At 37.7% G+C, this 144,179-nt stretch overlaps 10 protein-coding genes and 2 long non-coding RNA genes across 14 annotated transcripts in view; 5 read left to right on the top strand and 7 right to left on the bottom strand.

The window, feature by feature from the left end:
• Window positions 1–13,259, bottom strand: part of itgb3a (integrin beta 3a) — a 13,655-nt gene extending 396 nt beyond the window's left edge. The window contains exons 1-15 of the mRNA XM_082166516.1: window positions 12,846–13,259; window positions 12,526–12,611; window positions 11,228–11,432; window positions 10,115–10,367; window positions 9,849–10,011; window positions 9,342–9,503; window positions 9,111–9,206; window positions 8,910–8,999; window positions 8,431–8,565; window positions 7,263–7,692; window positions 4,719–4,941; window positions 3,594–3,691; window positions 2,943–3,062; window positions 2,453–2,619; window positions 1–1,069 (exon numbers count right to left, since the gene is read on the bottom strand). The exon at window positions 1–1,069 is cut by the window's left edge and continues 396 nt beyond it. Of these exons, the coding sequence (XP_082022642.1) occupies window positions 1,004–1,069; window positions 2,453–2,619; window positions 2,943–3,062; window positions 3,594–3,691; window positions 4,719–4,941; window positions 7,263–7,692; window positions 8,431–8,565; window positions 8,910–8,999; window positions 9,111–9,206; window positions 9,342–9,503; window positions 9,849–10,011; window positions 10,115–10,367; window positions 11,228–11,432; window positions 12,526–12,611; window positions 12,846–12,906 (2,355 nt within the window). The 5' untranslated portion in view covers window positions 12,907–13,259 and the 3' untranslated portion in view covers window positions 1–1,003. The remainder of the gene's footprint in view (window positions 1,070–2,452; window positions 2,620–2,942; window positions 3,063–3,593; window positions 3,692–4,718; window positions 4,942–7,262; window positions 7,693–8,430; window positions 8,566–8,909; window positions 9,000–9,110; window positions 9,207–9,341; window positions 9,504–9,848; window positions 10,012–10,114; window positions 10,368–11,227; window positions 11,433–12,525; window positions 12,612–12,845) is intronic.
• Window positions 13,260–43,033: 29,774 nt separating this feature from the next.
• Window positions 43,034–47,246, top strand: LOC309474739. The gene is made up of 3 exons (XR_014197409.1): window positions 43,034–43,126; window positions 46,972–47,070; window positions 47,194–47,246. It is a non-coding gene; the product is annotated as an uncharacterized lncRNA (long non-coding RNA).
• A 2,147-nt stretch (window positions 47,247–49,393) lies between these two features.
• LOC309497732 (chymotrypsinogen A-like) lies at window positions 49,394–54,079 on the top strand. The gene is made up of 6 exons (XM_082168026.1): window positions 49,394–49,525; window positions 52,011–52,031; window positions 52,143–52,311; window positions 52,418–52,680; window positions 52,782–52,924; window positions 53,449–54,079. The coding sequence occupies exons 1-6, from the start codon at window positions 49,471–49,473 to the stop codon at window positions 53,728–53,730; spliced, it is 933 nt and encodes a 310-aa protein (XP_082024152.1). The 5' UTR covers window positions 49,394–49,470; the 3' UTR covers window positions 53,731–54,079.
• Window positions 54,080–61,009: 6,930 nt separating this feature from the next.
• Window positions 61,010–64,696, bottom strand: LOC309475329. The gene is made up of 2 exons (XR_014197609.1): window positions 61,928–64,696; window positions 61,010–61,839 (listed from the first exon to the last, which is right to left on the bottom strand). It is a non-coding gene; the product is annotated as an uncharacterized lncRNA (long non-coding RNA).
• Window positions 64,697–67,474: 2,778 nt separating this feature from the next.
• On the bottom strand, window positions 67,475–77,130 carry hirip3 (HIRA interacting protein 3). Its single transcript, XM_082180203.1, has 8 exons — window positions 76,971–77,130; window positions 76,357–76,477; window positions 73,796–73,955; window positions 73,091–73,708; window positions 72,844–73,010; window positions 69,047–69,197; window positions 68,112–68,210; window positions 67,475–67,980 (listed from the first exon to the last, which is right to left on the bottom strand). The coding sequence occupies exons 1-8, from the start codon at window positions 77,036–77,038 to the stop codon at window positions 67,787–67,789; spliced, it is 1,578 nt and encodes a 525-aa protein (XP_082036329.1). The 5' UTR covers window positions 77,039–77,130; the 3' UTR covers window positions 67,475–67,786.
• Window positions 77,131–77,546: 416 nt separating this feature from the next.
• Window positions 77,547–83,319, bottom strand: kctd13 (potassium channel tetramerization domain containing 13). The gene is made up of 7 exons (XM_082180215.1): window positions 83,009–83,319; window positions 81,269–81,545; window positions 80,962–81,131; window positions 80,726–80,812; window positions 79,554–79,606; window positions 78,918–79,113; window positions 77,547–78,829 (listed from the first exon to the last, which is right to left on the bottom strand). The coding sequence occupies exons 2-7, from the start codon at window positions 81,507–81,509 to the stop codon at window positions 78,584–78,586; spliced, it is 993 nt and encodes a 330-aa protein (XP_082036341.1). The 5' UTR covers window positions 81,510–81,545; window positions 83,009–83,319; the 3' UTR covers window positions 77,547–78,583.
• Window positions 83,320–87,207: 3,888 nt separating this feature from the next.
• Window positions 87,208–102,031, bottom strand: sez6l2 (seizure related 6 homolog (mouse)-like 2). Of its 2 annotated transcripts, none has more exons than XM_082137990.1 (19): window positions 101,577–102,031; window positions 99,152–99,273; window positions 98,891–99,019; window positions 98,585–98,806; window positions 98,296–98,432; window positions 97,884–98,076; window positions 96,948–97,133; window positions 96,636–96,819; window positions 95,958–96,121; window positions 94,839–95,033; window positions 93,139–93,277; window positions 92,860–93,056; window positions 92,581–92,775; window positions 92,221–92,415; window positions 90,233–90,424; window positions 90,112–90,150; window positions 89,893–90,010; window positions 89,393–89,504; window positions 87,208–88,444 (listed from the first exon to the last, which is right to left on the bottom strand). In XM_082137990.1, exons 2-19 carry the CDS (start codon window positions 99,207–99,209, stop codon window positions 88,415–88,417), a joined length of 2,685 nt encoding a protein of 894 aa, XP_081994116.1. In that variant the 5' UTR covers window positions 99,210–99,273; window positions 101,577–102,031; the 3' UTR covers window positions 87,208–88,414. The 2 variants fall into 2 exon arrangements, with proteins under 2 accessions (XP_081994116.1, XP_081994115.1); XM_082137989.1 differs by having other exon boundaries at window positions 99,152–99,229.
• Window positions 102,032–104,729: 2,698 nt separating this feature from the next.
• asphd1 (aspartate beta-hydroxylase domain containing 1) lies at window positions 104,730–111,097 on the top strand. Its single transcript, XM_082136055.1, has 7 exons — window positions 104,730–104,903; window positions 105,001–105,076; window positions 105,833–106,275; window positions 106,395–106,601; window positions 107,693–107,900; window positions 108,065–108,178; window positions 110,401–111,097. Exons 3-7 carry the CDS (start codon window positions 105,850–105,852, stop codon window positions 110,508–110,510), a joined length of 1,065 nt encoding a protein of 354 aa, XP_081992181.1. The 5' UTR covers window positions 104,730–104,903; window positions 105,001–105,076; window positions 105,833–105,849; the 3' UTR covers window positions 110,511–111,097.
• Window positions 111,098–114,396: 3,299 nt separating this feature from the next.
• cabp5b (calcium binding protein 5b) lies at window positions 114,397–120,807 on the top strand (the record flags this gene model as incomplete). Its single annotated transcript, XM_082188038.1, has 6 exons — window positions 114,397–114,444; window positions 114,881–114,911; window positions 115,997–116,140; window positions 116,343–116,452; window positions 116,536–116,683; window positions 120,436–120,807. The coding sequence occupies 6 exons, from the start codon at window positions 114,397–114,399 to the stop codon at window positions 120,462–120,464; spliced, it is 510 nt and encodes a 169-aa protein (XP_082044164.1). The 3' UTR covers window positions 120,465–120,807.
• A 4,309-nt stretch (window positions 120,808–125,116) lies between these two features.
• pitpnbl (phosphatidylinositol transfer protein, beta, like) lies at window positions 125,117–135,127 on the bottom strand. Its single transcript, XM_082137776.1, has 11 exons — window positions 135,028–135,127; window positions 134,574–134,604; window positions 134,207–134,352; window positions 129,560–129,651; window positions 129,370–129,377; window positions 129,122–129,196; window positions 128,659–128,742; window positions 128,333–128,410; window positions 127,464–127,571; window positions 127,065–127,187; window positions 125,117–126,003 (listed from the first exon to the last, which is right to left on the bottom strand). The coding sequence occupies exons 1-11, from the start codon at window positions 135,114–135,116 to the stop codon at window positions 125,956–125,958; spliced, it is 882 nt and encodes a 293-aa protein (XP_081993902.1). The 5' UTR covers window positions 135,117–135,127; the 3' UTR covers window positions 125,117–125,955.
• A 1,048-nt stretch (window positions 135,128–136,175) lies between these two features.
• Window positions 136,176–139,325, bottom strand: LOC309496191 (heat shock 70 kDa protein-like). Its single transcript, XM_082166162.1, has 2 exons — window positions 138,985–139,325; window positions 136,176–138,621 (listed from the first exon to the last, which is right to left on the bottom strand). Exon 2 carries the CDS (start codon window positions 138,586–138,588, stop codon window positions 136,657–136,659), a length of 1,932 nt encoding a protein of 643 aa, XP_082022288.1. The 5' UTR covers window positions 138,589–138,621; window positions 138,985–139,325; the 3' UTR covers window positions 136,176–136,656.
• Window positions 139,326–141,728: 2,403 nt separating this feature from the next.
• The window catches only part of sh2b1 (SH2B adaptor protein 1), an 11,471-nt gene continuing 9,020 nt past the window's right edge, over window positions 141,729–144,179 (top strand). The window contains exons 1-3 of one of the 2 annotated variants that reach the window (XM_082164071.1): window positions 141,729–142,219; window positions 142,485–142,531; window positions 143,181–144,179. The exon at window positions 143,181–144,179 is cut by the window's right edge and continues 1,062 nt beyond it. In XM_082164071.1, coding sequence (XP_082020197.1) covers window positions 143,565–144,179 — 615 coding nt within the window. In that variant the 5' untranslated portion in view covers window positions 141,729–142,219; window positions 142,485–142,531; window positions 143,181–143,564. The remainder of the gene's footprint in view (window positions 142,220–142,484; window positions 142,532–143,180) is intronic. The other variant, XM_082164072.1, reaches the window with a different exon arrangement.

Below are 144,179 nucleotides of genomic sequence, written 5' to 3'. Positions count from 1 at the left end.
CCAGGACGAGCTATAGGACTGTGCAAGCATTAGTGGTGTTGATGGACTCTAAGAATCGTTCTGAATCAGATCCAGACGTAGTCTTTGACAAAATCATAAATGTGAAAATGATAAAAAAATTCAGGCAACTTTTTTCACAAACGCAGGTGGAGAAAGAGTTCAAATACAGTAAATGAATTTGCACCAGCAGTGCAACTCAGTATTTAGTGCAATAATATAGATTAGCCTAAGAACAGAACAGTTTTAGGGGACATTTACATAACACCATTTTCAACTAAAAATGGAAAACGTTTTGTCTGTTCATTTACACAACAACAGTGTTTTGGGGTCCTGAAAACACAAACTTTTTAAACCAGGTTTTTTGAAAATGATACCGTTATCCTTTCCATGTAAACTACAAAAACGTGAATTTGTGAAAACTGACGTCATGCGCATGTGTATTACATGTTCAGGGACGTAGTGCTTCTTTAAAAAGTGGCATCGCCAACTACTGGCCTGGCATGAATAATACAGCACAGCATTTTTAGTCGTTTTCGCGGATCAGTGTAAACGGGGATTGTTTTGACAACATTTTGTCGTCTGTATGCGAAAAGGACACAAAGGAAAAACGTTTCTGTTTTTAGTAAATTGTTGTTGTGTAAACGTACCCTTCAAGTCACACCAATTCCACAACAGCATTACAGCATTGTCATATGCTGCGTAATTAATATCATAAAATAACAACTGTTTGTTTAACATATATAATATTTCTTATTAACAAAATGACACCGTGGAGGTAACTGTGGTATAAGTGGAAAATTTTGGATCACTGAATTATTCAAAATTGTAATTGCGGTTGCACTGACCATGTTCACACTGTAGCTATAATTGTCACTCCTGAATGCTTAATCCTGTACACTATATTCTATACACATTCAAATAAGATTAAAGCATATTCTTGGCTGAGACGTGTTGTAGAGATGATCTGTAGTTGTTATTGACAGGAGCAGATGTGGTTTCCTTCTTAACTGCCACGATATGCCACATTTTGGAAGGTGCTGGTGGCTCCTTTGTAGAGCGGATTGTTAGCCTTAAAGACAGGAAAGAGTTTCATAATGACCAGTGCTGCAGAGCTCATAGTTATTAATAATTAATCTGTACTTCTCATTTTGACCACTTGGTGTCCATTCGACACCATTCTTGTTGATGAATGATGTTATCTTTCCTGAATGTTATCAAAATTGTAACACTTTACATTTGTTAACATGAACTAACAATGAAATAATTTATTAATCTTAAAGTTAAATTCATTTACTCAAATGTCATTAAAATCAAAAGTGGATCTATTAATATTTAATGGACCTGAGCTAACCTGAACTAACCCTAAGCTTCTTGACTCAGTTTTAAAGGACCCTTTAAACCAAAAAGGTTCTTTATAAGTCACAGGATTGCATAACTTTCATATTTCACGGTTATTTAATTTTTTTCTATACAGTGTGTTTATGTGCTGTTTAATAAATAAAAATGTAAGTAAAAATTTATTTAAACATAACGGATTTGTTAAAGGACAAGTTCGGTATTTTACACTTAAAGCCCTGTTTACAGATCGTATCTGATGAAATAGAACGGTTAAGATTAAAATTTGGACACATGCTCCTGTCCCGAGAATTTTAGGTTTATTTCGCTTTTGTGGACCTATTTTGCCAAACGCGTCACACCCGTGATTCTTCCGTTGAGAGCTTGAATAATAGACACTCCAGCCCAGTTGGTGGCGATAATGCACCTTTGCCAATTGCAAGCAAACCACGGGCATTTCATTGAATACACAGAAGAAGCAGAAGAAGAAGCGGCGGAGTAATATCGTAAAGGTGCTGCGGTCTCACAGCACGTCCTATTAAGTCAATGGAGTTGGACAAAAACTACGATAAAACCTGTTGGAATGCATCTTTTTCAGCGATTTTTGATGGAACATATCAGTGAACACCCCCTGACCACTCGGTGAGTTTCACGTCTTTGTAAACGAAAGTTTAATGTGTTTTTAGGACGGAATCTTCCAGTGCATATAGACAACCATTGTGGGGGTGGTGGGGGGAAGCGAAATAAACCTAAAATTCTCGGGACAGCAGCATGTGTCCAAATTTTAATCTTAACCGTTCAATTTCATCAGATAAGATCTGTAAACAGGGCTTTAAGTGTAAAATACCGAACTTGTCCTTTAAAGATAAAGCCATAAAATAATCCCATGATGGGAACCCCTAAAGGGTTCTATGTATGAAGCAACAGACAGAACACTTTAAGGTTCTATATAGAACCTTTTCCTAAGTGACAGTGTTATTTTGTCTGAGATTAAACATGGCAAGACTGTGAGCATGCTGGAAGTTCTGAGAGGAAGTAAGACTAGTGTAAGATGCTGATAACACAATACCAACAGGATATGGATGGTATTGCATAATAGTCTTAATGCTCGTCTCACCGCTTCCCACTTAGCCTTGGCTTTCTCTTCCTCAAACTTGGCAAATTCATGACGGTCGTGAATGGTGATCAGGAGCTTCCACACCAAAAGCGCAGCCAAACCCAGCAGCAGGACCGCACCAGCAACCGATAAAGCAACCACCAAGATGTCAGGACCATTCGGACACTCTGTGAAAAAGAAAAAAATCATACTTTATATTCAGTTGCCATTTGAACTGATCTCTTCAGGATCTATTATTCTGTCCGTGTGGTCAAACATTAATAGAGAGGGGATGAGGATCTAATTGCTGAAGTTTAGATTTAATAAAAGAAACAAAACATTCAGGAGCACAGTATTCGATTTCAGACACAGCGAGAAAATCTGTGACAGTAGGAGAGGAACAGCCAGTATTTATCAGTCTCTCACAGAAACACAGAGAGTTTATTAGCATGAGCAGTGTTTGACAGCTACATGTCACATGTCTCTCTCTCTGCCCCTTCTCTTCTCTCACCTGGTTCTTTAACAAGATAGAGAAAGGATTTTCCACTAGCATCTTCATAATACTGGAAGTTCTGAACACAGTCATCCTCATCCTTGTAGCTGCAGTTCACTGCGTTCTTCTCGTGAAAGACTGGAGAGAAGAGATGATTATTAACTCTGCGAGAACAACAACTGAACACAATATAGCCTACAGCATGAAAAACTAGGTTAAGTCACATATAGCCAAATGAAGCTGAGGTAAATAATGGCATTATTAACAGAAATCTAAATACTGCAGTTATATATATTTTGGGGATATTTAATTTAATTTGATCAATCAATAAATTCCACTTGAAACAAACCTTGTTGTATTATTTTAATTTAATATTGTGAAGCTGCTTTGATACAATCTGTATTGTGAAAAGCGCTATACAAATATACTTGACTTGACTATATACTATATATAGATTAGATGTATACACTTTGTCTGTGTAAAATTGAAAACAGTTGTTTTAAATTGTAATAATGTTTCACAAAATCACTATTTTTGATTTAAATAAATGCAGCCTTGTTGAGCATAAGAGACTTCTTTCAAAAACATTAAAAAAAAATGCTAGTGTATTAATATAGGCTACTGCGGACTGAAAGCATGTATTGTGGATTGGTTGGAGGTAGAGATTACCCAGCTCATCCACCGGCACAATCTCATCTCTGCAGACGTGATTGCAGTTCTTCTCAAATAGATCCCCTCTCTTATAGTGTTTACACTCCACACACTCCCTGCAGATGCACACATAAATCCACTTTAAACAGTTAAGTAAAGAATGGGGAAAAAAGCACCTAAACATACTCAGTGTCCACACACATACAATAAGCTACCTAAATAAAGATATACCGTGGTTTGTTGATTTTTACATAAATATTCTAAACTTTCACCCAATATAAGTCACAATATATATATTTTTTTTTGTTGAGATATTACTCCAAAGTAGTTTCCTCATGTTCTACAATTCTTGTAAAAACAGCTGTAGGCCGACCTTTATTCCAGGTAAGATAACCATCTCATGTGAAACTTAATCAACAAGATACCACACATATTAGACTGAAGACCACACTGATAAGAAAACGGAAAAAACAAATAGCATGTCTAGCCCACAAATAGACATTTGTCAGAGTAGAAGTAAACTAAATGTCATGAATCCGAGTATAACTGAGTATATGATATTAAAATAGACAAAAAGCATAAATGGATCAATACAAGAATAATATTTGAAAGGATTAATCATAGAAATAACCATAAAAGAATAATCATAATTATCATATGCATATTTTTCTTTCTTTTTCTTATACACCACACTTGTTTAACAAGATTTAATCTTTAATATGAATGAGTAGGAATTAATAATTTTTACTTTTATACTTTTAAGTTGCATTTGTTTGGTTCTTTGTTCAATCTCAAACAATTATTTTATTTTTACTATTAAGAGGTTTGCATAAAAGTTAACTGTAAACTGCAAACATTAAACTTATCTAAATTAAATATATTTTACTGGAAGTATTCTGTTAACTCTTCTTAACTATAATTACAAAAACTGAAACTAAATATATAAAAACGAAATATAAATGTGTTCACAAAATAAAAACTAAACTAAAACTAACAAAACCATTGAAACTAACTAAAACTAAACTGAAATTGATAGGAAATTTGAAAATGATATTAAAATACAAACTAATTTAAAAATGAAAACCTATAATAACCTTGATCTGAACTTCATCCTCATAGGAAAGTGTACCGAAACACACTCACTTTTTGATGGTGCAGGCATCTGGGCAGGTGGGGCACTTCTCACAGGTTGATCCATAAGCTCCTGGCTGAGTGCACTCACAGACCCCACACGCACAGTGTCCACGCCCACTACAGAGCATTCCTCCACCCCCCATACAGGTGTCTGTGCGGGTCGAACAGTCACAGCTCTCGCCGGACCATCCCGGACCACAGTGACAGGACCCGCAGTTGCACTCACCATTACCTAACGGAGACAACAAACATTACTAATGGCTGTTAATGACTTTATATGAGAGTAATCTCAGGGCATTGCTGAAGGTGATCATGAGGTTTTTCCTAAAAGGTTTTTTCACCCAAAATGAAAATTCTGTAAATGAATGTAAGCTATTATTTTTTCAATGGAACATAATAGTAGAAATTTTGAAGAATCTACAAGAAGGGGGGGGGGGGGGGGAAGAAGACAAGTATAATTAACATAGTCCATATAATTCTATATTCCACTAATAACTTTGTGTGGCTACAATTTAAGCGTCACATGCATGGTTACATTTTCCAAAAAACATCACTTAGTATGATTTATAAGCTGTTTTCCTCATGTGGACCATGAAGATGCGTAAACATAAACTACTATTCAAAAGTGAGAAATATATTTTTGGTAATACTTTAGTTTAGGGTCCAATTCTGAATATTAACTAGTTGCTTATTAAGCATGCATATTACTGAGATATTGTCTGTTTATTAGTACTTAAAAAAGCACATATTAATGCCTTATTCTGCATGACAATATTCTACATCCCTTAATCAACTTAACAACTACCTTACTATTAATAAGCAGTAATTAGGAGTTTTTTGAGGCAAAAGTCGTAGTTCATGTAGTTAATAGTGAGAATTGGACCCTAATCTAAAGTGTGACTTATTGTGTGACTTATAAGTGTGACCATAAGTCTCATATGTTCACCGAGGGTGCATTTATTTGCCCAAAAATAGAGATAAAACAGTAATATTGAGAAATATTATATATATTTTTTTAATATATATTTAAAAAAATGTCTGTGATGGCAAAGCTGAATTTTCAGCATCATTACTTCATTCTTCAGTGTCACATGATCCTTCAGAAATCATTATACTGATTTGCTGCTCAAAAATTGTCTTGTTGTTATCAACGTCGGCAGCCGTTGAGCTGCTTAATCATTTTTGTGGAAACATTTTTCAGGATCCTCTGATGAATAGAGAGTTCAAAAGAACAGCATTTGAAAAAAAAATTTTTTGTAAGATTATAAACGTTTTCACTGTCAATTCACATCACAATTTACGATCCATTCCATGCCGATTTTAATCAACTTCATGTCGTACTTAAAATAAAAATCTTGACCCCAAACTTTTGAACAGTAGTGCATGTTAATATACTGTATATTCTAAATTAAACCACAGTATGTGTGTAAATCCTGAAATACAACATGGTGTTACGTAATACCGACATAGTGTTTGTTATTGAAGCAACAAAGCATTAAACTAAAACACCAACATTTCCCAATTCAGCATATTCATTGCAACAGACATAATTCATAAGAAAAGCAGTTGCTTTTATGGATTTTTACTAGCAGTTAGCCAAGGAGTAACCAGTCTTACTTTTCAGATTCAAATTAGACCAATCTACCCCTTTCAGAAACTTAAAAAAAAGTTATGAACGGTCTTTAAAAAATAAATGACTAACCTGTAAGACTAGTCTAAGCAGTTGCGAATGACCACTAGTTTGTACACTGTTTTGTTCATTGTGTGTGGTTCTGGCAAACCTCAAGTTGTTGAGACATATCTTTGTCCTTGTGGGGACATTTTTTGGTCTACATGAGGAAAACAGCTTATAAATCATATTACTAAGTGATGTTTTTTGAAAATGTAACAATGCAGAATGTTTTCTGTGTTTAGGGATCGGGTTAAGGGATAGAATATACAGCTTGTACAGTACAAAAATCATTGTGTCTAGGGAAAGTCCATATAAAACATGAAACCCAACTTGTGTGTGTGTGGTGTACGTACGTGTGTCTACGTTCCAATGTTTTCAGTTATTTATACCCAGAGGCTATACTTGTCGACTCTAATTCTTCATATAGTTCAGCACATATACACCCACACATCAGCTCAGATTTTGAGCTATTGCCAAATCAAACTATTTTTAAGGCATTTAACAAACAATACCCATTACACATGCTACTGAAAGTCTCACTTTTCCAACCAATACATTATTTCATGCATTTAACTCAATGTTTAGCTGAATAGAGAATATGACGTAAGCAACATAAATCATGTGACAGGCTTCAGGCTGCTGGCATTCCAAGCTGGATGTGCACAGACATGCAAAATTGAAGATCATCATCCCATAACATCTAATAAATCCAGCATATCTGAGTCACTCTGATTCGTTGTTTGGTTCTAAACGTGGATCAAATGGCCTAATATGGTGAAAAACTGTCTTCACGATGAGGCAAGAACAAAAAGCTGCGAGTGATCCTTTACAAACATGCAATGCTTTATTTGTTCTTTTAAGACCATTGTATCCAACCTTACCTGAGCACATCAGTCCTTTGGAACGGAGGCAGCTGAAGTCGTCACATTCACAGTACGGCCCCCAAACCTTCCCAAATTCACTCGAGCGACAGGCACACTGGCCGCACACACAGTCTCCGCGTCCGCTACAGGCCGGGGTTTCTGGGTTGGGGCTGCAGGTGCCTTGTTGGCTGGGTTTATATTCGCCCTCGGAGCACTCGCATCGAGAGCCCAGTCGGCCCGGATCGCACAGGCACACGCCGCACTCCAGGGTTCCATTGCCGTGGTGACAGGACGGGCTGGCGGGCATGGAGGACTGCTGACAGCTACATTCACAAGCAAAGTCCACAGTGATCTGAAGGCTGTCTTTAAAGCCCATTGGCTTCACGATGAAGGTCCGACTCTTTTCTTTGGGACAGCCGTGAAGTTTCGCCTCAATGTTAAATGAAACCTATGGGAAAGTAAGATAAGAAACTGTAGAGCATGGCACTAGCAATGCTGAGGTAATGAGTCCGATTCCCAGAGAATGCATGAACTGAAAAAAAGTATGGATTGCAATGTCAGTTGCTTCTGATAAAAGCATCTGTCAAATGTAAATACAGTCAAACCAAAATGTATTCAGACACCCTCAACATTCCTCACATTATCACAGTTTTTTCGCTATAGTTTAGGAAATGGTGATAAAATATGACAAGAACTCAGAGTTATCAAATCAGCTGATATTTCACTGGTTTTGGCCAATACCAATTTAGGTCAACCAATTACCAAGCAATGTTAATTTTGTTCAGTCTGTGGTGTAAAAAGGTCACATTAGCAATTAAAGAAAAAACACTTAAGCAAAACATGGTTAGGTCAAAGTGTCCGAATAATTTTTGGTCCCAATTTTGTATAAATTTTACTGGTAGTCCACTGTAAGAAGAATTTTTGGGGATAATATGTCACAGTGTACTTTGTTTCGCTATCCTCACTTACATAAATGAACTATAGTGTCCAGCACCCACCACTTGTAAAAAATATATATATATAAAAATTATATCTGGTGTCTGAATAATTTTTGGTTTGACTACATTCCTTGTTTACAAAATAAACAGCGTTTAAATGAACCTCACAGAGTGATTTTAATGTATACTGACGGGTACACAAACTATATAGTTGCTAAATTTCTAACATCAGTACATCAGATGCTGACCATATCTCCGATTTTGAGTCCGTCGCAGGACCGGACACCTGGAATGACCTCTCCACCCAGGCATGTTGCGTTGATGAACAGAGATAACTCATCCGGCACACCTAACAGCTCCAGCTCAACCTTAGACCTGATCTTCTACAAAGACAAATGGCACATAGATCAGAGGTCAACCTCTCTGACTTCTCCCTCTATTTTAGCTTAAGCCCTGCTGGCTTGGAATGGTCAAATATAAGACTGTTCAGAGTGGCATTCCACCAACTACAATTTAAACGAAAGTATGTATACTTTATGCACATATACATTGTATTTTTGTAATATAATCGGAGAACACTGACTCTGGATACTGTATGTATTTGCAATGCTAATATCTGGTTAATTTTTAGGAACACACTTAAAGATATCAGAGAACACATAATACTTCAAAGCAAAACAGAACATGAAGTTCTCATAACCAACAAATTCCTGCCAAAGTGACTTACCGCATATGCATCCAGAATGAGTTGCAAAACATTTCCAGAGTCTTTATCGAGCGTTCCGACTGCAGAGCCAGGAATCAGCTCGCTGTAATTCTGTGACAATGCAGGAAACATGAAAACATCCCATTAATGTGTGTAAATGTGTGTAAATATTATGCACAAATGTGTTGTAAGTATGTGTTTGACCAAAATATAGAAACTCACACGATATAGTGGCACCATAATGCTGGTTACAGCAAAGATGAGGTTGATATTATTCTCAGATATCTTGTCCGTGATCATGCCAAGTGAGGGATAGTCCTACAAATACACATAAAAAAATAAATAAATTGTATATATATATATATATATATATATATATATATATATATATATATAATACACACACATAGTGAGAGAAAGAGAGAGAGATTTGTCCAATATATGTTGGCTGACCAGTATAGTGGACTTGTCATATTCATTGTTGTCATTGATATAGCACTCTCCATCATGAGGCTGGACGATTCCAGCCAGCTTGGCATCCAAAGCCAAATGACTTCTGTCATCACTTGTGAAGATCAGCAAATGAGATGCATCAGGCCTCCATCCAATCTTTTCCTGGAAAAAAGAGAAAGGAGGTCATACAGAAAGGTAAAGAGAACGGATGAAATGGATAAGACAACAAACTAAGAAAATATTAGAGAGTACGAGGATATCATAGAGTTGTTTAATTTGTAGACCAAACCCAATCACAGGATATGCCCGTTCCCCCATATCCTAGGGGTTATGTTGTACATCCTTTTTTCCTAATACATTTTTGAAAATGTAGCTCAAAATGCTAATTATCTTTAAGATTTGGGATTACAAACAGAACAGCTTTACTCAGATTTATTTTTACATGATTATTTTTATTGTGTGAAGGATGAATATTGTCCGTTTTTCTTTGTGTGTGCTTTTTGTTACCTTGCATACTACTGCTTGTATGATAGCATCAAATCCGCCCTCAGGGGCATCTCTGTTTCTGGACACTTTCTGTTTCTTCACTTCCTCTGTGAACCGCTCTACCCGCTCCGTCAGAGACAGCACATTACGATAGCCGAATTGCGGTGGGCAGGGTTCAATAGACCTACACCACACACAGCAGGGAGACAGAAATCACTCAACTTAGTTACTCTCTCTAAATGTCATATGCTTTTCTACAGGACAATGTGAGATGAATTTGACCTTACTTATGGCAAGGGTTCTTGATGACTTCTTCAGAGTACATGTACATATAAGGTGACAGCGTTTTGTCTACAAAAGCTCCAAATCCCATGCGTAGATTACTGGTGACGCTACGTAATCCACTGGCCAGATTATTGCCAAGGGCATAAAGCTTCTGCAGGTCGTCCTTCATGGTATTGGTCATGTCCATCAGGTAGTACAGGTCAACTGGGTAATCAGATACTTGCTTCACATTGACGGTGAATTGCTTTGAATCGCCTTAAAGAAATCGAAGGGAAGAAGAAGTTACAACTATCTGAATTTGAAGACAAAACTCATATTTTTTTACTTCTTTTTCTAATGGCCATGGATTTTTGAGAACATGATCTGTTTGGGCTCAGAGAGGCAATAAGACCCTTTTACTATCTCATGAAACATACTTTATTTAAATATCAGGTTTTAACATCATGATTTGTTCTGCTCGTAAATGATCTGTTCATAAACAGATCCTGAAATCTGAAACTGAAATCTGATGATAAATATAATATTGGGCTAGTGGGTTTTGATTTGGTCACAGTAACGTACAATTTGTATTATTATTAATATTATTATTATTGTCATTATCATTATTTAAAAAAACAACAATAAGAAAACAATAATGTCAAAATTCATGCTTTTTTCCTCTGGGACACCAAAGATCAAGAACATAGTATCAGGGTTTAAGACAAAATGAGTGAAATGAAATGAAGGTGAAGGTGAAGGGGAAGTGATAAAAGAAAAGAAAAGAAAAGAAAAGAAAAGAAAAGAAAAGAAAAGAAAAGAAAAGAAAAGAAAAGAAAAGAAAAGAAAAGAAAAGAAAAGAAAAGAAAAGCTGTGGGAAATTTACCGAAAAACTATGCAGTGCGAAATATGTGTTAAAGCTATAGCGGAGGATCTTTCCAAATTTTAAATAAGACCCGCCCTCTCCACTTTTTGAAAAGTTTGATTGATTCACCAGAATGATTGACAATTAGGAGGACCAATAGTTTAGACTACCCACCAGGAAGTAAAACATCCTCCGCTATACCTTTAACATACTGATGGAATATGTATCTGTAATAAACACATATTATGTTTGTTTTGTTGTTGAAGTAGCATACCTGGCCTGAGGGTCAGGTGGATTTTTTGTGGTTGGATCTGAGTGATGTCGCTGGCTGAAGCCCCTGCCTTGTTACTCAGCGGGACATCCTCTAGGATCCTCATGCTGCTAACTGCAAACTCAATAAACTTCACGCCACATCCAGACTGAATGAGACTGTCTTTGAGATCACACCGGGACAAACTTGACCCTCCCTTTCCGAAGATCTAACAGACACACACATACACATACTGATGACCAGGGCTGCCAACTTTTGAGTTAAGATTGCAGTTAGAATTGTGGAGGGGGTGGGGGTGTTTGTGACAACATGTTACAATGTTTACATGGTACAATGACTGGTAGGCTACTGTTTTTATTACTGCTTGACACAAAATTCACGATTTCAATTCAATTCAATTCTTGTGATTTGATTCCGATCTTGATTCAATATCGATTCATTTGGATAAATATTAGGTACAATATAGTCTTCATTTTTCATAAGAAAAAAAATCTCACCTAATGCTGTAAACATATGGAGCCCTGTCATCTGGTATTATTATTAAAGGTTAAAAATAACATGTCAAATCAAATATAATACAGTTTTTATTATAATTACAACGTTATAATATTTTAATGATATAAATAAAAATATAATAAATATGTAATATAGTGCATATATTTAGGGAAATACTCATCTCTATAGCTCATTTGTCAAGACTCTAGCCAAATAATGTGTTATGGTCCTGCGTTCTCCACATGGTTCTCCAGCTGTTTTATTGACCTCCTTCCGCAGTTGAAAAACACTGATTGATCAATATTATGTATGAGGCATTTACATTTCGGTAAGTTAACTGTATCTTTCAACGTACCTATTGTTAATGCGTGTTTATTTACTATTAATAATTAATACTATTACTATTGATATTAATTTATATAACTAGTAAAGAGTAGACTAAGTCATGACTGGTTTGACTGAGGCGATACAGCGATCTGTCACGTCACATTTACAAGCTCCAAAACGGTATTTATTGTTTGAATTTCGTGATAAAATTGATAGAATATGAGAGCTGGGAATTAGTTTCCTATCAAAAGTAACCTGCTCTGTCTTGTCTGTCGGTGTCTGTGTCATCTTTGCTTCGCAGTTTTTATCTGCTGAAGAAAATGGATGTGTGGCGTGAGAGCGTGTGAAAAGTGTCAATGCGTGAGAGTTGGCAGCCCTGTGATAACCAGAGTGAGACATTTCATGCAGTTAGTAGTAGGCTACGGAGCCAACATACTTTTACATACTTTTGTGTGTCTATGTGAGTGTGTTTATTATACCTCCTGAGTGCACCAGGCACAGGTTGGATGGATCAACAGGCATTCTTTACAGCTACTCGCTCCTCTGGAAGTGCAAATGTTAGAGCCTAGAGAAACAAGACTATCATTAATCTCATATACATGCTTTAAATGGTTTGTAGACTACTCTTTAGAGATGTCTTCTTTCAGGTTCCATTGTACAGCCTCTCAAGTATGTTGAAACAAGTGAAAGATTAATGTAGCCTAGGAAATAATAATTGTAAAAATGTTTGCAGCACATGCACATTCCTCTCATTCTTTGTGTGATTAACTAAACAACCAATAACAAAAGACAAACTTACTTGTAGCTGAGGAAACTAGAAGTAAAACTGGTATCCAAACTTCCATCAAATTTAGTCCCATTTTAACAGAACTAAACTACTGAATGCCTCCTGCTGTAGAAACTCTGTCTCAACTCTGATTCTCTGATGCACGAATTGGGAGTGGAAACTACCGTATCGACATGTAAGGACAGATGACCAAATGTGTTTCAGCATTTCGCAAATGTTATCATCATCATCAAGATTCAAGACACAAGAAATGTATAACCACAGGCAAGTAAAGACTCAGCAACACTGATAAAAATGATTCTGTTGATTCCTGTGCAATTTACTTAAAAAAATATGAGTGCAAAAACTTAAAATTAACTTAAATTTTACTCAGTGTAATGAACACCGAATGACAGCTTTGGGACTCTGTATTTCCAACCCTATCTTACGGCAATTATTACGTAGGCCTATTTTACGAGGTGGCTAATTCGTAATTAATTTAGCTAAATCGTACTTGTTTTACCATTGTTACCCCTGACCCCGCCCCTAAACCTACCCATCTGGGGTTTAGACAAATCGTACGAATTCGTACTAGTGACTTAGCCATCTCGTACTCACCCGTGCTCACTCGTAGGCTACACATGTAGTTAAAGGCACAGTATGGAATTCAATAAGTAGCCTACTAACAGCTTCCTCTAAGTCATCGCCTTACATAATATAATCATCTAAATCAAATCAAAAGTTTTTAGAACATCCTATTAAATATGAGGCATTTACCATTCTTCAGGCCATATTTTCAAATTTTCCATGTATTATTTTTGTTTGTTTTATCTATTTATTAAGTTTATATTTAAGACGTTTGTTTAAAGAAAAAAACATAAAGGTGTATAATAAGTAGACTACTAGTACGAATTCGTACGATTTGTCTAAACCCCAGATGGGTAGGTTTAGGGGCGGGGTCAGGGGTAACAATGGTAAAACAAGTACGACTTAGCTTAATTAATAACCAGCTTATACCTTCTTAGCCACAAAGTTGAACCAGGTGTTTGCTACCATCTAGTGGGCATATTAATGTAGCAGAAAAGCATGCCGAACATTCACATCAATTATGTTGATTGCATTCACAGCATATTTCAAGGCAATTTATGCACTTCAGACCTGTATGAGATACACATTTTACTTATGGAATTTTACTGAAAATTACGAAATTTTACTGGCACGATTAAGATCCGATAAAGTAGTAAATGGAAGCATTTAAAAAAAAAAACGAACTGTACAAAAACAAAATCAAAGAAAGAAAAAAGTACAGCACGTTCATATAATACAATATACACAATAAAAAAAAGCAGAATAAGACAACCAGAAAAATGTGGCTATATATATATATATATATATATATATATATATATATATATATACATTTAATGAATTTGCAGTAATACAAAAATATAATTTATAATAAAAACAAACAAGCAAAATATACGAGAGAAAATAGTAATAGTAAACTGTTAATAATAAAAAAAGAGAGAATCATAGACAAAAAACATTTTTCATTTGTGCACTTATTTATGTGTGCATGCTCCTGAATTTTTATTAGGCCAAATACTTTATAAACATCCAGCGCTGACACGGCAAAGCTCTATCATTGCTTTAATATTTTATGAAATAGGTTAAATCTACAGAAATATAAGACTATATGCCTTCCTTTAAAAAAAAAAATGTTCCTCCTAGGTGGCTCACGCTTCCCCTTTCCTGTTATCCATCCTTCTCTTTTGCTTGTCAAACAGTAGATTATGCTTGATGCTTGCAATGTGTAATATTCTGTATCTCTGTGTGAGAATTACTGCTATTTTTACTGCTATTATACTGAGAAGGACTGAAGCATTATCCGTACACACAACATCTGGTCCAACACCAGAATTTTAGTTTAGCAGAATACCCTTAGGTGAATCCACCAGGTAAGATCAACAGATCAGGAGTCTCTGTTTTCGTAATCACAGTCCCTTTTTCTTTAGTGTCACTAATCAACACTGGCTCACCTGGATGCAACTGTGGTAAGACATGTGCTTTTATTATACTATTTACCTTGTTTCTCTCTCTTAACCATTTCCTCTGATTTCAGACGATCCATGTCCATCCAGCCTGGGTTCAACATTGACAGAATAACTGGGACAGTTGTGCAAAGCTTTCGGCCCAGTTCTGCAGGACTATATCCATTAGCTAATGGTTTTGCCCGATGCATAAGAGCAAGATATGGATCTACTGCTTTGGTAAGAAAATCCTTCACAGTCCTCACTGCCCTTTCAGCTTACCCATTTGCTTGTGGATATCTGGGACTGGACGTTGTACGAGAGAAACCCGACTCTTTAGGGAATTTCTTGAAAAATTCTGCACTTCAATTGTGGTTCATTGTCTGATATCACCTCAATTCCGTGTCGGGCAAACATACTTTTGAGATGGGTTACCTGTCCTGCAGCAGTTGTTGATGACAGTTTCGCTATTTCCACAAACGGGAAAAATAGTCAATCAATCACCAGCAAGACATTGATCCTCTTTCCACTGAAACAGATCTTCTCCAACTTTTGTCCATGGCCTCTCAGTGAATTCTGTGGGAATCAATGTCTCTTTGAAGTTCTTCCTTTGGCTTGCACAAATATCACATTTCTCCACCTTTGACTGAAGCAGTGCGCTGAGACCCAGCCACCAAACTAATTACTTAGCACGCTTTCTACACTTTGCTATGCCTTGGTGTGCAATGTGCAATTTCTCCAGGATATCGCTCTGTAGTGATTTTGGAATTACCAGTCGACAGCCTTTTAACAACAGTCCATTTTCTATGGTTAACTCCCCAGCAAATTGGAAGTAGGCTACTGCTGCACCATGGTTTCCACTCTGTTTTTAGCCGGCTAGCCCTCTGGAGAGTACTTTTTCACCAGCTGTAAAACTGGATCAGCTTCCTGATGTTGCTGAATTTTGCAAAGTCTCTTTTCAGTTGCAGGTAAGCCTGTGACAATAAAGTTCACGTACAGGTTCATCTCTTCTTCATTTTGTTGTCCGTCATGTTCTCCTTCTTATCCAGGTGCTCTGGCCAGGACATCGGCAGTCGCAATATTTTTCCCTGGAACATGCGAAATAGTGTAAGTGAATTTCATGAGTCTCATCCGCAATCTTTGGATATGTGGTGGTAGTTCGTTTAGGTTCTTTGAACTCAAGAGGAGTATCAATGGTTTGTGGTCTGTTTCTACATGAAAGGAAAGACCTATGAGAAAGTCTGAGAAGCGCTCACAAGCCTAGGTGACAGCTTAGGCCTCCTTTTCAATTTGCGCATATCTCCTTTCTGTGTTCGTGAGTGCTCTTGATGCGTAGGCTACAGGTTTAAGCTGCTTGTCACCTTGCATCTGTAGCAATACAGCTCCTAGCCCGTATGATGATGCATAAGTTGAAACAACTGTGGTGGTGCTTAGATCTCTTTTAATGTTCTCAAAAGCTCTCTGTTGTTGCTCTCCCCATGCCCACATATTCTTTTTCTGCAGTAGATCTCTCAAAGGCTGCGTTTTCTCAGCTAGGTTTGGTAAAAACTTCCCTAGGTGATTTATCATGGCCATGAACCTCCGCACTTCACTTACATTTGTTGGCTCGCTCATTTGTGTGACTGCACGCACCTTTTCAGGATCTGCATGAACCCCTGACTCATCCAGTATCTGCCCAAGGAACTTCACACTCTTCTTAGAGAATTCACATTTATCATTGAGAGTCACTCCTTCCTTTTGCAGTTTTTGCAGCACAGCAAAGAGACGTTGGTCATGTTCTGTCTGGGACACTCCGAACACTAATATATCGTCCATGTGGCACAAGACTCCTTCTAGACTCTCCAGCATTTGCGACATCCTTTTCTGGAAATGTTCTGGAGCCGACGATATTCCAAAACAAAGTCGGTTGAAGCAGAACCTTCCAAAAGGAGTAATAAAGGTGGTGAGGAGGGCTGAATTCTGTGATAAAGGAATCCGCCAAAATCCTGGCGTTGAGTTTTGAGAAGACCGTGGCTACTTCAAGTTGACCAAGAGAATGTTCCACAGGAGGAAGAATGTATCTTTCTCTGTTTACTGCGCAGTTGAGCTTTGTTAGATCTACACATATGCGCACTGCACCACTTGGTTTTGTAACAACGACCATGCCTGCGCACCAGTCAGTCGGTTGTTCTACTCTGGTAATCACTCCTTGATTCTCCATGCGTTCCAATTCCTGTTTCACTTTTGACATGAGGGGTAATGGAATTGACAGTGAAAAGGACTTGGCGTCAGGCTTTAGCGATATCTCATATACTCTCCCTGCAGTTTTCCCAGACCCTTTCTGGAAACTGTCTTTTCACTGACTCCAGACTATAAAGGTTCACTGTGTCGATTATTGCCATGATGTCTAGAGCATGGATTGCCGGCCGCCCGTGTAGCGCCATTTTCAATCCCAAGATCACATATATGTCTTGAGTCGTGGTTTTATTTTTTGTGCTGAGTTTAGCTGTGCACCTACCATTGACCTGCAGTGAATCTTGACCTGGTCCCATCAGTATCTTTGAGGTTTTCTGCAGTTTACCAAATTTTTCCTCCTTAAAAAGTTCTACAGAAACCACCGTGACATCTGCTCCCGTGTCCACTTTGAACAATACCTCAGAATTATTCACTTTTAGTTTTATCAGCCAGGGGGCATCATTCTGCTCTGTACTAACAGTACCTAAGAATGCTATGTCACTCTCGTTCATCGCGAGTCATGTTTGCTTCACTTACTCATCTGGACCTGTAAACTTTCACATAATGACCCTTTTTCTTACAAAGGTTGCAGTATGCTTGTCTCGCTGGGCATTGAAATTTGCTGTGAGATGGAGTTTTTCCACACCACTTACATGATAAATTGAGATTACTTGATAATTTTAAGTGAAATATATGAGTTGGCTTATTTTAAGTTGAGCAATTAAATTAATTAACAGTACAAAATCTGCCAGTTCTGCTTGCTTAAAATGTTTATTTCTTAACTTAAAAATGTTGAAAAACTGAGTTTTGCCAACTTATTTGGGTTTGCAGTGTGCTTCCATCACCAAATATAGCATAGGGGCCTACACTTGAAAAATCTACATTATTTTATTTTCTCTGACCTGTGAAATTTAAAGTGATTGTTCATACTACTCGGCTATTCCTTTCCAAAATCAGCTTTCTTAATCCACATTTGTTCAATAAAAAAATAAAAAAATAAAAATAAAAATCCCAGAGATTAAGGTGCATCACTGGATTATCTATGTCAATAATCGAAGATGATGCATGAAGAATAAGCATTTTTATAGTTTTTTTAATGTGGCAAAATTTATTATTTCACTTACACTGTTCTGTGTGGCTGACCAATGGAGAGAAATAAACAAAATGCAGTGCAATGTTTTAAACAACTTTATTCAAAGCATGCTGCACAATTTCATGTTTGCAAGTCAATATTACAAAATACTCCATGCTTCATTGAGGTGTTACTTAGAAAGTGTCTGACACAGCGAGCACCGCGCATGCAGAGGGAGAGACGTCAGCCGCTGCGGTCAGGGAAGAAGTCTTTTGAAAACGTGCAAGTGCCACACCAGACGAGCATCCCCCCCTCACGTGCTCTCGGCCACAAGTTAAAACCCCGAGGAAAATACATTTTGACATCTTCGAAATCAAAACACCTGCGATTCAAGGTACAAAAGTCAGCGTTCACAAAACAACATGCTTTTGAAAGTGATTGTCTAATACAAACCAGGGTGGTGGTGGGTTTGGGGAAGTCAGAATTTCTCCAATTATAAGGCTTGAACCCCCCACCCCCAAAAGGGAGTCAAAACAAGATTTAGAGGGTCTTGGTTAATGTACTTTTTTTTCATATAAGTATATATAGGTTTCACATTTGGTTTTCAGTAATAATAAAAGTTAGACCGATTATTTTTACATGTCGCTAAATTGCGCTGGCAAGGAAGTAACCATGACAACACGTAGCTCATGCGCTTTCCATTATGACGAAGTTTGTGCGGGTGCGTCAATAAATCATAAGTTATCGTGTGTCACTTTATGACAAAAACATTTGTGTTCTATATTATAAATAAGGGACTTTCTTGCGCCCAAAGTAGCTACAATTTGCATTTCGCAAGACGAGCCGTCGAGCGCCCTCACGATAGTCATTGTTCGCATTCTTTTACAAATAATGCAGTAGCTACTCTGCTTTTCATGAGGTAAAACGTGTAAACACTTCACTGTAAAAAATCACAAGCAAAATTACCTCAAATACAAAAAGATACGTAAACATGAATAAATACATTCTTATTTTGTAAACGTGCAGCTGCATCTCTGTCATCTTTGTTTCAGTAACAGTTCATCCACATGGCCTTCCCAGAGCACAAAGGGAGTGAACATAAAAGTTGCATCTTCCTGCCTCCCAATCTGAGGATAGGCTAATTGCAGGCCGGTTACAGGTGACATCCGTGGCTAACTCAGTCCGATCATCACCGCCTCGACGTCTTTGGATGGTCTCCGGTCATTGACAAGGAAGTTGATCATACTTTCAGACTTGATCATGAGGTTGCACCCGAGAAAGAAGATCCCGAACAACACCGTGAGTGAAAGAACGCACAACACCGCGATCTGCACCACGCGCGTAACGAACAGCTTGCGCTCGTCGTGAGCGAGAACTAAAGACCCGCCGCCGTCGTTTGCGGTCACCTCGCTCCCGTTACCCGTGCAGCAGTCAACGAGAGTCCCCGCGAGCTCTTGACTGCGATTGAGCAGAACGCCGTGCGTAAACACCGTGTGGTTGAAAAACGTTCCGTTCATCCTGAGCGGAGACGCAGAAGACTGACGCTGAAGACAATCGAGCCTCTTATGGCATCAACTCACTTTCTGCAACTGCCTGTTGAGTCGGGCAAGTTTTATAAGGAGAAAAAGTAATAAAAGTATCTCCTAAAATCATTTGGGATGGTTCATGCCTTCAGTTTACACGTAAATTGGATAAAAAAGTGCCCCGTTTCTGTTGCGTTCTCTCACACTTCGCTGTCAGTAAGTAGTCTTTACAAGCACGATCAACGCCCAAGGCACTTGCGAAGCCAATGCAACTGAGATCTGCGCGCAGATTTCATGCGTGTGTGTGTGTGTGTGCGTGCGTGCGTGTGGTCCATGTGGGAGGGGGTGGGGGTCGGGAGGGAGAGAGAGAGAGCGCGATCAGCCTGGATGTCGCCAGGGAGACCATTCTGTGTCAGAGCTAGAGAGGATGCTCTAATCAATGGGATTTGATCCAGTGGTCAAAAATGTCAAACCTTGATCGCGCTGCAAAATCACAAGAAGCCCATGCACGCCTTGAGCTGGATGTACCTCTATGGTGATTTTTGAAGTCTTTCCGTCTCATGTTGTCCTATTCAGACCCTGGGTTTATCCCAATGGACATCACTTTTTTGTAGTGTTTTTAGAGTGAAGCCAATGGCACTTTTTTAAAATAAAAAACTTTGGAAATCAAGCATGGCAGCCTACAACTTTGTTAACCCTGTAAAGCCAAATATATGAACTAATAAGAATTCTTCTTTTTTTTATTGAACAGTTTATTGAACTTAAAGACTTGAAACAAAATATTTGAAAGAATTATTTAAAAGTAAAAAAAAGTTTGCATTTTTGTTTTTTTGTTGAGTATCATATTTGATACATCAGGCTTTACCCTCTAATAAAATGTCACTAGTACAACTTCATATTTCAAAGATTTTAAGGCAGCACGAATACTTTAAGGTATAGTTCACTCAAAAATGAAAATTAACCCATGATTTACTCACCCTCAAGTCATCCTAGGTGTATATGACATTTTTCTTTCAGACAAATACAATCAGAGTTATATAAAAAAAATGCCCTGTCTCTTCCAAGCTTTATAATGGCAGTGAATGGCCATTACACAGAAGCAGTGTAATCCGTATGTTCGTTTGGCTATATTTTACACTTTTTTTCTTGCACAATATATTATATTTCTCTTACACAAACGCATCACTTCGCTTCAGAAGGCCTCCATGAACCCCTCAGAGCCGTGTGGAGCACTTTTGTCATGGATAGATGCACTTTTATGGACTTCAAAACAGAAACAGCCATTCACTGCCATTATCAAGCTTGGAAGAGCTAGGACACTTTTTTAATATAACTCCGATTGTATTCGTCTGAAAGAAGAATGTCATAATAGGATGACTTGAGGGTGAGTAAATCATGGACTAATTTTCATTTTTGGGTGAACTATCCCTTTAAAGTATTCGTGCTGCCTTAAAATCTTTAGTTTAGTCAAATTGAAATGTGAAGTTGTACTAGTGACAGCAGCAAAGAGACACGTTTACAATTATGCTAAAATGCCTTTTATTTGATAAAAGTAGTATAAACTATCAATCAGATGACAGAAGGCATATAGAAGATTGTGTACAACAGGTTTTTCAGCAAAGTTTTGACCATGGTGATAAATCAAATAATATTTTGACTTGGTTTAAGCGGGACAAATATGATTTAATATTGCACAATATATTTACTTAATATATTTACTACAATATTTAGTAGAGATAGTTCACCCAAAAATAAATTATACTCATCGTGTCATTCAAAACCTGTATGACTTTTTTCTGTTGAAAACAAAGATATATTGTGAGTGTGAGTGTGTGTTTTGTCCATACAATATGAATGGGGCCCAACACAACACTGAACCCAATTGCATTGCATTGTATGGACAAGCAATTTTCTAAAGAATATATTTTATGGCTGCGTTTAGAGTAGAAATAAAGCATATTAAATTAAAATCTAAAACATAAATGGCCACTTGACCATAATTAGGATTTGAACAGGTTAAAATGACATCTGGTTTCCCAAGAGACCAAGCCAATGCAGTTCCAAATATCACAAGAATTATGAAACAAACAAAGTCTATTTGATTGATTTACACAGGAGTACAGTATTCTCCAGTGAAGCTGTGACAATAATTTGAAAAAGCGAGGACAGTGCGAGTGTGTCGAGAGCGCGCGGGCGGACGGGCGGTGGCTGGCAAATGTCATACTGACAGAGAAAACCGTGGGAGAGAAGAGATGGGGATAAATTAAGATATGAAAAACGAAGTGTCGATAAAACCAGAGCAAACTTTTCTGTGAAAGTCAAGCTGTTCTGCGCTCACCATTAATTCTTCGCTTTCTTTGCCAAAAAAAAAAAAAGGGAAAAAAAGAGAGTATTTTAATTAATTGAGGCACTGAAATATAATAACAGGATTATAGGATTATTCTACTTCCAAGTAAATATCTATTTTCTACCTGTCAGACAACCTGCCTGTAAGAATGATTTGCTGGTTTAACAAAAGTGCCTAATTCATTTGTGCAAAGGACTATAATCACCAAACCCTTCAGCATTATAATGTGGTCAAATTCCATCATTGTTTAGAATGCAATTAGCCCAGCTGTTGCTATAAATAAGACTGCCTTGCCATGTTTTTCACCCCTTCTTTGTGTACTCGCCTTGTGCTTTTCATCATTTATTGCATGGATTAATATGAAAGAAGCTCAAGAGCATAAACACATATGCTGCACATCTCTCACAGTTTCAGTGGACTTCACACATTACTAACTTCCTTAGTGCTCTCTCTTGCAGTTCCTGGCTAGATGAGACTTGAGTCCAGCATGTAGCTGAAATACTGCGTATTTCACAAATTTAGAAACTCACGGATCTCTACACTTCTTAGCAACAGGCAACCTTTATGCATAGTGACAGATGGCTGGTTATTTTGGTTGGAAAAAATAGATGGAGGAAAGGAATGAGATGCATGGATAGAGAAAGAGGAGGTTGCAGGGTGAACGGTCAGAAAAGTGGGGAGATGTTTCCACTTAACTGAGGGAATTGGCAGCCTAGCAACAAAATTTAAGCAAAGATGTCCCCTAGCAACCAAGTAGGCTTCACTCTCTTATCCTACTGCACAGACGCTTGCACACAGAAACTATAGCGGTGAAGTTTAACAATGCAATGAGACACAAAAATTTACATACACAAACAAATATGCACAGTTAAACAGGATGCACATTTCAGTGTTCAGTATAATTGCTGCAGTTGATTCTGAATAAAACAGGAAGATCACACATTTTTAACCTTCCTTTGCCACATAGTTACGACTGTTTGTTGTCTGTGGGGGGTTCAAACCTACTCTCTTTATCTAAATGGCACTTTGCCGAGATCACCCAGCGAGTGCATTAGCAGTCTAGCGCTAACCAGAAGACCCAGAGAGGTCTCGCAGCATGGTGCTGTGTGCGCTCACATCTGTTTCTGACTTATTTGAGTTTGTGTTAGAGACTCGTCGTCACTGACATCATTTATTCTGAAAAAAAAAATGAAAAAACGCATCAAACTTTCAAAGCAAGCACAATTAGTTTCCCCATCCCCAGGCATTCAGCTGTGCATGTTTTTATGTGCATTTATTATTATTTTTACTAGAAATAAATTAAATTTAAACCTTCAAAAGCCCAATTATAAGGTTGCTTTAGTAACCCTCTGGTGCTGATCGTGTGGCAGAAAATAAAAAATAAATAAAATAATGTAATGCATTTTAATTTGATGATGTTTTTTTCTATTTTGTATTTTTAAGGGATTGTATGGTACTAACTTATATCTATGCAATAGTTATGATCCATTTATTACCTTTTAATCACTTTTTGAGCCTGAAAATGAAATTTCCTTAACCTTCCTTTAATGACTTAATCTGTCATAGGCCTAAAGAAATAAGTTTGGTCTCTTTTTATAGAAGACACTTAGCAGATTATGTTATGATTATGCTGAAGTAATAAAGTGCTGAAGTGAAAAAAGTGAAAATAAAAATAATTTATAGAAGTTTATTATTACGAAAAATGCATAATTATATTTTTAACATTGTTTTAATAAATATTTTCCAAAACACGTTTTACTCTAAACAAGTTGTGCTCCAAATATGAGGTTGATATCTCAAAAAATGAGCTTTCAGTAAGATTTTGTTTGGGCACAGTAACAAATGTTTCCACTAGATGAAATTCGCTTCCCATTTGTTTCCACTGCGGTCATTTTTGACTCCGAACAGTACAAGTGTGACCATTTTTTTCCAAGACCATTTAACCTTTTCAAAACAGGTCTAGGATTTTTTTGTTTCTGTTAAAGCTGCAGTCCGTAGCTTTTTTGTGTTAAAAATTATCCAAAATAAATTTGAGCAAGTACATAAACAGCCAGTGTTCAGCACTGTCTGCTTGCCTCGATTCAAAGCGGTAAGCTTGTAATAATGTTTTTAATTCCAGTGGTACTGGTGGATTTCCACGGGAAATCCAAGCCTGTCTTTGCGTCATTACGTCACATCTGTACACATAAAGAAGGTGTCTTGGCTAGTAGGCTATGAGTGTGAGGGTGTTGGAGGTGGAGATTTATTGCCTTTTCTCACAGCACTTGATATAATTAAACATCAATTCGATGGCGGATCCAGAAAGGTTCAAACGACAATCACCAGGAGATTCACCCGCCGTAAAACACGAAAGACTTCGGAGAAAGAGAGACTGCAACCGGGCCCATGCGAAAACAAGGATAAATATCGGAAGGGCATTAAATGTAGTCACACAATGATGATGTTGTTAACATTAGCAATTTGAGAACAAAGTACAATTTGCACGGTTTGACGTGATATGATAAGCGATCGTTAGATTTAATCTGCGTGATTTAATGCAATGCTTTTTTTCCCCTTAGTTGGGCAGAATAAAAGTGGAGTGGATGTTACTTGCTTGTTCAGACGACATTTTCTGGTGAAAATTCTTAGGTTGGTCATACTTCCAAAAAGTAGAATCTGTGATTGCGAATGACAGTATCCACACCGGCGCGGTGACTGACAGCCGCACATTCTCCTCAAGACATTGGACCATGCCGAGGCACAACGCACGTAATGTTGAGAATTCTGCGAATAACTGCAATTGCAGATTTCAAACAGAGATGGCGACAAAGAGGAAAAACTGCAGACTGCAGCTCTAACATAGCAAGTGACAAAACCTTTCCCAAGTTTCGTACCATTCAGATGAAGTAAATAGAGCACCAGAGGGCTATATGATATACGATATACCACTATGCAACAATAACCCCCTTAGGGTAAACAGAACAGAACCAACAGGAATATATTTTTTAAAGTACAACATGATTCAAGAATTTATTCTGATTCAAAGGGAATCAGAATGCCAAATCCTGACTGACGAGAGGAGGAGCTGGGGATGGAGGAGGGTAATTAGCTCCTGAGAAACGCGATAGCTGCTGATAATACTGAAGGAGCTTATTTATGAATACAGTGAAAGGCGTCATATTCCTATAGGTAGACGTGGATCAGCTGAGAGTCAGCTGATGCGAGCATGACTAACACTGCATGGATGGTAATGAAATGGTACGAATGCTGCTTAGCTGTGCCAGAACTGACGCTAAGCTTAATGTTAATATGTTTTGTTAAAGATTTTGTAAGCATATTGCTTAGTCGTGCTTAAAGTCAATTGTTTAATTAGCGATAACACAATGAAACTGTCACGTTGCATGTAGGACAAAGCACACAGAGACGAGGAATACGTAGAAATAACATTTCATAACCAAACTCTCAAGGAAAACACCAAATACTCACGCTTATTGACGATAACGGATCAAGACTGAAGGAGAACACAAGGTATAAATACACAGGGACTAACAAGATAACTAATGAGGTGATTGACAATGCACAGATGATAGACATGACTAATTAGAACAATCATGGAACACTAGGTCACAGGACTGAACCAAAAACACAATGAAGGGGGGAAACACAGAAACACGGCAAATTGTGTGGACTAATTTTGGCCAGGCTGTCAAAAACAAATTATGAACTAGGGCTGCAACTACCGATTATTTGATCATCGACTAATCTGTCGATTGTTTATTTTTTTATTTTTTTTATTAGTCCGATGAAAACTATTAGGCTACTTAAAAAAATATATATATATTTTTTTTTTTTATAAAAAAATAATTGTAATCTATTATTTTAAACAATTTTATTCCATATCCTGCCCCAATGCTGTCCTCAAAACAATGTGCAATATAAAGACTATGAAAACAAATATAGTGAATGTATCTAGCTGTGCATAATAAGCAAAAGAGGGTTAAAATACAAATATTACATCAAAACATATTTGCAAGTGTCAAACTAACTAACAAACATATTTTAGAATATTTCAGCATATTTCACAGACAAAACATATTTGGGTAAATGGGTTATTCACTACTGTAAAGCGTCATGACTGGCTGATGTTTCCGAGCACAGCGCGCAGACGTGACTAATCGATCATCTTTTATGTCCGAGTTTGCTGACTTGTTGTCAATGTTGTGTTTTAAATTCAAGACAATCGTCATTCTAGGGGACGTCAACATACACACTGACCAAAATGACTGTGTGATGACAAAGGACTTTCTGTTTTTATTGGACTGTTAATCTTAAACAGTTTATTAGCAGTCCAACACATGACAAAGGTCATACACTGGATCTTGTGATTGCAAACGATGCAATTGTGTCACAGCTGTCTTCTGTCGATATTGGTCTATCTGATCATCTGGCAATCTTTTTTAATCTGGAACTGCCTTTGCCTTGTATGTCATCCTTACACACGGTTAAATTCTGTAAATGGAAATCAATTAATCCGACAGATTTTGTAGACTCTGTTGTTTCCTTTCTTAGTGGTCTTCCGTCAGCTCCTCTTGAAGAGAAGATCTTACAGTTGAACACTGCTCTTGCCTCTAATTTAGATTAATTTGCTCCCTTGAAGTATCGCAGTGTCTATTTTGCTCGTTCTGCCCCTTGGTATGATGAGGATCATTGGCTCCTCTCATCAGCTTCGTAAAGCTGGCTCACTAATTTTAAACATAGACGGCTCTGTTTTGGAGTCACAAGCTAAATTTAAAAACGTAGGAGTTATATTTGATTCAAGTTTGTCTTTCGACTCTCATGTACAGTACACTGTTAAGAACTCCTTTTTTCATCTCAGAAATATTGACTCCGCTCTATGTTATCCCTCTCTGTGACTGAAAGGCTTATTAATACCTTTGTTTTTTCCCACATTGAATATTGCAATGCACTTCTTGCCGGGGCTCCTAAAAACATGCTTAACAAACTGCAATATGGGCAAAATTCAGCTGCAAAGGATCCTGACTGGAGTCAGGAGAAATGAGCATATTATTCCAATTCTAAAGTCTTTGCAATGGCTCCCGGTCATGGGTTCCGAGTTGATTTTAAAATCCTTATGCTCACATATAAGGCCTCTCAGTATCTGTCTGCACTTTTAACTTTATACACTCCCAAACATCATTCACGTTCCTCACAAGCTGGTCTATTGCCAGTCCCACAGACACGGTTGTAGGGGACAGGGCTTTTTCATCCTATGCTCCTATAGGCTTTGGAATGCACTCCCTCCTCATATTAGAGATGCACAGAATCTAAATATTTTTAAATCTTATTTAAAAACTAAATTTTTTATGTTGGCTTTTCCTTGCTTGTCCTGACTTTTATATTCTAGTCTATTGTTTTTTTATTTTAATTAAAAAATTCTGTGTGTTGTATTTTTATTTGCTTGTTCTATTATGTTAATGCCTTGAGAAGCTGCTTTAAAGGCGCTAAAAATAAAATTATTATTATTATAATCAATTTGTTGTCAATTATTTTCATTATCGATAATAATCGATTTTTATCGATTAGTCGTTACAGCCCTACTTTTTGTTACAGTCATACATGCAGATGAAAATACATCTTTCGGATCGCGTTTAAAACATTGCAGGTTTTATTTATTTTTGTGCATAAAAATCTATAAAAACCTTCTAGCAGGAGGATACTGGTTTGATGTTATGAAATGCACTCAGCAAGGAAATAGAGTTTGGTAATTAGATCAAACGCCACTTGCTGGTCACATGATTTGATGCTAAAGAAACAGAAATGACTCTGTGTTAGAAATATAATTCAATTCCAAGCATCGAGTTCATTTAGTGTTATGAACGGAGGCTGGAAGGGTTTTCAGAGTGTTCGAAGACACCAAAGACATCTCCAATCATCAACTCATATCATATGAAGTAATATAATTAATATAATAATAAATTCTCTTTCCAGTATACAGTATTGCTGCAAAGAATCATGAATACAGAGACGTTGCAAAGGATAGGACAACTAGTAAATAATGAAGGTAAATTTAATCAGAAAATTTGAACTGTGTTGTCTGAAAAAGGAGTTTATTTAAATATGAAATTGGGGCAAGTTGTCATATGTTTTAAGTGTTTTTTTTTTTGTTTTGTTTTTTTTTTGTGCTGTTTTATGTTTTTTTTTTAAACAAATAAAAAATGTATTACAAATATTAATATTATTTTAAATAAATGTTTCAGTATTTTTTATTACCAAAAGTTTTAATGAGTATCTTTGTTTTCTGCAATAATAGCAGAAATGTTCAAAATAACTGTTTTCAGCATTGCTAATGATAAGAAATGTTTTTTGAGCAGCAAATTATCATACAGTATGTGACCCTGGACCACAAAACCAATTTTTTATTCAAATTATTTATTTTTTAAATCAATAATTTTTTTCAAAATGTATGATAAATGAGCTTTCCATTGATATATGGTTTGTTAGGATAGGACAATATTTGGCCGAGATACAACTATTTGAAAATCTGGAATCTGAGGGTGCAAAAAAATCGAAACATTGAGTAAATCTCCTTTAAAGTTGTCCATTTATGTTCACGATTGTGCTGCATTCACTCACAAAAATAAATGTTTTATATATTAACGGTAAGAAATGTACAAAATATCTTCATAGAACATGATCTTTACTTAATATCCTAATGATTTTTGGCATAAAAGAAAAAATTATAATTTTGACCCATACAATGTTGGCTATTGCCACAAATATACCCGTGCTACTTATGACTGGTTTTGTGATCCGGGGTCACATATTAGGATGATTTCTGAAGGATCATGTGACACTGAAGACTGGAGTAATGATACCGAAAATTCAGCTTTGATCACAGAAATAAATCACATTTAAAAATATGTTTTTAATACTGTATGCAATAATACTGTTTATGTTGTTTTATTGATCAAATAAATGCATCTTTAGTGAAAAGTTTTACTGACAGCAAATTTTGAACGGTAATGTGTGACAACTAGCCCCAGTCTATCCTATTAGGAATTATTCAACCAGCCTATTTCTGGATGAGACATCCTCCATCCTATCCTAAACTATCAGACACAACAGCACCTATTGTGAGATAACAATAATTGGGGAAATAATGAGTGCTTAAAAAAAAAGTTAGACCGGCCTGATTAGATCAATGCTAAAGAAACCGCAGAGACCACTGGACCCAATGTCACCCCATCCCTTCTGTGTGTCTCAGTTTTTTCCTCTTCCCCTCTCTGGTCTGTTGCTTAGTTACTGCTTAGTGTGCTGGAATTGTGTTTGAGATGGAGAGGTACAGGGATAAGGCACAGTACACAGGCTTGATCTGCACCATTGTGTGCGGGCAGGTGTTTGCGCCTCGGTTCTCCTGACAATACTTCCTCAATAATCTCCATTACTCACCTGTGACTCCACTTTCGTTCATGCACTTTTGTGTTTAGAAAGAAATGCCTAATAGATCTGCAGAGCTCCAGACCCGATCTGGGGGGTCAGCATGGGCTAATAACACATAATGCATGTTTGGATTGAGCTCTGGTGGAGAAACTGATCTTTGACCACATAAAGCGAGTGTGTGATGTGTACTCCCAGAAGACGGCTGAAAGGTGACCAAAAAAAGGAAGCTGGAACAATTAATGCAGAAGGTAGAAATCTTGTGTTTGACGTTTTGAACTCTGCAGTAAGAGGATCTCCTCACAGAGTGAGTCTGCCTTAAAGCATCATGATCTGACTGATACGCACTATATAGTATTGGTGTCAGCATGTGTCGCACAGACAGACGATGAAGAAGGATAAAGTCTTTAATGGTAATCCACTGAATAAAACAGGACAAAAGGGAGTTGCATACACAAGTTAACGCAAACAAGACCGGACACTAAACACAGGAAAAGGCTGAACTTAAAGGCAGGGCAGGTAGGATTTTTCTAAAAAAACTTTTTCCAAATTTGTTTAAACTGTCTTTATACATAATTAAAATGTAAGTACTCTGAAAAAGAGAGTATAAAAACCGAGTGTCTGCAGTCCTCTCAGGGCTGCAATAAACACAGCTACTCATTCCATTCACTCCCACCCCCTCCCTTCTGGGCTCCTTCCAAAGCCATGCCCCCAAGCCACGTGTTTATTACACATGTAATAAAATACCTAACTTTATCATTATGAATATAAACAACTAACATGGCTGTTAGTACTCACTATCAAGCTAGCATATCGATACTGGTAAAGTTTAAAATATATTGAGTTTGATACGGTAACGAGCTAGTAACATAAGGCAAAAACAGGTTGCATTGATACACGTTTTCCCATTACCATCAGTTACACTGTGATGAAGGTGAATTTCGTGTAAGATTCATAACATATACGGTGTTTTGCATGTAAGAACTTCCACGATGAAAGCACTGTTGGCTCCGATGAGGACTAACGTTACACTCCGGAGACAAGTATCCTACCTTTCTACCTTACTAGTTCCTTTTTTTTGCCTTGTTTGCCTTCGCTGACTGTAAATGCAGGTACTGGGAATTTTGACTGCTCTTTCGCTGCCATAATTGTGATTCTTCCTAGCTTCCGTGCCTCTCTCCGTGCCTCTTCCCCTCCTCGAGTCAAACGGGTGCGCGCATGTGGGCAGCTCCTGTAGCAGCAGGGGTGGTAGCCATGGTAGCGAGGGAGAGTGACAGTCGCCCAGCCAATCATTTCATTCGTCCCGAATGGAAATAAGTAGCTGTGTTTATTGCAGCCCTGAGAGGACTACAGACACTCGATTTTTATACTCTCTTTTTCAGAGTACTTACATTTTAATTATGTATTGGTATATAGAGACAGTTTAAACAAATTTTGGAAAAAGTTTTTTAGAAAAATCCTGCCTACCCTGCCTTTAAGTATGCTGACAAAAGAGGTAATTAATGTAACACAGCTGAACTAAAGGAACTAATGACATTAGTAACCATGACAACACAAGAGAAATGGGAAAAGGACAAAGGAACACAGGGAACCCAAAACTAAGGACATACACAACAGAATATTTTAAACAAGTGGGGGATATTTGTTTAATTAATGACACCAAGTTCAATTAAACCATCAAAATATTTAAAATATATATGATTATATTTAAATATGATGGAAGAACAAAACAAATTTTTTTTTAAGGTACTCATCTGACAAAATTATTTGCCCAAAAAAAGGCAAATACAGGTTTTGTTTTACTATGCAAAAAAAGCATAGAAAAAAACTAAAAGCTCACAGAAAACATAATATGTTTACTACAACGTAATCAGTTATTACTATTTTGTTGGTTCTCTCTTGTTTTTGCATGTGTTCATGAAATGTGAAGGAGAATAAAAAGGCTGGCAGGTTAATCTTGTGTGATGTGTATCAAGAGCTCTTCATGTTATTGAACAGTCAAAGGCATTTATCATGGTTAACAGGGTACAAAAGTGTATTTTACTTTGAGTGCTCAAAGAATCAGGACTAATGGGTTCCTTGTGGGGCAATTTAGACAGGCAGAGGGCTCTTCATCGGTTCATTACTGCTACTAAGTGAAGTGACCCTGGATATGCTTATCCTCAAGAATTTTAGGTACTTGAGCCATTTTACGTACTTAAGCCATATTGTGTCAATGATCCGGTGCTTATGGCAAACAGCAGAACATTAAAAAGCTTCCAGCTTGTGCTGTAAGGGCACTAGGCATATCCAAGACCATAAAGCTCACTTTTAGTCCATCCAAAACCGATGCGATTTATTGTCTAAACCTTTAACTACTGAAAATCAGTCACTGGCAGTGACTCCATTATTTGAGTACTCTGAATATTCTCTATCAGGCACAGTAAAGTCTCTCTAAGCAGACAACGGAAGACAGTTTTCCCAAAAAAAGGTCCTTTACTGGGATCTGATGTCTTAAGCCGGGTTCACACTTTACAATTTTGGCCACGATTTGGCCGTCTGAGGCAAATTTTGTGAATCCTAAAAGATTGCTCAGATCTTTTATCTGGTCTTTGATCGTTATAGTTTGACACGTTCGCTGACAGCCAATTAATCACCATTGCAAACAAATTTGACCTTCGATGACATTCTGGCAGTGTCAGAAGATTTGACACACAGTCCTGCAGTGTGGCTTCTGTTACGACAACCGTAAAATCAAAAACCAATAGGAGTGCCAAACCTAATGGAGCAATTAGTGTGTCAACTACAAGAAAACACTTGCTCCACACACATAGTCTTCGTTTTCTTTTCTAGACAGGCCATGATCAAAATTATTGCTAGAGATTGTTTTTGTTTGCTAGCCACCATTTCTATCCCGCATGTAAATGCAGCTCAGTCACTGAACATGTCACGGATAGATGATGTAAAACTAGGACGAGTCTTCTTGCACGTGTCCATTTTTAACGCGTCTTGACTGCCATACACAGTGCCGGCCCGTGGTGTTGTGGGGCCCTAAAGGCAAGATCATGAAAATTGGCCCCACTGGAGTAAAAAACTGTCATAACAATTTTGCGAGGGAAGAGAAAGCACATGAGATGACAATTTCAATATTTAAGTTTATATATGTGTTTTAAGTGTAGCATTCAACATACATATGAAAAAATATTTACTTGAAACTCAAATAAAATAAAATGTATATATATATATATATATATGCTCAATATATAAGTGTATAAATATGTAACATTCAATTACAAACATTCAACGTACATTTGAAAAATATTTACATGAATTATAACAAACAAGAGTGCAAGTGAGCTTGAAAAATGTAACTAAAAATGAAACTAAACATAGACATGAAAAATAAATATTAATCATCAAAATTATAATCGTGATTATTAATGATTATTAATTACCATTATTCTCAGTTGATTGCAGAAAGAGATTATTGAGATAATTGTCAAAAGGAGTAAAATGGCCATTTTGCGTGCTCTTTACACACTTCACCTATAGGCTTGATGGAGATGACCCGCCTTTATTTAACCAACTACGATAACTTCATCAGAAGGTAAAAAATCGATACAAAATGCATGGGTAGATAATTCTTAACACGCTGAATGTGGCCCAATTTTTCCATGTCTGTCTGTCTGTCTGCCTGCGATCATGGGCATTGTTACATTAAAGGGATACTCCACTTTTTTGGGAAATAGGCTCATTTTACAACTCCCCCAGTGTTATCCAAATATGTGAAGAGATTATAATATGTGGTAGGCCTATTTTATTTTTGACAGCACATTTTCTGTCATGCAAAATGCCTAATATAGGCCTAAGCAATTAAGCATTAGAGGCAGAGCGCCACAAATACAAATTTTTTTTGTCTCTTGTTTCTAAAACGTGAGCATTTTGGAGAGAAGTGTGGTGGAATCCGTGTGTGTGAATACTGGGATAATTACGGTACTCGTTCACCCACTATATCGCGGGCGGTATTATGCATATTAGTGTGTGAATCACTACTGTGTATAATTTCCTTATTTTATTCATTCTATTGTTATGTATTTATTATCTTTTTCGGAAATTTCATGTATGAACTAGCCTATACATAGCTATCCTTTTAATGTATGTAGTGGGTCTGGGTAATATATTAGCTACTCACCGTCTTTGTGAACTGTATCGTGTTTAGTGAGGTCCATGCAATGAATGTGTTTTGAAAAGTGATTGAATATGTAGAGTTGCGCGTACTCTAACGTTTCGCTAATAAAGCAACGAATTATATAGTTAAGCTTCACCAGTGCGTCGGCGCACTGAAGCGTTTTTTTTTTAGTTCAAAGTTACTATCAGATTAAATGTTATACCTTGACAAACTATACATCATTAAAAAGATATAAGACTCAAGTTTTAAACTCAAGGCTGAGGGGCCCCGCCAGGCCATGCGACCGCCTATATCGACTGGCTCTGGCCATGCAGTCTGACATTAATGACAACTGAGATCCATCAGTGTGAGATGGCTTATAGCAGGGATCATGTTTTTACAGTCTGACCAGCAACAGTTGTAAAGGACTATTATAAATCGTACAGTGTGCACCAGGCCGACATCAGTTCGGCAGAACAAAATGTGAAGCAACCAGCCAAAAAACATGCTTAGAGGATTTACAGTAGCTTGCCAACTTGGACCACAAAACTCAGATATAGGTGATGGAGTATGAAAGGTGGTCAAATAGAGTCATGGATGAATTCAATCCTTGTTATTCCTAATAAATCAATCAACACTGACCATATCTGCTAAATAAAAAAAAATAAAAAATGCTTTTTCAGTTTTGGACTTTACAAAGACTCAGAAGAACATTGAATCAATGTCAGCCAAAACTGACTGCTTTAGAAAGTGTGTGTTCAAGTGAAAACAGCACATTCACTGACAGCATTCTGTACTGGATGAAACTCATATAATGATTGTGGATTATGTGTGTGCATTTGTATGTTTATACATAAAAGTTTGTGGGTTGTCACAGTTTGAAGGCACATGAGTGACATCATTACTTTTAAAAATAGTTACTGCAAATGAACTCAATATTCCAATACCAACATACCTTATAAGTGCATGCGCGCACACACACACACACACACACACACACACACACACACACACACACACACACACACACACACACACACACACACAATCATCACCACCTAAAGCCTGCGATCGCAGGTTAGGGTTACCATAGCAACCAAAAGAGATAATGGCTGTATAGTTGGGCACATGCCGCAGGGTGTGTGTAAGAGAGAGAGATGTCGGTGTCAAAAAGTCACTGACACTAAGTGAATGATGGCTAGTCATCTTCTGTTATAAAACATCAACCAGTTTAGACCTCGGCACTTATCCGAATGGTCTGGATTTTTAAATCACTCAGAATATTATGTTATTAAATAAGACCATTTGGTATTTATTTTTACATATTATGATACAAAAAGAAATGATCACATTTTATAATAATTAGTTGACATTTGGACATGAAACTATAGCTTACTAAACAATACCACCATTGATAAACCACTGTCACTGACTTGCATTGATCTATCAGAATACCCAGTCTAGCGTTACAGAGACTTAAACAGACTGACACTAAATGATAACACAGTGTTTTAGTGAATAAAGTTGTCATCAGTCTCTAACACAAGATCCTGCTGGAACACCTGGCACTTGCTAAATAAAACTATTAGATGAAAAACTGAAACAAAAATTGGAAATGTTGCCCTGGCAACTAACTGAAATTAAATTAAATTAAATTGATGTACTGAAATGACTAAAACTGAAAATGTAAAAAAAAAGAAGAAGCAAATTCAAAATATTAAGAAATACTATAATAGCAATACTAAAATAGCACTGGTTTAAATATAAATGTATAATATATGGCCATAAAACACTTCCTATCTTATGTTGTGGATGTCAAAAGTCATGTTTGTAATCAAACACTACAGTATTATGGCACAAATCTGTTCATATGGACAGGTCATGCTCTCATCCTTGAAAACCAAGAACAAAACTACGCCAGGTGAAAGAAATTACAGCCCAGAGATAACATTTAACATGAATACAGAAACATCCCCAAATGTGTTTAGTGTGATGAATTAATGGCTTCGGAATGCATGAAATTCTTAAAATGCAAGTGAAAACAATCACTTAAACTGTAAAGACTGTACAGGGGTTGGACAATGAAACTGAAACACTAGCCAATATAGTGTTGGAGGTTTCACGCCTATATATGCGCGGCCTGGTGGCCATGCAGTGACTTTACATTCCATCAGTAAGAGCAGAGTGTGAAGGTTGAATTAGCCGTAGCACAGCTCTACATCAAATATTGCAATCCACATAACATAATGGGAGACATATCAGAGTTTAAAAGAGGACATATTGTTTGTGATTGTCTTGCTGGCTCATCTGTGACCAGGACAGCAAGTCTTTGTGGTGTATAGAGAGCCATGGTATCCGGGTAATATCAGCATACCACCACGTAGGACGAACCACATTCAACAGGAGTAACTGTTGACTCTAGAGGAAGCAGTCTGAAAGGGATGTCCAGGTATTAACCCGGATTGAATGCAAAAAACATAAAACCACTGCTGCCCAACTCACTGAAGAATTAAATGTGCACCTCGACTCTCCTCTTTCCAGCAAAACTGTTCGTCAGGAGCTCAATATTAATGGTCGGGCTACTATAGCCAAACCTTTGGTCACACGAGCCAATGCCAAATGTTGGTTTCATTGGTGCAAACAGTGCAAATCTTGGGCTGTTGACAATGTGAAACATGTATTGTTCTCTGATGAGTCCACCTTCACTGTCTAAATTCTTCACACTCTGCGGTGAGAACCCCCAAAGAGTGTTGCGAGGCCAGAGTGAAACACAGGGGGTGGATCAGTGATGGTTTGGGCTGCAATTCATGGCATTCCCTACTGCGCTTGATGGGGACATCACTGCCAAGTACTTCAGAACCATTCTGGAGGACTAAGTGCATCTAATGGTTCAAACAAACCCTGAAGGGGGTGCCGTGTGACGGCATGATAATGCACCAATACACACAGCAAGACTTGTGACTGAAATGGTTTGATGAACATGAAAGTGAAGTTGAACATCTCCCATGGCCTGCACTGTCACCAGATCTGAATATTTTTGAGCCACTTTGGGGTATTTTGGAAGAGCAAGTCAGAAAACTTTTTCCTCATCACATAATGCCACTGTTCTGGAAGAGGAATGGCTCAAAATCTCTGGCCACTGTGAAGGACTTCCCAAGATGAACTGATGCATGTTTTGGCTGTAAAATATTCATTAACACCATATAATTATTGTGGTCTAAAACCAGGTGTTTCAGTTTCATTGTCATTACATTGTTATTTTTGCATTTGATTTTAAGGACTTTTTTTTTTGTGCGATAAAGAGGTAATGGTTTTGAGTTGGGTAACAAATACAAAAAAAGATTAACCTAAAAAATGTGCTTAATTGAAAGATTTTAATTAATTAAAGTCTACTTAAACTCAATCATCCTAAACACATTATGTTACAAAACGGTTAGATCAAGTATAAGTATCTTTAAGGTAACTATTGCAGGATACCACTTAAAAAACACTGCTTAACTAAAAACACTGCTTTATAGTCTTGAGGCAGTTGTGTTTGTGAAAGAATGAAGATAGTCTATATAGAACATCATGAAATGAGATAAAGAGAGAGACAAAGCAGAACAAAAAGCTCATGTATCTAAATTCCTCTTATCACCACCTCTCATTGATTTTTTTTCTCTTCCAGACTTGAACAGATTTAATAGAGTTCATGTGAATGTATAAGCAGTTCAGATGGAAGACATCGAGCTAAATGTTTTACTTGATATCTCAGAGCCAAATGCACTCATAATAAATGAATCTGTCTTGTTTTCTCTCTCTCTCTTTCTCTCATCTTGTTTCTCGATGCGCCCGCAGTGACAGGGCTTTTAAAAATAGCCGCTCTTCCTCCTGATTACGGCACGCGTCTTGATTAATTACAGTGTTTGAGGTGTTACTGTGGGGTGGGTGTGATCGTCGTGGGAGAGGAGCATTGAAATGAGTGAGATAACAGGAGAGTGGGAGCACACTGAAGGAAATATGCAGCGCTTTCATTAAAACTCGTGCCTCTAAAAGTTTGCTGCAATGAAAGCACTCACTGGTTCAACAACGGACCCCTACACTCTTAAAATAAAGTTTTTTTTATTGACATCAATGGTTCCATGAAGAACCTTTATCATCTATAGAACCTTTCCTTTCCCCAAAAGGTTCTTCATAGTGAATAAAGTTCTTTAGATCAGGGGTGTCCAAACTTGCTCCTCGAGGGCCAACGTCCTGCAGAGTTTGGCTCCAACTTGCCCCAATACGCTTGCCTGGAAGATTCTAGTGTGCCTGAAGACCTTGATTATCTGGTTCAGGTGTGTTTCATTGGGGTTGGAGCTGAACTCTACAGGTCAGTGGCCCTCCAGGAGCAGGACTGGACTCATGCTTCAGATTGTTCAAATGTTCTTCTCACTAAGAGAAAAATGATCAATTTATGAATATATTTATGAATATATGAAGATTTTTGGGGGAACCAAAAATGGTTAGCTATTTTCTGTGAATGTGTGAGACTTCGGATTCATCAGCTGCTAAACGTAAATAACTAAGAATAACAAAGTTCAGTAAACGGTAAAACTATTTGCGCTACAAACCAGTGTGTTTAGAATTAAAATATTATGGTTAGAAATACCAGTTTGCAATATCAAGCAGAATAACAAGCTTTTTTGTTCAGCTAAAATTAACTGGAAACGGATGAGACCAGAAGCCAGACACATTCAATTTAGAAATGTATGCGGTCGCTCTTATGTGAAAAAATAAGGTGGATACAGTGGGTCCAAAAGTCTGTTAATTGGGGATTTAAAATCTAATTTAAACCTGGAAATGAAAAGTCAATGAAAATTCAAAATGAAACATTATGATGGAAAATGATGAAAAACAATTTCAGTTCACATTTCACATGGCACAGATCATGACACTCAAGATGCTCTTTGGATCATCTTTTAAATCATGCTGGAGTACAAGATCATCAGGATTTATACAAACTTGTTGAGTTCATGCAGCTTTAGTATTGCTCCCAGTAAAGCAAAGGAGACCAAATACTAAGACATTCTGAAATTCATGTTCATATTTGAATCCCCTTTTGTAATAAATATAAATTGTAATAATTTAGATAAAATGCATGATAAAAGCATTTTTGCCATTAAAGCAAATGGTAGGAAATATATTACTAATACAAGAATAATATTAATGTGTGAATAATTAAAACAAAAATGACACTTTGAATTAGCTGAGTGACTGATTCCCCTGTATCAGAAATTATTTTAGTGGTTTTCTTCTGCATGAAATGTAATCATGGACACCAGAAAGCAAGCGCTGCCACATATCCACTGTCTTTCTCCTCTTGGCTTTGATCACTGCTTTCTCTTTTTAGCAATGGAAATCAGAAATGTCAGCCTGCATATCTGAGACTATACACAACAGTGCACACATAAACACACTGTATTTACAACAGTATACCACAGAAATGTGCTGGACAATGCCTAACTATTTGGGTTTCTAACAGAACTGAATAAAATAAAAAAAAATCCCCAATGATTAGCATGCTTAAATTAGTTTGATATTGCTTTGTTTCATTGTGATACTGTTAATCTGTGGGGGTTTTTGTATGTATGCATGTACCCAAATTTGTTGTATGATTTAAGAACCTGTTACAAGTGTGACAATTTGTTCACTAATTATAGTTCAGTTCATTTCTCCATTTGCCTTCCACAGAAGAAAGTCATACGTGTTTGGCATGACATAAGGGTGAGTAAATAATGACAGATTTTCATTGAAATCCCGCATAAAAATGCACTGTTCCTTTATCTACAATATTTCTACAACTCCACTAAACATGCCTACCTTTGTTGAGACAATAGGCCTCCACCGGTCCTTTATTTTGTCAAAAACAATTATATAGTGCCACCCAGTGGATATTTTGGGTGCTTCAAAGCACTAATATTAATTGTAAGGCTTCTGTAAATATATTTACTAAATACATCATACCATAATCACAATGGCATTTTAAAACAAAAGGGGAAAACAAAAACATTTGTTGTTAGTTATGTACTTACAATTTAAGTCTATAGGTCATTCTGCAAATGCATCTTTAGGAGCCAAGAGGGCTAACCGGTTAAGAGTTCGAGCTGAAAAAAACATTGAAAGAAATGTTTTATCTTATCGCAAGACAAAAAAGAAGGACCCAGCAACAATTTGCTTTGCAGAATGTGAGTTGCGTTCGAAACCGCATAGGCTACTTCCCTACTATATAGTAGGGGGGAAAGAGTAGGCGAGCGAAAATGTACGAATCCTCTGTATTCACAAAAGAGTAGGCGAGAATTACCTGGGTGACGTAGGCTACTAATTATCGCGAGATTCGGACGTACATATACTTATAGTGCGTTCGAATATGCCTACTTTCCTACTATATAGTAGGCGAAAACTATGGAAGCTTGTTTCCGCCACAGAAAAAAAATAAATATAATAATAATTGCGACTTTGCCATTTGCCAATTGCAATTCTGACTTTATATCTCACAATTCTGACTTTATAAGACGCAATTGCGACTTTATTTCACGCAATTCTGACTTTATATCTCGCACTTCTGAGAAATAAAGTCAGAATTGCGAAATGTAAACTCGCAATTGTGAGATAAAAAGAAAAAAATCTTAGATAAAATAATAATTAGATAAAAAAAAATCTTTTAAAATGTTTTATTATGTGGCAGAAACAAGCTTCCATAGTTGACAATGACAATCTTGTGATTGAGGCAATAACAGGAAATGCTAGCAAAGTCAGAATTGCGAGTTTGTTTCTCAGAATTCTGACTTTATATCTCGCAATTCAGACTTTTTTTCTCGCAATTGCGACTTTATTTCTCAGAATTGCGACTTTATATCTCGCAATTGCGACTTTATATCACAGAATTCTGACTTTATATCTCACAATTCTGACTTTTTTTCTCCGAATTCTGACTTTATATCTCACAATTCTGACTTTTTTTCTCAGAATTGCGAGATATGAAGTCAGAATTGTGAGATATAAAGTCGCAATTCTGAGAAATAAAGTCGCAATTGCGAGATATAAAGTCAGAATTCTGAGAAAAAAAGTCTGAATTCTGAGATATAAAGTCAGAATTGCGAGATATAAAGTCAGAATTCTGAGAAATAAAGTCGCAATTGCGAGATATAAAGTCAGAATTCTGAGAAAAAAAGTCAGAATTGTGAGATATAAAGTCAGAATTCTGAGAAAAAAGTCAGAATTGTGAGATATAAAGTCAGAATTCGGAGAAAAAAAGTCAGAATTGTGAGATATAACGTCAGAATTCTGTGATATAAAGTCGCAATTGAGAGATATAAAGTCGCAATTCTGAGAAATAAAGTCGCAATTGCGAGAAAAAAAGTCTGAATTGCGAGATATAAAGTCGCAATTCTGAGAAATAAAGTCGCAATTGCGAGAAAAAAAGTCTGAATTGCGAGATATAAAGTCAGAATTCTGAGAAACAAACTCGCAATTCTGACTTTGCTAGCATTTCCTGTTATTGCCTCAATCACAAGATTGTCATTGTCAACTATGGAAGCTTGTTTCCGCCACATAATAAAACATTTTAAAAGATTTTTTTTTATCTAATTATTATTTTATCTAAGATTTTTTTCTTTTTATCTCACAATTGCGAGTTTACATTTCGCAATTCTGACTTTATTTCTCAGAAGTGCGAGATATAAAGTCAGAATTGCGTGAAATAAAGTCGCAATTGCGTCTTATAAAGTCAGAATTGTGAGATATAAAGTCAGAATTGCATGAAATAAAGTCGCAATTGCGTCTTATAAAGTCAGAATTGCGAGATATAAAGTCAGAATTGCGAGATATAAAGTCAGAATTGCGTGAAATAAAGTCGCAATTGCGTCTTTATTTAACTAAATAGCCTGAATTGTAATCTTTCATTTTCTTTTCTTTTTTTCATGATAATGACATAAAATGAGAAAATAACGGTAACATTTCATATAACATTAAAACACAATAAAACCATTCAATAGTTTAAAATATTTAGAATCTGCACGTCGAGACGAGCTTCAGTTCACCAGCTTCAGTTCTTCAGTTCACAAGCAATGCAATCGCGCCGGCGCCTCCATTATTATATTATCTGCTATATTTGCCTTCTAATTTATTAAATCCAGGCAACTGGTTGATGAAACATTGATTAAAATTAAGATACAATTTATACAAAACGAAATTCACTTTAAAGAAAGGCTTTCTACAAAAAATAAAAAGATCTTTCTATTCATCAAAGAATCCTAAAAAATGTAAATAACTGTTTTCAACATTGATAATAACAATGAATGCTTTTTGACCATTATTCATATAGCCTAGTATGGTAAATTTGTGATTTTGCTGTAAATCACATTTTATTAATTATGTATAGCTAACAGAGGAGCTCCAGTAAGAACACATACGTCTCCAAAGTGGATTTGCATACATTTTAAACCGTATACATCTTAAATACAATTACTAAATGTCTATTTAATATCTGGCAAGAAAATCTTCTATAAGAATTGCAGATTACTACGTCTAATAGATATGAAATCGACATCTGAGTGATGTATGTGTACTATTGTTTAGGAGAATTCACTATTGTCAACACTGTTTTCATTAGACGAATGATTAATACATTTACATAAAGTAACTAAACATAAGTAATCTATTTAATTTGTCCATTAGTACTGTTGAAAAATTGTGGAACATTTATGATGGATAAAAAGCTACTTATCAGCAACAACCTCAACATGTAAATGTTGTGTTGAGCTCATAAATCACAGAGGTAACGTGATCTTTAGGGATGTTACAGGGACAGATGAGCACACACATCTGCTTATTCAGTGGAGAGTAGCTCATGAAGCCCTCTTCACCTGAAAGCGGAATGCTGCCATCAAAGGCTTTGAGTGAGTATACAGAAATAATTAAAAATCTATTTAATTGTTTAGTTGTAGTATATTATATTGTATTTTCAAACAGAGATATTACAGCACTTTTTTGATTCTTGATTTCTCTGCCTTTGCTGCAGATCTTTTGTGGTGGAGCAGGACCTGCAAGGCGGCATTTGTAAAAAAAAAAAAAAAAAAAAAAAAGGGAAAACCTTAAACGAAAAAACAAAGTAAGATCATTTTGTTACTTCTAATACAGAAATTAAATGATTAAATATTGTGCTGTTAAAATTGCTGCTTTTGTATCATGCTTGTGCATTTTTGCAGGATCTGAAATGTCCGCTGACAGGGGTGAGCACTGAGGATGGAGGGGCCACAGCAGCATCCTGGAAGTGTGGATGAGACCCTCCATCACTCCTCCTGCCCTCGTTGCCTCATGTGGGCCGGATGTTGCTGTGGCCTCTTCATGCTCAGTGAAGCCAGAGCCATCAAGATCTAGGAAAAGGCCTAAAGATATTGAGGACTTTATCTGGGAGATGGAGGAGAGATAAGAGGAGAGAGAGCGGAAAGCGGCTGAGAGGGAGGAGAGACTATGGAGAGAAATGGAGAAGGAGGACAGAAGAGAATGGGAGAGACGAGAGAGAGAGGAAAGACAAGAAAGAGAAGTAACAGAAAGAGAAGAGAGATGGCACCGGGAGGCAAGTGAGAAAGAGAAAAGGAGAGAAAAAGAAACAAAAGAAAGGGATGAAAGATTGAAATCCTTGCCAAAAAATAAATTATATGACAAAAACATCTTATGATCATTTACACATTTGGGTTAACGTGAATTAAACTAGATGTACCGCATCGCGGTACAAAATATGACCGCCGCTCAGGCCTGCACTGGCTTTCCACAAAAATAAATGACGTGGAGTAATTTGGCTGTATTGCGTGTTTATGTATATACCTAAAAAAAGTAATAGTATGTGCATGTCTGTCTGTGTGTGTGTGTGTGTGTGTGTGTGTGTGTGTGTGTGTGTGTGTGTGTGTGTGTGTGTGTGTGTGTGTGTGTGTGTGTGTGTGTGTATGTGTGTGTGTTTGTGTATGTGTGTGTCTGTGTGTGTCTGTGTGTGTGTGTGTGTGTGTGTGTCTGTGCGTGTATGTATGTGTGCGTACATGTGTGCGCGTGTGTGTTTGTGTGTGTGTGTCTGTGCATGTGGATTTGTATGTGTGTGTATGGGTGTGTGTCTGTGCGTGTGGATGTCAGTGTGTGTGCATGCTTGCGTTTGTTTGTATTCCTGCATGTGTGTGTGTGACAGTATCATCCTAAACCAGCAACCCTTCGCTCAACAGCACCATCTACAGGCCGATGAGTGTACAGTCACTAAATGTGCACATAAATGAATTTATTTTATACCCCCCCATGGATGAAATTCTACAAAACTTAGCAGAGGATACCCCCAGAGGATGTCAAGTTAATCATACACATGAAATATGGTGCAGTTCTGAACATCTCCACTGAAGATAGGGGCGATTAAAGCAGAATAATATTGCATTTTCATTTTTTATGGGAGGGGCGCAAATCACAAATGAGTGATTATGGGCTAGGTTGATGTGGGCCCTTAAGAGCAACATACCATAAAAATGTCTTCATCCTCGGTGCCACGGTTCAGGTAGTTATTTAGGAAAAACTGCATTTTTTGGGGTTTGGAGGGGCCCAGCGCGGGGGGGGGGGGGGGAGTGGCCCCCGGGGACCAAACGAAATTTTTCCTTAGAAGTCTAGTGGGGCTACATGCCCACCAAATTTCATGTTCCCCGGTGTTTCGGTGTCCCTGGTATCGTTGACGAAAAATTTACGGGGGCCCCAGCGCAGGGGGGGGGAAGTGGCCCCCGGGGACCAAACGAAATTTTTCCGTAAAAGTCTAGTAGACCAACATACCATAAAAATGTCTTCATCCTCGGTGCCACGGTTCAGGTAGTTATTTAGGAAAAACTGCATTTTTGGGGGTTTGGGGGGGCCCAGCGCGGGGGGGGAGTGGCCCCCGGGGACCAAACGAAATTTTTCCATAGAAGTCTATGGCCGATGAGTGTACAGTCACTAAATGTGCACATAAATGAATTTATTTTATACCCCCCCATGGATGAAATTCTACAAAACTTAGCAGAGGATACCCCCAGAGGATGTCAAGTTAATCATACACATGAAATATGGTGCAGTTCTGAACATCTCCACTGAAGATAGGGGCGATTAAAGCAGAATAACATTGCATTTTCATTTTTTATGGGAGGGGCGCAAATCACAAATGAGTGATTATGGGCTAGGTTGATGTGGGCCCTTAAGAGCAACATACCATAAAAATTTCTTCATCCTCGGTGCCACGGTTCAGGTAGTTATTTAGGAAAAACTGCATTTTTTTGGTTTTGGGGGGGCCCAGCGCGGGGGTGGGGGTGGGGGGGAGTGGCCCCCGGGGACCAAACGAAATTTTTCCGTAGAAGTCTAGTGGGGCTACATGCCCACCAAATTTCATGTTCCCCGGTGCTTCGGTGTCCCTGGTATCGTTGACGAAAAATTTACGGGGGCCCCAGCGCGGGGGGGGAAGTGGCCTCCGGGGACCAAACGAAATTTTTCCGTAAAAGTCTAGAATACCAACATACCATAAAAATGTCTTCATCCTCGGTGCCACGGTTCAGGTAGTTATTTAGGAAAAACTGCATTTTTTTGGGTTTGGGGGGGCCCAGCGCGGGGGGGGAGTGGCCCCCGGGGACCAAACGAAATTTTTCCTTAGAAGTCTAGTGGGGCTACATGCCCACCAAATTTCATGTTCCCCGGTGCTTCGGTGTCCCTGGTATCGTTGACGAAAAATTTACGGGGGCCCCAGCGCGGGGGGGGGAAGTGGCCCCCGGGGACCAAACGAAATTTTTCCGTAAAAGTCTAGTAGACCAACATACCATAAAAATGTCTTCATCCTCGGTGCCACGGTTCAGGTAGTTATTTAGGAAAAACTGCATTTTTGGGGGTTTGGGGGGGCCCAGCGCGGGGGGGGAGTGGCCCCCGGGGACCAAACGAAATTTTTCCTTAGAAGTCTAGTGGGGCTACATGCCCACCAAATTTCATGTTCCCCGGTGCTTCGGTGTCCCTGGTATCGTTGACGAAAAATTTACGGGGGCCCCAGCGCGGGGGGGGAAGTGGCCCCCGGGGACCAAACGAAATTTTTCCGTAAAAGTCTAGAATACCAACATACCATAAAAATGTCTTCATCCTCGGTGCCACGGTTCAGGTAGTTATTTAGGAAAAACTGCATTTTTTGGGGTTTGGGGGGGCCCAGCGCGGGGGGGGAGTGGCCCCCGGGGACCAAACGAAATTTTTCCTTAGAAGTCTAGTGGGGCTACATGCCCACCAAATTTCATGTTCCCCGGTGCTTCGGTGTCCCTGGTATCGTTGACGAAAAATTCAGTAAGGTGACGAAAAAAAAAAAAAAAAAAAACTTTGACAATCCCTATATGACCGCTTTCGCTAGCGGCGGTCATAATTATATATATATACATACACTGTGCAACAACAACAAATGGTGGCCTAAGACTTTTGTCCAATACTATGTATATAAAACAAACCATTTTTAGGCATACACAGTACATTATAGACATCTAGAAATTTAGTGATACTTTAAGATTGTGATAAAATTCATAAATTAAATATTTATGAAGTGATGAATAATTAGTAAATGTGTGGTGTAATGTAAAAAAAACCACACACTTTAAAACGTAAGTTTTATTGGAGTGTATTATATGACTTCTAAATGCATACAGAGCTCATGCAGGGATTTTCAAGGCAGGTTATGGAGGGTTCAGTTCCAACACACCTGTCTGTAATTTTCAAATAGTCAGTTATTAATTGGTTTAAATTGATTCAGCTGTATATAATTAGGGTTGGCAAAACTCTGCAGGACAATAGCCCTCCATGACCTTAGCTGAACTTGAGACTTTATTTGGAGGTTCAATAATTCAGTCATTATTTACTCACCTTCATGTTGTTTGATCCCTCTGTTTTTTTGTTTTGTTTTCCTGAACACAAAAGGTGATTTTGGTCAGGTTTGTACTGTTGGTTTAATACAATACCAGTCAATGGACTTTCAGAAGCTTCAAAAGCATCATCAAATGATGCCAGGAAGCTTTTGAAAGTCGGGCTCCATTGACTGATATTGTATGAAACCAGCAGAACAAACTTGACAAAAATCCCCTTTTGTGTTTCAACAATAAAAAAACAGAGGGATCTAACAGCATGAAAGCAAGTAAATAATGGCTGTATTTATATGTTGAGGTGAACTAACCCGTTCACCCACCAAATAGAAATTGTAGTAAATGTATGTATGCATTTTGTATTATAGTAATACCTTGACGAAATAAGCAGCTTTGAGCGTTCCAAAAAAAATAAATGCCCGAGACCGTTTTAAAAAAAGCTTTACAAAAATCAATCACATTTATGCATTTGGCAGATGTTTTTATCCAAAGTGACTAAATGCATTTATTACAGGGACAATGACCCTGGACAAACCTGGAGTAAAGAGCCTTGCTGATCGACCAGCAATCTTCTGCTAACCAGTTCAGTGGTTTAGCCCACTACACCACAAAGGTAGTAAAGCTCTAACAAATTTTTGCATGTAATTGTAAACCTATATAAAATGACATTTGGCAAGAAACAGAATGCTGACAACATGAATTGTAAAACATTTTAATCTTCTTAAATGTTTTAAAGGTAGTCATGCTCATGGAGAGCAGGCACAGGGATGTTTGGAGCAGACACAGCAGCCAGATTGTCCCGCAACATGTTCTCCCACTCTTGCTCATCTTCTGATGGACATGATGGACGGCAGAGACAGGTGAAGGTGGGCAGGGTGGTCAGCTGCTTCATCAGAATAAAGCCGCAGAATGGGAACAGCTCTGTTAAGATGGCAGTGAGATGTGGGGTTCACCGCCTGGAAATACATGATAGTTTGTTAGAACAATACGCTTGAATAAAGCGATGTTTCATGTGGTATTGACTTGTATATGTATTTATTTATTTATTGTGATGATTTCTTTTATTCATTGTTACTTATTTTTATTAATGTTTCATATTGTTGTCAGTAAATAAAATATAATAATTTAATTCATGCATTAATCATTGCTTGAATAAAAATGTATGTATTGACATCAGCTGCATTTGTCTAGTGTGTATTCATGCACAGCTGTCATATGACAATACAAAAGTTTGCTTGTTTTACCAAAATATATAATTTTCATTAAGAAAATGTTATATAATTGAGTGTTGGTCAGCATTTGTCATTATTATTGTGCATAAGTGTTGGGGTGGACTAGTAAGTAATGCAATTCATTCTGGGGTAATCTTAATTTTTTAAGTAGTAACACTTGCTTTGAGTATAAAATCATCAGTCTTCTCCAAAGGCGAGATCTTCAAGCAGCTGCCCGACGTCTCCTTTGTGCACACATTCGTCTAACTATTGGAGAAAGCGTAACGGCTAACTTGGATCACGCAAGGCACCTCAGTCTATAGCGTAATGGCATGATGTCAGTACCCGCTGTTCAAAGTTTTAGGCTTGTTCGACTTCATGCAGCGCTGCGCAGACTGATTGGCGGCTGACTTGAAGCAGTGCATGCCGGTGTTGTGCCGAATTCACCACTTTACAGCGATTACGTGTGTTTCGTATTTATTCTAAAACCTTCAGTTCCACTAATGCTCACAAATCTGTTTTTTGTAACAGTAAAATCTCTTTTACTGTAGTTCGATGTTATATTGTCATGTTTATCAAAATAAAACTGATAAAAAAACGTAGACCACTTCATTGATAGGCTTATGTTGAACTTTATTATTGTACAAACAGATGCTGTATTAAGCAGTACTTGTTAATTTCCCTGTTAGCCTTAAGCTCCACCCACCCAATCTCAAGCCAATCAGAACTCTCTCACAGGCTTTATTAGCTGCACCTTTGCCCACAGCTTCTTCCTTATTGTTGCATGTGGCTGTACGTGCAGAGGACTATGAGTTTTACTCCTTTCAATCTGTTTTTCCTGCGTGTGCATAATTGACCATGTAAAGTTCCTTTGTTTGATATTTAAAGATTATTTTGTATGACTAAATGTGTTTATTTTCATGCTTGCTATATTTCCTTTTTAGGCATGTGCTTAAGTTATTTAAATGTGTATTTGCTTATAGTATGAGTAGATTACTTTATTGCCTGTAAAGTCAATGTAGCCTAACATTTGTAGTTGTTCCCTTTTCACTTCGGTATCTTTTCTCTACCTTTAACATGCCATTGTATTATACAGGTATAGACTATTTTACTAGAGCCCATTTTGTTGCTGCCTCATAAAAGCAGGAAACTGAATTTTCCTGTAATTTATCTTTCTTCTTTGTGAAGAAAATGAGAGAAGCAGAAATAACGTATGTTGTAAATGTGCTACTGCTTTTGAGATATGACATAGGGCTTATACTTTCCCAAGGATGTGAGAAACGGGGGTTAAGGTGCTCTAATTAAACTGCACTGTCACTTGTAACAACTTGAAATAAAGTCATTTTCCACCTTTACTCCTTATGGTATTTTTAATTACCTACCAACATATTAAATGGCAGTAAAAAAAAAAAAGAACATGTCCAATTTAAAAAAAAAAAAAAAATTAAAAGGGTTTTTAACCGCATATTTCACTCTCAGGGCCGCTGACAACATTTTCATAGTAACAATTTATAGTAAAAAAAATGGTAGGATGTTATACTATAACAATAAGCAATTAATTTTTATACCTAGTATGTAGGCTACTGTAAGTCTTCTATTTGATCAAAAATCCTAAAATGACTGATAGTAATAAAGTTATCCCTACTGTACACTACATACCATCAACTGCCTAGGGGGGGAAAAACCAGGTTGGGTGGAGGCAAGAAAACTCCTGATGAAGGCAGGAGTACTTATTCTTCACAGGTCAATAGAGACTTGACAGGTGACGAAACGGCAGTCACAACACAGACCAGAACAGAAATATGAATTTGAACACATTCTTCAGTGTGGCTGGGGCCATACTTCTCAACATAGCAGGTACTTATACAAATAATTTGCTTTTGTTAGATTATCTGTTTATTTTTCAAGTATGTTAAATAATTGACTGAAATAGAATTGAATACGTATTAATAAAGTCTTAACTCGAAACTCGCACAAACATGTGAAAATAGCAACACAATTCAAGAAAAAATATGATAAATAATAAATTAACAAAATAATAAGTCATAGAATATGAGATGTAAAATGTGAAGTGATGATATTTAAAATATTTGGATAAATAAATTAAATTTTCTTTCTTTGAAACTGTTGAATAGCCTTGGTTAATATCTAAAATCTATTAAATGTTATTAAAACATTTAAATAAGGATTATTTCCTTCGGCTGAGACACTTCAGATCACCATGATGGTTTTGAATTGCTTGAAATATGATTGAAAAAAGGAAAATACAGTTAAGTGCAACATGTCGTATAGGCTACATAAAATTATCATGAGAACGTTATGGTTGTGCACACATTGTGTGCTTGGGACATAGCTTTTAATAGTGAGACTTCTGTTTTTGAAATCAGGCTCTTAAAAATTATATAAACTTTTCGATTTAGATTTATCGGACAATATATCGGTTATCGGCTTTCAAATATAAAGAATTATCCGTATCAACCGAAATGTTCATTTTGGTGCATCCATACTTTTTAGTTCCTGGTTAAATATACATGAAATGTAAATTGTTTGTTAAAGTTTGTCGTTTTGTTTTATTATTTTGAATAATAATTATGTTCATCTTTTTGGAAACACATTAGCCTATATTTACCATTGATAGCTGACAATATAGTAGGGCTGTCCCCGACTATGGATTTTCATAGTCGAATCAGAATCGTCATGTCTTGCCTATAGTCGACTAATAGTCGAATCATGTCTATGGGGGCGGGGCTTTAACGTTTCAAAGCCGCGATGTACAGAAAATCACACAAAAATATAGAAGAAAATTTATAAAAACATTTTGGATCAATAAAACTAAGAAATAACATAACTCCAGAAAGGCCACACTGCAGACAGGATTTGCATTTCACATGCAAATCAAATTAAATCGGCTAAATTACCTGTGCGAGCAGGCCAGCCTACAGCACAACATCGATGCACCGAAATAAACCATTAATTTACTAAAATTAAATTAGAACAGAATAGGCCTATACCTTTCTAATAAATAAAAAATACAAAACGAAATAAATCAGAATCAAGTCACAAGATGAGGAGCAAATGTGTGCAAAATGCCTAAAGTGCAGGGGAACATATATTCAAAACACAAGCCACAAATAGTTAGATTAGATAACCCTGACAGATTAATAAATAAAATAAAAATAAATTTTCAACTTTGTCTTTTTAACTGCAGAAACAACAATAAATGCTAAACTGGAGTGGCAGTCTTTTTAGCTAAAAATGTTCACAGCATCCAAAAATCAAATTAGATTCTAGAACCGGCTGAAAAGTTTTGAAATCACTTGTACCCTACCTGATCGAGAGACCAAATCCAGTCTTTCACTCTGTCTGTGTCCGTTTGAGTCTTTTCAAATTGTGCGCGCGGATAAAATACATTCTAACGTGAAACCCAGTCTATGCGTGAAACGTGTTAACGTTGGCCGGCAGAAGTGCGATAATGGTTTTCCTGATGCTAAATCCAGCCTTGGAGAATATCTTTTCTGATGGTGTACATCCACACTTTAGATTTTCTTATCCCAGACATTGTTAAAGATTTAAATCCTTGCCGCGAAGACGCTCCTCTGTCGGTCACGGATCGAAAGTGAAACTTAAATCTGTCACGGGTGTTTGGATTTATTCACGCACGTTAACAATTTTTTATTAAAAGCTTCTTTCTTTGCACATTTTTATATACAGCATTATCATTATAGGCTGAATATTAACGTATTGACATAAAAGCTAGTTCTATGTGAAATTGAGCGCCCTCATATAGCCAAAGGGTCATGATCCTCGTTTCATAACACCTCTGCGAAGATTCGACCATGAGATCGGTAGTCGAATCAGGCTCCTCCTATCGAAGCATCGAATCTTCGACTATTCGGGGTCACCCCTACAATATAGATGCTTTCTTATATTTTCATTTAAATGAAGATCCCTTTTAATATATTTAGGGCTACTACTTTTACTGTTAACAATTACAATTGTCGGTGACTCTAAAAATCCTTTTTGTGAATGTATAATCTTTTTTCTACTTACAATTTGTCAGTTTATTATCTGTAAGTGTTTCCTCCTGTATGGCAGGGATCCAAAAATATTTCACTTAATCTGAATTGCGTGAACATCAACATAGTTGATGCATAAGACAAAACTACAAACAAAACTAAGACTAAACCAGTTTATCAGCTCTATCAGCGCAAACGTCGTTTGGATATTTATTTTTGGATCTCCATTTCAATTGCTAAGCCAATTTTGACTGATCTGAAAATGTAGATCTACAGGACTTTAACAAAGAACTGAGTCTTGATTTTTATTTATTTTTCTTATATAGGTAGCCTGGGTCAATTGGATGGTAAGTTGTTAATTCAAACTCATGTTCAGTCACACAGAATGTTTTGTTTTAAATGTTTTGCACTTTTTTTGAGCAAACAGAGAATTCTCATATTATCTTTTCTCTCATAAGTATGTGGCCAAGCCCCCCTCAACACCAAGATTATTGGAGGGCAAAATGCGACGGCAGGGTCTTGGCCGTGGCAAGCCAGCATTCAGAGTGTGTCCTTTGGAGGCTATTACTGCAGTGGGACTCTAATCAATAAAAAATGGGTTTTGTCTGCAGCTGACTGCTTCATAGGGTATGGAGTGCCCATGTTTAAAGTTTTTTCAATTTGAATTTCAAGTAATCAAGTATCATAATCTATATCTGTGGATAGTGTAATTAAATCAGTCTTGTATTTACAGCATCCCCATATCTGACATCGTGGTCTACTTGGGACGTCTGACCCAAAATGGCCCAAACCCACATGAGACAAACAGGACAGTGATTAAAGTCATCAAACATCCTAAATATAACAGTCTTGACCGTAATCTAGCACTGGTCCAGCTGTCTTCACCTGTGAATTTCTCTGATTACATTAAGCCAGTCTGTCTGGCTGCTGCTGGTAGTATATTTGTTGATGGTACAGAGAGTTGGGTCACTGGATGGGGCACGATCAGTTCGAAAGGTGAGGAACATCACACCCATTCACGGTGTCACAAAAATTTGCTAGAAATTATGAAGCATTTTATGATGTTTCCACTAATCAATATATTTATTTTGTGACAGAAATTCAGTTTCCTGACATTCTGCAGGAGGCGGAGACCCCTGTCGTGAACAACTTTGAATGTGATGTTGCCAATGGAGGCATCATTACAGACAACTTGATATGTGCTGGATTTTTAAACGAGGGCGGCAAAGGCCCATGTGTGGTAAGACATTTTATGTCAGGCAAAGTGTACAGGCACTTTTTATCCAAAACCAGTGTTTTTCTCTATAAACGTGAGAGACCTAAATGTTGTCTCATCATCTGGGTCACTCTACTAAATTACCAACCTAGATCTTTATCTATTTGTAAACCATCATAGCTGTGGTTGCAGGAACTTTTAATGTAAGATACAACAATAATAGCAGTAACAACATATATAGGTTTTGCTGGGGGTAAAAATGTATCTAATATCTAATATATCTAATATCTAAGAAAGTACTAATATCTAAGAAAAGACGAAACAGTTGTTTCAATGAAAAATCATCAAATGTAAGCGGTCACACGTTGGAATGTCAATAAATGATAAGATAACTTGAATTTTTCACTTCCAAAACCTCTCAAATTAAATGTCCTGTTAGATTTATTAGTTTTTCACTGTATATAAAGGGAATTCTTACCACCAAATTATGATTTTTCACACTGTATCTCACACTCATGTCTGTATCCGTTGTCGATATGTCTTTGCAGGGAGACACTGGAAGTCCACTGGTCAGTAGGCAGGGCTCCAGGTGGATTCAGTCCGGAATTGAGGTGTACTCTATAGGATGTGGTCTACCTGAATATCCTGCAGTATATGTCAGAGTGTCTGAATATCAGGACTGGATCAGCTATTACACGAACAGCAGCATGCCTGGATTTGTCCCATTCCCCCTTATTCTTTCTGTCGGAGATGGAGGCTCGATCTACCTCCTCCCATTTTCCTTTGCTCTCACATTTTCCATCATCCCTCTCATCTTCTTACACTTTTAAAGATTGTCATGATAATTTTATGGATACAGTTCTGACCGTTTGCTATACACAGGTGAAAGGTGTTTCTTTTTATAATCTCTTTGATAAAAAAAACTTTCATATTGATTAGATTCTGGGATCATAAATATGTTTATAATGAAACACAAAAAACTTTGACATATAAGCATTCTCTTAAAAAAGATAACCTTCACTGACAGGATGTATTACAATTGCACTGCATTTAATTTTTTTTAATATGATTTTATTAAAATAAATCAGCACCTTTGCAATGTGATCATATACATTTTCCTGTATTTTCCTTGATCTAATCATTTGCTTTGTTGAATAAAGAAAACACAAATGTAAAAATAATTTTTGTGAAAGCTTTTGAATGATTGTACATCTCTATTGAAAAGTACTGAAGTGAGTGTTAGTGTACACATGATCAAGTCAAAGTGAATTTCTGAAATAATAAAATTTCAAGATTTTACTTTGGTTTTCAAAGCTGCATAAATCTCATTCTATACATTTAGGACACTTACATTTTAAAATGCTGATGCTTTTAAGCCATATTTCATGGGTAAAACTATGTGGGAGTGAAAATAAATGTTAACAAACAATAGAACACATAAACAGTCTTGTTGGCATCTTATTTAACACATCAATCCCACAGCATACAAAAGAAGAAAAAATAAATCTGTAGGCTATTGTAAAAATGTATTGCACTGACATTTGCATGACGATTAGTTGCTCATAAAACACGCAACTTGCAAACATGTGAAAAAGTCCCCAAAACATTCAATTCATCATGACTACATGTATTGATACACATTTCTGTGAATGTCTCCCTATGCACCTCACTTAAGCTAAATGGGGAGTCTCCTGTTCGACACCTACAAATTAATACTAGGCATCTCCATTTGACACCTGCTTCGAGTCGGACGACATCTCGCCCCAACACTATCACTTGGGAATAAAGTCTCTAGTGTTCCACTTCAGCACCATCACGCAGGGATGAAAATAAGATATCTAGTGACTAGCCTGATTCAGCAGTAATCAGACAGACTCAGTCAATGCCTTAGAATATGCTTTAATAATGGCCGAGAGAATCCCCCCAACAAAAAGAGTACAAAAGTTTTTTAGAATTGTAGCATGGCCAAGGTGACATGATTCATTACATCAATTTTCTACAATATGATTGGTTCTTCATAAGTATAATTCAGCACACCTTTCTGTTACTAGGTAAAAGCAAATCTGGATTTCTTGATTACTTCCCCTTGAGTTATGAAGTCGTGAGGTTAAACGTTTAACTATCTAGGTTTGTTTCTTCTTTTAATTCTCAGACACACTAACTTTGGCCCAAGTGCTGGGGACGTTTAGTTTTCAAAAGCATATAAATGTTAGTTATGATTAATTAAATTCCTTCACAGTCTTTTGCATTGTTTTTTTATTATTAATTTTTATTTCCTTTTGCACTGCAGATTTGTTCTCATGATATGTTTTATATTTAGCACCATGGTACTAATTTCCTTGTTCATCTCAACACATAATGGGATGACTTGAACTTGAATAACATTAACTTAACCAAAACTACTGAAGGAATGCAATTTAGCAGGTTGGCATAGATTTATGGTGATTGACCAGAATGCATGTGACTTCACCCATGTCACCCACACAACCTCCACGCCTATGCCTCCACGACCAGTTCTTCCTTTTCATCTCAGACACCTTCACCTTTATGGATTTGTACAATATGTATCACAATACCAAGTAGAATCATGATATTTGAATGGCAATTCACACATAAATGTTATTAATACTATTATTATTATAGGGAATAATATATATATATTTACTACAATATATTAAAATATAAATATTATATAAAGTATATGAATAGTATACAAAATATAGTTTAGAATGTGTGTTAGTTTTTTCACTTTCACATGCTATATCTTTTCTTTAACCTCCTACGACCCCGTGTCCACATACGTGGACATCACATTTTTGGATGTGTGCGGCATAATACTTAATTCTGTGTAACTGGAACATGTTTTTCACAAACGAGGACACTTATACTGCCATCTGGTGGTGTCAGGAGAGAAAAAAATGTAACATAAATAATGTCAAGATGGCGGAGAACACAGGCGAAATGTCACGCAGGCACATCAGACCAAAACGTCCACAAGGTAAAAAATGTAATAACATTTCATTGTTGATTCTTGTTAAGTTATGCATAATAGTGTTGTATGATTAAAATGGCATGCACATTTGACAAACTTTTGTAACAGGAAAGATTTACTAGGCTGCTAAACTTGATGTCCACATATGTGGACAATGGGACTTAACTTCGATGAAACTGTATAAGAATGCTAGCAAAAAAATTTAAATTTGTAGTTGCACTGAGCTTCGTGACGCACATTGACTCACACTCTCGAGCACACACACACACACACACACACACACACACACTCGCGATCGCGCGCGCACACACACACACACACACACACACACACACACACACTCTCTCTTGCTCACTCCCGATCGCGCACACACACACACACACACACACACACACACACACACACACACACACACACACACACACTCTTGCTCACTCGCGATCGCGCGCACACACACACACACACACACACACACACACACACACACACACTCTTGCTCACTTTTTTTGGGGATATTTTTTTTATTTTGATATAAATTTTGTTTTTCCATATCAATGTTCAGAAGTGGTGATCAGTTGACAGCTCCGCCCCTCTCTTTACCAGAGTGTCCAAGACATACGGCCGCAGGTCAGATGAAACGACCACAAAGTCGATCATCGGCCTCTGGCCTAGGGTGTCCTGGTGCCACCCCAGACAGCAACATAGTATCAGCCCAGATCTGGCCCAAATCTGGTTAATTTGGATTCCATACGGTCCAGATGTGGGCCGGATCTGGGCCGACACTATGTTGCTGTCTGGGACGTGCACTGATGGACACCCTTATGCTTGAACATGGTGTTCGTTATGGACAAGCTGTAACTAGCACAGAAGTCCAATGACAGAACACAGCTCGGGTTCAGATCAGGGGGGCCGTTCCTCCCAATCACGCCCCTCCAGGTGTCACTGTCGCTGCCCACAAGGGCGTTGAAGTCTCCAAGTAGAACGACGGAGTCCCCGGTCGGAGCACTTTCCAGCACCCCTCCAGGGTCCAGGGATCAGGTCGTCGAGGCCCCCGCCTTCGACTGCCGCCCGATCCTCTAAGCACCGGCCCCTTACAGTCCCTCCTATGGGTGGTGAGCCCACGGGAGGGCGGCCCCACATCGCTTCTTCAGGTTGAGCCCGGTTGGACCCCATGGGGGGAGGCCCGGCCCACCAGGCGCTCTCATACGATCCCCAACCCCAGGCCTGGCTCCAGGGTGGGGCCCCAGCTAAATTTTCGGATCCAACTCACCTGGGCTGAGTTGTGGGTCATGAGCTGTGGGTCATGACCGAAAGGATAAGATCCCGGATACAGGCAGCCAAAATGAGCTTTCTCCACTGGGTGGCTAGGCGATCCCTTAGAGATAGGGTGAGAAGCTCGGTCACTCAGGAGGAGCTCAGAGTAGAGCCGCTGCTCCTCCACATCATGAGGGGTCAGCTGAGGTTCCCGATGCCTCCTGGACACCTTTCCGGGAAGGTGTTCCGGGCACGTCCCACTGGGAGGAGACCCCGGGGAAGACCTAGGACACGCTGGAGGGACTATGTCATCCAGCTGGCCAGGGAACGCCTCGGTGTCCCCCCGGAAGAGCTGGAGGAAGTGTCTAGAGAGAGGGAAGTCTGGGCATCTCTGCTTAGACTGCTGCCCCTGCGACCCGGCCCCGGATAAGCGGAAGATGTATGTATGTATGTTCAGAAGTTATACAAGAGTAACAACGAAAAATGTTCAGGCACTGGCTGTAAATAAAAGAGATTTGCACTTTGTTACACAATGGTGTATTGATTTTTTTCTGTGAATACAGACCCGGTGTCCACATATGTGGACATCATTTTTTTCAAAAAGTGCTTCATGTTCAAAGATAATATCTGGTTATTATATTTATTGGTCCCTCCTAACCCTAAAAAGCTAGAAGAAATCTAAAATGCACGCCAAACCAAAGCTCGGGTCTTAGGAGGTTAAGATAAAATAACAATAATCAGATGTTTGCGGCTTTTTTATGAAGATGAAATAACTCTTTTCTTTGACAGAAACGTTAAAATAGAATCATCAGTATATGGTTTATAAAACATATATATTTTTTAGTTCAGTATTCTTTTAAACATCTCTGGTTTACAATAATCTACAAGCTGTTTCTCATACAGTATTGGGTGTGAATTTGATATTTGGCCAAAATCTGAGGCACAAAAATATGTAGAATGCAAAGCATCCAGGAAATAAAAGTTTCCTTTTTATCATTCACATCTCTGTGAGAACCTACATTTGAGACTGGCAAACCACAGTTGAAGGCACTTTTTTTATACAGATGCACCGCATTCACTCTAATAAACTTACTTTATTTCTGTAACATAACCAAGCTGATCTCTGCATCAGATATTTTTCCTTTATTCACTGAATGAATACTGCCATGATCCCAGTCTTGTGGTCCCTTGTTGTATAAAGAACTTTTGTGCTGAAGTGTATTTTCTGTTCCTATTGTTTCTGTGTTCTTTTCCTGTGTTTAGTTCCCGTTTTCCCTTGTTTTATGGTCAACCTTGTTTGTTTCCATCATAGATATCCATATAAGGCTAGATGTCTTAAGGCGGAGTCTCGAACAGCATCACACCGGCGGCCATCTTGTCACAGGGAAGCTTTCTGGCGAGCTCTGTGGTATCTGAAGTAAGGTGAGTGATCAGCACGAACACAAATCCTCTTATCTCACTGAAATCTTGACGGATTTACAAACGGTTTGGTTTCTTACAAACGTTATTAACATGGCTATAATTCTGAACGCTGGGACATGTTGAAATTGCAGATTTTCTTAATTATTCATATGTATGCAGTGTCATAGCTACATCTCTGACGTTTATAACAAACCAAACCGTTTGAAAATCGGTAGAAAATTTAGCAAGTTATGGTTATTTAAAAGTACATGCACCATTAAAACACAATGTTACGAGTGAGCGAGCTCCCTGTGGCAAGATGGCCGCCGTGTGCGGACGACCGGACGTTGACCTCCATTGGCCAGCAGCGCGGACGAGACATCTAGCCTTTATTATATGATATCTATGGTTTCCATACCCTCATCAGCTCTTTTGTATATTTGCAGCCTTTGTGCATTTACACTCCAGTGTTTCTGGTGTCCCCTGTCGATTCTTGTTCCTGCACGGATGTTATGTTTGGTGCGCTCATTCTGTTCTTGGTTCTAGTCTTCGTGTTTGATTTGTTTATGTTTATTTTTGTCAATAAAACTTACTGCATTTGGGATCCAGCTCTCCTTTGTTTTTGAGTTCACCCTACGTAACAGAAGACTCGACCCACAAATGGACCCAGCAGTGAGGATTATGAGTCTCTTCCAAGGAGATCGAAAAATTGAGACCTATGTACAGGACATTGTTGAGCTGGCTCATTTGGCCAAAATGGAGGAAATATCCCTCATGATCTTTTTCCGAGGGGGGCTATATGAGCTCCTTAGCTTGATCATGCCATTGCATGAACCTCACTGGACTATGGAATTGTATAATGATCTGGCATTATAACTGTCCAGCTTTAAATTTCTGGGACACATCTCAGAGGATGATAAACATCACAGCGCTAGTCAATGCCTGGAGTCATTCTACCGCTGCTCAATTGAGCATGTCCTTATACATGGCATGCTGGTTTGGTATGGAGGCAGCTCTGCAGCTGATCAAAAGGCCTTACATAGAGTCATAAATACTGCACAGAACATCACAAACCAAGTTACCTGCCCTGGATGATATATTTACCTCCCGTTGCCTGCAGAAAACACACAACATTCGGAAGGACTCATATCACCCTGCCCATCATTTGTTTGAACTGTTGCCATCTGGAAAACGGTACAGGTCTATCAAAGCACACACCACAAGATTCATGAACAGTTTTAATCCTAAAGCTGTCACCAAACTGAACTTTGAAAATACACCCTCCAACTACAATACATCTTCGTATTTATCTGCAAGAATATTATGAGCACCTTAATTAATTTACCATGTATGTGCAATAACATTATGAGCACTTTATTTAATTTACATGCAGTATGGCCTTCATTTGTAATATGCATTTGATTATTCTTTAACTGTAAAGTCCATAATTTCGTTGTATGTTTGTATGATGATAATAAAGAAAATAAATCTAAATCTAAATCTGAAGGAATGCCACTTAGCAGGTTGGCATAGATTTATGGTGACTCACCAAAATGCATGTGACTTCACCCATGTTCCCCACACAACCTCCACGACCAGTTCTTCCTTTTCACCTCAAACGCTTTCACCTTAATGGATTGGTACAATACCAAATCATGATATCTTAATGACAATTCACACATTATTATTATTATTATTATTATTATTATTATATTATAGTGAATATAGTGAATGTCTCATTCAGTATTGGTGTGAATTTGACATTTGGTCAAAATCCGAGGCACAAAAGTATGTAGAATGCAAAGCATCCAGGAAATATAAGTTTCCCTTTTTTCCCAGAACCGACATTTGAGACTGGCAAACAATTGTGAAGGCACTTTATACAGATGCACCGCATTCACTCTATTAAACTTACTTTATTTCTACTAAGAGTTTCAAATGTGCACCATAATAATAATCCTGAAGAATTTTTGGGGTACATCCAGACAATGATTGAAAAAGTATATGTGGTAACATTTTCACTTTATTTTCTATTCGATTTCTATTCAAGTTATGTTTCAATTGAAATTATGTTGTATGTTTCTATTCAAGTTATGTTGTATGTTGCTGGGGCCATACTTCTCAACACAGAAGGTAAATATAAAAAATACAATGCTTTTTTTTTCAAATGATGTGTCTGAATGAAAGAAAATTAAATACTCATTATTATTAGATTATTTTTTCTGTAAGCCCGCACTCGATCGACCCAAAGTCCAGGATCCGACCAGCGGGGGTCTCTACGTGTTACTGTCTTTTCTCATGGCAAAGTATTTTTGATTAAATGCAATACATTTTCTCATATGTATTTTGACTCCATAAATGAAAAGGTTTTAATGATATCCGTGCATCATTAAAAGTGAGCGAATGTTTGACTATTCTTTTGAACTCTTTAATGAAAATAATGTCAAAGTCAGTTAGAATAATCAAATTTAATAATTTATTATGTCAGGTAAATGTATCATGCCAATTTCATAATCAGTTCAAGGATAATCAATACAATAACATCAAATGCTCTGGAATGAAGAGAAGAGATGCAAACCCGACATTAGGAAATACATGATGCTGAGTCCCAGCGGCTCTCAGCATTCACAGGCTGATCTGAGGTACAGAATCGCACTGATCCTTCTCGTTGCATTTCTTTATATAGACAGAACAGGGCAGAAACCTCTTTTCAAATGTAAACATGAGTTCACAGTGGATATTTACATTAATCACTGTCCCAGACTTACTGGAGGCAGAAGTTGATTTACATGTAAACATTAGCTAACAATGGGAATTTACACAGAGTTTACACCTTTGAGAACAGGAGGCCGTTTGCCTGGAGACACATCTTCCTTTGTGTGCCAGTAATCTCTAAACTCTTAAAAACCTTATTACCTTTTGTTTTACTTATTTGGAAATGAGACACATGTACCAGTCGCACTGAGACATTTCAAAAATGATACTAAACATGTATAATACTCGATGATAGTTATTCACATTAAAACATATAGATTCTTGTGTGAGTTTTGGTGATCTCAGCTTGATGGAGAAGGAGTGGGGGGACTCCACCCTTGCCTTCATCTTCAGACAGGAACTGCAAGCATCGGCTACCCTCCGGATTTGGATTACATTCATTTTCTTCTATTTGAAACTAATTTGCATACAACTGTTAAATAAATCTTATTCATACCTTCTTTTACCTCCTGAGTCTTTCTAGTAGAACTACCTGCCCATCCATGCAGCCTAGTAAGGGACAGCAGCAATAACCCCCCTTTTGGTAAACAGAACCAATGTAAATGTATTGCAGATATCATTAATTTTCAATATTTTAATGTACAACATAATTCAAGAAAAATTACTCTGATTAGAAGAGGAAAGTCAGATAGCCAAGTCATGACTGGACGAGAGGAGGAGCTGGGGATGGAGAAGGGTAATTAGCTCCTGCAACAAGAGAAAGCTGCTGATGATACTGAATGGGCCTTATATAGAGATGCTGTGATATGCGTCGAATTCCTATAGGTAGACGTGGATCAGCTGAGAGTCAGCTGATGCAAGCTCGACTGACGTGACGTGACCTGCCAGAACTAACACTACACTTGATTTCTGTCAGAACAACTGCCGTCAAAGATGATTGACAATTAACATACAGTTTGTATTCGCGGTATAGTTCTGTTCTGAAGTTCTGTTCATCCACGCAGCCTAGAATGAATAAGAGCACGGAGAGCAGCGATAACCCCCCAAAACAAAACCATATGCTGATATCCCACAAACACAAACTGAGGGCGAAAAATCAGAATGCAATTTTTTTCCATACTGGAAAATAGGGCAGCACGATATATCGAAATTATCGAAATATCACAAATGTGCATATCGCAATATCTTGCAATATCTGAAAGATTTTAATAGGTACTTCAAAATGTTGCGAAAAGTCAGTTTTAGGTCGACGCATATAGCACAGAATAGACTGCGCGACTGCTATTCCCGCTGTCAGACACGCACCTGAAATGCACCAGCAAAAAGCCGCCTCTGGGACAGTGTGACAACGTGAATTCAATTCTCTTTTGTGTCTTATTGCTCTCGAATACATACACAGTTATGTCAAAATGTCTTGGCAAGTATTCATGTAAACACAGTCGGTTGTTATGTCTTAAGTGAACGTAAATGTAAACAAAACTCACGATTTTATTGAAATAGATTCTTGAGGCCGCGATTCGATTAAAAATCAATTCTCGAGGTCACGACTCGATTAAAAATCGAGTCAGATTTCATCTCGATTTCAGACATGGCCAGCGGGACATTAAACATCAAGCAGTGTTTGTCCAAACTCACAAAAGGTTTTTGCGAGAAAATGCTAAAGCTTTGCAAGAGAACGCAAATATCTTTGCAACAAAACCCAACAGTTTTGCAAGAGAGTACAAAAGCTTTGAAAAATATTTTTTCAGCACATCCCAGATTTTTTCCACCATGTTCAGTTTGCATCATTGAATCGTTATTTTCCTGTTTATCACTGTAAAGCTGCTTTGAATATGTTTTGTATAAAGTGCTATATAAATAAAGGTGACTTGACAAGTTTAAGCATGGTATGTTGGCAGCGACAAGCATGTTGCCAATGACAACAGATAAGAAATGCACATTGCCAATATGATCGCAAAAGCCTAGCAACAAGCATGTTACTAAAAACAACTAGATAAGCCATAACATAAGCAACACATGTTGCTGATACCCGGATAGCCTTTAGCAACAAGCATGTTGTCAATAACCTGATAGCTTTTAAGCAATGAGCATAAAAAGGACACTTAGCTTAGCTTTGTTAAGACATTCAGAGATGAATGGAGAGTGAAATATTGCCAGCTGTAACGTGGATGCTGGATCTCCTTGGCAGGGAGTGGAGATCTCATCTAAACTTTGTTATTGAGGCAGTCACATTAGTATAACTTCAGCGAGTCAATATCAATAATGCAATGAGGTGAGAAGTAATGCTAACTCAGGTCACTCCAAATCAAGCAGCTTATGATCAATGTGGCGAATTTGTATTGAATCTGAGGTGAAATCCGTGGGGAACGGTTTTGCCTGCTGATAATACTGAATGGGCCTGCTAACTTGACTCGACAAAAATCTTTAAAATAATTATTTCTGATGAAATACCTTTTTTTACTTTATTTTGTAAAAGTGAAATTACAAAATGTTCCTCAAAATTTACAAGTGGGGTAGTATGAACTTATTATACAAAAATATAATTTACAAGTTTAAAGTAATTATAGGCTACTCAAACTAGTTTATCATTATTGCAGTTTCATTACATTGTCTAAATATTTGGTCTTTTTTGTTCATCTCTATTTCTTGGCCAAATTTGAGCTGAAAAATAGGCTTGTTGCCACAAAAAAAAGTTAACTTTAATAATCTAATGTAAAGAGTCTAATTATTTGACTATTGTTTTGTCAGTCTCTTTCTCAACCTGTCTCTCTCAGATAGATGGTAAGTTGTTACAACCCAAACTTATGAATGTTTTATTTGTGAGTCATTTAAACAGGGAATTTCCATCTCTTTTTTTCTCACATCAGTATGTGGTCGAGCCCCATTAATCCTCTCACCAAGATTGCTGAGAGGAAGAACGCGACCGCAGTGTCTTGGCCGTGGCAAGTCAGCATTCATACAGGCTTTGTCTTCAGTGGGAGTCTAATCAATAAAGACTGGGTTTTGCCTGTTTCCCTGTCCATACTCAAGTATGTAGTGCCTTGAGCTAATTATAAGTACCATATAGGATATGCAGCTGTGGATTCATAATAGTACAATTAAGACTGATTATTTGCATCGTCTCTGCATCTGACTTTGTGGTCTACTTGGGACGTCTGACCCAAAATGGCGAGACAAACAGGACAGTGAAAAAATTTTTTTCCTATTCTGTAAATGTTAGCAAATTATGGAATTATAGCACTGCTCCAGCTCTCTTCTTCAGTGACTTTCTGATTACATTAAGTCAGTCTGTCTGGCTGCTGCTGGTAGTCCATTCGCTGGAGGTACAGAGAGCTGGATCACTGGATTGAGCTCAAACCTACTGTATTTTCAAGTGAGTGAACTCCGCTTCAAATAACTCAACACAACAATAAGATAAATGCATAGCAATACACCAGTCTAATGCTGGGTACACACCAAAAGATAATCGGGCTGATTTTGGGCCGATTTCTCCCCTTCCGACAATCCTAGCTATGTCCCGATTATCTTGATGGTTTAACAGATTATTTTATCAGATTTTCCCTTGGTGTGAGGTGTGTTAAGAGTGTCCGAACCTGCTCGGAAGAACGTCGGAGCCGCTCCGATCGCGAATCGTAAATATTAAACATGTTTAATATTTACGATCAGAAATCCTGATGTGTGGGGGGAACTCCGAGGACAAACACGCGCACGCTCTGGAGATTATCACGTGGAACGAAACAATATCCAATCAGAAAGCGAGATGATGGAAGACACGGTCATTCTCACACACACACACACACACACACACACACACTCACACACACACACACACACACACACACACACACACACACACACACTTGCAGGAAGCTTAATGTTAAGATTTAGTATTCATAAGTGTAAATTTCGAGGAAACAAGCCTTTGTTTTTCATTTTAAGAGCAGAAATTTTACAATTTTACAATAAACAAATACAATGTTTACAATCTGTAAACATTTTCAAATTTTTGTTTAACTTTTAAGTTTGTCACTGTTTATGTATATGTATTTTTATGTTTGTTTATCGGCTTTACTCTTTGTACCCCCCTGACTGTAATTGTATAATTCTTAAAATAAAAAATAAAAAAATAAAATAAATAAAAAAGAAGCTGAGTGTTAAGGGTTCAGTGAGGTTCTATAGACTAGAGGGATTAAATAACTTTTTCTAAAGAGACAATAAATCCAATAAAGAATAAATAAAGACAATAAAGAATGAATATATTTCCGTATAAAAGGTTATATATAATGGTAGGTACAATGGTTTTTTCACGTGAATTTTCTGTGAAAATCATTCCAAACACTATCGCAATTTCTTCCTGCATATCGTCCGTCATGCTTATTCTGAAGTCTCACGATATTTTGCGAGATTTCCTGTGTTCATAGTCGAGACTCTGGTTGAAAATCTGTTTGTGTGTGGTGTGCTGTCTTTGTCACATCATGGCACACCACACACTATAGGAGCAAAACGCTTAAATCTAGGATTTTTTGTCCTCATGTTTGTGGTCTGTCACATTTTGAAAATCTTATAAGATGTAAAAAATCTTTTGGTGTGTACCCAGCATTAAGTCCCATTTTTCATCCAAATCAATTCACAGTAACCTGGAGCAACTTTTTCACTACTATATAGTGACACTTCTATAGACAGACCTAAATAGTGAGCGCAATCCTGTTTTATCTTCTGTTACTGTTGTTGACAGTGTTATTGTAAACTGGTTTTTTTTCCATGTTTGCCTCAGCAGAATGACGTTGGAATCTATTGGTCAGTAAGCAGGGTTATGATAACACTTCTGGGTCTGTATATCAATGTGTCTGAATATCAAGACGGGATCAACTCTCACATAAGCAGCAACCAGCTGGGGTTTGTCTCATTCCCCTTGATTGAGAGTGGCTCACACAACCTCCTCTCTTCTTCCCTTGCTGTCACATTCTCCATCATCACTCTTATCTTCTGCCTCTGTAATTGAACTAGATGTACCGCATCGCGGTACAAAATATGACCGCCGCTCAGGCCTGCACTGGCTTTCCACAAAAATAAATGACGTGGAGTAATTTGGCTGTATTGCGTGTTTATGTATATACCTAAAAAAAGTAATAGTATGTGCATGTCTGTCTGTGTGTGTGTGTGTGTGTGTGTGTGTGTGTGTGTGTGTGTGTGTGTGTGTGTGTGTGTGTGTGTGTGTGTGTGTGTGTGTGTGTGTGTGTGTATTTGTGTATGTGTGTGTCTGTGTGTGTGTGTGTCTGTGCGTGTATGTATGTTTGCGTACATGTGTGCGCGTGTGTGTTTGTGTGTGTGTGTGTCTGTGCATGTGGATTTGTATGTGTGTGTATGGGTGTGTGTCTGTGCGTGTGGATGTCAGTGTGTGTGGCCCCCGGGGACCAAACGGAATTTTTCCGTAGAAGTCTAGTGGGGCTACATGCCCACCAAATTTCATGTTCCCCGGTGTTTCGGTGTCCCTGGTATCGTTGACGAAAAATTTACGGGGGCCCCAGCGCAGGGGGGGGAAGTGGCCCCCGGGGACCAAACGAAATTTTTCCGTAAAAGTCTAGTAGACCAACATACCATAAAAATGTCTTCATCCTCGGTGCCACGGTTCAGGTAGTTATTTAGGAAAAACTGCATTTTTGGGGGTTTGGGGGGGCCCAGCGCGGGGGGGGAGTGGCCCCCGGGGACCAAACGAAATTTTTCCTTAGAAGTCTAGTGGGGCTACATGCCCACCAAATTTCATGTTCCCCGGTGCTTCGGTGTCCCTGGTATCGTTGACGAAAAATTCAGTAAGGTGAAAAAAAAAAAAAAAAAAAAAAACTTTGACAATCCCTATATGACCGGCTAGCTACGCTAGCGGCGGTCATAATTAGTGGTAAGATTCTGGGGTCGTCATCGATATGAAAAAGACACACAAAAAAGTGATTTTGTTTTATAATTCTACTCCATTTCTCAGGATCTGAATTTCTGTAATAGATCTCACATTAGCAAGATGTTCTCTTTAAAAACATGTAATCACTGACTCAATATAATCAAAATAAAGAATACAAGAATTCATTGTGGGAATGTTCTTTTTTTTTTTGTCTACATTGTGAAATATACGCCTTTAAGTTAAAGCACATTTCTAAAAAAAAAATTAAAAAAAATGTGTATACCATGTCCGCAAAAAAAGACATGGGAGAAGGAATGGATAATGTAAAACAAATTCAATATCCATTATTTTATTTTCAAAGCTGCATGAACCTCATTCTACACATTTGGAACACTTAAATATACTTCAAAGTACAAACTAGCAATTATAAAATGCATTAAAGTATAGAACAAACATATCGGAAGGAAAATCCAAACACATCCTACAATTTTGGAGGATGTACACATAAAATTCCTTTGCCAAAGAACAGACTGGTTCATTAGAGCAGGTTTAACAGTTTTTAAACAGTTTGTTGTAAAACAGAGAGCAGGTGCAATGCTGGAACCGATTGTATGTACAAGGCACTTGCCATCTAGTCGCTCTCCCCGTCATCACTGATGATTCCTTGCAGGTTGCCCCAGGGTGCTCCTCTCTTGCGGCCTGTGTTTCTGTGGTCTTCCCCACTATCTGAGTCTGAGTCCACAACACGTTTATAGGCAGAGGGGGGAGGAGAGGCATTTTGTGCGGGAGGCCATGCTGCTGCTGCTGCTCTCCTTTTGGGACGACCTGATGAACAAAAGTTGTCATTTCATTAGGTTTAGGGCTGAACAGGGTAAAAATCCCAAATTTAAAATTCCCTGATTTCCAGGTATTCATAAACATGGGAATCCTTGAGATACAGAATCAAGTGCCATTACCCTGAGTGGTGATGATGTTACTGAGGTCTAGGTCAGCCAGTTCCTTTGCTTCTTCTCTCTTTAGTCGAGCTTTCTTACACTTATCTATGGAGGGCTGACCTGGGAGAGACACATTTCATGGGTAATAAATGTGTTTGTACAAAAACAATTTAAAACATTTATAGGGCCCTATTAAATCGGTTTTATTTTTTCCCAAATTCTGTGTTTTTTCCCCCCAAATTATGTTTTCCATTTTATTTTAAATGAAAAACATTATAATAAATTTTAAATGTATTATTAAAAATAATATTTACTTATTATATTTACTTATTACTGCCTCAACTTTATTTACATTTTAATACTCAAATCATGGCTAATCAATTTAATTCACAAAACTTCTAAAACGTTAATAGGGCCTTATGAAATGTGTTTTTTTCTGTTATAATTTTCCTGGATTCTGTGTATTATGATTGAATACAAAATGTATTATCAAAAACAGTGTTAATGAAATGAATGCATTAAAACTTTACCAGTTTAATTAATCTTTTCAAATTTAATCAAATGAAAATGTAACAATCCCTATTTTTTTTAGCAAAGTGGTGTACAATAGAGGTTTACTGTTATGTTAAAACAAACACAAAAAAGCACAAATATTTCTTAAAAAAAAGGTTAATAAACTATTATTATTGTTCCTACTACTATGAGAAGCACATGGCCTCCCGCACTGTACAAAACTAATATATTTCTGTCATAAGACCTTTGAGTTTCTGTGTTCCTGACAATAGTATTATCAAATTAAATTTGAAGATGAAACTCGTATAGTGAGACGCTGACAACACCACAAGCATGTTTGTGTATGTGTAGTAAATAAACCGTTCCGAAAGACTACAAAAAGCAGTCTTATTGAGGGTTAATTGTGTGCGTGCTCCCCCGTGTGTCCACACTTGCACACTAACCTTCCACACCCAGCTCCTCCAGCTCTTTTTTCAGCACAGCCACCTTCGCCTTTACCGATCGGCAGCCGTCGAACAGCTTCTTGTAGTTCCGTCTCACACCACAGAGGGCGATGTAGCGCTTCAGCCTGGACACAGCCTTATTCTCTTCATCCTGATGGTGAACAAATTATTCAAATCAGTTATAACTTTCACTATCTTAGCCATTTAATAATTTCTTGGTAAAATTATTTTGACTATTCTATAGAATATTCTTCTAACCATTCATAAACACACATTTGGTGTAAAATACAATAAAATGTAAATACATTTTCAATCTGAGCAATTCTGGCTGTTACAAATAAACATTAAACACAGAAGTAGATTTAAATAATCCACAAAATATCACACACAATAAACATCTCTGTGTGTTGTTAGATTACATGGCTTTCCACTGCTGTCTGCCATTGCAGTTGTTGGGAGTAATTTCTTTATGTTTGGTATTTTTCATCAAAATCCATTTAGAACTAGAAACTACGCCTCAGAAACAATTAATGCAGACATATGAGAGCTACAGGTCACTACTGTGTCTGTAAAGGCACTAAACAAACACTTTAGATTGTGCTTGATTACCTAGCTACACTTAGCTATGGAAGCTTGTTGCCACAGAACAAAAAAACATAACTTTGACTTCTCAATTCTTTCAACTGTGAGATATAAATTTGCAATTGCGAGTAATACAATAATATTTGTGAGATATAAACTCACAATTCTGACTTCTTTTCTCAGAATTGTGAGATATCAAGTCTGTTTCTGATGGGAAAAAAGTCAGTTCACTTTAATTTTAGCAATTGCGACTTTAAACCTTGCAATTCTGACTTTATTACACCAGGATTCATGCTTGAAGTACTTGAATTTGACTTCTGAAATTTAAGCCCTGGAAACCCCTTGAAAACAGATGAGGTTCTATTTATGAAAAGGTACTTAAAGGAATAGCGGAGGATGTTTTACTTCCTGGTGGGTAGTCTAAACTATTGGTCCTCCTAATTGTCAATCATTCTGGTGAATCAATCAAACTTTTCAAAAAGTGGAGAGGGCGGGTCTTATCTAAAATTTGGAAAGATCCTCCGCTATACCTTTAAAGTGCTTGAATTATTGAAAGACTATATATATGAAATTAGTGTTTAATTTTGTCTAACACATACAACATTTTCACTCAAAATTAACGCTGCACCCATATGATATATAGAGTGATTTCGTATGGCTATAAGCAGGATGTTGCTCATACATTTCCAAGTATATGATACAGCTTTCATTCTTCAGGTCAGTCATATATTCATGAGGAGAAAAAAATCAGTTTGAATGAGGAAAGCAATATATTTGTCATAGTATCCTTCCAATGGTTAAGTGGATTTCACATGACTGACAGCTCTGGTCAGTGGTTTGATCTCTTTGAAGTAAAGCGTCAGATTCAGCTTCACCCCGGAGCAGCTTTGCTTGTCGGTTGCGCCTTATAAGGTGTTGTTCAAAGTTAAAATTATTTCCTTGATTACAGCCTTGCTTCGTTCCAGAATGAATCAGCATTTTTTTTTATGATGAATGGTCTACTAGCACACTCTTGAAGTCAGTCCTTTGCTGCCACCTACTAGCGGAACATTGTAACCTACACAGAAGTCGTTGATAAACCCCCATCAGACAGTTTCTCAATACCAAGTATTATTTATTGAACAAAAATAGCATTATAAACTTTGTATTTAATATATATTATTAAGTAAGTTGTATTATGGATACCTTATATCTGTAATAAAAGTAAGTAATAAAAAAAATCCTTAAATTTATATTTTTAGTGCAAAGAAGTCATTAGATTGCAATATATTAAACTTTGTAGTTAGCTACATTGAAATGCATTACATTTAACAAATGAAATCGTTTGTTTTCATCTGTTATTACATCTTTAAATAAGAATCATATAAGAAGTTTATGCCCTCTTTCTATTTGCTCTTCTATGCACTGAAAACTCAAGGGCTTTGTTCCCACACTTAAAGTTGCAACAGTAACTGCATACAGTTTGGTACTTTATTTGTACCATTTTGTTTTATTAGTATATTTTTATTTATCTACCGTATTTTCCGCACTATAAGGCGCACCGGATTATAAGGCGCACCTTCAATTAATGGCCTATTTTAGAACTGTTTTCATATATAGGGCGCACCGGATTATAAAGCGCATAGAATAGAAGATACTGCAGTCAAACGTTTGACTGGGTTTGCGTTATGCAGTGGTCACCAACCTTTTCAAGCCTAAGATCACATCCAAAGTCCAAATGTAATCCAATATCTACCACTTGCAAAAAAATATGAAAAAACAAGTGGCTGAGCTGTAAAACCTTGTTTATACTCGACGCGTCCGCATGAGCGCGAAGGTAATAAAAAACTAATATCCGTCTGCTCGGGCAGATTCGGCTCAAAGTCGTGCATCTTCGGATGCGGAGGCGCTCGCGCGGCAAAATGACGTCATTGGGACAGCGCGCGCGCCTCCGCATCCGAAGATGCACGACTTTGAGCCGAATCTGCCCGAGCAGACGGATATTAGTACATCTCATCATCACACCGGCACCCAGTTTGCGCGTCTAAATCAGTTGTATGGTCTGGTGTTCAGTCTAAAACAAAACAGTTGCGTCAAGTATAAATGCCTCGTCTGTTTGGGGAGGTGCGCGCGCAGTCAGCGGAGGCTCGCGCTCCGGTGCCAGGCGAAAGTATAAACAAGGTTTAAGTCAGCGGTTGCTTTACAGACATTAATATAAGGCGCCAGATCCATATATAAGGCGCTCCGGATTATAAGGCGCACTGTCGTTTTTTGAAAAAATTAAAGGCTTTTAAGTGCGCCTTATAGTGCGGAAAATACGGTATTTACTTTTTTAGAATTTAAAAGATAATAAAGATAGTGTTTGATAAGCGAGATTTCTGATTGTGGTCCTTGAAAACCCAAAAGGTGGTGCTTTAAAAGTCCTCGAAAGTCCTGGAATTTTATTTTACAGTATCTGTATGATCCCAATACAAACAGCTGCGAGTTTATATCTCTCGCAATTCTAACTACTTTTCTCAGAATCACGAATTTAGAATACGCAGTTGAGTTTATACCTTGCAATTCTGAGAAAAAACTCAAGAATTGTGAGATAAAAAGTCGCAATTATCTTTCTATTTATTTTTTTATTCCGTGGTGGAAACAAGCTTCCATACTTAGCCAAGAATAGAATATTGTGAAATATGTAAAATGTTAGATGACAAAATTCATTACAGGCTATTTTATCCAACACTTTAAATATCTGGAGCATTTTTGACCCAAACCAGAACTACTGTTCAAAAGTTTGAGGTCGGTAAGTCTTTTTAATGTTTCTGAAAAAAGTATCTTATGCTCAACAAGGCTGCATTTATTTGATCAAAAATACAGTCAAAAACAGTACTATTGTGAAATATTATTACAATTATTACAATTTATATTTGAATATATTTTAAAATGTAATGTATTACTGTAATTGCAAAGCTGAATTTAAGAAAAACTTAATGCAGAAAACAGTAGTGCTGCTTAATATTTTGTAGAAAACGTTATACATTTTTTTAGAATTCTTTGATTCTAAAGAAAGTTCTAAAGAATAGCACTCATTTGAAACAGTAAGGACATCTATAATCTTACAAAATATTTCTTTCTGCTGCTATTCAGAATAAAAGCACTCTTGCTTGTTTGATATTCTTTAAATAAAACACAGTGGTGAAAAAAAAGTTGTGTGTGTTTTTTTTGTTGAGTTCTCAAATTCATCTTGCCTTTCCTCTGGTTGTGTTTTCCCTATCCTCACTGCGTTTTTTCTTCGTCACGCTTTTTCCCTCTTCCTTCTTGCCCTTCTCTCGCTCCTCCTCGTCCTCCAGTGAGGGAAGAGACGAGGAGTCTGAGTCCTCTGCCGATTCCTTCTGACTGCCCTTTAATTTCTCCTCTGTAAAGAAAAGAAGAGATGAACTATGTAAGTAGAGAGATTTAAACATGCACCCACTTTAACCTCTGAGGGATACTTACCATTTTTCTCGGTCTCTTTAGATGATAAAGCAGCAGCATCGTTTCTTTTATCTGTCTCCTGTTCACTGTCTCCAGTGCTTTCATTTTCAGAGTTGCTCTTGTTTTTTGTTTCAGTGCTCTCGTTTTTCTCCTCCTCACTTTCAGAGCTGCTCCCAAACACTTCCCTCTGCACTTCTTTCACAATATCCCGCTCGACCGGCTTCTTTTTTCTGATATCTTTTCTTTTGCTCTGTGTCTTCGCTTTGCTCTTCACTTTTTCATCCTCAGAATCACTCGCAGACTCACTTTTTGCTGGTTTATCACTGGTTTCCTCCTCACTGTCTGAATCCTCTTTCTTTTTCTTTTCTTTCAATGGTGGTTTTTGCCTGGCCTCCTCCTCATCAGAATCCATCGACTCATCTTCATCCCTAGCCATCACCTTCCCTTTCTCCTTCGTTTTCTTTTTCTTGTCATTGTCCTCTTCTTGTTTGCCCCGTCTCTTATTCTGTGGTTTTCTTTTAATGTTCTTTTTCTTTTGCTCCTCCTCACTGTCTTCACCCGTGTCTTTATCACTTCCAGCTTCTTCCTCTTTTTGCCCTCCCTCGTTCATAGCCTTCTCTATTCCAGAGTCAGGGGAATCTGGAAAAGAGAGATTATAAAGTTACTCACGCAACATCCAGTGAGGAAATAAAACAAGGACAAACTCCACAAGTACTACACAGATACCTGGAGAAGACTCCCCTAGCCGTGATCTCTTTGTCTTTCCCAACATTTTATTCTCTTCATCCCCACCATCATCGTTGTCATCATCCTCCCTTTTCCTTTTGTTCTGGCTCTTTGACGGATTCACACTTCTAATAAGAGGCTCATCATCATCACTGCTGCCCTGAAAAGATAGATTACCTTTACTAAGCCTCAACTTTAAAATGTTACTGACAAAACACACTGTTGATGTACACCATATTATCAGACAAGCTTATGTTATTTTCTCTTTTTGGCTGTTTGGAAAGCTCAGAACATTTGGCCAAACGTTGTGGTTGAGACACTTACGATTAAATATTGAGAAGTGCATACTGTGGTTTAAACTGTGTCCATCTTCATTCCCAAATAAACGCTAAAGCATCTTTAACTGACTTAAGGAACGTAAATGTCAATAACTTATGTTTATTATGTCTATTCATTCAGATTTTAGAAGAGATTATCAAAGTAATGTTTGATTTTAAAAGTTTTAATAATGTTACTGTATAACTAGGGGTGGATGATATACCAGTAGACACAATAAGCCGGTAGAGATTTTTGACTAACATCTAGATTACGGCTATGCTCATGTGACGTTGCCAAGCATGTCATTTGCAGGTGTTTTTAAGCATTGTGGATTAAGCATTAATAAGTGATTTTAAACCACTGAAGGTCAATGGCAGTGAAAGACAACTAATTTAGGTATATACGCACACTGTCTGAGAAACTGTTTCTGAGCACACACACATAAAGCCACTGCTCATAGGCCGATTATTTACGTATCCGAATGGAATCTGACCTAAAATGACTGACTGTCCACACTGTGTATCGCAACTGTTCAGATCCGATTTGTGTGTCCATCCCACTCTTTATCTGCGTTGGTTTCTATTGCAAAGGCAATAGTTGCCTAATAATTGTTGGTAGGTATATGCCAAAAACAACAACAAGCCCAACATAGAGGGGTTTGCAATAGACAACATGATAATGTGTAGCCGTCGCGCTGGACTACTGTGTCTTATGATGCAGCGGCAGAAACGTAGGAGGCTGGTATGAGCGGCTTCATTCTGTGTTGTCGTCTCCGCCGGTTTCAAAACACGTGTCTGTTATAGTCATTTTCTGTTCGTCCAGCAATTTGCAACAACACAACTTCATTTCTGCAGCGACTTTCAGCATGTTTCCTATAACAACGTCTGATGTTTACGTTTTAAGTGGCATGAGAAAACTACATAAACCACGCGAAATCCATTCAAAGCGGTCAAGACTGAAACAGATTTCCAGAGATGAGATTTGAATAGGATTTCAAACCCGGCAAAAACATATGAATGTCGCTCGAAACGAATGTAGCTTGCATTTCATGTGATTTTTTGCCATCCACACTTGCTAAATCTGATTGGATTTCAATCGGATATGCACAAAAATCGGATTTGCACTGACAGTATAAACGTAGCCATAGAGCGCGCACGAGTACTGAACCGAGTTCTTTTTGGCGCCTTATGCCAAACGGTTAAATACACCGTTATTACTTATGTGTCAAAATGCCCGTCTTTGCGAGTATTCTCATTTTTTTTTGTAATTGTATGTACTTTTATGTACAATTTACGCAGTTCTTATTTCTAGTGCTTGAAGTTTTTCAGGTAGGTCTATTTCATTTGCGTCTTTGTTCTATTGTAGTTTGATGTCTTTTTGCATGTATTGTAATTTCACTGACTGTTTGTCTTCAGTAAGCTTGAGGTTTTTTTTTTTTTTTTTTTTTACTTAGGCTACAGTTAGTTGCTTTGTGATATTGAAAATGGTGACAAGAATTATGAAATTTTGATATCATAACCTTATTTAAAGCTAAAATCCACTTTTAAAGAGGGTCGCTAGCGGCTAACCTCTTACAATAACAAAGGCGTAGGTTGATAATGCAGTGATAAGCAGAATAATGGGCAGGCGACAACAGGGAATGGGCACTTTTTAAAATTGTGAATTTCTCTGAATTTACTAATTCTTGGAAACATTTACGATAATGGAATTTATCAATTGAAGGAAATATAACACACTGTGCAAGCGGTTTTGGGATTTTTTGACACAAAATTCTTACATATTGTTAAAGCAAAAATGACTATATTGTTATTGTGAAATAAAATTACTCATATTGAAATATAAGATTTGTCATATTGCCCACCCCTATGTGTAACTTCATTTATTTTAAGGAAAACATACTGATAAAAAGATAAAATGTTTTGCAATGTTACAATTCATTCCTGTCCATGAAAAAATTCTCTCCAATCAATTGTAGCTACTTTATGAGCAGTTTTCACCAATAATTGCAATGCTCAAAGACCTCAACTCTAGAAAAAAAGTGCAACACTCACTCATGTTAAACATGAATATAACCTTATTTCTTTAGAAACAAGGATTATTTCACACCTCCAAATTGTTCTGAGACTTTCAGTAAAGTGTGTTGGAGTTAATAATCAATAATGAAAGGGTGGAGCTTAGCAAAGGGTCGTTTTCGGACAGATGCATGATGGTAAGATCACACGACTTTACTGTCTCTTCCTCACCTGCATCTTCAAAAGTTCCTCCTCGACTATTTTCTTCATCAACTGTCTGTCCTTGGTGCTGAGCGACTCTCTACCCACCTTCTCCAGGTATCTCCTCCGCAAAATGCCTAAAGTCAGTGTACTTGAAAGGTTGATGAGAAACAGTAAATTAGACATGCAAATGTAATTCTGATGGACCAATAAAAAATCCGTGCAAAAAGTCACATGACTTAACACCACATATTTTGTACACAACAAAACAGAAGCACACTTTCACTTAATATAGTGGCTTGTCCATGCTTTTACGTAAGCTGCGTCACACATCATTGTACTGTAATGTCCCCTGATCGTGTTTTACTCGACACATGCAGATTGAAACGCTTCTCGTGTGATGCGACCGTCTTCATACAAGAATCCAACACTAACCACCCCTTTATATCTTCCTAATCCGTTCCTTTTCCATTGATATCACTCACTAGCTAGAAACCGGAGACCTGACATGCGTGCAATATTTCTCATTTAACGAGTTTATGATTCAGCCCTGACTTCCACATAACATAACGTTCTTTGATATATAATGATGATAACCTCCGTTTTTGACATCATTTCGACATTTCTTTCAACCCGCAGTTTACCTGAGATCCGAACACTTGTGCAGTTCTCTCACAACGAACTCTCGTATCACGTCCTCTTCTTTGGCCATGTTTTTTTACACATTTGCGCCACTTTTTACACCACTGCGTACTGTGCGTACTTAGCGCGACACCCTTCCTTGGCGCGCTTTGCTGTGCTCGGCTACGTTGCTTTACGTCATCACGCACAATTTCCGAAAGACGCGCTTACGTATTATTTATAACATCATACAGTTGGTCAAAACGTTTCTTGTGTCCGCTAAAACTGGGTTTGCGTTAGTATTTTTCTTTCATGAATTCTCTTATAAATACGCTAATTAAAATATTTTAGGTTAGAGAATTTATACGTCTTTAAAACTTCAACAGATACTTTTTTTATGATTGATTTAAGGTTTTCTTTTAAATGTTATTTATTTATTAATAAGTAATTTAATATTCGCATATTTATTATTTTCATCCTTTATTTGGTATGAATAGGTCATTTTAGCACTCTATTATGATCGACTGTGTTTTTTTATGGTGTAATTCTTTGGAATATTTTTTTAAGACAAAACCAAAATAACTTCAAAACCACAAGGATTTTACCAAAAAGCATTTTTATTGAAAATGTTAATGGAATATTAATTCAATTTGATTAAAATTCCAAGACAATTTTTGGACGGCATTCCACATACTAATTTAATTGGCAGAATTAAAGAGGTGTTTTTTGGTCTAGGACAGTAAGTGCATACATTTATGGCTTACATTGGTCAATAAGACATCGTTTTGTGAAGTGGTTTGTAACTTAGTGGTAACTACTGTCGTCATGCCAGGTGCCATCTTTGTCTAGAAATGATTTAGAATAACATTATAACATCGTTTAGTGCTAGAAGTATTTCAATCCTACTGATGCGTCTAACCCATTGCTGTTTTAGAGTGTATTCAGTGATATCATGTTAGAAACTACAGTAATCACTGTCTTTTTAAACAATAACATTATTAGTTTTAGAAATATTGTTTAACATGCCCATCCAAATTTTTCGTACCAATCGTGAGGCACGGTTGTGTAAAATGATTTACTTGTTAAGCTTTCTATTTGTGTTACAAAAAGGATGTTTAAAACTGGACCCCCTGCTATCAATGGCTGCAACAACAAGCTGCGCAAATTTGGTCAGTTTCCCAGAAGATCTGACAGTCCTATGCAACATGACGCCTCCATGTACCTCTCATTCTCAACACCTCAAGTCAGCATACATCACAGTTTACTATTAAACACTGAAAGAAACTTTCACATGGCCCATTCAAACAAATTAGAACATTTAAAAAAACACAACATATTTCACATTGAAACTTGAAAAAGTGGAAATTCTGGACAATAAATTAACTGAATAATAAATTAAATTTAACAAAAAAGGAAAAAAGATAAATGTAAATTTATCTCACAGAAAAAAAAAGAAAAAAACTGTGCCACACTGTGGCAACTTCAGTATTATTTCTAAACTAACCCCCCCCCCACCCACCCACCCCTCCCTCCCATTTCAGTGCAGTATTAAACATACCAAAGTTGTCTTTCTTTTCTCAACCAATCTTTCCGTTTTTCACATGTATGATTCAGTAAATCTTTGTACCATTCTGATTCAGTCTTTGTAGACAGTCTGCTGTCCGTGACCCCTTTCATCATGCATAATATGCCTCCGAACATGGATACGCCTCACCCGCCTATCCCCGCCCCCTACACCCGCCCCTTCCTCCTCCGACTGGCCCACACCTGGTGACGAGACGCCCCCTGACTCCAGCAGGGCCATGCCTCCCGAACCTCGCCCATTTTCATAGATCAAAATGTTGAGTGTCTCCTCAAAGATACGAGCTTCTGGAAACTCAACCTATGTGAATGGATGGAGAAAAAAAAAGAACAGTGAGAAAATAGACATATATGCACACAGACAAGAGAGTTTAATTCCCAGTGCTCACTTTGGTCTGCTTCTTCTCAGTGGCATAAACAATGGAGGTGCAGCAGACTTCAGCAATCTTGCGTCCCTCGCCATAGAAAGACCAGCAGCATATCTCATCTCCCAACACATCTTTAATAAACAGCACTCTGCCATTAAAGCGCAGCCCCAGCTTATCGAACAGCTCGATGTTCTTCAGAAGGTTATCATCAGAGTTGCTGAGGGAACAAAGGGTCATTTTATATAGAAAAAGAAACCTCTCACTCACATTTACATTCATGAAATTGGCAGAGGCTTTGATCCAAAGCGACTTACATTGTACTCAAGCTATACATTTTTATAATTCATGCATTCCACTTGCAAGTGCCATGCTCTACTGTTTGACATACAGGAACAGTTATGTGTTTTAAAATCATTTAGGATTTTTCTTACTGCTTCCTACAGTCACCAGGCATAATTACAAGGTGTCATTGAGCTATATAATTTTGCCAAAAAGTGAGGTGAGCGTATGACAACAATTATTAATTTAGATTAGGTGACTAAGTCACATAATCACATTATGGCTCATATGCTTTCTGAAACAAGAAGGTGGTATGCTCTGAGTAAACATTGTTCTTTTTGAAATAGCAGAATGAGTGAGAATGAGGGCTGAATGTACCTGGTATAGGAGTATTTATTGTTCCCTCTGTTATTCTGCAGTTTCACCACTGGCTGCAATGAGGAAAAGATTATTCATGAAACAAAGACCACTTTTTTCCTCCATACTGTACGCCCACTGTACACAGTAGAAGGGTTTTATTTGTATCCTTAAAGGCCAGAATACACAACACCATGATTAAGAAAATATTTTTTGTATTACAAGTTTTCTGAAATGTTATGCTTAAATATACAAATTATGCATTTTCCAATTCAATATGCTCCAATTTGCATACATTTCCAGAACAGAAATCTGAACATTGGATAAAGCCAGGTTAAAAAAAAAAAAAACTTTTAAGAGTTAAAGGTTTTTATAGAGGGAATTTTGGTTCTATTTTTTATTACTCCATAAATCATTAAGTAATGTCAACAGGCAGAATTAAAAAAAAAAAATCACCATGTTTTTAGGAATAAAATTATATATAAATCAGGCAAATGATATATGAACAAAACCCTCTGTAAAATCCTTCAAAATATAGATGGGAATAAATCAAGAATGTTTGGTCCTACTTGAAGTGGAGATTTCTGGCTCAGTGCATGAGGGAAAATAAAACTCATTTTGAGAAAATGGCCTTTAAATACCGGTATATGTATTGTATTGAAATCTACAGATCCAAATCGATAAAGAGTAATAAAATAATGTGTATATTATGGAGGTTTTCTGTCCTCTAGTCAAGTAAAATAGCCCAAAATATCGAAATTAATCAGCACAGATCAGAAAAAAAATCAGAACGGATTTAAAACATTAGGCATCAATCATGCATTTGGCAACTTTGTAAATGGTTACTGAACGCAACAAACTCGCACAGAAACATGCGCCTCATTGCTAGGAGACGCATGACAAATGATAAACATATGTAAAAAAATGTTTTAAATAAAACAAACATTTCTGATTTCCTCTGACTAGAGGACAGTCTGTGCGTGTGCCCATGGTACACTACATGATTTTCTTTAAAATCAGTCTGACTGTGTATAATCTGCAGACTGGCTCGGACTTTTAGCAACGAGCATTGACTCCTCTAGACAGCAAATCTGGGCAAAAGCAGTGTAGTGTATTCCAGCCCTAAGAGATCACATTTTTCATGTGTTATTTTTGTCAGAGGAGAAGTAAATATTAAGCCTCTGTTATCTCACCTTCCTACAGGTGGCTATCATTCTCTGTTCCTCTTTGGCTGAAGTGATCATAGGGATGTGACAACCCCTGCAGACATCCCTGCGTTTCTGCATCAACATCAAAAAAGCCATAGTAAGTGTCAACAGCTGTCAAACACCTTCCTTGGCTCAAAGAAGCATTTAAATTCTATGCAGACATAGGCTTCTTTGAGCCAACACTAAAGGGACAGAAACACAAGCCCAGTGGATCCTCTAACCTGTAATGTGGTGAGGCAGTGCTGTACAAGACCCTGGAGCCTGTAGTATTGCGCCTCTTTCAACACTTCCTCCAGCTCCCGTGTGCTCTCCGGCAAAGGAACTGTCCCGTCCCGCAGGAAGTTCAGCACCAGGGAAAAGTGTCTCCCACATCGGTCTAGCACCACCCAGCCTTAAAAGATGAGTGAACACACATTATATATACATCTGTTCTAGTTTCTGCATCTATACGATATTATCGTTCTTGGTTAAGAGACTTCTTTCTCTTTTGAAAGGTTGTGTACAACACATTCTCATGCTTTTTCTTACCCTCAGAGTCTATGGAGACCTCAGTGCTCCCATCACAAATACTCCTGAGCAGACTGTCCTCCTTGCTGAGCGTCTGGACGGTGGTGTAGTGGAGAGTTCCCCCCACATTGAGCTTCACATACTTACTCCCCGCCAGGCTCCTGTCAGCCTTTCCTTCCCCAACATGGCTGGAGAACGATGGGGCAGAACCGGATACAGTCACCACATTCCCACCAGACGAACCAGATGCCTCAGCAGACATCAGGGGAGTAGAAATCAAATACTGCTTATTTATTGCCTAAAAATATAAAGAACACAAATAGAGAGCAGACAGAATTTCAAACTTGAATACTTCATAATTGTTTATTCACCCTCATGTCAACCCAAACCTGTAAGATTTTCTTACATCTATGGAACAAACAAGGAGTTTCTAAAGAATATTCTCGTTCCCACCAAAGTCACACTACCAAAACCACCAAAGTCACACTACCAAAACCACCAAAGTCACACTACCATAACCATCAAAGTCACACTACCAAAACCACCAAATTTTTCAAAGCAGCACAAATGCGATCCACAAGAATCATGTAGCCTACGATATTCCAAGAACTCTAAAGCCATACAGTAGCTTTGTGTGAGGAACAGACCAAAATATAGGACATTTTTGATAAAAAAATCTCCCCTAGCTCTCTTTGGCATCACGAGTGTTCATGAAAGAATGTCCAGTTTGTGAACAAATTGTCCTTTATTAGTTGATCTAGTTCACAAAACTGGTCTGAACACTTTGTTCACAAATGGGAGTGATCGAGTTGTAAAGTTCAACTAGAGCAGTTAACAGCCCACTGGATGGCACATTTTTCAGTGAATAGCGTCTGTTCATATGATTTCAAAATGACCATATGGCTTCAAAGGAATACAGCACACAAGTGGATATGGATACTTTAATAATGCTTTTTAACATTTAGAAGCTTGACAGCTGCAGCCCTTCTAAATATAGAATGAATAGCCTGAATGTTATTTACTTAAAGAGTAAATAAGTTAAATATATTTTTTTTTACTATTTGTTTCAAAAGCCAAAGTATGACATCAAAACAATATCTGGTGATTGCTCACAAGATTTCACATATGTACGAAAGACTGTATAAGGGGAAAATAAACCAATAAATGTTGTGACACATCTTCAAAGATATGCATGAACAAGGTGACATAACATTAAGTGTGCACACCTCATGATATGACAACAACCATTGAAACTATTTCGGAGCACATGTAACAAAGAAAACATACAGAAAGCGGCAGAAACTTAATATCGGATAACGTAAATAAAGCAATGCATTTAGCATCTTTCAAAGAGCATCCGATGATCGATCTCACTGGGTCTAAAAACATATCCCTAAAAACATAAGTGAATAACACCCGTTTATCAATAGCCTGGAGGGTTGTGATTGTGAATATCAGTCCACTCCACTGGGGAGGCCACAGATGTGTTTCTGTACTGATATCAGAGGAAATGGACAGAATTAGGTCAACACATTCAGTAAGATCTTAACTCCAGCTGAGAGATCTCGCTAATCCTCGTCTAGACCACACCAAATTTGTTTCCCACCATTAACTAGTCATTTATTAATTGACAACTGACAGTTAAAGGGAAACACATGAACAGAATCTGACCAGTGAGCATGATGTATGTGTCTTATAATGATAAGCTTATTAGCTCTTGAGCTAGCTCTTGAACGAGCTGTCAACGAGCAAAACACTTACCAAGCTGAGTCCCCGCGATAAGGTGCACAAAATATAAAGTAATCGCTACGGACTGTTGCATCTATAACACTTAACCTGAAATTACTTTTCAACAAATCATAATTTCCTCTGTTGTCTCGCAGCACGACTGTCCTCTTCCTCTTTCTTGCTTGTTGTGGGTTGACAATGGCTGCTCACCCTCGCGAGGAGTGTCTTTCGTTGACTGATTGGTCCAAATCAACGTCTGTCAAGCGAGTTAGCCCCGCCCCCTGTAACGGACTACATTGAAGCTGTTTGAATTGGGGCTTTTTTATTAGGTTAATGTTTTTTTCTTTAACACAACATTTCTTTCAAGTTTTAAACCTTTAAGTCTTAAAAACGTGGAATATGTAAATTTGTGTAATTGTGTGTGTGTGTGTGTGTGTGTGTGTGTGTGTGTGTGTGTGTGTGTGTGTGTGTGTGTGTGTGTGTGTGTGTGTATATATATTATGGCGTATTTAATGTGGAGTTCTTCCCCCCTTTGCAGCTATAAAAGCTTCAACTCTTCTGGGAAAGCCTCCACAAGATATTTAAGTATTTCTGAGGGAAATTTTGCCCATTCATCCAGTAGCCTAGCGCATTAGTGAGGTCAGGCACCGAAGTTGAATGAGAATACCTCTCTCACAATCTCCGTTCTAGTTCATCCCAAAGGTGTTTGATGTGGTTGAGATCAGTGCTCTGCGTGGGCCAGTCAAATTCTTCCATACCAAACTCATCCAATCATGTCTTTATGGACCTTGCTTTGCCTTTGTGTACTGGGGCACAGTCATTCTATCTAGAATAGGAAAGGGCCGTTATGAAGGTAATATGATGCCATAAAGAAACGCATGCGCAGGGTAAGATTTGTGAAAGTGTTCATAAGATTGTAAGCGTAAATTAAATTTGCGTGTGCAGGAGAAGATTTGTAAATGTGTAAATCGCCTTTCAAGTGTAAGAAAAAAATATTTGCAGCATTTCACTGTTATTCGTACGTGTAATTCATGTATTGTGAAACTGCAGCTTCATGCTTACGCAAAATAAATTGGATCTGTATTCTTCTGACTTCCATTTTTCCGCGCTTACACTTTTGATATGTTTTTTTCACACAAATACGGCAAAAGCATTGCAAGCCTGTGAACAGCAATTTGCAACTGAAAACAACAGAGTCAGGAACTGCTAAACACATTGATCGCGTAAGATCAACCTTTGTGTAAAAAAATACACTGTTGCAAATGTCTAAATGACTTGTTGTGTACATGCGGCAAAAAAGTTCCCGAAATAACCCGATTTGTACAGTTGCGTCTTTCTTTTACCTGCGCTTACAGTTTTGGCAAACTGTAGGTTTTGGTAAACCTTTACAAATCTTCTCTTGCACACGTAAATTTAATTTACGCTTGCAATCTTATGTACACCTTCACAAATTTGACCCTGCGCATGCGATTCCTTATGGCATCATATTACCTCCATAGGCCTTCCCCAAACTGTTCCCACAAAGTTGGAAGCATAGTATTGTCCAAAATGTCATTGTATGCTGAAGCATTAAGATTTCCCTTCACTGAAAGTAAGGGGCCTAGCCAAACCTCTGAAAAATAACCCTATACCATTATCCATCCTCCATCAAGTTTCAGTTGGCACAATGCAGTCAGGCAGGTAATGTTCTCATGGCATCCGCCTAAAATTCGACTGCTAAACAGAGAAGCGCGATTTGTCACTCCACAGAACACGTTTACACTGATCCAGAGTCCAGTGGTGGCGTGCTTTGCACCTCTGCATCTGATGCTTGGCATTGTACTTGGTGAGGTGAGGCTTGCCTGCAGCTGCTCGGCCATGGAAACCCATTTCATGCAGCTCCCGCCACACAGTTTTTGTGCTGATATTAATGCCAATCTAAGTTTGGAACTCTTCAGTTATGGAATCAGCAGAGTATTGGCGACTTTTATGCACCGTGCACCTCAGTACTCAGTGACCCTGCTCTGTGACTTACGTGGTCTTCCACTTCATGGCTGAGTCAGTGCTGTTTATAAATACTTACGTTCACTTACCGTTGAACGTGGAATATCTAGCAGGGATGAAATTTCACGAAGCGAATTATTGCAAAGGTGGCATCCTATCACAGAACATATACTGTATGTATGTGTGTGTGTGTTAGTGCTTTCAAATTGATTAATCGCATCTAAGATAAAAGTTTTTGTTTATATAATATATGTGCATATATATATATATACAGTGGGGAGAACAAGTATTTGATACACTGCCGATTTTGCAGGTTTTCCTACTTACAAAGCATGCAGAGGTCTGTAATTTTTATCATAGGTACACTTCAACTGTGAGAGACGGAATCTAAAACAAAAATCCATAAAATCACATTGAAGGTTTTTTAAATAATTAATTTGCATTTTATTGCGTGACATAAGTATTTGATCACCTACCAACCAGTAAGAATTCCGTCTCTCACAGACCTGTTAGTTTTTCTTTAAGAAGCCCTCCTGTTCTCCACTCATTACCTGTATTAACTGCATCTGTTTGAACTCGTTACCTTGTATAAAAGACCTGTCCACACACTCAATCAAACAGACTCCAACCTCTCCACAATGACCAAGACCAGAAAGCTGTGTAAGGACATCAGGGATACAATTGTGGACCTGCACAAGGCTGGGCTGGGCTACAGGACAATAGGCAAGCAGCTTGGTGAGAAGGCAACAACTGTTGGCGCAATTATTCGAAAATAGAAGAAGTTCAAGATGACGGTCAATCTCCCTCTGTCTGGGGCACCATGCAAGATCTCACCTCGTGGGGCATCAATGATCATGAGGAAGGTGAGGGATCAGCCCAGAACTACACGGCAGGACCTGGTCAATGACCTGAAGAGAGCTGGAACCACAGTCTCAAAGAAAACCATTAGTAACACACTACGCCGTCATGGATTAAAATCCTGCAGCGCACGCAAGGTCCCCCTGCTCAAGCCTGCGCATGTCCAGGCCCGTCTGAAGTTTGCAATGACCATCTGGATGATCCAGAGGAGGAATGGGAGAAGGTCATGTGGTCTGATGAGACAGAAATATAACTTTTTGGTCTAAACTCCACTCGCCGTGTTTGGAGGAAGAAGACGGATGAGTACAACCCCAAGAACACCATCCCAACCGTGAAGCATGGAGGTGGAAACGTCATTCTTTGGGGATGCTTTTCTGCAATGGGGTCAGGACGACTGCACTGTATTGAGGGGAGGATGGATAGGGCCATGTATCGCGGGATCTTGGCCAACAACCTCCTTCCCTCAGTAAGAGCATTGAAAATGGGTCGTGGCTGGGTCTTCCAGCATGACAACGACCCGAAACACACAGCCAGGGCAACTAAGGAGTGGCTCCGTAAGAAGCATCTCAAGGTCCTGGAGTGGCCTAGCCAGTCTCCAGACCTGAACCCAATAGAAAATCTTTGGAGGGAGCTGAAAGTCCGTGTTGCCCAGCAACAGCCCCGAAACCTGAAGGATCTGGAGAAGTTCTGTATGGAGGAGTGGGCCAAAATCCCTCCTGCAGTGTGTGCAAACCTGGTCAAGAACTACAGGAAACATATGATCTCTGTAATTGCAAACGAGGGTTTCTATACCAAGTATTAAGTTCTGCTTTTCTGATGTATCAAATACTTATGTCATGCAATAAAATGCTAATTAATTACTTAAAAATCATACAATGTGATTTTCTGAATTTTTGTTTCAGATTCTGTCACTCACAGTTGAAGAGTACCTATGATAAAAATTACAGACTTCTACATGCTTTGTAAGTGGGAAAACCTGCAAAATCAGCAGTGTATCAAATATTTGTTCTCCCCACTGTATATATATATGTATATATATGTATATGTATGTATATGTGTATATATACTACATATATTATTATATATATATAAAATATTTTAACATAGATGTAATTAATCATGATTAATATCTCTCTCTCTCTATATATATATATATATATATGGGGGAAAATGGAATATATACAGACACAAAGTACTCACATTTTTTGCTATTAGCAAATTTATTATGTTATATATTATATTATAATTTACAAAATGATATATGAAGAAATTATAAATATATTATAAATAAATTATATATTATTAATTATATATAATATCTATATTTTTTACTTTAATATATAATTAATATTTTTGCTCATAGCAAGAAATATGTATTATTAGTAATAAAGATTCATTTATAAAAGACATGTTCACCATCCAACAGAGACTTTTATTTCATCTTAAATCTCAGCAAATTAATGTCTTCATGACAAGTATAATATGTTGATAAATAAATAACAATCAAGTAATACTATAATGCAACAAAGCCCTCCACAACATGGGCTCTGGTAATGGCACAGTGGAAAAGACGAAACTCACTGCATATTAACAAGAAACCATGAGATAAATAATAAATAATAATAAAAATGCAATTTATAAAAAGCATTTCAATTCGATTACTGCATCACAGCAAGCAGTTTTTTTTTCTGTATATATTTTCCTCAACATAGTGCATATGCAACAACATCAACTCTGATAACAATGACGGTAAGTATAATTGATCATGAATCCTAAGCTGAAGCGGTAAAATATACAATCGTTGCGTGCCGTAAGCGAGAGGACATTCCGCTCCTCTGAAACATGGTCATTCAACATCAAGCAGAAATAGATTTTTAAGAAACAGCAAAGAACAATATGAAATGCTGGCATTGTCCTCATTTTTACATAATAATGTGAGAAATACTATGGCAACCAGTGAAATGTAAAGTGACGTCACATTATGGGATGTATTTTGGCACTGAATCTGTTTTGTATACTCAATATTCAATCAAAATATTTACATTCAATATGTTCTTCTCGTCATGTGCATGTATATGAATGTGTGGCCGTGTATCTGTATACAAACATGAGAGTATAGTTTTTGTATTTTGGATTATATACGTATGTGTACTTATCTTTGTCTCACTTGTGTCAAAGTCTCTCTCATTCTTTCTCTCCCCATCAAACTTTCTATTTCTCTTTCAATCCTTCACCACTTTACAGTCCTTAAGGCACCAAACCTTCTGTTACGAAACATGCCTGACTGTAGAAATCATACTTACATATGTACTTAGAACAATTTTGTTGTTCAGTACTTAATAACATACACACTTATGTAAACGCACGCTAACATACAGAGGCACCTGCATGAACAAGCACACACACTTGTTCAGCACATACATCAGTGAAACGGCAAAGAGAGAGGAGAGAGAGACTGTGTAAAGTGAGATTTATGTGTTGTAATTATTGGAATAAAACAAATTCATGTCTTGCGGAGAGAGAGAGAAAAATAACAGTATCCTTCCTTTTCTTCTCCTTTTCATTTACCCACAATTTGGATTCATTTGAAGACTCGTCTCAGATGGACACCTCATACTCTCGCGTGTCCTACAGTGAGAGAGAGGAAAAAACAAACACACTTTACCAGCATATAGGATGGATAATATAATATAATATAATATAATATAATATAATATAATATAATATAATATAATATAATATAATATAATATTTAATGGTGGTTTTTATCCAAAGATTTAGGATTTATGAATGAACTCATTAAGAACTCATTAGAAGTGTGACCATTAACCAATATATATTGACACTAAATACAATAACAACAAAATAAAACGTCCTAATTTATAACTGAAACTAAAACATGATGACTACACTAGCTTATAAAATTTTGGGGTCAGTAATTTTTTTTTTTAAGAAAATAATATTTTTCATCCTTGCATTAAATAGATTAAAAGTGACAGTAAATACATTCATAATGTTACAAAAGATTTCTATTTCAATAAATACGGTCCTTGAACTTTCTATTTATCAAAGAATCCTGAGAAAAATGTACAATGGTTTCCACAAAAATAGTAACCAGCACAACCGTTTTCAACATTAATAATTATTATAATAAAATAGAAATATTTCTTGAGCACCAAATAATCCGAAAATTCAGGTTTGCCATCACAACAATAAATTACATTTTATTTTTAAATAGTTAACTACTTTGAACATTTATAAAAAAATAAAAATATTTCACAAAATTTGATTTGTGTTTTTACTGTATTTTTGATCAAATAAATGCAGCATAAGAGACTTACTATACATATTCTACACATAAAATATGATAGAGAATGCTGTGCTGTGACTTCTGCTCAGAGACTCAAATTAAAGTATACCGTCCAAACCAATTGACTACAATGAACTTTAGGCTTCCCAAGATTAAATACACAAGATCAAACATAGCAAACAGACTGCAATGCATGGGATTTGGTTTTCAATTGTACATGCTAACAGTTAATAAGTACAAATTCCACTTGGTTGTGAGCATCTTACCCCTGCCTCATAGAGAGGGTTGTTAAAGTCAGACTCCACTGTAATGGGGCTGTAGGAGTGGGTGTGAGAGAGAGACTTCCAGAACAACGGTTTCCACTGCCACCTACACACACTGAGACGGCGAGAGGTGTTAGCACAGAAGAGCTTAATAAGGAGCAGCTTGACGAAGGTTTTGACAATAATCAGTGAAAATAACTGAATTTTAAAGCCAACATGGAATAGCACTTACAAGCCATTTTTCTTTGGTAATGTGAGTTATTTAAGATGAGGTTTGAATTGGATTAGGAAATCATGGAAAGTGGCCGTTTTATTTCAACAACAAAACCTTCCACACCTTTCTTTTATTTATTTATTTAGCCTTGGTGACATCATGAAAGATTCCAGAGGAATCTTTTCTCTGAGATAATGCTCAATAATAAATAAAAAATGTATGAATCAAAACATGTTCAAACGAATGTTCAAACCAAAAGCATTAAAAAACTCAAGCCTTCTAAACTTACTTGGTGTAGTACATGTATATTCCACCAATCAGAAGGATGACCAGAATGATTGGCAGGATGATAGCCAATGCAATGTTCTCACTCAGCATTTGATGAGACGCCTCTAATGACTGAGAAACTGAAAAGAGGAGTTAATAGCATGGACATCATTACATGACACAGTGGGCCAGATTAGCAAAGCAATATGGATATCACTGATACGATGATAATCAACGTTACCCTCCAATTTATGATCGTCCAGTAGCCCTTCATAGGCCACTAAAAACAAATAAAACGTGACTTTAATTTCTTCAGATAAAAATGGCGACTCAATGTATTGGACTAGTTCACATTCACATACCTTTACAGAAGGGTGGTGGGCTATTCCACTGTGAGGGGTGTCCTGGGACACAGTTGATGATGACTTCCCCGATGAGCTCATAGCCCTCATAGCAGAAGAAACGTAGCGTCTCCCCTGCCTGGTAACTGTGCTTGTACAGAGTCTGGTAGCCGTTGTCCGGCACACCCGGGTTTGGGCATGGATCATATTTTACTGATTAGCAGAAAAATAGCAGGCAATATGTTTGATTGATGGTTTATCGGTTAGTACATTAGAGATGAATCTTCTTTGTACTTGGGCTAAGATATTTAGCTGTATCTGTAAAGTTGTATCCTGCATACAGTTGAGATCAAAAGTTTGGGGTCGGTAAGTTTTTGTTTAAGGTGTCATGACATCAGAAATCAAATTTGCCTTGATCTTTTGATACATAAGAGGTCTTTGTACCATTAAAACACCCTAAAAGTTTTCGAGCTTATAACGTCCTCCTCGTTATAAACAAAGCATTTATTTACTCAATCTCCAAAAAACGCTCTTTTAGATAATGGGGGACTTGTGCCGTCACACGGACAAATGCATTAGCATATGCCTGCCTTTATAGTAAGACATCAACGAACAGTTTTACATCATTGCACCAAAGGTCAAAAGCAAACCTCACGTCAAAAGCAAATAGAACCCATTATAATCACTGATGCTGTCTACGCTGGATACAGTATACAGACGCCTGTTCCCTCTACTCCACGAGCTCGAGTCTGTTGACAAGAGGATAAATAGAAGCGTAAAGGAACGTTCGCTTTGATGCGTCCTGTTTAAACAGCTTGTTTGCGTCTCTGTACAGACTTAAGCAGGATACGTCAGAGACAAGTGGATGGTTTATTTTTAATGGTGTCCTGGATCGTGTCGGAGGATTATATGTTTGTTCAGAGACTTTAACTGCAGATTTGCAGGTTTTTTAAACGAGTTACAGTGTAATGGAAACTTTTGTTGACAGATGAAGCAGCCAACTGTAGTGGATCTGACAGCAGCTGCATTACAAACCTTAAGGAAACGATTTCATGATGATTTGACTGTAAATTATGGCTTTATATGGTTAATGTTTTCAAAACACTTACTCGCGTGCAGCAGCGAATGGGCTTTCATAGTGTTTCCTATCCAATGACGTTAGCCAATCATAACAGTGACCGTTTGCTGACCAGCGCCGCCCCTCAAAAATCGATTTTTTGGTGCAAATAACTTAACATTTTAAGTGAACCTTAAAGAACAAAAAATCCATGTCATGACCCCTTTCAAAGTCTCTTATTCTCACCTAGGCTGCATTTATTTGATAAAAAATTAAAACTATTATATTGGGAAATATTGTTAGCATTTAAAAAAAACTGATTTCTCTTTAAATATATGTAATTTGTAATTTGTAAATGTAATTTATTCCTGTGACGTCAAAGCTGAATTTTCAGCATCATTACTCCAGTCTTCAGTGTCACATGATCCTTCAGAATCATTCTAATATGATGATTTGCTGCTCAAAAATAATACAGTATTTTTGTGGAAACCATGATATATTATTTGACGAACAGAAAGTTCAAACAGCATTTATTTGAAATAACAAGTTAGTTACGTTGTAAATATCTTTACCGTCACTTTTGGTCGATTTGATGCATCTTTGCTGAATTAAGGTATTTATTTAAAAAAAAATCTTACTGAACCCAAACCTTTGAACAGTACTATATGATTTAATAATTTACCATTATTAATAAGACTTTAAATCTTTAATCAGGTTTTTTTTTTTTACTTATCGTTTTTTATTTGTTATTTTATTTTCATTCAATGTATTTAACCATATGCATGTATGCATTCTTTTTGACAGCCTTAATTATTAATAATAATCCATTTCAAATTCTACAGAATCAAATCCATATAGATTCAAGAGGTGTTTTTAAATAATTGTTTGAAAATCTATTTTTCCACGACCAGACGCAATCCCTCACACACCTTACTAACTAACATGTACTCACAGACACACTTTGGGCTGCGGTCACTCCATTTGGGCATGCCGGTGTCTCTGCCATGACATGAGATCTGGCTCGGGCCTTCCAGCTGATAACCTTGGTTACATGTGAAGCGTACCACAGTTCCCACAGCAAAACCAGACTCCGGATGTACTGAGCGTGCTCCATTGACCACTTCTCCTGGGTCAGGGCACTGCTGAACTGGAGGCACATTAAAGCCAGGAGAAAAAGAGCGTGTGTACAATATTAATCAATTAATTAAACCGGCAAATGATGGCTACTAAACAATGACCAATCAAAGTCATAACTCTTAATCCTTTACAAAGTGTTTTCTAACCATAAAAAAACATATATAACTCGGCTCACTTTTCACACAGGTGGGCGGGTTGTTACTCCAGGAGAGATCCCATTGGCAGGTGATGATGTCAGAGCCAACGATGTCATAACCAGGTTGACACTGATAGGTTAACACACTGCCTCTCACCAGAGATGGGTGGGAGGAGCTGCTCCAGCCAAACTCAATTTGAGGAAGGGCAGGACATGTGTCATTTGGTTCCACCTCTGCAAGAAATGAAAGGAAGTGACATCACAGCAAGCAGTAACACAAAACAAATGAAAAAAGCACAACCCTTTTGATGTATTTACCTCTGTAGTGAATGAGGAAGCCTTGGCTCAGTATAAACGTAGAGTCATCGGAATCGCTCTGAAACTGAATGGTGACCTCTGAACCTCCTGATACAACCCTGAACCTCTCTCTTGAGCCCAGGTACTGTCCAATCACATGTGACATCAGATCATGACCATCAAATAGAGTGAGAATGTCGTTATGGCGGATGTTCAAACTGCAAGCAAAAGAGAGGGAAATAGAATTAAACCATAAATAGATTTAAACACAGACTGGCACAATCAAATAGATATACTTACATTTGTACATCCAATTCAATGCGTTTGTCCTCGCTGACATGTATTTGCCACACACAGTCCTGCCCTTTAGAGTAGCTCTGTGGCCAGTCAGGAGACAACACTGTTCCCACTGTGTCCGTGAGCTCCCCGCCACACAGAGCTGAGAAGAGGAGAAAGAGGAGGAATCTTATAAGAATAGCTTTCATATTATTGGGCCAGAGGGATTAGATGAGATGAAGCCCCCTTGAAGCCCCATTATGTCAAATCTGAGACTCTTTTGAAATTTTCTAAATGTACTTAGAATGATCTTTGAATTAGAATCACTTTAATGTTACAAGGATTATTTTCTTCGTAATTGTACTAATAAATGAGTTAATGGGTTAGTTTACCCAAAAATGAAAATTCTGTCAGTAATTACTCACCCTCATGTTGTTTCAACCCCTGTAAGACTTTCGTTCATCTTTGGAACACAACTTAAGATATTTTTGATGATATCTGAGAGCTGTCTCATTCCTTCATAGGCTTCTATGTAATCGATATCAGCCATCCCAGAAAAGTTAGTAAAAACATTGTTAAAATAGTCCAAGTGACTACAGTGGCTCAACCTTAAGTTTATCAAGCGACGAGAATACTTTTTGTACGTAAAAACAACCAAAAATAACGACTTTATTCAACTATTCATTTTCTTCTCTGTGGGCCTACGTTCTGACTTACTACCAATAGTAAGCCTACGTTCTGACTTACAACCCAGAAGCGCTACACTACGTGAACTCACTCAGAGGAGTGAGTTCACGTAGCGTAGCGCTTCTGGGTTGTAAGTCAGAACGTAGGCCGAAGCTGGTCATGTATGTGATGCGTGTGACGTACAACACAGAAGCGCTGCGCCGTTACACTACGTGAACAGAAGAAAATTAATAGTTGAATAAAGTGTTTTTTTTACGCACAAAAAGTATTCTCGCCGCTTGATAAACTTAAGGTTGAGCCACTGTAGTCACTTGGACTATAATTTAAAGACATCTTTACTAACTTTTCTGGGCTGGCAGATATCGATTACATAGAAGCCTATGAAGGAGTGAGCCAGCTCTCAGATTTCATCAAAAATATCTTAATTTGTGTGAGTAATTACTGACAGAATGTTCATTTTTGGGTGAACTAACCCTTTAATGATGATCAACAGATCATTGTGCAATTTGTTTTTGAAAGAATGTTCTTTTGTCACCAAGGCTGCATTTACTTGATCAGAAATACAGTAAGAATAATATTGTGAAATATTATTACAATTTATATTTTTGAAATGTAATGTATTCATGTGATGACAAAGCTGAATTGTCAGCATCAGTACAGTCTTCAGTGTCACATGATCTTTCAGAAATCAGTCTAATATGCTTGGTGCACAAGAAACATTTCTTATTAACATCATCAATGCTGAAAACTGTTGTGCTACTTAACACTATGGTGGAAATCATAATACATTTCTCAGGATTCTGTGATGAATAAAAAGTTAGAAAGAACAGCTATTATTTGAATAAGAATTATTTGATAACAACGTTAAAATCTTTTCCGTCACTTTTGTTCAATTTAGTTTTTAAATACATTTTGAATAAAAGTATTAATTTCATTTATAAAAAATAAAATAAAATAAAAATTAATCTTTTGAATGGTAGTGCACAGTTGCTGTACAGGTATATGTTTCAAATATTAGGTTATATGTGATGTCATACCTCTGCAGACAGGTTCACTCTCGTTCCAGTGAGGGTCATTGGGGTCAACACACTCCATAACTCCTGATCCCTGCTCCATGACGAAACCAGGAGAGCACGAGAAGGTTACTATAGTACCCAGAGGGAAGGTGATGTCACTGCTGCTGAAATTCCCATGAGGCAGGTAAGGTTCATAACAGTGTTCTCCATCAAAGGCTGAAAGAGATAGGAAAAAGAGGAAGGATGGGAAGTTATTAAGTGAGAGTGAAAGTATTTGTAGAACCCAGACTTTAAGGTACAAAATTGTACTTTTGAGTTTCTTCTTTTTCCTGAAATTAGTGTGACATCACAATAACCAACTGCATTCGGCATTCTTTAGACAAGCATCTTTTAAGAATTATATAAATGTAAACAAGTTTTTGTGTTAATGAAAATGAACAAGTTTATAGTGGTTTATGTGGCTTATAGTGATGAAATATACTTAGGCTGCGTTTACACTGGCTAAAAAAATCAGCACACGTGTAAACAAAAAAATCCGCAAGAGATCCGATTTTTCCGCATCCAAATGTGGAGCCAAATTCCGGGCCACTTCCAAATGTGGTTTTAATTCAGGTACATATCCGATATCTGGTCATCCGACCTACGTCTAAACACGCATATCCGATTCCCCTTTGAATTCCAACCCACCACAAGGCGAGGACGACACGTTTATTCACAAAGATAGCTTTTTAATGATGTATTATTCATGAGGCAGACGTGCCGTTATGCACTCACTCACAGCTTTTTATTGAGGTGCGAACAATATCTTTGTAAAGAAAAGACATTGCGCCAACACAGAAACATTCAGGAGCTGGTTTTCAACCTCCGCCTGTTCATTTTAATAGCACGGCCATTCAAAACCAGGGTCTACCATGTGCATAGCAAAAAGATCACCGAAAATCATTTTGGGCGGGAATTAATGTAAACACAGACATCGAATGCCAGTCCTATCTAAAGTGAATGTAAACAGGCGAGCCAAAAAATCAGATATGGTCAAAAGATCGGATCTGTGCATTAAGACTTGCAGTGTAAATGCAGCCTTAGACTCTTTTTTAACAGTGAACAAAACTATTTTGTTGAATGTTTGACAGGTTGTCTTACCCTCATAGCGGAGTGCCAGCAGCAGTGGGATGGAGGAGGAATCTGCTGTGAGCTCCACATAGAGACACATTCCCTCGCTCACGAAGCCTCGTTCTGGAACGTCATCCAGATCCGAATCGAAGAGGAGCGGAGCTGTGGAGCTATTCCCACTGCGCACAATCAGCCTGGAAAAGGGAGGAGGGGCATGGGAAAAGGAACGAAAACTACATTAGGAAAGGTGTGACATTAAGAGAATGAAATGATTCTGGAAGGATCAAGATCATGGCAGGTTGTGCAGGAAGAAGAGGTAGATCTCGGATGTTCGTTTATCAGCAGCAAACTAGAAAGTTAAAAATAGTCTAGAATGTAAAAACAGGTTAAAAATAGTGTGTTCATTTAAATGAACTGGTTCAAACAAGATTCAATGATTCACTGATTCTTTTGAATAAACTCCCTGCACAGCATTCTAGTCAACTTTTTTGTAGTAAAATTAAAATGTTGACAATAATACTGCCATTTACCATTATGTTTTCAATTCAGTAATATACACAACCGTTATAATAATACAACCGTTGTGTAATATACAAAAAAAATAAGTCTACTTTGAATCATAAATAGCTTTAAAGTGGCTTCTCCAACACTAATAGAGATATAAGATAAGTAACTTAACACATGAGTGAGCAAGACATGAACTCTTACTTGTCATTGTCTTCATCAAGAGCCACCCTCTCAAAATGAAGGTGGAGCCTGTGGCCTTCCTTAGCTTCCAGCAGCCAATGACAGCTCAGGTTGCTACCGCTGCTATGGTTACTTGCAGAAGGGAGGGTTGGAGAGAGGATGCGGCCAACAGTAGCATTTCTAATCCATCCTCCACAAGATACAGCTTTAATATACAAAAACACATGTGAATGCTTATACACAAGTCAATAAATGGAGGTGTCTTGAAGCCACTGTAGATAATGAAACAAAATAAATAAGTAAATAACTGAACGGGGAACAAATGCAACCCACCCACACACTGGGGTTCTGAGGTGCTCCATCTGGGTCGGGTGGAGTTCAAACATGTTGCAACCTCGTGACCTCTGACCTCAAATCCTGGATCACAATGGAAGTGAGCCTGACCACCAGGATGGATATCAGTTACAGTCACTCCACCGGCCTCAGGGGAGAGGGGGAACGAGCAGGACAGGAGGAATGCTGGAATGGATGTTTAAAAGAATAAGACACTTCTGTCATTCCAGTCATGTCAAAACAGACAAATTACAATTCAATTAAAGTTTAAAAGTTTTAGGGTGAGAAACTTTTATTCAGCAAGGATGCATTAAATTGATAAAAAGTGACAGTAAAGATTATAATGAGTAATGTTACTAAAGATCTCTGAAACACTTTATAATAAGGTTCCATCATTCCATTCCTTATTATAAAGAAGGATTTCTGAAGGATTGTGTGACACTGAAGAATGGGGTAATGATGCTGAAAATTCGGATTTGACATCACAGGAATAAATTACATTTTAAAATATTTTAAAATAGAAAACAGTTATTCTAAGACAGTTGTAATAATATTTCACAATATCATTGTTTTTATAGTATTTATAATCAAATAAACTGCGTTCACGGCATTCCAACTTGTAAAAAGCATCCACATCCTCGTAGAACTCACAATTACAACTTATGCACTGGGAATTTTCTGAGAGCTCCGACTTGCACCATGTGACCGCTGTGCCAACTGATCGTTGCAGATTCATTTAGGCATTGATAGTGTTGCCATAGATATGCATAATTTCCAATCAGAGGACGTGAACAGGTTTGAGTAGGACGTTGAAATTATGGTAATTATGACATGGTGTGTCAGCATAAATGCAGCCCAGGAGACTTCTTCCCAAAACATTAAAAAAATCTTACATACCCCAAACTTTTGAACAGTTGTTAAAAGAAAAATGAATACCTTGATAATGAAAGCTGAAAACACCATGATTGGCTTGCTTCAGGCTCTTATAGTGGATCTGCACTTGATTGGTTGCGCTACGAATCACCTGACCTTCGCTCATTAGCGTCTCATTGGCCAAAAGCTGTGGAGCTGTCCCACCCAGCTCCAGAATGGTAAGTGACTCCTCCTTGGACAAGTTTACTTTCTTTACCTTCAAGACAGACAGATGGTGTTACCATAACAACAGCTAATGATGTAATTCCCCAAGATTGTATCAAGGGCAAAGATTCCAGAACTCATTAAAATGACATCCCCCATGCAAATGCCAACAAGATGCATCAGCTATGTTAACAGGCAGTAACCATAGTGACCCACAGATAGGCTAAATGAGGGTACAATGGAAACCTTGCTAACGGTGAGGCTATCACACCTGTATCTCAACCCCATATCCAGGATACACAGTGATGCTGTAGGTGCACTCCAGTGGGGAAAAGGGAGATGAGGAGGAAAGCGGATCAGGGGACTCGACTATTCCCTCCGTTCCTGACAGGCTGGCATTGCATTGAACTTGAGAGAGACAGTTTAAAAGTTTTAAAGTCAACATCAATTCATTTAGAAATCATTTGAATGGTCCCATTGAGGGACATAATCTGTGAAGTTTTCATATTGAAAATGATTCGATGTCTTCAACTGTTATGCGGTATTGTTGGTTATGATACCTGGGGTGTGCACTGTTGTTATTGTTGTTGTAGTAATTAGAGTAGTTGTGGTCTCTTCTTCAGCTGGTGGTGATGTCACGGCACTCCCAAAACCTGATTGGCCTGCATGAGGTGCAGCCGATGAGGTCACTGCAGTAGTGAGGATTCCTGGTGACATCACTGTGGAGGCGGGTTCTGATTCTCTGATGGACGGGATGGCCTGGGTCGGGTTAGTAGTTGTACCTGTGAGTTAAATCACAGGTTTAGATGAACTGGTTCGTTATTGAAATGATGCAGTTTGCTGTGTTCTTTTTAGGAAAGACTGACCTCTGTTATTAGGGGTGTGGCCCAGGTACTCCTTACTCAGTAGTGCAGCATGGAGGAGTTCTCCCAAGGGGCGGGGACTAGAGGTCACGGTGGGAGGAGCCTCAGTGTCTGTTGTCGCTAAAGATGCACCTGAAAAAACCACGGAACTATCAGACTTAGTTTCTTTAAGCTAAAGTGATCGGCATGTACTATGTATTGTACATTCATCTTGCATGAATAGTTAAACATACAAAAGCACTCACACAAGTATGTGCACATTACCTGAAGTCAGATGCAGCAGTGTGACAGACAGTGTCACAGCAAAAACTGTGGACACCATTATTTTATATGAGAAACAGCCTGGGTGCAAGCAAACGAGAGAGAAAAGAAGTAGTAAGAGGTATCTAGAAGAAAAAAATGGGAAATATCAAAGTTAAGGAAGACTGTAAGTCAAAGGTTGTGATCTTAAAGAACACATTATATCAAAGAGTTCTGTGACTTTTATTTCCTGTCTGTTAGATTTGAAGTCATCTATATGCTAGTGTACTCCTAAAAGTGGATATACATACAAATTTGACTCTCCCGTGAAAACGTACCAAAAACAATGATAATTTACAGTGTTACAAAGATTTCAATCTCAAATAAATGCTGTTCTTTTGAACTTTCTATTCCTCAAAGTATCCTGAAAAATGTATTCACGATTTCCACAGAAATATTAAGCAGCAAAACTGTTTTCAACATTGATAGTAACTGTACGTTCACACCGCCGCCGACTTGAGCTTCCAAAGTTACCGGAAGTCATTCATTTTCAATGGAAGCTGGCTTCTCTCAGCTGCAAGGAGCGTCAAATCCATCGGCGTCGCGTTTTGAGCGTCAATCAGAAAGTTGAAAGTAGCTCAACTTTATGGTAATGAGCTATGACGCGGTGCGGCAAGCAGCGGCAAAACGCCAGAAACCAATCAGAATATAGACGTCCTTCGCGCTGGCTGATTCCGGAGAAACATACGATGTAAACTTTCGTTCCTACCAAAACATTAGTTGCGAGAAAATGGAGGAGAAGTTGATCATCGCCGTTGCTGGGTTTCTTATCATTATCGGATTAATTGCACAGTTTAACCATAGAGTGAAAGTTTATCATTTGCATGTGTTTTTAAGTCCTGTCAGTTTAACAGAGCGCGCTTGACAGGGCATTTATGAGAGAGAGAGAGAGAGAGAGAGAGAGAGAGAGAGAGAGAGAGAGAGAGAGAGAGAGAGAGAGAGAGAGAGCGCCCCGGCCGCGCGCGCGCACTCACTATTAATAATAATAATAGCTAATTATTATTTTTTCCCGACCAAATGTGAGCAAAACGGTTATAAAAATGCTGTCATTATAACATTTCATGGTGTGACACAGACTTCAGAGCGGCCAAAGCGTCAACAAGCTTCTTCGTACTTTTTGACAAGCGTCCTTGACAGGGCGGCCAGAGCTTCTTTGCAGCTCAAGTCGGCGGCGGTGTGAACGTACAGTAAGAAATGTTTCTTGAGCAGCAAATCTGCATTTTAGAATGATTTCTGAAGGATCATGTTGACATCACAGGAATAAATTACATTTTAATATATCTTAAAATAGAAAAGTTATTTTAAATTGTAATCAGATTTCACAATGTTACCGTTTTACTCTACATTTTAATCAAATAAATGCATCTTTGGTGAGCATTAGAGAATTTCAAGAACATTAGTCATCCCATACTAGCAATTTCTTTCCAATCATATGCTCAGTCTTGAGAATGAAAATGTCCCTCCCCATACCTGAAACCCACTATTTAAATCCTGGTTCATTACCGTCACATTAATCAAAGCTTATTAGCTATTGCTTTATAAGACCCACCTAAACTTGCTATCAACAGGAAATACAGGAACACTAGAAAGAAAACAGTCTGTCAAACAATTGTATGGGGTCTTTAAAGCTATGAATGTATGAGTTAGGATTTTTATGTCTGAAATGTAAAATAATTAATGATGACATGTCGCAAAAAATCAGAGGTTTAAAATAAACATACTGCAGAAATGCGTCATCTCGTAAAATATTCCCTCAAAGTCATTGGTGCTTTTGCCATATATCAGATCTTATTATGGCCCCGCCGTGGCCCTCAAGGCCTGACAGTGCACGAGACATATGGCTCCTGACGTGCCCACGTTCAGTGATCAATGATGTCACCGCTAAGGCAGGTAGCAGAGAGCAGGTCTGGGCTTCTAGTGGCCCAGTCACCATCACGAGCCTCATTTAGTATTTACCGCACACACCGACGCTGATTAGAAAAAAGGGGTTCATAATACAGATGAAGATGAAAACAATTTGAGGCTCGTCATTAGTTTATAATACCCACACTAACAGAAATTATGTCCACGATAAAATATGCTGGCAGATGATGTTGCTGACACTGCGGGCAGAAGCGTTCAGATAATTTATTCAGACGCTATTCAAAAACATTTCCTCTTATCCTTTCCTATGACGCAAGACACCCATTCCCCCCAAAATAAAGCATTAGCAAGCCGTCTAGACGAAAAAAAAAAAAAACCCGCAAAAAAATAGAACGAAAGCAATAGTGGATCAGTATAAATGGTTTACAGTGATTTCATGAACGCATCCATTGCATCTTTATGCAGCTGGCTGTCGCGCGACATAACAAGCTCGCGAAAACATCAGAGGGAAACAGAACATACGCACCCGCAATACGCAGTTTCGCTTTTATTTATTCGTCAGAATGAATCCAATAGGTTTCTTCTCTTGTCCTGGTGATTCTTTTAATATTTCGTGTGTTTTTCCCCCAGCACCGCTCTCGCTGCTGCGTTTCTAGCGTGATCCTCCGTCTCTCGCTCCTCCACCCCTCCAGAATACCACAACTGGCGCTGCGCGTCAAACGGATTTTAAAGAATCATTAGTACGCTCCCGAACGCTGTCAAACACGGGTGTTCCATTCGAACCCTGGGAGAAGACACACAAAATATTTCGACCCAAGGAAAAAAACAGTTTGCCTTCGTTCTTGGTTGTATTTTTTCAGTCGTTTATTTTTGTCCGTTTAGGCCTATCAGGATAGCAGGTGAGTGGAACGAACAGGCATAGATGGCAGCAGTTCCTACCCGTGTGGTTGGCGCGTTGACTGTCAATTAGCGATGTCCGAATTATGTTTGGGAGTCGGTTCGTTTTAATGAACCGGTTCACAAATCCGTTCTGAACGATTCACCCACGGACTGAGCGTGCCCGAGGACTTTTCGAGACAACAACAGTCTCACTGACACGGGTTATCACGTGGCTGTCCTTTTATTTTGTTCCTATAGTGAGTATAGGCTATCTTAATGTTTCTTCCACCGTCACAAATGTTCAATAAATAATGAAAATTGTGTGGACCAAATATTTTAAAAAACGCCTTTCTTGTTAAATCACATGGACCATGCAGAAAAAAAAATCATTCAGATGTATTTTGAAAGTAACAATATAAGCATAACAATAAGGTTTAAAAACAGTGTTTGTGGTATACGTTCGTAGAGAGAAATGGGTGTTCACTGTCTGACTTCTGTGATAAATCGTGATAAAGCAGAAATAAAATATGTCACGATCCCCAGTGGGCATATTTCATTTGAAATTTGAATTTGGCCATTTCGTATAGAGAAAAGTCTCAATTGTTGTCGCCTTTGTTGTCTTAGAATTTGACTAGAGAAAAACTCAAAATTGTGGAGATCATGGAGTGTTGAAATATTAGTAACTTTTTTGATGGGCTATGTGTCTCAAACAAATGGGATAGACCTATAATATTCCCATATGTGTCTGCTATAAATTAAAGTATTTCAGAAATAATCTAAATACATCCCCAAATCCAGAAAAGTTGGAACATTTTGTAAATTGAAATAAAATCAAGAATCTGTTATTTTCCTTTTGAACCTTTATTTAACTGCCAAAAGTACAAAGAAAAGATTTACAATGATTTCACTGACCAACTTAATTGTATTTAGTAAATATTAAGCGTAGTCAGTTCTGGCAGGTCACGTTAGTCAAGCTCGCATCAGCTGATCCACTATAGGAATACGACGCCTATCACATATAAGCTCCTTCAGTATTATCAGCAGCTCGTGTTTCTCAGGAGCTAATACCCTCCTCCATCCCCAGCTCCTCCTCTCGGCAGTCAGGATTTGGCATTCTGATTCCCCCTGAATCAGACTAAAATTCTCTAATTATGTTGTAAATTAAAATTAATTAATGATATCTGCAATACATTCATGTTGGTTCTGTTCTGTTTATTAAAGGGGTTATTGTTGCTCTTATCCATACTAGGTTGCATGGATGCGCAGGGAGTTCTTGCCCAGAACAGAACTATACCGCCAATCCTAACTGTATATTCTAATTGTCAATTGTACTTGACGATAGTGGTCCAGACAGAAATAAGCAATTTTTTTATTTTGATGGCTGCAACACACTCCAAAAAAAGTTGGGATAGAGGTTTACCACTGTGTCACATCACCTTTCCTTTTAATTAAACTTTGTAATCGTTTGGGAATCGGGGATACTAATTGTTGCAGTTTTGCAAGTGGAATTTTTGCAAAAAAAATGTATATAAGACATATGCGTCCTATAGACCTTCATACCCATCATAGCACTGCTCTGAATAAGGTCTATTTCTCCATATAGCTTCTCAATTTTTAGCTCTGCATATTTCCAGTAATTTACAAGGTATCACAATTGACAATAGACAAATTATTATTGGTCAGTTGTATTATAGTATTATATTATAATATAATATACATATTATAAGACTACTTTGTTTTTGAATGACGCATTTCAAATCCATGTAGCTTTTATTTTTTTTATTTTCCTGAGCTTTGAGTCTTCGAGTTTTTTACAGAAATATAAAATTATTAACCGCTAGTGAATGTGCGGTTGTTTTCAATGCCATTCACTCTGGAGTGTCTCTATTTCTGTAAGGTAGCCTACTCCATTTCCATGGCCGTGTACCTACCAATTGAACTTAACTGACACAATCATTGGAAGCGCATTTCTGTAGAGCAAAAAATTATTTAGAGCTATAACAATAACAATTCTTTGCATAATACCATATTGAATAATAGGCTATACCATGGGGTCCTTGTCTCATCTGTTTACTAATTAAGTAAAATAAATAACATTGAAATTGATTCATAAGGTTAACTAAAACCCTTCTTAGGAGAATTAAGTCAGATATTGCAATTAATAGCTCTTTTTATGTTATGAGGAAAATGTTATGGGAATGTACACACACTGAATTTGTACTGGGTACTTATTTGTAAGTGAATCTTTAAGTTTTAAAGATGATTTCTTTGGGTTGTTTGAATATTCAAAAAATATTACATAATTTATGTTTTCTTCTAGCTAAATTTCACATATATAAACTAAGATTTACTGGCTCTAAACCTCTCTTTTCTTTATTCAAAGTTGGTCTAGACTATATGGAAACTAAAGCTCTTAATCTTATAAAGCAACAATAAAGTCTTTGTCCTGGTCCTGGACCCCCACTGCACATTTGATGTCTCCCGAATCAAACACACCTGATTCAGCTCATTAGTAAAGACTCCAAGGTCTCAGATGGGTTTCAGATAAGTGAGACGTCAAAAGTGTGTTGTGTTGGGGTGCTCCAGGACCAGGGTTGGGAACCACTGGTTTAGTGCCAGTGACCACGTGATGACATAAAATAGTCACTGAACCGTTGTTGGGTCCTGTTTAGTGTTCATTGAACACAACTGTTCGAAATAACTGATTCGCCACTATTAATCGGACTCCCCTGTGTTGTTTGGTTGGTTTGAGGGTGTTTTTGTGTTCACCTCACTAGCGCCACACTGTGGTTGTACTGCAGTAGCGCAAGACGTAGACGGCGCTCTGCATAGGAGCTGTCCAGCGTCTCGGTGCTGAAACTTGCCCTGGTGGATCTCGGCTAGAAGCAAGAGGCTTGGTAGAATTTTAAAATACAGCTTAACAACCCAGGAACGAGTGACTGGCTGATTCCGATGCGTCAGTACATGGACAAAGGTAATAATAAAACATCTTCGGTCTGTTCTGTAAAGAAGGAGGAGTCGTTCTTCCATCCTTACGGAAGCATTGAATGCGGAATTTACTGTATTTTCAGGGCTGCAGATAAACAGAGGAAGGGACGTGGTGAGAACGAAGGGGGAAAGAGAGACTGAGTAAGACGTGGAGAAGTGGTAAGCGAACACACATACAGCACAGCTTATTTAAAGTGTCCGAATGGTAACTTGTAGCCTAACGTTCGGTAAAAATCGGTTCTTTCCGTCGTCACGCTCTCTCCGGATATCCGTGTGAAATGTTTCAGCAACGTGAGTTCTTAGAATGAAAGCGACCACACAAACTGACTGCAGCAGGAATCATTATGCAATAGACCGAGAGAGAAGAACTCTATATCTTCGAATGGATTCATATTAACACTTTACATGAGGTCTCATTTGTTCACATTAGTTAATGCACAAACTAACATGAACTGAAACAATGAGCAATACATTTGTTACAATATTTATTAATCTTTTTTTAATAAAAATCCAGCTGTTCATTGTTTGTTCATGTTAGTTCACAGTGCATTAACTAATGTTAACAAATACAACATTTGATTTGATTTTCTCTTGTTGGAATTACCATTTACTAAGATTAATAAATTATGTAGACGTATTGATAATTCTTAGTTCATGTTAACTAAAGAAGTTAATTAATGTTAACTAATGAAACCTTATTGTAAAGTGTTACCATGTTCATTACCTGTGGTCAGCTGAATAATTATTCATAAACATAACTCATAAACACAGAGGAAGGGAAATAAGTCAAAGTGTATTGATTTTACAGACTGAAGAAAGTCTCATCCACCAAGCACAAGTTCATGAATGTCATGTTGAATAACTTTATCCTTGCAGAATAAAAGTATTAGTTTCTTTCTTTCTTTCTTGGTGAAGCTCACTCTCTCAGCATTATGTCCTGGTCTCTGGACTTGGTCCCGCTTCCCCCATGTGCGTTGCTAGGTGGTCCTCCCCTCAGTGGGCTCCTTTGGACCGTCCTGCTCCTCTTCCTCTGGTACTGCTACCGCGTTGGTTCTGACCCACCATCCCACTCTGGAATGCTGAAAAGCAGCTCCGGCCGGTCCTCATTCTCCCGGTCATCCAGCCGTTCCCCGGTCAACCCCATACACTCTGCCCCTAAAGCATCTGCGGCCATCACTATGGAAGCGGTGGAGGATGAGGAGGGAACAGAGAGCTACCTGACACCGGTGTTGAGCCATGCCCCGTTCCCTACCGACGCTTCAGCAGGAAGCAGGAAGTTGTATAGAGCACTACAGGAATATGCTAAGCGCTACAGTTGGGCCGGCATGGGGCGAATTCACAAGGGTCTGCGCAATCAGGTCAGAGATGGGAAAAGTAGGATAACTTGAGGTTTATCTACAATTTCTTGAATATTTGTGTTGTAGCTTAACATTTATGTCACTGTTTGTCCCTCAACTTCTTCCTCGCTGCTGTCTAGGCCAGGAACAATGATCGCCCATCTATTCAGAAGCCTCATCTTTTCTACCTCCCAGATGTTCCCAGCATACCTTTCTTTCCCAGGGATGCTCATCGTCACGATATTGAGGTTCTGGAGGCCAGTTATCCCAAAATCCTTGCTGAGTTTCAGGCAGTGTACCAGAGGGGGATTGATACAAAGCTAGGGTGGAGCTACCCAGGACCAAAGGTGACTAAACGTATTAGTCTCAAGCAGCCATTTCAGGAATTTCAATGTGTCATAGTAACAAATGTAAAAGTTTTTAAATGTCCGCACAAACTATCACAGTTTATCAGAATTGTGCGGCTTTCACAACTGAAATGAGAATGCCTTTTTAAATTACAGATAGATAGATTGAACAACAGACAGACAGATAGATAGATAGATAGATAGATAGATAGATAGATAGATAGATAGATAGATAGATAGATAGATAGATAGATAGATTGATAGATAGAGCAACAAAAACATATTTTTATTATCCTCCTTGGTCAAGTTATTGTCAAGTAAGTGTTCCATTTTGACATTCAAAGAAGAAAATAATCCTTTCGTTCCATGGAAGACAATCAGTTTTCTTCTCACTATTATTATTTTCTTCATTTGTTTATTCTTGTCCGTTTGGGCCTTTGGCAGGATAGCAGGCGATAGCTTGCTTATTTTTCTGCTTTACATTTTTTTATTTTTTTTTATGAACCAGTTCACAAAACAGGTATGATTCATGCATAAATAAGATGTAAGATCTTAGTTTTGCAATCAACAGACATGGACGGATGGGCGGACTGACATGTAGATAGAAAGATTATATAGCAATGATAGCTTTGTGTGATCAACGCATCACAATTTGGGTTGTAATTCCCTGAAAATGTCCTTCTTTGCTGCTGTGAAGTTTCTTCAAAGTATCTCACTTAGTGTTTCACAGAAGAAGAAAAATAACAGCAATTGGGTTTAAAAGACCATGAGGGAGCAAATTGACTTTTTTATTTTTAGGTAAACAAATCACTTATGTTCTGCCTCACTGTATTTCATCCAGCATGCTCAATTCACCAAGAGTCTTTCATTCTCTGGCTGTCCTTGTCAGCCTCTCTTAATAATATCCTCCAATCAATATCTGCACTGCACTGCTGTTAGGGATCTGTTTGCATTCAATTCATCATTCTCTCATAATAATCAGGCTACAAAAATGCTGTGTCTGTTACAAAAGATTCCCAGCAGGTATATAAAGAAGGAAAATGTGTTGTGTGCATATGCATATATGATGAGCTCATGTATTCATCTCTCAGGGCCAGACAGTGTTCCCACTTTACACTGCTGGGGTGTGTGTGGTCAGTAACTGCCGTGCGTGTCCGTGTACATACCGAACCCTCCTCTCGCTCAGAACCTTCATCAGCAGTAACTCTCTGGGGTCCGCTGGCTTCTGGCTCCAGGGTCCAGGGGCCACACTGGGAGGGGCCTATGGCCCTACAAACACACGTCTGCGCTGCCATCTGGGTAAGTCACAACACTAAATCACTGAGAAAAAATGTGTGGCTTGATCCTCTTCTGTGGACTGCCTGTAAACAATTGGCTGATGATATATATGTGTGTGTGTGTATGTGTCTGTGTGTGTGTGTAAAATGTATAATACACCAACATAATGTCGATGTCTCTGTCAGGTCTTCAGACGCCTGCTCAGTGTGAGCTGGTGGTGGGAGGGGAGCCTCAGTGTTGGTCAGAGGGACACTGCCTCCTTGTGGATGACTCCTTTCTGCATACCATCTCACATAATGGTCAGAAAACTACATTGTACAAACCTCATTAACCATAATATGTTAGCTAAAGGAGAGGAGCTGCAACAGATCTATAATCAGCTCGCCAAACTACAACAATAAAGATAATAGACTTTTTGAAGGCGAAGAATAGAGGAAAATCCGACTCCTCAGTGATTACTCTTTCATAGACCAGAAAACTAAATGGAGTTCTCGGTTATGCAAGAGTTATGCAAGTTATGCTATGCATTTATGTTTCTGAGGTGGGACCAGTGGTAGTCCTGTGGTAGACCATGCCCTAGATGAAATCAGACATGACCAAATAAAAAGAAAAAAGAAAAACTTTTTAAGTATGTTCCATTTGTGTAAAATGGGATTAGTTGAGTGTTACATAAGCAAAAATCTGAGAGGGCACATGGATAATTTTCAATGAGTATGATGCTTTTTCATTTGTGTAGGCTGGGTCTCAGATGTTTCCCTTAAAAAAGATTTGATTAAAATCAAGAAATAAAACCAACACAAATTTTTATTGACATACACTACCATTCGAAAGTTTGGGTTTGTAAGTGTTTATGCTCGACAAGGCTGCATTTATTTTCTTTTTTTTAATATAAACAGTAAAAACAGTAATATTGTGAAATATTACAATTTTAAATAACTGTTTCAATTTTAAAATATTTAAAATGTCATTTATTCCTGTGATGTTGAATTTTCAGCATCATTCCAGTCTTTAGTGTCACATGATCCTTCAGAAATCATTATAATATGCTGATTTGCTGATCAAGAAACATTATTATGATTATCAATGTTGAAATCAGTTGTGCTGCTTTTGTAAAATTATAAATGTTTTTACTGTCACTTTTGATCAATATAATGCATCCATGCTAAATAAAAATATATAATTTAAAAATAAAAATAAATGTTTACTGAGCCAAGCTTTTGAACAGTAGTGTAGGTAAAGCAAAAATAATATGAATAGTTAGCTTACATAATTTAGTTACATGAGAAATGTCTGCATTCGTTTGATGATTTTGAGACATCGTTGGGGGTAACGCATTACAAGTATGAGTTATGTAATCAGATTACTTTTTCAAGTAACTAGTAAAGTATTGCATTACTTTTAAATTTACAACAGAATATCTGAGTTATTTTTTCAAATAAGTATCGCAAGTTACTTTGTTTTACCATTTATTGACTGACAGCTCTTGTGTCCCCATGTTGAGAGAGAACGGGAGTAATGTGCAGAGGTGTTGTGTGCACTTTAAACATGATGGTTATTGTAGTTCTAGATTAAAAGTGAGTTTGCATTTACTCATCTCACTTGCACAAAAAGTAAAAATGATTAAAGACAGTGAAATGCAAACTTTCAGAATATTACGCAAACCTGCATGTTTAATAACACAAATGTTTAATAACACAAATGTGACCCTGGACCACAAAACCAGTCACATGGGTCAATTTTTTGAAATTGAGATTTATACATCATCCGAGTTAGTTATCCGAGTCAAATTGTTAGGATAGGACAATATTTGGCCGAGATACAACTATTTGAAAATCTGGAATATGAGGGTGCAAAAAAACGAAACATGGAGAAAATCTCCTTTAAAGTTGTCCATTTATGTTCACGATTGTGCTGCATTCACTCACAAAAATAAATGTTTTATGTATTAACGGTAAGAAATGTACAAAATATCTTCAAGGAACATGATCTTTACTTAATATCCTAATGATTTTTGGCATGAAAGAAAAATCGAACATTTTGACCCATACAATGTATTGTTGGCTATTGCCACAAATATACCCGTGCGAATTGTGACTGGTTTTGTGAATCAGGGTCACAAATATACTTTATGCATTTAATCTTTAAAAAGTGACAGTGATGAGCGCTGCGTTTTACCCAAAGTTGAACATTCTTCAACTCTCGGCGACCTGTAAAAAATGCTCAGCGCCTGAAAAAAACGCTCAGCGCCTCGTTACGCTCATGGCGTTTTAAAAATGCGCCGCTCCCATTTAAAACAATTGAAAAAATACGCCAGCCGCGTGAAAAAACGCTTTGGTGGACACACGGCCTAAGCGTGTTGAACTTTCTTCTCCTGCGTCCTATTCATTTATAAGAAATCCTGCAATATTCCATAAAAACAAAATAAGAATAAAAATGTCAATTTTGATTTCATGGTGACTTTAAACTGTAAAAGATACTAGAGATCTCATATGTAAGCAACATTTTTCTGTTTGTCCTCTAGGGGGGCCTGAAGATGGTCCCAGAGTTATCTTCAGTGTGGACCTGTGGCATCCTAATGTGGCTGCGGCGGAGAGACAGGCTCTAGACTACATCTTTGCCCCTGAGCAGTAATTCCCAGGATGCACTGGTCAAACCCACTTCATGTCGTAGCAAAATGCAGAAAATGTTGTTTTAAAGTTCGCAAAACATATTTCGGTTAAGTTGAAAGTTCACACTGAGGATATTTATGATTAACTACCACATATTTAACGTGTCTCTGTTCAACCGAAACCTTTTGAAATGTTTTAGTCAAAGCAGTTCAAGTCAGAACTGCAGAACTGTTGAGCCCTGAGCACACAGATACTGTGATGACATGCGAACAATTTTCAAACTTCATATCTACATTTGACTTGTGCCTGTCTTAATAATCCCGCGCTCCTGTTCTATCGTTTTTGTGCCTGATTTCTTATCCTGACCTCTCTGATGTATACTGTGATACATGGTTCTCCGTAAATACTGTACACGCGAATCACAGCTATGCTATAAATCTTGTTTTATTTCATCAGATGCCGATTTATTTTCAGACCTGTGAAGCACACTGAAGACAGCATTCTGTATATGACCAGACTAATTGCATGCGTCGTGAATTTTGATCGTGTTGCCAACAATGCACTTGATGACTGTCCTGCAAATCAAGTATGTATTCATCTGAGTTCAAATAAAACATTTTGTTAAATTAAAACTCTCTAGTCGCTGATGACATTGGATTGGAGGGGGAGTGTGTGGGGGGAGGGGGGGGGGGGTATCAGTTTACTTTCACCTTCACACACTCACAGCAGGACAGTTACACTCACTCAGCTCCCAAACACACACCTGAGGTTGGAGGTCTCCTCTGTCAGCAATTTTATCTTCCTGCATTGAACCCTGTGAGAGTAGAGAAATAGAATATCACGAAGGGGTATAAGGGCCTGTGTACAATCAAAAATGCATGCGAGACAGGGCAAGATGACGAGACAGACAGGAAAATGTGTTTAGGAATAATGTGCATGTGATGTAATGTGTGTTAGACGATCTGTTTAGCCATTATTCTGAATGTGGAACGAATTTTTTTTCTGTGTTGGATAAACCTTTTTCTTGTATTAAAAAGTGGTTAATATATTTCAACAGATGTTATAATCCCAACAGTTAATCTGACAATGTGCTTTAACACCGGACACTGGACACACACAAAACAAGATTAAACAGCCATTATACTTTTCACACACACACACACACACACACACACACACACACACACACACACACACACACACACACACACACACACACACACACACACACACTGGTTTCCATGTTTTATGGGGACTCTCCATAGATGTAATGGTTTTTATACTGTACCAAATTCGATCCCCTTACACTAACCCTACCCCTAAACCTACCCATCACACAAAACTTTCTGCATTTTACATTTTCCAAAAAACCTCATTCTGTATGATTTATAAACTGTTTTCCTCTTGGGGACCAAAACCATTTCACCACAAGGACAAGGATTTGAATAAAAAAATAAGTGTGACTAAAGTAAAGTGACTAAGTGACAGTAAAGACATTTATAATGTTACAAAAGTTTTTGTTTCAAATAAATGCTGTTCTTTTGAACTTTTTTATTAATCAAAGAATCCTGAGATTCTGTAAAAATGTAAAATGTATCACAGTTTCTACAAACATTTTAAGCAGCACAACACTTTTTTTCTTCAATGTTTTCAACATTGATAATAATGAGAAATGTCTCTTGAGCAGCTAATCATCATAATTATAATGATTTCTGAAGGATCATGTGACAATGATGATGATGCTGAAAATTCAGCTTTGCATCACAGGAATCAATTACATTTAATATAATATTAAAGAAAACAGTTATTTTAAATTGTAATATTATTTCACAATATTACTGTTTTTACTATATTTCTGATCAAATAAGTGAGCAGAAGAGACCTTACTGACCCTAACATTTTGAATGGTGTAATTATAATTATAAAAAACATTTAATATTTTCATCATTTACAGTAATCTTTCTATATTCATAATTTTATAAAAAATATATTTATAAATCTATTTATAATGATTATACACAACCCCACCCCTAAATAAAACTTTTAGATTTAAAAAAAATTATAAATTTTCCCCAATTAAGGATGTTTTCAGATGCAACACACACACACACACACACACACACATTCTCTCTCTCACTCTCTATCTCTGTTTTTTATTGGCCTTGTTGTTTTTTCAACACAGCCTTGCCCCAAAAGTGTTGATTTCGAGAGAGGTGTTTCTAGTGTCCTCTCTCACTCTATCCATAAATTATTATTTTTCCTTTTAGTGAGTTTGATTCAACAGAAAACAGACTGTGACAAAAAGAAATTATGTCAAAACATTGTGATCACAATTTTGCCATCAGTCTTCATAGTTACCGTGTGTTTTATCCTCATAGACATTTCTGTTTATCCTGTCTTCAAGCTGTTTAAGAGGCAGTTATAATGATGTCATTCTTCTACTTTTATCCATCCTCTCAAAATATCTTTCCATCTGCTCCTTGTTGACATTTCTCATTCTGTCACATGAGCATTTGATTTTTTTTTTCTTCTATTCCACTATCCTAATCCTCTTTTCTTATGCCCCACTATCTCTCTCTGTCTGGTGAATGGTCTGTTAAGCAGTAATCTTAGCATCCACACACTACTAGTGATGGTGGGGAGCGCAGAGAGCTCTGGGATTACTGGGCTACTCTTACGCAAACACATTTCAGGATGCAAAAAAAAATGCTTAGCATAAGCACTTTACGTAACAACAAATCATATATGTATGCATGCATTGAAATATACTGACACAACCGAACATGATGACGTTGTGTTGTACGTCAGTTAGCTCGGTCCTTATATAAAACTCATACACACATACAGATTTATGATACATTGGCATCTGAAGTACAAGCAGGACACTATTGCACTGAAGAGCATTAAAGGTAACCTTGTTTTGTGCTTTTGGAAAAATAAATGGAATTAGTTTATTTTAATGCAGATTATCTTTAAAATATTGGACATGCATGTAACATCCAGATTAAAGAAAAATAAGAGGAAAAAACTATAAACAAAATAATCAAATTCATGTCAGTTATTTGCAGTCACATTTGGCAGGTTCTGCTTAAGAAGCTGGGTTTGATCTCTCTGACTCTCTCTCTCTCTCTCTCTCTCTCTCTCTCTCTCTCTCTCTCTCTCTCTCTCTCTCTCTCTCGCTCACTCATGCATTTATTCTTTGACTTGCTACCTCCCTCTGTATCGTTTAATCATTCAGGAGCTGCTGACTGACAGTGAGAAAGGTTTGTTCTTGCACTGAATCAAAGAACAGGAGGAAAAGAGAGTTGGCTGGCAGAAGCAACACAAAGCAGAACAAAACTAAAGAGGACGGACCTTCTTCCACTCCTTCCTGTGGACAGAGCAGCTGAACAGGTGAGGGAATGTTTGTTAGAAACTTCTGAACTGCAATGTAGTGTCATTGTCACGTAGTTACTATAGTAATAACTATAATTTATGCATACTTACATGCAACTAACCCTAAACCAAATCAAACCCTAATCCTAACCCTTTAGTAAGTAATACATGTAGTTAATTAATATTATTCAGTAATTATATAATTACAGTGTAACAAAGACACCTTAAAATAAAGTGTAACCAAGATTTTCTCTGTTTCATTCAAAGAAATGCCTCCAAAGAATACGTCAAATTATAATTCAAATTCATAATAAATTAATTAAAAAAACAAACAAAAAACATGAAAAATATTTTAAATACCAGCGGTGGCATATAAAGACCATTCTTACCGCAAACTTGTGATGACAATTTGGTGTTATATTCAATACTTGCAGAGTCAAAGTTATGTTTATTTTGTCACAATACAAATTACAGTATGTTCATCTGAACATTTTCAAAGATACTCAGAAGACACACAGAAGAGGCTGTCAGATATGAGTCTGGGGCCGGCATGCATTTTCCTAAGAGGATCTAAAAACACTGTAAGTCTCTTTTTCTTATACATGTATATTCTGGTACTGATCCAGAGTATATTGCTAGACATTAAAAACAAAACAAAAAAGTTCTAGCAGTTGATTATCCCTGAAGTTTCCTCACTGCTGCACTATGCACTAAGGATCTCACTGTTTGTTTACACACTAAACTTTTGCTGAGCTCATTCAGAACCAATCTGTTAATATCCATCTAGAGTTATAAATCTGAACTGGTCTGTCTACACAAGAATGATCTCTCTAATGCTTTTGGATATAAGAGATTAATTGGTGCTTGCAGGAGAGAGATTGAGTTCAAAATCTGTCCTAAGACATCAACAGATTGTTGCTTGCATAAAAGTTGTGCTGAATCCAAAAATGTGGGTTATTGGGTAAATATGTAAAGTTGATGCCCATACAAGGAAGCATAACTGTCGCTGTTTTACAGGAGCGTCCGCTCGCTGATGAGGAGATAGAAGGTAAGTGCAATTGTTTTTAATGCTTTTATTCTAAAATAAAACTTCACAAAAAATGTACAATTTACTTAAACAAATTATATTTAAAACTGACATTTGATAAAGATTTCATATTTACCTTTAACAGAGAGTCCCTGATTATTTCTTAAGATGAATTGATTACATTGGTCTATATGTTTTTAGAAGTCCTCTGCTTCAGAGATAAAATGTGCTATTTATGTATTTGTGATGTGCTGAATTCAAATGTCAATTAACTAATTGGCTAATGTTTCCAAGATATTTAAGTTTTTACATTTTACATCTATATTAAATCTTTTGTTACCTTTCACCTGTTTAAATTGTTTCTTTAAATTGAGATCCTTTCCCTTTATAACTCACTTATTTTCCGCCATTCCCAAGTCAAGGTTCGCATACTGACCCAATAGCATATCTTGAAAACTAGAGCCAATCAACAATTCTAAGCATCATTTTAATTCTCAGTGACTCATAATTAGTAAAGTTTGACTATATTTATTTCAGATGCATTTTGGCTGTAAACCAGTGTTATTTATTTTATTAAACGGTTTTATTTTCTAATGTTTACCTCCACATTTCTGGTTCATTTATATAACTACATTAATCTTACAGAATAAGATAGATGCAAACCAGCTGTGAAGTGCCAGATGCCAATGTAATTCAGTGAAGTCAAAGAGTCTGAGAGTACTACTGAAACTGCTTCTATTTTATAATCTTTTCTAAATTAATATAATATTTGTTGATACAAACTATGTTTTTGTCAATTAAGTGAAAAGTTGAACTGAAAAATCTATGGATTTCAGAAGTCTTTAGTATTGGGTTTGTCCTCTCGCTTTAATGACAGAAGCGCTTTAAGCTTCAAGTATAGTCAAATGATCAATGTCACAAATTTACTTCTTTTGATTAGTAGCTTTTCTTAGCTTACAATTTTCCAAAATCCTAAAACTTTGTGTATATTTCTATTGGGTTTAAATGAAATAATAATAATAAATCCCAGATTTTTTAATGTATTGAAACAGTTGGTCGTGTACCCAGAACTCTCTGTTAATTAAATCGTCTTGTGTGTATTGCAGAGCTGCGCGAGGCGTTCGCAGAGTTTGATAAGGATAAGGATGGTCTTATCAGCTGTAAAGATCTGGGCAACCTGATGAGGACGATGGGCTACATGCCCACTGAGATGGAACTGATTGAACTTAGCCAGAACATCAACATGAACCGTGAGACATCTGTCCTCTTACCATCTCCGTTTCATATATGTGCTAGCAGCTGTTTTGTGATTTGATGCTCGTCCAGTCAATGTGTTTTGTACTAATGTCTGCTCATCACTCTGGCTGAAACACTGTATGTTCCATCTATTTATTTATCATGTGTTGATCACATCTCTGCTAATCTTTATCCTCTATCTGCCTCTTTTTTCAGTTGGAGGAAGTGTAGATTTTCAGGATTTTGTTGACCTCATGACCCCAAAGCTACTGGCAGAAACGTCTGGAATGATCGGACTGAAAGAGTTGAAAGATGCATTTAGAGAGGTAAAGAATGTACCTTTTTCCTTTTCCATTTCCCAAACATATTTCCAACAAAAAGCATAAATGAGTGTAATCTTTTTATATAGTTTGATATAGACGGTGACGGCTCTATCACCAAGGAAGAGCTGAAGCATGCAATGCTAAAGCTGCTAGGTGAAACCACAAACAACAGGGAAATAGAAGCCGTGGTCCGAGAAGTAGACAACAATGGAGACGGGAACGTTGATTTTGAAGGTAAAATAGATTCATATTTCAACATAATGTAGACAGCCAAAAGCCTATTAGCACAGTTGTTCTTCTTGGCAATACAATATTCAAAGCTATTTCCTCTGGTATTTCTGCTGTAATTATGACAATGCTGCTTGTTTTCAAAGTTTTTAATAACAGAAACTGTGAGTGTTAATATCAGTGGTGGACAAAGTAATAAAGTAAAGTATAATACTCCAGTAAATTAAAATAAAAATTCAAAAATACTATTTTTTAATGTAGGCTACTTACGCATTAAAAGTACTGGATATGTTTATTTATTTTCCAATTTTATGTAGGCTAGTCTACAAGTTTGTGACAAACTTCATAGGGAAAAAAATGTGTTAACATTTAAGGACTAACTACATTCTAGTTTTTTATTCACTCATTTGAAACTGCTATGGCAGCGGGAAAGAAGCATTTTTCGTTATTTTAAAGTTGTTTACCTAAAACTTACTTTTCAGACGGTAAAAAAAAAAAAAAAAAAAAAAAAAAAATTGTGGACATGTCTTCATTCAGGTAGCCTGTTTCATACAATGGGCTTAAACAGGTTGCCCTTTTACAGCAAATTTAGTTCACATACAGACCTTTCATTTACAATAATAATCAATCCTAAAATTGGGCATTACCTTAAGTTTTGCGCCATCAGTAGCGCGTGCACTCAAGCTCCGAGGATCTCCCGCTCTGGCTCAGTGAACAACTGGAGACTCGCTCTGAACGAGTGACTCGAGAACAGATGGTCGAATTCACCAATGAATCGTTCAGTGCGATTTACAAACCGATTTAACACTGCTATCACGTCTCGACCAGGTGACGATTTCTTCAGTTCAAAATTCAAAACCACGTGTTTTTATGAAATGTAGTGGAGTAAAAAGTAGGCTACGATAGGCATGTGCTTTTGAATAGTGAAGTAAAGTTTCCAAAAATAAGTCTATAAAGTACAGGTAGGCTTCTTGGAAAATGTAGCCTACTTTACAGAAGTTACAATAGCCTACTTCGTTAGCCAACTGTTCTGGTTTAGTAAAGAACCACTGCATTGTAGGCTGATGATCTTCACACTCTGTTCTAGTTTGGCACTGCCACACAGGCTATTTACACACAGATATAGCAGAACCTTTTCACGTGCGGAAATGCATGCAAATGGATCTTTAAACACCATAACGCTGGACTGACCTTAGTAACTACTGAAGTGTTGAGAACCTTTTTTAATGTATAAACATCGGAGCAGCAGAGGCGTTTCAGTAATTAAACTAATAAGACTGTAAGTGTGATCAAATGTGAGGTCAAGAACAGGCTTGTGCTGAACCCTGATACTTTAAAATTAGCTTCACATTAAGTGTACGATTAACTAAAATGTGCAAATGTTTCCATAACCATTTTATATGGTAATCAATCCCTCCTCTCCTCCTTTTCTGTTGATGTTCATGCTGCAAAATCTTCATACTTCCACAACAAGATCAACAGCTCCTCCAACACACGATTACTCTTCAAGACATTCAACTCTCTCCTCTGTCCACCTCCACCACCTCCCGCCTCCTCCTTAACTGCTGACGATTTTGCGACCTTCTTCACCAACAAAACAACAGCTATCAGCAGTCAGTTCTCAGCTCCACACACACAGGAACCCAGACCGACCCCTTCCACAGCCAATATCCCTCTGTCCTCCTTTTCTTCGCTAACCGAGGAAGAAGTATCTACACTTCTCCTCTCCAGTCACCCTACCACCTGCCCGCTTGACCCCATCCCCTCACACCTTCTACAAGCCATCTCTCCCACACTTCTACCATCACTCACACACATCATCAACTCATCCCTCCATACTGGCACCTTCCCTACAGCATTCAAGCAGGCTCGGGTTACACCACTGCTCAAAAAACCAACGCTAAACACATCATTTGTAGACAATTACAGACCTATCTCTCTCCTACCATTCATTGCGAAGACACTTGAAAGAGCTGTCTTCAACCAACTAACATCCTTCTTGTCTCTAAACAACCAGCTGGATGTCAACCAATCTGGCTTCAAGAAAGGACACTCAACTGAGACTGCATTACTGTCAGTCACAGAAGCCCTACGGATCGCAAAAGCTGCTTCCAAATCTTCAGTCCTCATTCTCCTGGATCTGTCTGCTGCCTTCGACACGGTGAATCATCAGATCCTTATGTCCACCCTCTCATCACTGGGCATCACAGGAACTTCACTCCACTGGTTTGAGTCCTATCTCACAGGTAGGTCCTTCAAGGTCGCATGGAGAGGTGAGGTATCCAGAGCACATCAGCTGACCACAGGGGTTCCCCAGGGTTCAGTTCTTGGTCCCCTCCTCTTCTCCATCTACACCACATCACTGGGACACATCATACAGGCACACGGTTTTTCCTACCACTGCTATGCTGATGACACGCAGCTCTTCCTCTCCTTTCAACCAGATGATCCCACAGTAGCTGCACGGGTCTCAAGCTGTCTGGCGGACATCTCCACATGGATGAAGGAACATCACCTGCAGCTCAACCTGGCAAAGACTGAGCTTCTCGTCCTCCCTGCCAATCCGTCTCTACAGCACGACTTCACCATCCAGCTAGAGTCATCATTAATCACCCCATCAAGATCGGTCAGAAATCTTGGAGTAACGTTTGATGACCAGCTGACCTTCACAGATCACATTTCAAAGACAGCTCGATCATGCAGGTTTGCACTGCACAACATCAGGAAAATCAGGCCTTTCCTAACTGAGCATGCAACACAACTCATCGTCCAGGCCCTGGTCATCTCTAGGCTTGACTACTGCAATGCTCTTCTGGCTGGACTTCCAGCATGTGCAACCAAAACCCTACAGATGATTCAGAATGCTGCAGCTCGTCTTATCTTCAACGAGCCCAAGAGGGCCCACGTCACTCCTCTGTTCATCTCTCTGCACTGGCTACCTCTCGCTGCTCGCATCAAGTTCAAGGCACTGACGCTTGCTTACAGAACTATCACAGGCTCAGCTCCCTCCTACTTTCACTCACTCCTACGAGTCTACATCCCTACCAGACACCTACGATCGGTCAACGAGCGACGTCTCGTGGTTCCATCACAGAAAGCCACAAAATCACTTTCCAGAACATTCTCATTCACAGTTCCATGCTGGTGGAACGCTCTCCCCACCCTCATCCGGAATGCAGAATCCCTGACAACATTCAAAAGACAGCTGAAAACCAATCTCTTCCGTGAGCACTTAACCTTATAGAAAAAAAAAAAAAAAAAAAAAAAAAAAAAAAAAAAAAAAAAGTTTTCCTTTCCCTTTGTAACATCACTTATCAGGCTTATGCTACTCTGAATAATACCTGAACTTCGTACTTTGAGCACTTCTTGCGTTGTTGTTGCTTTTGCCTCTTTATGATGACTCGCTGAATTTTGTCCTAATCTGTAAGTCGCTTTGGAGAAAGGCGTCTGCTAAATGACTAAATGTAAATGTAAATGTAAATGTAATTTTTTTGCCAGGTATCTCTTGGAAAAGAGATTTTTATCTCATTAAACTGGTAAAATAATTAAAAGTTCTATAATTATAGCCTAATATAACATAATATAATATGGATAAGAATATCTAAATACAAAATAGATAAGAATTAATCTAAAATGCAAATCTGATAGTTATACGGACTGGATACTGAGAAATAATCTCACTTTATATCAGCCTTTGCTCCAGTTAAAACTAATGCTTTTCTTTTTCTTCTTCTTCTTTTTTAATCTCTCTCCTTTAGAGTTTGTCAAAATGATGTCTAAAATTTGAGAATGCACCTGAGACGTTAAAGAAGGCCTGAGAAAATCATTCCAGAGACGGAAACATCTGCATCAGTCAGACCGTCAATAAAGTCAATGGCTACAATACTATTTATATTGGAACTGTTTTATACCACTTTGTTTGTGTTTTTATATCTTACTCCACTTTGTTTTGTTTTACTTGACCTCAAACACTGAATCCTCTATAAAGTCTGTAAATGATAATAATGTCATATATCAGTATTATGTAACAATATTTCACCGCATGTCTGACATATATGTTCGGAATAGGATTGTATTTTTCATTGGACACACATACTTGAACTTTTGGCATAAAACCAAGTTAAAAACTCTCTCGGACTGTAATTACTTTTGCATTAGTGTGTGTATGTCCTGATTTTGAATTTTGTATTAGTGTGTATGTCCTGATATTGTTGTAATTTGATCATAGGCTTTAGTTAAGCTCATCACTGAAAATGACAAATGTCATCAGTGAACTGGAACACAGTCTATCCGCTCTCTAATTCTGTATTGCATCAATGTGTGTCTGTAATTATTTACTTATATACATTTTAAACAAGAAAGAGCACATGAGTAAATGTTATGATAGAAATCTGCCTGTAATTTCCTGATACAAATTCAATCAACATTTACATAAATTAATTTAGCGGCCACATCCAAGCAATTTACAAATACAAGTAACAGAAACAAATGTTATTAATAAAAAAAATAGGCACTGTAAGGATGAAAATCAACAAAGACTTTTGCTTTTCTGTTCCAACCCCTTCCCAGGGCTATTTGGAATTCCTAAAGGCAAAGAGGAGCTGATAGTGATCAAGGCCTGTATAGTATACCTTTAGTACGATTCCAGAAGAACTGTGGCAACATCGCTTGAAGAAACATACCTGTAAAGATACAGTACTGTGAAATGTTTTAGGCACTTGTGCAAAAATGCGTTAAAGTAAGGATGCTTTCTAAAATAATGTCATAAATAGATTTTAATCAATCAAATCAATATTTGGTGTGACCCCCCCCTTTGCGTTTAAAACTGCTTTTGTCCTTGGACACTTGCTCACAGTTTTCAGGTAGATTTCTTAAAGTGTCTTGGAGATCATTGCCACAGTTATTCTGGATTTAGTCTGCCTCAGTTTCTTCATGTAATCCCAGATGGACTCGATGATGGTATAAGATCAGATCTCCGAGTGGAGCACCGGCTGTTGTCAGATTCCTTGAGTTTATTATTACAGTTATTACAAACCGGCGAGTCGGCGACTCTCATTGATGCACAAGGGCAGTGAAGGCTATCCAGTCTGGTCCGAGCCAACAGAAGGTCTACTGTGGCACAAGTCACAACATTTTAATGATGGTTATGGGAAGAGGTGTTAGTGAGGCCAGCAGGGGACGCTCATCCTGTGGTCTGTGTGGGTCCTAACGCCCCAATATAGTGATGGGGGCACAATACTGTCAAAGAGCACCGTCCTTCATATGAGACGTAAAACCGAGGTCCTGACTCTCTGTGGTCATTAAAAATCCCAGGATGTCTTTCGAAAGAGTAGGGGTGTAACCCCGGCATCCTGGCCAAATTTGCCCAGTGGCCTCTGTCCATCATGGCCTCCTAATCATCCTCATATACCGATTGGCTTCATCACTGTCTCCTCTCCACCAGTAAGCTGGTGTGTGGTGGGCGTTCTGGCGCAATATGGCTGCCGTCGCATCATCCAAGTGGATGCTGCACATTGGTGGTGGTTGAGGAGATTCCCCCCTTCTATGTAAAGCGCTTTGAGTGCCGAGAAAAGCGCTATATAAATGTAATGAATTATGGGAGGAATGTATCACAACACACAGTGCATCATACTAGTGCATGTAGCCACCGACCAATCAAAGTGCCTATGATGACCCCTGTCCACCGTCGAAAGAGCCTGGGAACACGAGCTTGGAGCAGTGGAAGAAGGTTGCCTGCATCGATGAGTCCTGTTTTCTTTTAAATCACGTTGACGGCCATGCATGTGTGCACTGTTTACCTGGGGAATGTTTACGTGCGTACGTAATGTTCTGCATTAGACCGATAATCTCACATTCATGGCTTGTATGTTGCACTTTGGCCTGAAAATGGCATTTTAAAGTATAGAACGTCGGGAAACATAATATATTTAATATAATCAAATCCTGCAGTCCAGTAATCCCTTTAACCTCGGCAGCTGATCACGCTTTTCCACAAACTTCGTGGCACATCTGCTCAGCTCACGCTTCTCTGGCTGGTCTGCTAAGCCTGCTCAGAAACATCTGTTCCATGATGAACCTCCGGAACCTCAGCATTCTTGCAAAAAAATAAAAAGACTATACATTTTAACTATCCAAAACCTTGCACTCTTTTAATACAGTGAACAACAGTTATCTCCTGACCTGTAATTAACCTCATCTTTTGTTTCTCATAGACAGGCAGCAGCTCATGAACCTCTATGCCAGATGTGCTAAACAACCTCGCTAAGCCATTAATGACATCTGGTCTGTCACCAATCTGTTTCTATTGAAATCCTATGCAGCAACTGGGAGACATGCATAAACATCATTGCATCATGACCAGTACGTTTGTTCCAGGGTTCCTAGTATTTCATATAGCTTAGGCTTCATTCCACTGATGTGATTATTTAAATGTTTATGAATAGGGTATTTATATGGATTAGGATTATATGGGTGTGGTATATGCCCATAGATCCAGTAGTAGATAAAGATTTTTTGACACTATTTCAAGATCACTAATCAAATAAGTATAAACATTTGATGTGGAGTTCATTTAATTTAATATAATGTGTAGTGAAAAATTTAATTGCAAAATAATGCATAAAATTGCATAAAATAATGCAAATATAAGCATTTTAAGTAGTAGTCTCAGACTTTTGGAACTCATTCCAATTTTTGGTTTATTTTTAATATTTTATTTTAATATTGTGTGGGTTTTATTTAACATTGGTCAGTTGTTAAAGAAATTAAGGAAAATAATGATTATGTTGCGTACACTTGCACATATTCAATGTGTAAAGAAAATTTGTTTGTAGTCATTAAACCGGAAAAAAAAAACATTCACTGAAAAGTCCAAGGTGTTATCTTTAAGAAACACCAGGACGTAAAACTATAACGTACGATTTCAGAGTCAGTGACTTCATAGAAGACATAAAATGATGAAGAACGTTATGGCCTGCATGGCTGGTGCAGAGGAAATTATACATATAGTCAGAACATGCCTGTGGGGAAATCCATGAAGATAAATTATATAATGCTGACCTGTTTTTTTATTCATTTATTTGTGTTATTTAATCCCACTATTCAGGCATTTTCTTTTCTCTGATGCTTCATAATCCCTCACTCATCCATCAGACTCTCCTTCTGTCTTCCACTTTTTGTCTGCATTTAATCTAGTATTTAGGTACTTAAAGCAGGATGTTTTCCATTCTTAAAATGCTTAAAATCTTGATGATATAACAGGTTTTTTGTGTTCTGCTCAGTCTCTCGACATGTTGAACTCATGTCATGTGCAATGTGAGAAGACTTTAGAGTCACAGTTATCTAAAACCTTTACAAATTGCATTTAAAAACAATATCAGAATGCATCTTGTTTTCTGACACAGGAATTTTCACCTGGTTTTTCTTTTCATTTTTTTGCCAGCCACGGCACACTTTGACATAAAAACACTTGATTTCCATTGCATAAAATAGTCTATTAACAAACATTATTGCTAAATCTGTTATTAGCCCCTATTTTCTTGTATTCTTTTGTCTCTCCCTAGTCCTCTCCTGTGCTGCGTCACCATATTGAGAAAGGGATTTTACATTTAATGATGGGGTTACGAGCAAACTAATCAATCGAATATGACTTTAAGGGATAGTCTTCTGCTGAACACAGAAGATATTTAGAAGAATGTCGGTAACCGAACAGTTAATGGGCCCCATTGACTTCCATAGTATGAAAAAAAAAAAATATATATATATCAATGGGGTCCATCAACTGTTTGGTTACCAACATTCTTCAAAATATTTTCTTTTGTGTTCAACAGAAAAAAGAAACTCATACCAGTTTGGAACTTGAAGGCGAGTAGATGACAGCATTTTCATTTTTGCGGTGAACTATCCCTTTAAAGAAGTTGCTGCTTCTTAAAAACCTAGCAACATTTAAAACGTATTTGTGAAATGTCCGTTTTACATGTCAGCCCACACTACATTTATAGACTTTAGTTACATAATTGTGTGCTGTCACAGGAGTCTATCAAGCTCTATTGGTGTGGATTGGTCTAAAAACTTCTCACTGGTAGATGATCTAGCATATAAATAGGCCCGCATGCTCTTCTGCAGTGTCTGAGCTTACAAATCCTGGCCTTTTCCCTCTCACACAACTCCATGTTAAATGAGAGGGTAGATGAGAACTACACAAGGACCTGAAGTGCCACACATCGCTGCAGGAATCCACTGTGATGTTCCTACCCATATTAAAATAACAGGGAATTGTAGAAAAACAGAGTAAAGTCATTTCAATTAAGATATTAATTGTGCTTAGTACATGAATTTTATGTTACTCTGAACACAAAGAAATAACAGAGCTTGTAATTTAAAAGGAACCTTTATATAAACTAAAAATAACAGCGCAAAAGATCAAACGATGCAAACAGCTCGTGGTTATCAATGTTTTCTTTTATTTATAGTTACAGTATTGTAAATTGAACTTCATTTTCCAAAAATTCAGACCATCCCCACCCGAACGGAGGGGCGTGGCCCGTGGTATGTCAGTCAAATGTGGGAGGGGTTTCAAGGCTCGTACACTCAGTTTAAAAATGAAACCGTATCAGTTCACTGCTCTCGACATCCACACTGCAATCAGTGCAGAAATGAACCAAAGCAAAACACCACCATAACTAAACCAGAAAACCGTTATGCTTTGAGCCGTTTTCCTTTTAATCTCGGTTTTTTCAATCCGACATCAATGATCCTACCTCTTGAGGCATATTCAAGTTCCCACCGAGATTTCCTGAACAACATGATAGATTTAACAGAATTAAGAAGTAAATTACTTAGTCATTTATTTATGGTCAAAATACATGTAGTGAAATGTTTCCCCAGTCTCTTGGCGAAACGGGCTCGGGATTCGTTACTCCACTGGCGCACTCAGTAAAAAGCTGATGGTTGCAAAATGAACCAAAAACCATTAAACAGTTATAATACTTAATTATAAAAAGAAATGCCGGTATCACTTAACAGTGAATCCAAAAGAATTTGGCAGCAAATGATGAGGTTTAAAATCAGACTGCACAAACCACTGATACACGTGCATACTCTGCTCATTCGCACAAACGCATTCACACTCATGGTAATGGACACGTCCTGGGTAAGGGATGACAGTTTCCTGTTTGGAAGGGCTTCATTATGTGGCACGTTGTGATTGGCCATGAGGACTGGAGGAGGTAAAATAAAAAGTAGCCCCTATTTTGTTTCTTCTATTTTTTTGACGCTCCCTAGTCCTCGCCTGCTTTCATCCCTCGCACAGACCCTTGGCTACGCATCTGAAAATTAAAATAAACAGATTTTTAATAACAACGACACATGGAAGAACACTTCCATTCAAAAAGGTCGGTAAGGTTGTTTTTTTTTATGAAAGACATTCATCCTTTTATTCAGCATAGAGACATTAAATTGATCAAAAGTGACCGTAGAGACATTTATAATTTAACAAAAAAATTATATTTCAAATGAATGCTGTTCTTTTGAACTTTCTGTTCATTAAAGAATCCTAAAAATGTATCAGTTTCCACAAAAATAATATTTATTAAGCACATCTGTTTTCAACACTGATAAAAAGAAGAAAGGTTTCGGTAACACTTAATTAGTTCATATTAGTAAATGCATTAACTAAAATGAACTTACAATGAGCAATATATTTGTTCAGCATTTATTAATCTTTGTTAACATTAATTATTAAAAATACAACTGTTCTTTGTTAGTTAGCTCAGGTCTATTAATTAATATGAACAAATACAACTTTAAACTTGTAAAAAGTAATACAAAAATTAATTAACACGAATTAAGAATAATACATTCTTCAGGAGCATTTTTCATTGTTTGTTCATGTTAACTAATATAGTTATCTAATGTTAAATAATAAAACCTTATTGTACCGTGTTACGGTTACCTATGTTTCTTGAGCATCAAATCATCATATCAGAATGATTTCTGAATGATCATGTGACACTGAGTAATGATGCTGAAAATTCAGCTTTGACATCACAGGAATAAATTACATGTTTAAATATATTCAAATAGAAAACTGTTTAAAGTGCAACAATATTTCAAAATATTACTGTTTTTATTGCATTTTTAAATGCTGCCTTAGTGAGCAGAAGAGACTTTTTTTCAAAAACATAAAAAAATCTAACCAACCCCAAACCTTTTCCACAATAGTACAAGTCTAGCTTTATGTCACACAAAACTAATAAGACTGTATCTGCAAATATAGTAATATTAGTGAGATCAAATTCTCCATAATCATCTCAATAAATCAGTGTCCTGCAAGCATTCGGTTGCTGTAGGCAGAACTGCGTTGCATGGTTTCTACAGAAACACATACCTGGTCCAGCTCCCTCTGTGTCTCTTCCTCCATCCTACGAATGTCATCCATAGTGAGGTCCACCCAGCGGTCCAGCCAACAAAAGAGCTGCCGGTGGAAATTAGTGAAGAGCCTTTTCTCCTGCTACTCAGACAGAGAGAGATGAGGTTGATGTTACTGGAAGTACAACAAAGACTTATCAACACCTGACAGCAGTGGTCAAATCTTCATGTAACGAAATATATCAAACCAGAATACATTTACATTTAATCTATTCCCGAAGCAGCGTTCCAGAATTGCAAAGTGTTAGTACATAGACCCCAGAAAGATAAAGGCGAGGGATATTTTTAATAGAGTATGAGTGTAAGTTGAGCCTCTGTGTTGGTGATGAGGAACTATATAACAGGGCTAATGGATCACCTTATGAATGAAGTTCTCCACACGTCCCTGCAGACCCCACCAGCGAAAATGAACCGTCACCAGCTTATACGCGGTCATATAGGGACAGTTACCATTATGAAGCTCTTTCTGGAAGAGACAGAGAGATGGATGCATTAGGAACAGATATTGTAGATAATCACAAATATTAATGTAAACAGAAACTGTGCATAAAAGACTGTGAACGCAAATTTCAATGACAGAGGCAACATTAGCTCCGTTCTCAAAAAAAATTTAAATTAAAAATAATTTCCAAGATGGCAGACAAAGTGAGAAAAATGTTGATTTAAAAAATAATATCTTATATTCATCACAAATACCTTCATTTGTGTTCCGAAGATGCACGAAGGTCTTACGGGTTTGGAACGACGTGAGGTTGAGTAATTAATGACAGAAACTTAATTTTTGGGTGAACTAACCCTTTAAGATTGTGCTTCAACAACAATAAAAAAGTAGTAATAAAAAAAACACTGAAAAGGTAGTAATCAGAAAATTGTCCTTAAATTAAAAGTTTACGGTTTCAGTGACATTTCTACATTTAAGTACTACATAATGTTGAATATAATGTATAATAATGCAATGGGGGAATGTTTGTGGGTCTTAATAATAAAAATATATATTATTAATAAAATAATATTATTATTTTAATAATAATAAAGTAATAATAATTAAAAAAATCTTTATTTTGGCTTAAAATATCACGGTAGTATCGTATCGTGACCTCAGTATCGCGATTTGTATCGAATCGTGACATGAATGTATTGTTACACCCCTAATATGTATGTGTGTGTGTGTGTGTGTGTGTGTGTGTGTGTGTGTGTGTGTGTGTGTGTGTGTGTGTGTGTGTGTACCTTCCATTCAGGTCCCAGAGGTCCTCTCCCAGTTTTCTCCGAGTGGTAGATGGCGGGGTCCTCTTCTGGTTTGTAGTCCTGAGTGATGAATAAAACCGTGATGGAGGCGTGAAGCAATGGGAGTGTATGAGGAAAGAAGAGGACAAATATTAAAGCAAAACAGCAGATCAACAGATGATTCTGAGCGTATAATGTATGGATTTGAGTTAAATCTGTAGGATTTTAAGCACAAAATGAGGTAGAATAAGTTTAACGCTGTATATCAGTAATACAATGCTAGACAATTTCACACAAAGACAGAAATGCATTTTTCTAATTCAACTCACCACATCATCCACCTGAGAGCGATCAGCTATATCGATCGGCACTATCTCAATGTCCTCCCATTCCTCAGGAGGAAGACCATGAGGCTGCATAAGTGGAAGATTGAAACATTAGAATGAAGATATAGTTTCAGTGCGATTCAGTTTGTATGAACAAATAACTAAAGTCAAGCCCTGAATAATGCCTCTAACCATAGTGACAGTGGCTAAAAGTAATAAAGATGGTGACGCCCATTACACCGGAAAGTCTTATCAAAATCGACATGTTATTTAATAAACAAATCTGATTGAGGCGCAAGTTCATCCATCCCAACAGCAGATTTTTATTAATTATATTTAACTGATTACGCTGAATTGCACCCAGAGCAATAAACTGGTGGGAGGCGCTCTGGTTGAAAGACTCCACCTGTAGCAGAATTATTGGGCACCTCGAAAAGGCACAGATGAACTGTGGACAAACACTCACATTCTCAGTTGTTCCTATGTCTGGTTTATGCCAGGTTTCAATCTTAATGAAGAAATCATCTTTCATGTACTCATTCTGAAAAGGAAAAACCACAAGAGAGCATCACAAGAGGAATCCTTTTTTATTTCAAACACAGAGTATGGATCAACAACAGCGAGACATGATGACTAAACTCTGATTCAGCAAGAACGTCCTGTAAGCAAGTCTAAAATGATCTCAGAGCGTGATTATTTCAAAAATACACTTACTGTAACAACTGCAGTTTTCCATAATCGATTCAGTTTTGGGAAAGAAAAGAACAGATTTTTTTTGTATAGATCAGTCATTTTCATCACTCAAATGCATTAAATGCAAAAGCAAAAAAGGGTTAAATCATACAATCCCATTTGTATTTAAATCACTTATTCACACATGCACAAGTAATTAGTGTTTACTAACTAGTGCGACAGTATGGGTAGGCGTTCCAGGCTTTCTCATGAAACACCAGGGCTCCTTCAGGGGCAAACATCTGAATAAAACCGGGAACCTTGCTGTAAAACACAAATCAATGTTCAAAATATTAGGGGAGACTAAATGCATCTCAATTATAAGATTTAGAAAACCAATTACACAAATGCTTGTTTTCTCTAGCAGTGTTTTTCTCTGTTGGAATATTTTTGTGAAATTTATCCTTTAAACGTGATATTTTTGTTTGATAAACAAGCGAAAAATTCTGAACATCGAGACCAGATTTTATGATATAATTTTATGCTGTTTCATAAACTGTTTTGCATTTCATGATTGTTTTATCACTTAAATATTGCTGAAATCATATTATAGGCTGTTTCACTGGATCCTTGACCATGTAGTGTGACAAAATGCCCCGTTACTAAGGGTACGTTTACACGACAACAATGTACTAAAAACAGAAAAATGTTCCCTTTGTGTTTCCGAAAAGTTTGGCGTACAGACGACAACGTTTTCAAAAAGATCCCCATTCACACGCTTCATAAAAACGCTGTGTTATTCTGCCAGGCCAGTAGTTAGCGATGTCACTTTGTAAAGAAAAACTACGCACCTGTAGATAGGACACATAATACGTATGCGCATGATGTCACCATTTTCAGAAATTCACATTTTTGTAGTTTACCCAGAGACAATAATGGTGCTGTTTTCAAAAACGTGCATTTTGAAACCCGTTTTTGTTTTTTAAGTTTGAGTTTTCAGGCCCCCAAAACACTGCTGACGTATAAATGAACTGACAAAACGCATTAAAAGTTTTACATTTTTAGTTGAAAGTGTCGTGTAAAATAAACTGTATATTTTTCCCTTAGTAAATGTCCAAATGTTTTTTTTTAGCCAAGAAAGAAAGTAAAAAATGTGACAACTAGCCCCAACCTCCCATATACACTACTGTTCAAACATTTCTCAGTGTTTTTGAAAGAAGGCCTTTATGCTCACCAAGGCTGCATTTATTTGATCAATAACAGTAATATAGTGAAATATAAAAAAAAATTCCCCCGAGAAAATTGTTATTTCTCTGATCTACATATGTGCATTTTAATACGTTTGAAGGTTGAAAAAATTGGATAACAATAGTTTTAAAACTATGTCAGGGGGCAGTAGATTATTTGTCAATACATGCTCTCTCAATCTCCACCATCACTCTCTAAAGCTAAGCTTTGACTGATAGTCTTTTCATTGTCATCTGAGTCAGTGAAGAAAGTAAAAATATGTTTTATGAGTCATTTTCTTAGCAAGTTATTTTAGGAATGCTAGGTAACTAAGTTTATTAAATTCAATCACAATATGTAGCCTACACATTCATTATTAATCTTATGCCTAATATGATGAAAACGTTTTTCTTGTCCTACTTGTTTCTTGTTGACTCACATTGACAGTTACTATAATTATTACATTACAAAACCAGTCATAAGTCACATGGGTATATTTGTGGCAATAGTCAACAATACATTGTACGGGTCAAAATTATAGATTTTTCTTTTATGCCAAAAATCATTAGGATATTAAGTAAAAATCATATTCCATGAAGATATTTTGTACATTTCCTACCGTAAATATATAAAACATTTATTTTTGTGAGTGAATGCAGCACAATCGTGAACATAAATGGACAACTTTAAAGGCGATTTTCTCAATGTTTCGATTTTTTTGCACCCTCAGATTCCAGATTTTCAAATAGTTGAATCTCGGACAAATATTGTCCTATCCTAACAAACCATGGAATGGAAAACTTATTTATTCAGCTTTCAGATGATGTATAAATCTCAATTTCAGAAAATTTTACCCATGTGACTGGATTTGTGGTCCAGGGTCACATGATAAAAACGGTTTTCTTGTCGTACTCGTTTCTTGTCGACTCACATTGACAGTTACTATAATTATTACCTTACATGAATGCTACGCAAATTATATAGGCCTATTTTCAATTCAAAATGGCCAAATTAGACAAAAGTTTATTAGTTTGCCTGATTATTTTTGTGGGTCGTTAAGCATTTATATCCTAAAACAGCTGAAAAAAAAAAAATGAAATGTTTAGTTTAGCTACTTACATCTTATCTCGTACTTGACCGTTAATAGCTGAAACGTCGTGCTGCAATTCACGCTCAGCAGCTTACGTCAACATAAAGCCCGCCTACTTTGATTTGATGGGTCATCTCAAATATTTTGACATTGGCGAACGGTGACAGACCAATGAGGCAGCTCAGATGAGATCTTGGTGCTGTGTGCAATATCCTTGCAGCACTAAAGCAGAGTTAATACTATATTAGGCAATTATTTCACAACCTTTATTATATACACCTCAGAAAAATACAGAGGTCCGGACCTCGGTGACCTCATAGCTGGCAACAGCCGTGAAAAGAACTATTTTAATATATTTTCAAATGTAATCTATTCTGGACTGAGTTTTCAGCATCATTACTCCAGTCTCACATGATCCTTCAGAAATCATCCTAATGGGAATATTGTTGATTGCTGCTCATGTTTCTGTGGAAAGGATTCTTCAGAAAGCATTTTTCAGGATTTTTAATTAATCTTTCCACTGGCTCCCTGTCAAGTATAGGATTGATTTTAAATGGGTCATGAACTGAGAAATCAAAATGTCCTTGATCTTTTGACATATAAGATGTCATTGTACTATAAAAACATCCTGCAAGTTTCAGAGCTCAAAACTTTCTCAGTCTAAAAACAGCTTATATTGAAGCCAATCTGCCAAAACGACAGGTCGTGGAAAGTACCACTTTATTACGTAATAGTGTGACTAAAAACCGCCTCTGCAGAAGATAAATCCAGTGACTAAACAGTCAACTTCACATTGTTTCTCTTAGTAGGAGGAAAATAATCTTTTATTTAAAAAATGTGATTCAATTACATATACAAAGCGATCAAAGAACGCTCCATTTACAATCGCTGGAGCTGTCAATCAAACAGCATGAGTTTATCAGTGATTGAGTTCTGGACTAGGGCTGCACGATTAATCGCAATTTACATTTAATCGAACTTAAATCGAGATGGCTTATCGTGATTTTAAAATTGCAAAGGCTGCGATTATTTTTTATGCGCAGCTTGTCATTGATGTTCGGCTCTGTAAACGCTGCTCCATCTGAAAGCACTGTGAGTTTGAGTCACTTATAACGTGCATTTGAAAAAACAACACGCGTCAAACATCTTTCCAAAACATGAGAGGCATTTATGAACCTTTTGTCCAACAACAGACAACATTTAATAACATGCATTTACTCCAAACTCACTTCATAACGACAGTTATGAAGCTCCTCCTTCTGTGAGATGATGTGCCTTCTTACACAGAATAAGGCAGTCGTGTATTTATAAGTCATGTTTAATCAAAGCGTTTCAATCTTCTGTTTATTCAGCTACTGCGATAGGGATTTCCTGGAATGATGCGCATTATTGTACTTCTGTGGCGGGGCATATTTATCGTGTTTGAATGAGAGCGCCCTCTGGCGTTCAAATGGGGCAGTATTTACTACCAATCAGCCGCACTCCACTGACAAGATGTGCATAAAATAATCGGAGCCTTTGCCAAATCGCTTGCGGTTTCATTGCGATTAATCGTGCAGCCCTATTCTGGACTCTCGCCAAAACTCCCGTTATAGTCAACAAATTTCTTATTTACATTGTGTTTGCACTGATAGTTATAATGAAAGCATTCAATAGTGTGGAGAAATCGAGATGCAATAAGGAGATCACTGCATTCACGCGCTCAACATGTCTGTGATCGGCTACTATGCTAATCACAGCAACCTTAATGCCACAATCTAAATAAAATGCTATAGATCTAAATATAATGCTATAATCAACACTTTCCACGATTAGTTAACCTTGAGAGCTGTAATAGTAAAAACTTGCTAGAAGTTTTCGAGAGAGTTCCACATGTAATACTTAGCTATTTCATATGCCAAGATAATAGCCAATCACAGCAGTGGGCGCTTATGCTGAAGTCTCACAACAGACACGCCCCTTCAAATACAAGTCAATGGCTTGATTATCAACATTCTTTACAAATATCTTCTTTCATGTTCAACAGAAGAAAAACTCATACAGGTTTGGGACAACATGAGGCAATTAAATTATAAATGATGACAATTTTCATTTTTGGGTGAACTATCCCTTTAAGTATGTTATTTTGGGTCTCTCTTGTATATTGTTAATTGCCTTTTATTTTGTTTTTATTTCTCTATCTTGTTCTCTTTTAATTCATTGCGATTATTTTATTCATTGAAATGTAAAGCCTTTTGGTCAACCTCGGTTGTGTTTAAATGTGCTCTATAAATAAATATTGATTGATTGAACATTGATAGAAAGTTCAAAACAACAGCATTTATTTGAAACAGAGATGTTGGTAACAAATTGATCGCCTTTGATCAATTTAATGCATCTTTGCTGAATAAAAGCTTTTTTTTTTTTATCTTACTGATTACAAACTTTTGAGCTAGAATAGTAAGTAAAAACTAGAACAGTGAGTGTAACTGCTAACAGTGGGACATTCTGTGCTCAGTCTTATTGACATGGTGAAACCAGCATGGCTGTTGACATGATCAAAGCTTTTACACATGCTCTCACCTGTGTATGTGGTAGATCTTGTGGGTGTACTGGCCCTTCTCGCCGTCCTTCTCGTAAGGTTCATTTCGGAGGACCTCGATCCCTTCTCCTCCACCTGTGTTGTTCTTACTGGCCTCTGCAACCGAGTACAGTTGGCCAACCTGGTACTGAGAGGGGGGGTCAGGGGGTATTACATAAATAAATAACTAATGGCAACTATTCACCACACAATAGAGACAAACAATGTAATGGAGAAGAGGTGCTGCTGACTCCATCTAAGTGAAGGGAGCTGAAATATTTGCTTGAGCAATAACAGAAGCACAGATTCCCACTGATCACAGAAGACAGAGCAGCCGGTTATTCTAATAGCAATGACTCTTTCTCTTACCTCTTCTACTGAACAGGGCAACAGCACCTGGCTGAAATGAGAATTGAATAGAGGTTAGAAATAAAAGATAAGAACCATTTATTATCTCATATCATGGAGACTGCATCGCGCTTCGATTGTATAACGGGCGTGTCGTTAGCTGGCCCCGCATTATTGTACGATAAACCAGCGGTTTAACAACCAACGGAGTCTGAACTCAAAATACTAATATTAAATGCCCATCTTATCATAGATTTGTAAATAGCGTCGCTGGTGGGAACGCCGTCCATAAAACACACTGTAATGCTGTATCAGGCAGGCTAAGCGGTTAGCGCCGACCAGCACATACAAATCACGGGCTTAAAATTCACTATTTATTATGCCATATGGGAATATGCTTTAAAAAAAGACAGGCGAGTGCTGCAAGATATAACGCAACTGAATCTAGTAAATGCATACTGTAAAAGCCACTCACTATTGCTTGACGAGTACCATCCCGAATCTGGACAGAACGGTACATTCAACAACAGATTGCGGTCGCCGGAAATGAGCCGCGCGCGTCATCAGTGGACAGGGGCAGGCCAGGGGTCTGAGGACAGAGACCATGATGGGAAGGGAATTTCGTGGGATAGTCTCTCTCACAATATTTATTTTCTTTGTCATAATAAGCAAAACTGCAAATACATTTACATTTGTATTACTGTATTGTCCAAATTTTCTGAAGAGACACAATCGCATAATGCAGCACGTTTGAGCTTCTGCAAGAGGTTTGTTCTCGCAAGTCAAGCAGGTTCGGTTGAGCTTCTGTTTATGTTCGCTGATCAGTGTTTATATGTGAATAAACGCCCTAATTAAATCTGTTCAGCATATAAAGTGATTGTCTCTTCAAAAAAATTCGGACTAAACCATTCAATTTATATGGATTAGTTTTACAATCTCTTTATTAGCTTTAGTGTCAAAGTGGTAGTTGCGTAGGCTGTCAACTGAGGGACAGAGAGCTCTCAGATCTCAGATTTTGAGTGAACTTACATTTTAAGAGGATAGTTCACCCAAATAGGTGTATATATCAAAACCTTTCATCAAAGTTATACATGAATTTTGAACAATACCCATTCTCGTCTTAGGACAACTTTGATGAGCTTTTTTGATCCACTTCAAATGTTGACTACTGTATATATATATATATATATATAGCCTATATAAGAATGGACCAAAAAAAGGAAGACATGTTCCATAGAAGAAAGTCAAACGGTTTGGAATGACATGCGGATGAGTCTGTATAAGTATCTCTGCTACTAATTATAATTCAGTTAATTTGTTTCCATTTGATTTATTTTTATTACTATTAGGCCTACTACTTGGTTTGTCTTTTTCACCCAGACTGCTGTAACCACACTTTGGCATCAATAAAATGTTATTTTACCTTTTTGTTTTATAAGCTATTTATTACATACAGGCTTTATGTATTCCACTGTTGAGAAACTATATAATGATAACTATGTATGATTATATCATTGGAAATAGAGTGAGCCTAGTCCTATATAACATTAGCCTGCATTTATATATTTAAGAACTTTAAAAAAAGATACATAAAAAAAGTCTATTGTAACAATTCTTTAAATTATTAATAGTTTATTTAAAATGTTTAGAGACAAACCTTGAAGTAAAGTTAACAGTCTTAATGGACTCTTTCATATGGAATATCGCACAATATTAATGCCTACAACTGGAATATACACATTTCAACAGTCAGAATGTTGAACTATTAATTTCTAAACATGGAAATGAAACATTAAATAACATTCTTTTACATTAACATGTACTTTAACAGAGTAGATATTCTTAACAAAAATGCATATTTCATAAGAAATCTTACTACTGCAATACTGGCAAAACTATTATATATTCAACAACATTATATTGTACTCAAAAATATATACAAAAGTCATCTAAATGCAGCATACAGTACCACAGAAAAAAAAATCAGTAGTGCTCCACCATAATGTCCAAATAAATGGTCCAAAAATTCTTATATAATAAATTATGTAAATTGAGAATTACAAAGGAACTTAACCAAAAATCAATCACATTTCCCATCTCATACCTAATCCACCTCCTCAATAGTGGGCCCCTGAGCACCAGCCCCTGAGCTGGCACGTGCCTGAGCCCCACAGCTTCCTGTTGCCATCCCACCCTGATAAAGCTTAGTGATGATTGGGTTGCAGACTTTCTCCAGCTCCTTCAGCTGATGTTCATACTCCTCTTTATCAGCCAGCTGGTTGTTCTCTAGCCAGCTGATGGTGGCGTTGCATTTCTCAATAACTTTCTTCTTGTCATCCTCGCTGATCTTGTTTTTCAGGTTCTCATCTTCCACACTGCTCTTCATGTTGAAGGCGTAAGACTCCAGGGAGTTTTTGGCAGCAATCTTCTCTCTTTGCTGATCATCTTCAGCTTTGTACTTGTCTGCGTCCTGCACCATTCTCTCAATCTCCTCTTTGCTCAGTCTGCCCTTGTCATTGGTGATGGTGATCTTGTTCTCTTTTCCAGTGCTTTTGTCCACCGCTGACACATTAAGGATTCCATTGGCGTCAATGTCAAAGGTCACTTCAATCTGCGGGACTCCACGTGGTGCAGGTGGAATTCCTGTGAGCTCAAATTTACCCAGCAGGTTGTTGTCTTTTGTCATGGCCCTCTCTCCCTCATACACCTGGATCAGGACTCCGGGCTGGTTGTCTGCATAGGTGCTGAAGGTCTGGGTCTGTTTGGTGGGGATGGTGGTGTTGCGTTTGATGAGGGCCGTCATGACTCCACCTGCAGTCTCGATGCCCAAAGATAGTGGCGCAACATCTAGCAGAAGCAGGTCCTGGACATTTCCAGATGTGTCACCCATGAGGATGGCGGCTTGCACCGCTGCACCATAAGCCACTGCCTCATCTGGGTTGATGCTCTTGTTCAAGTCCCTGCCGTTGAAGAAATCCTGCAGAAGCTTCTGGATCTTTGGGATTCTTGTGGAACCACCAACCAACACAATATCATGGATCTGAGACTTGTCCATCTTGGCGTCTCTCAGGGCTTTCTCCACAGGCTCAAGTGTTCCCCTGAAAAGGTCTGAGCACATCTCTTCAAAGCGTGCTCTGGTGATGGACGTGTAGAAGTCGATGCCCTCGTACAGAGAGTCGATCTCAATGCTGGCCTGAGAGCTGGAGGAGAGGGTTCTCTTGGCTCGCTCGCACGCTGTTCGCAGCCTCCTCAGTGCCCTCTTGTTCTGACTGATGTCCTTCTTGTGCTTCCTCTTGAATTCTTCTACAAAGTGATTCACCATGCGGTGGTCAAAGTCCTCGCCACCCAGATGAGTGTCTCCGGCTGTGGCCTTCACCTCAAAGATGCCATCTTCAATGGTCAGGATGGACACGTCAAAGGTGCCTCCACCCAGGTCAAAGATCAGGACGTTGCGTTCTCCTCCTTTGCCTTTGTCAAGGCCGTAAGCGATGGCTGCAGCCGTGGGCTCGTTGATGATTCTGAGGACATTGAGCCCAGCGATCACTCCAGCGTCTTTAGTGGCTTGCCTCTGCGAGTCATTGAAATAGGCAGGAACTGTGACAACTGCATTTGTCACCTTCTGCCCCAGATAAGCTTCAGCAATCTCCTTCATCTTCACCAGGACCATAGAGGAAATTTCTTCAGGATAAAATGTCTTGTTTTCTCCTTTGTATTCGACTTGAACCTTTGGTTTTCCACTGTCACTGACGACTTGGAAGGACCAGTGCTTCATGTCAGACTGCACAACTGGGTCATCAAACTTCCTGCCAATCAGCCTCTTGGCATCAAACACGGTGTTGTTGGGGTTCATGGCCACCTGGTTTTTAGCTGCATCTCCGATGAGCCTCTCTGTGTCAGTGAAGGCAACATAGCTGGGAGTTGTTCTGTTCCCCTGGTCATTTGCGATGATCTCCACTTTTCCATGCTGAAACACCCCCACACAGGAGTAGGTGGTGCCCAGGTCAATTCCAATGGCAACTCCTTTTGCTGATGACATTTTTTTTTTTTTTTACAGGTAGTTAACAGATTACTATAAGAAAACAGAAATCACATAAATGTTTATTATTAAATAAAACATTTAGATATTGTACAAAAAAGCAGCAGGCAAAAATAAATTAACAGCAATATTAAACAGGAACGTCTCAGGTAGGTTCTAGACTAAATAAACAAATACCTGTACATGTAAATAAAAACTGTTAATTATTTCATATAGCACTAATTACTGTTAATTATGTTTAGAGAGTGTTACGAGTATCAATATTGGTACTGGAAACAGATTTACTTGATCTCTGAGACAAAACAGTAACTTACACAATTAATAGTAACATAAGCAAGTGAATCAATAAAGAAAACGGAAACAAGAGTAATAAAAAATATTTAAAGTATAACTTACTTTAAAATGCTTTAGTAGTGGTAGGTGGTAGTGTAGATTCTTCAGCAGACTATTTTTATTTCGGAAACTGTCGCCAATTTCGTTCTTTTCGTCGTAACTGAAGTAAGTTCTGTGGAAACACTGATGCCCCAAACCTGCAATGCTGTTTATATACAGAAACTGTCGCACATTCACATGTTCTAAACAGTTCTGGAACACTCGTGCTGAGTTGACCAATGAAAGGCGAAAACCCCAGACAGTTCCGCCCATGCTTTTCTATGGGAGCCTATAGGCATCGTCATGCGCTTTCTGGAGCATTCGCTCAGGTTCTAGCCATCATCAACTTGTTTAAACATACGTAATCGTAGACTATATGTTTTAGCACGCTTAACATTCAGTCATTTACTGTAACTAAAACCTTGTTTGGATTTATTTCTGTTAGTCAATCCTAAAACGACGTGTAGGCTATAATAACATTGAATAATAAAAAATAAAAACATTAGGCTATAAAATGGTGATTGACGCTATCCTGCTCTATTATCTCGATTTTCCAGAAAGGTATAATTTACATATCCTTATCATCCATTCCAGTCTGAAATGAGTGACATCCATAGATTCCGGTTCTGACGTAGTCAATAGAGGGCACTAAATGACAGTGAAAGAGACGTTTTTTTTTTTTTTTTTTTTTTTTTCACTGTCTGTCCATGAAGGAAAATATTATCTCAAACTAAAACCGCATGAGAGATTATTAATCTATTACAGAATATGATTACTTGTAATATCACAACTTCTAATCGCACACAAATCCAGCTTTATATTAAAGACTACTGCATTTTAAATTTGCAACGGTTTTCTAAGACATCCCATTTTAAATGTTTTTCCACAACAACAACAAAAATGATTGATATATATATGGTCATGTAGAGTAAAACGGCACAAGGTTAAACAGTTTTAAGTAAAGGCTGTATTTATCAGGAACACAGGCAACAACTTTTCAGTTCAGTTTGTTAATTAAATCTGATGGATTTTATTGCTGTGGGGATGTTGTATTTTATATATTAAGATTTAAATACAGCACCATACCAGAGTTAAAACAAATCTGTTTTTAACTGCAAAAAGTAATATATATATATATATATATATATATATATATATATATATATATATATATATATATTTATTTTTTATTTTTTTTTAAGTTCTACCCAAGATGATTTATAACCAGATGATCTTGCTGGATCGGTCATAAAAAGATGTGATAATAAGCAGTCATGCAGCTGAACATTTTCCAGGCTGATCAAAAGTGATTTGTAAATAATAATATTAAATAATAACAACAACAACAAAAAATCCTATAGGTTAAAAAAATAATTAACTGCTTAACAATGTAATTGTAGAATTGAACAATGATGCACTTACATAGGTATAAATTAGGCAAAATCAGTCTACTGTGTCTACTCAGTCTACTGAGACTAGTTAAATCACAATAATATTATTAAATCTTTCAAGAAAATGTCATAGATGGTCTCATAATAAACTATAAAAGAAAAAATGCTGTGGCTTAGATCATGATAATAGTCAGTCATAACTGAGTCTTTTGTTACACAGAAACATTCTTTGATTGTAATATTTAACAATGAATGCACAGCACAGTCACAGAGCCCTTCTGATTTTTGATGATGATACAAGATAGTCATCATTATAAACTAAAGAATATGGTATTTTGTGGGAAAGTATTGGACGTTTTTTTTGTGCTGCTCTGCTGGGAGACTGCAATGTGTGAGGAGAAGAAAGTGTTCTTTAGGTAGAGTCGCATTGGCTACTTAAGTCTAATGAATGTTTATTTGTGCTTTATTGCTCTTTAGGGTGCAAATTATTTGTCTCTTTGATGTAAACAAAAATAAACACAATGTTCTATTGACGTTTTCCTGCAAATTTTTTGGGCACACAGAAACAGACTCTGAATACACAGGACGTAAAAGGGGGAGTGGAAGCAAACAGGCCCAAAATGTCTGTTGCAGGACAGTTACAACTATTGGAACTTTTGAAGTAAAATAAAATAAAACTTTGTTTGCACAGTCCTGTACCTCAACTGATGCATGGGTTGACCAGAAGCTCAAACTTGATACTATAGTTTCTCATAATTATTAGACATTCTATGACATTTTCTTGAAAGATTTAATAGTGTTTTGTTTTAACCTATAGTCTCGATAAGACTGATTCTGCCCAATATATAAGCAAGTCATTCTTCAATGCTATAATTACATTGGTTATTTTTTATACACCTTTTTTATTTGTTTTTTTTTACCTACCTAGGATTTGTATTATTATTATTTACAAATCACTTTTGATAATTTTGGAAAATGTGTTGTTGGATGCTTGTAGTCACTGCTTATCTCTGCTATTTGCAAGCAGTAAATTTGCCTTTAACTCGTAATGACCAGAGATCCAGAAAGATTCAGATAGTTCAGAGTCAAGAAGAGTGCAACAGGAATTTCATGCAACAAATTATATCGGCTGTTATAAATCATCTTGATTATTATGATGATTTTTGCAGTTAACATTTTTTATATATTTTTTAACTCACAATAGGTACTTTATGAAAATAGTATTGGCTAAAATTGTATTATTTTATACATTTTTCACATAGCATTTGTCATTTCCAGTCCTGAGCACAGATTCACTCACTGGAATAATCAAGTAATAATCTCAAATTCAGTGTATTACAGCCTCCAAACATATGACTCAGCCATCAGCCAGAGCAACATCCAACCTTGTTTTACTTTTTTGCACAACTGTCCAATGTGGCTCCTCCAAAAAGTGCACATCCCTCTTCCTCAGATTTTTTCTCCCATTGAAAATCCCCCTTCTCCAACACTCCCTGTCCCCCCAACCTACACCCTCTCCCACTATATCGCGAGAGACTGATTGGGACAGCAGGCAGAGAAATATCCATATACCTGCAACAAGAGCAGTTGTAAAGCCTTTATGAATAAATAGATACCCTATGATTCATCAATAAGTTTAGCATCAACGGGGGACAGCTAGACGGAGAGGAATGAATATTAGTGTTAACATTGGCAGACAAACTGCCTGCTTAGCAATACAGCCAGCTAGCTGACCAGCAGCTCTAACTTGATAATTTATTAGCAGTGCTGGGTTAGCTAGTTAGCACCAGGCTAGTTCAATATTTGCACTTAAACTTTTTCGAATTTCTCTCACGCCAGCGAACAAATTTCGTCTTTTGTGCAAAAAGGTGAGTTAATGTGACATTTCTTTCTACTGCTTAAGATCGTTAGCAAACTAGCCACCGTTTTATGAGCTAAAGTTAACTGGCTAGCCCGAGTTAGCTTGGTGTGTTGACATTATCCGCGTGAGAGCGTATTATGACAATTCAATTTTATGTCAGACAGCTAACTAGGCGAAACGAGTTGTTAGACCTTGTATGGTTTCCTATATCACATAATTTTATCGTAACTACAACTGACAGGCCTTTACGCTTTATATGTTTTTCTTTACAGCTAACGTTAACTGCACCGGCTTCGAGTTACACACTGGCCTGAAGATGGTGAGTTATCACCGGGGCTTATGAGCATCATTTCTGCATCCTCCGGTCGTGTAAATCGTCTAAACTGATTTCATATCAGTGTCTTGGTTTCGATTAGTTTGAGTTCAAAGGCTCAAGAAGCTCCATTTGTTGGTTCTATTTGGTTTAATAATAAAATAAATGAGAAATTAGCGCTTAGCACGTTCTTCAAATATCAGGTGGAGAATTGGGTCTCACAACTCAAAGCAAAACAACGCCTCTCTGTTTCATGCATGACACTTAAAACGAATAAATGTCACAGTATAATTGTACATATAATTCACACACAAACTCAAAATCTCTAATAATTTATTAAATTTTCTGATGTTTCGAAACCTGTATGATTTTCTTCTGTGGAAGAGATGTTAGGGAGAAAGACAGCCTCGTTCTCTATTCACTTTTGACAAGAATGACAAGTTGTCATTCTGCCATTTCCTCATACAGTTTTGTAACACCATGAGTAAATGATGACAGAAGTTAAATATTTGGGTAAACCATCCCTTTAACTTCAATATTGTTAAAAAAAAAAATTTTGTTAAGACATTGTTATTGTGCAGTATATTATTATAATTGTTAGAACATTACTTAAAATAATTCATCTATTTTCTCTCTCTATGTATCCATCATTTAGGTCACAAATCCCTACCGCAGGATCCTCGCAGAGCCTTAAAACCGGAGACCACCTGAGAACTAACATCAGCTCAGCTGGCCGAATGTTTTGTTACTCCCCATACATACATTTACACATATTATTTTGTGTAGAATGTGAGCTATTTTAGAGCACCAAAAATTGACGTTACAGAGTTATATCTTTTCTTTTTCTTTTTAAAATGGGGGAAGACAATTACCAATCACTGTCAGGCCACATTTTTTGGTCAGATTTTCCAAATTCATTTCAATTGTGAAACCGTAGCCTGATGAACAGATTGCGCGTTTCGCATACGCACACAGATCGCAACGATCCTGACGTCTTTGATGATCGTTTGGTCTTAAATTGGTCACCTATTAGTCAGTCATGAACGGCTCCCTTTTAACCCCGCCCAGCCCACGGGCTGCAGCTAATTCATCTCCCCTTCCACCCTCCCCATCTCCATCGCCTTCTCCTCCATCTCCTTCACTGTTGCCCCTCTCAACGAGACCCCCACCTTTGCCTCCTCCAGCTCCTGCCAGTCAGCCCTTGTCATCATTGTCTGACACACCCACACCGTCTCCATCTCCCTGCCTTAGTTGGACCGAGTTCTGTGAGCTCCATGCCCGGGTAGCCGCCGGTGACTTCGCCCGCCATTTCCGGGCCTTCCTGCTGGAGAACCCGCATTACTCCCCTGATTCAGCAGCGGCTTTTTGCCAGCGCTTCACCGACAGATTTGTTCGTCATTTCGAGAGTGAGCTCGAGGGGACAGGTGTCGGTAGGGAAGGAACAGTGAACTGGGTCGCCCAATCAGATGTTACGTCGCTGGAGGAGGATGCAGCGTCTCCGTCCCTGCTGCCACCTGAGGCCGCCACCCCGTGCCCACCCACTCACACACGGGCTATGCCCAAACCGGTCTTGACCCAGGAGGGCCGCGGCACAGAACAATTCCAGAATACAGGAGCGTTTCAGGATTTGTATGCTCATACGCAGATTCTCCCA

The sequence above is a fragment of the Leuciscus leuciscus genome, assembly GCF_965113295.1.
Source record: "Leuciscus leuciscus genome assembly, chromosome: 1".
NCBI classification, from domain to species: domain Eukaryota; kingdom Metazoa; phylum Chordata; class Actinopteri; order Cypriniformes; family Leuciscidae; genus Leuciscus; species Leuciscus leuciscus.
This window is presented reverse-complemented; position numbering and strand designations above follow the sequence as displayed.

Coding starts and splice junctions, on each gene's coding strand:
- kctd13 (XM_082180215.1), bottom strand. CDS start 81,509: ATGTCTGCTGAGGCATCTGGTTCGTCTGGTGGGAATGTGGTGACTGTA. Junction 79,607..80,725: donor TGATAGCCACCTGTAGGAAG/GTGAGATAACAG, acceptor TCCTCATTGCAG/CCAGTGGTGAAACTGCAGAA. Junction 78,830..78,917: donor CTGAGAAGAAGCAGACCAAA/GTGAGCACTGGG, acceptor CCATTCACATAG/GTTGAGTTTCCAGAAGCTCG.
- pitpnbl (XM_082137776.1), bottom strand. CDS start 135,116: ATGACGCGCGCGGCTCATTTCCGGCGACCGCAATCTGTTGTTGAATGT. Junction 129,652..134,206: donor AAGATCTACCACATACACAG/GTGAGAGCATGT, acceptor TGTGTTTTACAG/CAAGGTTCCCGGTTTTATTC. Junction 128,411..128,658: donor GCTCTCAGGTGGATGATGTG/GTGAGTTGAATT, acceptor TTCATCACTCAG/GACTACAAACCAGAAGAGGA.
- hirip3 (XM_082180203.1), bottom strand. CDS start 77,038: ATGGCCAAAGAAGAGGACGTGATACGAGAGTTCGTTGTGAGAGAACTG. Junction 73,011..73,090: donor TAAAGAGACCGAGAAAAATG/GTAAGTATCCCT, acceptor TTTTCTTTACAG/AGGAGAAATTAAAGGGCAGT. Junction 67,981..68,111: donor TAACATCATCACCACTCAGG/GTAATGGCACTT, acceptor TTTGTTCATCAG/GTCGTCCCAAAAGGAGAGCA.
- LOC309496191 (XM_082166162.1), bottom strand. CDS start 138,588: ATGTCATCAGCAAAAGGAGTTGCCATTGGAATTGACCTGGGCACCACC.
- sez6l2 (XM_082137990.1), bottom strand. CDS start 99,209: ATGGTGTCCACAGTTTTTGCTGTGACACTGTCTGTCACACTGCTGCAT. Junction 95,034..95,957: donor GCTGGCACTCCGCTATGAGG/GTAAGACAACCT, acceptor TATCTCTTTCAG/CCTTTGATGGAGAACACTGT. Junction 93,278..94,838: donor GAGTGAACCTGTCTGCAGAG/GTATGACATCAC, acceptor TCCTCTTCTCAG/CTCTGTGTGGCGGGGAGCTC.
- asphd1 (XM_082136055.1), top strand. CDS start 105,850: ATGTCCTGGTCTCTGGACTTGGTCCCGCTTCCCCCATGTGCGTTGCTA. Junction 106,276..106,394: donor ACAAGGGTCTGCGCAATCAG/GTCAGAGATGGG, acceptor GCTGCTGTCTAG/GCCAGGAACAATGATCGCCC. Junction 106,602..107,692: donor GGAGCTACCCAGGACCAAAG/GTGACTAAACGT, acceptor TTCATCTCTCAG/GGCCAGACAGTGTTCCCACT.
- LOC309497732 (XM_082168026.1), top strand. CDS start 49,471: ATGAATTTGAACACATTCTTCAGTGTGGCTGGGGCCATACTTCTCAAC. Junction 52,032..52,142: donor TAGCCTGGGTCAATTGGATG/GTAAGTTGTTAA, acceptor TTCTCTCATAAG/TATGTGGCCAAGCCCCCCTC. Junction 52,312..52,417: donor GCAGCTGACTGCTTCATAGG/GTATGGAGTGCC, acceptor TTGTATTTACAG/CATCCCCATATCTGACATCG.